The 144,179-nt window shown below is 39.9% G+C and overlaps 2 protein-coding genes across 4 annotated transcripts; one reads left to right on the top strand and one right to left on the bottom strand.

Annotated features, from left to right (window-relative positions):
* Positions 1 to 23,221: 23,221 nt before the first annotated feature.
* On the bottom strand, positions 23,222 to 39,474 carry LOC145531749 (uncharacterized). Of its 2 annotated transcripts, XM_081555060.1 has the most exons (5): positions 38,867 to 39,474; positions 35,620 to 35,719; positions 32,618 to 32,700; positions 24,075 to 24,184; positions 23,222 to 23,767 (listed from the first exon to the last, which is right to left on the bottom strand). In XM_081555060.1, exons 1-3 carry the CDS (start codon positions 39,442 to 39,444, stop codon positions 32,689 to 32,691), a joined length of 690 nt encoding a protein of 229 aa, XP_081411186.1. In that variant the 5' UTR covers positions 39,445 to 39,474; the 3' UTR covers positions 23,222 to 23,767; positions 24,075 to 24,184; positions 32,618 to 32,688. The 2 variants fall into 2 exon arrangements, 1 of the variants encoding a protein (XP_081411186.1); XR_014072718.1 differs by lacking the exons at positions 35,620 to 35,719; positions 38,867 to 39,474 and adding an exon at positions 33,464 to 34,602.
* HECTD2 (HECT domain E3 ubiquitin protein ligase 2) lies at positions 39,470 to 114,027 on the top strand. 2 transcript variants are annotated; one of them, XM_081555045.1, is made up of 21 exons: positions 39,470 to 39,774; positions 58,317 to 58,446; positions 80,847 to 80,985; positions 83,261 to 83,363; positions 83,917 to 84,006; positions 84,668 to 84,732; positions 86,720 to 86,765; positions 88,529 to 88,638; positions 90,079 to 90,227; positions 90,768 to 90,891; positions 93,276 to 93,372; positions 96,413 to 96,520; positions 97,347 to 97,479; positions 98,341 to 98,429; positions 102,279 to 102,437; positions 106,079 to 106,153; positions 107,054 to 107,141; positions 107,228 to 107,334; positions 109,366 to 109,481; positions 110,056 to 110,199; positions 111,522 to 114,027. In XM_081555045.1, exons 1-21 carry the CDS (start codon positions 39,637 to 39,639, stop codon positions 111,640 to 111,642), a joined length of 2,331 nt encoding a protein of 776 aa, XP_081411171.1. In that variant the 5' UTR covers positions 39,470 to 39,636; the 3' UTR covers positions 111,643 to 114,027. The 2 variants fall into 2 exon arrangements, with proteins under 2 accessions (XP_081411171.1, XP_081411160.1); XM_081555034.1 differs by having other exon boundaries at positions 93,273 to 93,372.
* The last annotated feature ends 30,152 nt before the right edge of the window (positions 114,028 to 144,179 follow it).

The following is a 144,179-nucleotide window of genomic DNA, read 5'->3' as shown; positions in this document are numbered from 1 at the left end:
AGATTCATGAGAGGCTTATGAGTAGCATGGACCTGAGTGATTCCCTCTGTGGTAAGCAGGTTAGTTCAAGGTAAACAACTTTAATTGTGCAAAACAGGGAAACTGGAAACTTCTATGTGGCTTCCAAGAAGTACACTGGAATGCTGAGCCGTTTAATTTACTGGGGGAGGAATGTTAGTGTGGTAGACAAACCTCCCTACATGTATTTACATCTTTTTTTTTCTTCTGTTAGTTATCAGTATCCCTGAATATCATGTTTACTTAAGTCTCAGTCACAGCCAGGTAACTTTTAGGGAAGTATCTTTATTCTCTGATAACAAAGAGTGACGAGCATTTACTTGCCTTAAATGGGTAATCAAAATTGGAGAAATCATAGGACCAGGTGATGTTGCTATCTGGGTTGCCACCTAGTGAATAAAATTCTGCATTGCAGACAAGGAGTCCTGAGAATGTTGTAACTGAGAATGATCCTGGACTTGAAATTCATGTGTGTTGTTACCCTCACATTCCAGTACATAAGGTGAATGTCCATCAAATAAAATCTAATTACTAGGTGTGGGATTTTAGCAATTAACTTTATCTCAGTAGGTCTCAGTTTCCAAATCTATAAAATGTTAAGTCTTGTGTTAGTTTATTTTTAAGGCACTAAAAATGCATAATACTTCAATGACTTGCTAGTTTTTTTTGTTTAGAAACAGGCCAAAACAACTATCCAGAATGAGACACATATCTTTTTATTTTTTTAGCCACCAAAATCACATATTGTAAAACTAGCTTAAGGGCCTATGACCTCAAATTTTGAGAGTTTACCTTCAGCAGTTTAATATCATTCCAGGTTCCCCATGACTTCAAGTCATTGACCATATTATTAACTCTAGTGATTTTTCTAAAAGTCAAATCAAATAATATTATATCACTATTCAAAACACTCCAGTTCATCTTTATAAACCACAGAAGTCATTTCCAAGATGTTAATTATTCATTCTTATTTGAAAAAAAATGAACATGCAACTTCTATAAATAATATATATTAGTAATATATTTTTGGCTGATAAATACTATGCATGAACACTGCACTAATTTGTGATATATAATAAAATATAAAAACAAATATTTAAAGAGTGAAATAAAATCATGTTATTTACAGATTTCAGAAAAAACATTTTTCTCTTACTAAAACATTATCCAGGCCCTTTTAAAAGAAGGTTCAAAATAAGAGGGGAAAAAAGTCTTTGTATTAGCCCATATATTTATCATTTCAGGTGCTTTCGTTTCTGTACATAGATTCAGATTTCTATCTGGTTTTTTTTTCCTTCTACCTTAAATATGTCCTTTGACATTTCTTATAGTTCTGGCCTGCTGATGCTGAATTGTTTTTTAACTTTCATACGCCTTTAAAAAATCTTTATGTTGCTTTCATTTTTGAAAGATGTTTGCTGGGTATAGAAATCTAAGTTAACCAATTCTTTTTTTCTTTTGGTACTACAAAGACGTCACTCTGCTGTCTCTCCTTTACTTGCACTGTTTCCAACAATAAGTCATTCTTATCTCTGTTCTATATATAATTTGTGTTTTTACTCTTTTCTTAAAGATTTTTTTGTCACTTATTTTAATCAATTTGATTAGGATATGCCTTGGTGTATCTTCATCTTTCATCTGCTTGTCGTTGAGATTCTTGAATCTGTAGATATACAGTTTTCATCAAATGTGGAATCATCTCAGCCATTATTTCTTCAAAAAATTTTGTTTCCAGTCTTTCCCTTCCTTTTGAAACTCTGTCTATATTAAGCCACTTGAAGCTGTTTCAAGTTTCTCATGCTCATCAGTGTTGTAATGGAATAATTTCCATGCTGTTTTCACTATTTTTTTCTTCTCAAGTATCTTATCTACTGTGTATCCCATTCACTGTGTTTTTCATTTCAGACATTGTATTTTTCATCTTGAAATTTCAATAAGGGTCTTTTTTCTATCACCTACATCTCTCCTAAAACTGCTCATGTTTCTCTGTACATACTTAACATATGGAATATATTCATTGTAGCTATTTTAACATCCTTCTCTCTTAATCCATCATCTGTATTATTTCTGAATCTGTTATTAATTGATTGATTTGCCTCCTCATAGTGGATTATGTTTCCTGTTTCTTTGTACATCTGAAATTTTTTGGTTGGATGCTAGATGTAGTGAATTTTGTATTTTGGCATGCTGGGTTGTTTATGTTCTTTTCAATACTCCTAAACTTTGCTCTGGAATGTAGTGGAGTGCCTTAGAAATGGTTTACCCCTTTTGCAGCTTGATTTTAAGAGCCACTGACAGTCTTTAGTCTCAGCAGCTAATCTCTGCCAGGGATAATTTTGACCCTATGAGAAGGGAACATTTGGTAATGTATGGAAACACTTTCAGTTATCACAACTACAGGAGTGGGAGTACTACTGGCATCTAACAAGTAGAAACTAGGAATCCTGCTAGACATTCTATAATGCATAGGACATCCCCCCACAAAGGATTATTTAGCTCCAAATGTCAATAGTGCCAGTGCCAAGATTGAGAAACCATGCTGCTGCTGCTGCTGCTAAGTCGCTTCAGTCGTGTCTGACTCTGTGCCACCCCACAGACGGCAGCCCACCAGGCTCCGCCGTCCCTGGGATTCTCCAGGCAAGAACACTGGAGTGGGTTGCCATTTCCTTCTCCAGTGCATGAAAGGGAAAAGTGAAAGTGAAGTCGCTCAGTCGTGTCTGACTCTTAGTGACCCCATGGACTGTAGCCTACCAGGCTCCTCCGTCCATGGGATTTTCCAAGCAAGAGTACTGGAATGGGGTGCCATTGCCTTCTCCGTGAGAAGCCATAGTCTAGGGCTATTGTGGTTCCATTACTGAAACAACATCCTTCTGAGCGTTCTACCTGGCACTCAGATGTCCCTGTATATTAAGAGATTTCTCTGCTCTGGCCATGGGGAAGGTGAACTATTTCAAATCCTGTGGGATATCCAAGAATTGTTTTCTTTACTCCTCTCTGGTGGCCTCAGGGAGTTTCTTTACACATGTGTGCCAATCAGTTTATAGCTGAAATGCAAATAGACCCTTCTGTCAATCTCTAGAACTCTGTCTCTGTTCTGCCCCTGATTGTCAGTACTTTGCCCTGTGCATTCCAGCTACTTGGCTTCTCTGCATTCTCAACTCCATTTTCTGAACGCAGGATGTCTGTCAGGCTCTGTTTGGGATTTCCTTCCTATGCTCTGGCCTGGAAACTCTCCCTGAGCAGTAAGCTGGAGTAACTGTAGGGCTTACTTTATATCTGCTTCCCTTCTTTTAGGGAACACTGTTCTGCACTGCTTATTGTCCAATGGCTGAAAACCACTCTTTCATGTATTTTGTCTTTTTTTTCAGTTGAGTGATTTTTAAAGTAGGCAAAATCTAGGAAACAGAGGTTTTAATCTTTGAGCAGTGGCTAATGTCTTAAGATACAATATGCAATTAAATCATGGTTCATCATTAAACATATTTCAAACAGTTTTGGTAACTCGGAAGATCTTCCCCAACTTTGTGTTAGCGCTAGTTAGATTATCATTGTTTTTATCTCACTGGATAGCTAACAAGAGGCTCATAGTAGGAGGAATGTGTCAGCTCTGCCATTTTCTTGTGGTTGGTATTTGCCTTATTAGTATTATTTTCAATTTGTCTTATTTGTAAAAAACTATTTTGTTTTTATTATAGAAAAATGCAATCATAAACAAAGGGAGGATAGCATAATGAACCTTGACCTGCCCTTCACTCAACTTCAGCAGTCAACTCAAAGCCATCTCATCTCTGTTCCCACCCACTTTCCCAAGCACCCTTCCAGGCCCTGGATTCTGAAATGAATCCCAAGTATCATATCATTTCATCTATAATTATTTCAGTTATGGATTGCTAAAAAGACGACAAACCTAGACAGTGTGTTGGAAAGGACAGACGTCACTCTGCTGAAAAAGGTCCATATAGTCAAGGCCACGGTCTTCCCAGTGATCACATAGAGTGTGAGAGCTGGACAGTATCCAAAGAATTGATGCCTTGGAACTGTGGTGCTGGAGAAGACTCCTGAGAGTCCCTTGGACTGCAAGGAGATCAAATCACTCCATCTTAAAGGAAACCAACCCTGAATATTCATTGGAAAGACTGATGCTGAAACTGAAGCTCCAGTATTTTGGTCACCTGATGTGAATAGCTGATTCACTGGAAAAAAGTTCCTGATGCTGGGAGAGATTGAGGGCAGAAGGAGAAGAGGGCATCAGAGGATGAGACGACTAGATTTCATCACTGATGCAATGGACATAAATTCAGAAAACTTTGGGAGGTGGTGAGGGACAGGGAGGCCTGGAGTGCTGCAGTGCATGGGATCACAAAGAGTCAGACACAACTAGGTGACTGAACAATGACAACATCTCTAAAAACAAAACCCCATAGTTCCATTACCTCACCTAAAAAAGTAACAGTAACGTCATAATATATACATTCAGCTTAAAACTTTCCTGATTATTTAAAACTTTGTTTTTTTTATGTGCATTTATTTGAGTCAGCATCCAGATACTGTTCATATATTGTAAATGGCTATATGTCTTTTAAGTCTCTTAATTTACAGGTTCCCTGCTCCATCTTTTTTTCTCCTCCTCTTACTCACTCTCTCTCTGCAATTCACATGTTAAGAAACATATGTTTGTCCTGTAGTGTTTCCCACACCTGGATTTTCCTTGTGCTTAGTCACTCAGTCATGTCCAATTGTTTGTGATCCCATAGACTTTAGCCTGCCAGGCTCCTCTGTCCATGGAGATTCTCCAGGCAAGAATATTGGAGTGAGTTGCCATGCCCTCCTTGAGGGGATCTTCCCAATCCAGGGATCATACCCAGGTCTCCTGCATTGCAGGTGGATTCTTTACCATCTGAGATACCAGGGAAGCCCCTAGATTTTGCTTAAAGGTCAGGTATCATTTAATACATTCCTCAGTTCCCTACATTTCCCATAAATTGGGAATTATATGTAGAGATCTGAACAAATTCAATTGTCTTGCAGAAATTGCTTCATGGATAGTGTATAATTCTAACAAGAGGAACATTTTGCATGAATGATTTCATTAATTAGGGATATGGTATTAGTCTAATTCTATCATTCTTTCTTCATTTGTTATTATTAGCTGGAATACATGTGTAAGGGCAATCTTTTCTTCATGGTTATATTCTAATTCTCTCATGTCTTCTCTATGTAGTAAACTGGGTATTTCTATAAAGTTAATACTTTTTAAACTTCAACTCCTTTTTCCTCAAGGGGTAGAAATTGTGTATGAAAAAGGAGATAAATGTTTAATACATGCTAAGTTGCTTCAGTTGTAGCCAACTCCTTACGACCCTACGGACCATAGCCTGCCAGCCTCTTCTGTCCATGGGATTCTCCAGGCATGAATACTGGAATGGGTTGCCACGCCCTTCTCCAGGGAATTGTCCCAAATGTTTAATGCTTTCCCTTTATCAGTTCTCAAAATAATGATTTCTCCCTATCATTCTCCAAAAGTAACTCCCAGTTTTTTGTATCATGATCTCATGCATTTAAACATATTTGATGTTTCCATTAAATTGCACTTATTCTTGTTAATGCTCAATTTGTCCCATCCCTGACCACTGGGAGGCAATTCAAGTTGATTCTTATAACCTTTTGGTACATCTTCAGCAGTCCTTGATAGCTTCTGTGTTATCTGGTTTGACAAGAGATATCGGGCATATATGATTTTGCTAAATAGAACCAAATCCTCTTCACAGGGATGGTACCATTTTGCATCACCCTACACCACTCCCTAACAGTATATGAGTGCTGGTTTCTCCACAGTCTCACCAAGAAGAGTATTGAGTCATACTTGAATTTTTGCAAATCTGATAGGTGGTAAGTGGTATCTTGAAAGAAGGTTAGTTTTAATTTGCGTTTATCACTGTGAGTAAGACTGATCATCTTTTCATATGGTTAGAAACCATTTGTTGTGAGCTGTCTGTATCCTGGTCCATTTTGCAAAAAGCTCCTGGTAATCTGTGGTTTCTTTGCAAGACTATGTTAAGCCATGTGTTCACTTTGTAAAGTCAGGTGGATTTCAACTTAGAGAAGCCCAGAGCAGCAGCATTTCAATGTGATTCCAGAGGGAAACTCTTCTGTTAGCAAGTCATCCTCTTGGGAATGTCCACTAGGTAGATTGTACATTGTTTTCAGCATGCTTCAGCCTCTCATCTCTGGACTCCTTTGGACCTACTCAATTGTATCTGACCCCACCCCCGCTCTCCATGCAGGAAGCCCTCCTTGTCAAGGTTCTCCAGCCTCAGGCCTGGAAATGCCCCCAAATGTAAGTTCTAATAGGCAGCTGGGAGGCCTCAGACTATACGTCAATCTAAGCCTGACCAGAAAATGCTAACTAAATAAAACCAACATTTAGATGTCCATTTGACTTCTTATATTTGCATGGATTGCACTTCTTATATTTCACTGGAGCAGAACCCAGAGGGGAGGATGAGCTATTAGCTTCCTAGATGTCACAGATAGTAAGTTTAGTTGGGCAAATCTAATCAACCAAATGTACTTAACTAGAAGAAAGACTGAAAAGAAAGTGAATGGTCAGCCTAAAACCACATGTAGACTTCATAAATCCTGTGGAAAACTTGTTTAAAATGCAGGTTATAGGACCTCTTTAGATGTTGATTGTGGAAAATCTGGGATGACATCTGGGCATTTGAATATTTAAGTTCCCCAGTGAATTTAGATGCAGGTATTTTGAGACCAGACTTTGAGAAACTGTGACCTAGCAGATAAAAGGGGGGTATTTAAAGCACCTAAAGTTGCTGGGGTCATCTAAGCATTGCCAGGTGTATAGTCATTCTGTGTTGGCTGCATCCCTGCTGTGAATGATGTAGCAAACCACCCTTGTTCTGACTGTGGGCTCATCTACAACCTTCAGCCCACATTTCTACTCCCCTTGTCACTTGCCTGCAGGGAGCCAACCTACAGACCTACTGACGTGAGGACTCTGCTCTATCACAGCTGTCTTTCTCATCATAAACCAATATATTGGTATTCTCTTTTATTTTTATTTCTATGACTTTGCTCACTATGGGTCACTCCTGAAAGCAGAGCTTCTCCATTTGCGGCTCTGATGAAAACTGTTCTTGGCATTACAGAAACAGAGGCTTACTGTCAGCTGATCACCCTCCTCTAGCACCAACAGGTCCAGAAGAATGTTCAGAACAGTAACTTCCTGCTCCAACCATCTGCTCTAATCCCAACAAGCGTCTACCCTGCTCAGAGCTCCACCCCCACTCGGCCTTTGTTCTCATCTCCCAGGGCCACCCACGACTTCACCCTCTTCCAGGGCCCTGGGGAGTCCCTCCCTTTACGAGTGCTTCTGACTCCCCATCACCTCTTGTCTTTCAAATTCCTCTCCTCCTCCTCTCTGATCTCTCTTCTCCTCCCGGCTTTGGGTCTCCATTGTCAATCATCCAAATCTATCTGCTTTTCTGTTTTTTTCCCACCTGGTAGGATGGAGCTACTGCTTTTCCAGTGTCTGCTGGTGGCAGAATCCAGTTGACAAAAAACCGCTTTCTGTCAACCTCACTTAGCGCATGCCTGACCCAGAGGAGCTGGCTGCGTGCCAAACCACAGGGGGAGGGGGAGGGGGAAAACAGCCGCCCATAAGGTTAAAGCCAGACGCTCAATTCACTCCAGTGAGTGTCACCCTGTGCTGTGTCTTGGCAGCCAGCTGGCTTTCCTGGGTGATGTAGCATTGTGAATCCTCTGAACCACATGCATTAGCATTCACACCACATCGCCAGTCAAGGGAAAGAGCAGAAGAAAGGCTAAACTAGATTAGACCAATCTGCCTTCACTGGCAGTCCTGGGCTCTTAATAGCGGCAGTGACTGACAGGTTGCCCTTTGAGCTATTTACCTCAATAGATTAGGGACAGGCCCTGAGCAGCTTCTTTTCTTTAGTAACCTGTTATTTAAGCCTCTCCTTTATTCCCTCTATCAAATTGGTCATCATGTCCTGCCAATTTCGGTTGCTACCGTTACTGTTCTAATTGTTCTCATCCTCATTATCCTGGCCCCTGAGAGGGTCTGATTTCCTGTGTTGTCTTCCCTCAGCCCCACCAGAGCGCTTCTTCCTGGCTTTCTTCACCTCACTCGCTGGCTCAGAACCTATGAGAACAATTAGATCCAGGTGCCCCTTCCCAGGTCTCAACAACCTAGCTCCACCTGACACCCTCCCTTCCCAGCAAACCCTCCTCTCGGCACGCTGGCCCCAGCTTGGTCCAGTGTCCCAAGACTTCACCCTCATACCTGCCTGCCATGCCCTCACTTGTACTCTTTGCAAAATGCTGCCTCTTTTTAAAATGCCAACCTCAAACCTTGCTGTTTCAAGTGGGCAGCTGGGATGCAGTGAGAAGGCACTGGGCATGGTGTCACAGGTCCCAGCTTTCCAGCTTTGAGACCACTTCCCGGCCATGTGACCTTAGGCAGGGAACTGAAATCTTCTGAACTGCAGTGTTAATAGATAATAATCCTACTTTACAGGGTTTTTGTGCTTTCAACCAGTTTGTTAACCTGAATTTGATGAGGGACAAACAGGAAATGGTTTTATTTTCTCCAGCTCCTACCCTCCACCATGTTATATCACCTCTCCATTTCTGGCTGTTAAACAACAGATTCAAATTTAGGTCACAAGAACAAGCCTCACTTTCAAATATTAAAAAATCCCATCCAATTCAAATACACTTCCCTGGTGGCACAGTGGTAAAGAATCTGCCTGCAATGCAGGAGACAAAGGTTCAACCCCTGGGTCAGAAAGATCCCCTGGAAAAGGAAATGGCAACCCACTCCAGTATTCTTGCCTGGGAAATCCCATGGACAGAGGAACCTGGCAGGCTACAGCCTATGGAGTTGCAGGGTTGGCGACAACTGAGTGACTCAACAACAACAATCCAAATACAGACCTAAAAGCTTCTCCCCCACCCACCTCTTCCCACCAGCTCAGCTTGACTCACGGCTCAGGAAGCTTTTCCCTCCCTATTTCTCTTCCCCTCCTCTTTTGCCTGCTGCTAGGTCTTCTCGAGTCAGGACAGGAGGAGAGAGAAACAGAAGAAAAGTGGCAAAGTCCTTCACTTTGCTGGCTCTCTCTTAAGACACTCATGCCCTCTGTCACGACAGAAGACTAAAGCTTGGCTCTTGTGTGGGGTGCCAATGTGTGGATTCTTTGAAGATTCCTCAAGGACCCCTGCAATTCACAGGCCTCTATGGCAGGGGATGCATTACTTGCCACTGGCTTCAGCATTACATACCCCCTTATCTTTTTATGTGGATGTCTCTGCTTCATAAGAAGGCCTTTTCATTTCAAGGGTTCCGTTAGGATGGAAGGAGCCTACTTTTCTTCCCAGTATCTAACTGGTCCTGAAAAACCTCGTGTTTCCCCGCCCTTCCTGTACCAAGCACACAGACTGCCACCTCCGTGTTTTCTCTTCTACCCCTGCCCTTGTGGGTGACTGCAACCTAGCCCCCACCTTCAGACTCTCCAGGCAAAATGCAGCTCAGTCAGCAGCCAGCTGGGACAGGAGACCCCGTCTCCTTTTGTTGCAGCACCCTAGTCATTCTTGGCTCACATCTCATGGAGCGTAGGAGGGGGTGGGGCACAGAACTTAGCTCTAGGTCAACAAGTCAATGACTCTTCTTCTGCTGTGACATTTTCAGCCCTCTCTCTCTTCCAGCCTTCTCTTTACAAAGACCATGGATGGGTAATGGCTGTGAGGGATGAAAGACCAGTTTGGCAGCCTCTCAGCTAGTCTTGCAGGGATGTGTCTAACAGCTCCAGTTTAAAATGTGGGACTAATAAAAAAGAATGAAATACTGCCATTTGCAGCAACATAGATGGACCCAGAGAATATACTACTTGTAGTGAAAGAAGTCAGAGAAAAACAAAATACTATATGATATCACTTACATGTGGAATCTAAAAAATGACATGAACGTATATTCAAAACAGAAACATATTCAAAAATAAATTTGTGGTTAACAAAGGGGAGAGGGAGGGAGGGGGACAAATTAGGAAGACAGGATTAACAGATACAGACTACTATATATAAAATAGATAAGCATCAAGGATTTACTTTATAGCATATAGAAGTATACCCATTATCTTATAATAATATATACAATACATATTGGGTTGGCCAACAAATTCATTCGGGTTTTCTATAGCGTCTTATGGGGAAACTCAAACCAATTTTTTGACCAACCCTATATACCTTGTATAATGGAGTATAATCTGCAAAAGTACTAAACCACTATGCTGTACACCTGAAACTAAGACAATAATGTAAATCAACTTACACAATTTTTTAAAACGTAAATTATCACCCATTGTACCCAGATTTGCAGGCTTCAGGAGAAGTCCCTTTGAATATCCATCTTATGTAGAACAAAGCAAATAATGTCAAATTCACTATATAGACACTGGCATAATATACACTCTACAACGGTCATCGTGACGTGCCTGTGCTCTAAGAATAGTAGAAATGGTATATACATATGAAGTATTCCGATGCTGGTGCTCTGCCAACTCGTTGCAGTACTGGTTATCTATGCACTGCAAAATGACTCTATTATATGCTATCTTTTTCAATTATATATATATATATATATATATATGCATGCATGGGGTTTCCCAGGTGGCTCAGTGGTAAAAAGAATTCACCAACCAATGCAGGTATCACAGGAGACATGGGTGCAATCCCTGGGTCGGACAGATGCCCTGGAGGAGGAAATGGCAACCCACTTCAATATTCTTGCCTGGAGAATCCCACGGACAGAGAAGCCCGGTGGGCTATAGTCCATGGGGTTGCAAAGAGCTGGACACAACTGAGCACACACACATGTATATATATGCACTGAATTTTTAATTAGAATGTAAACTTATTGAAAGCAAATAGTTTTTTCTCTAACCCCCATAACATCAGAAATGGGGTGGGGGATATCATGATGGTTTAATATTGTTGATTCATTTATTCTCTCACTTTTTTTTGTTTGATCTTCAATAGTATTCAATTGAGAATTATATTTTCCTTCTGTGATTTTCTTATTGTTTTGTGGGTACATTTTGCTATAGCAAGAAGTTATAAACTTGCTGAGTGTAAGTGTCAAAGAATTTGCTTCTTTGCCATCTCCTGCTCAAACTAATTTAAGAGTAAAGGTGAATAGAAAGGAATAGACACAGGTTGCAGGAAAAAGGTGAGTCCTCATGAGTACATTGGATTGAATATGCAGTTAGGTCATTAGTGATTTTCTGAAGAATAGTTTAAGTCTTGGAGATTCTTACCCAGGATATCAGACTAGTTGAAGATAGGGATTGTAAGCCAAGAACAGCAAGTCTAGATCAGACTTACAGGGAAAGAGAGAAAAGAAGAGTGCTTTCTGAAAAAATTGGGTCAAGGAAGAAGAGGGGCTTTGAGCAAGTTTCTAGGTCTAAAGCAGACATGATGTGGTCTGTCTTGGAGGTGACAAGGGGACCAGCATTGAAAGCCTAAGCATTAGACTGGTATAGAACAGATATTCTCATCTGGGGGTGATTCTGCCCCTCAGGGGACATTTGACACTGTCTGGAGACTTTCTTGATTGTTGTGACAGGAGAACTATTGGCATCTAGTGAGTAGCATTCAAGCACACTGCTATGCACAGGACAGCCAACCCACTTTCCTTCAAATGGGAAAGAATTCTCTCACCCTAAGTGTCCATAGCACCAAGGATGAGAAAGTGAAAGTCGCTCAGTCATGTCTGACTCTACGACCCCATGGACTATACAGTCCATGGAATTCTCCAGGTCAGAATACTGGAGTGGGCAGCCTTTCCCTTCTCCAGGGGATCTTCCCAACCCAGGGATAGAACCCAGGTCTCCCACATTGCAGGTGGATTCTTTACCAACTGAGCCACCAGGGAAGCCCAAGAATACTGGAGTGAGTAGCCTATCCCTTCTCCAGCAGATCTTCCCGACCCAGGAATCGAACCAGGGTCTCCTGCATTGCAGGCGGATTGTTTACCAACTGAGCTATGAGGGAAGCTCCTCAAGGATGAGAAACCTGAGCCTAGAAAGAGGCCAAATGTTAGTATGAAACAGACATCCTTTAAAACCAACACAGGTCAAAACTTGCCGGTTATTGATGGGATTCGAGGATATTTCCCAGAACCTGAGTTTGGAGGTACAGCCTCATAGGAACTGGAAAGTGATTTGGAAGACATTCCCTGCCTCTTTCTTACTTTGGGGTATCAGCTTTCTGCTCACCACCTGACCTCCTCCTTCCACTTTCTGCTTCCCCAGCATGCAGTTTGTGGTTCAAGTCTGTATACAGACATGGGCTGAAATCTTTTTGCCTTTTAACTTTTCAAAGGGAGACCCAGATTGGCCAGTCCTGGCCAATGAAAGGTCTAGCTTTGAATCAGACTACAATCAGCTATGGCCAGAGGGCAAGATCCTACCCACCATCCACTCAGCAGAACCTTGGTAGGCAATGCAAGAAGAGGAAAAAGAAAAAAAATTTGAGGCAGAGGGAAGAAAAATGTAAGGAGTTCAAAGCATGTGACTTGAAATCTTGATAAACAGATGGCCAGGTCACCTGCTATGAGTGAGCATTCTGAGAAGAGCTTGCAAAAATGCTTCCCTTTGCTTGGGGGCAGGTGTCAGTCATCAATTTGGTGGTGGTGATTTAGTCACTAAGTCTTGTCCAATTTTTGCAAACCCATGTTCTGTAGCCTGCAAGGCTCCTCTGTCCATGGGGTTTTCCAGGCAAGAATACTGGAGTGGGTTGTCATTTCCTTCTCCAGGAGATCTTCTCAACCCAGGGATTGAATCTGGGTCTTCTGCACTGCAGGTGGATTCTTTACCGACTGAGCCATCAGGGAAGCCAATTTATTGCCTCTCAATTACAAATACACTCTTTGTTACCTGCTTTCTGATAATGCAGATGGCTCCTTTGCCCAAAGGACAGTGTTAAGCTTTATCAGCATGGTACACTGGGGAGGCTTGGAGGAAGAGGCTTTCCTTTCGTGTGTGTGTGTGTGTGTGTGTGTGTGTGTGTGTGTGTGTGTGTGTGTACTATAGCCATAATACAAAGCTGTAGAGGCTGTGAAGTGTTGAACATTACTGGTGTTCCACCTCAGCTAAGTGCCCAGAAATGTAGTTCCTTGCAAACTTGCAGCCCTGGGCTGGTGACCACCTCACTGTGGCCCTCCTGATATAACTCAGCATGTAATTTACACAGACATACCCACCCACCCACATACATTGTGTTAGACATAAATAAATGACATCCATGTGATATGAGTGTGTTAGCAGTGATCATTTCTACTTGGGATTATGGGTAATTCTGGTTTCATTATTACATCTATGTCAGGAATCGAGGCCACAGAAAAGAGTTATGAATTCTTAAATTCTCAAAGATAATCTGCCTTCTCCTGTCTTTTAGAAACAGAAAATCCCCCAAGTAAAACTTGTATATGTCAGTAGGTTAATTTCCCTCGGCACAGAAATGCTAAATTGAGCTCTTCTGTTGCTTTGGACTCCATGAAATACACAGAAGTGGAGCAGTCACTTCATGTTTGCTATTTACCTGCTACCAAGGACAATGACCACCCACCTGGGAGGATATTGTACATAGAAAAATGTAACTTTTATTTCTTTCTCAAAACTTGGGAGGTAGGAGGAGAAATTAAAAGGAATGTGGAATGCAAGCAAATAGGAGTAATTATATGTGCAAACGTGTAGTTACTCATTCTTTACGGGTATTTCATTTTTTTTCTGGAACCACACAGGATGATTGGCATATGCCCTGGATCTATATCTTAACTGACTCATTGATTTTGGTGTTCCTCAAAGGAAAGACCCAGGAGGGAGAGGGGAGTGGTATATTGGGAATGAGGGTTGCCTTTGTATCAGCAATTCTCCTAAAATTCTTATTAAGCCCAAACTCTCTGCCCTCTTTTCTGTGGGTTAGAAATGTTTGTCTTTAATGCCAAAATAAATTTATTCTTTGGCATTTAAGAGAAACACCCAAGGAACTTAATCTCAATGTGTTAAATCAATTTCAATTTCTTGGAAGTGAAGGAGTATGTATGTGTGTCTTTGTGTGTGTGTGTAAACCCCTTTCCAATCTCTTGGATTGTACTGACACCATTGTTATTTCTTGAGAATAGATTTTTCCTAAGTCACCCACTCATATTTTGAAACTTGCCAGGATTTGAAATAATTTGGTGCTAAAATTATCCTTGGAGAAAAAGTTCTACACACTAAACGTTCACCCCAAAAAAGGACTCTAAAATGCAAATGTTTGGTTGTTCCTGCCAGGAATCAAGGTTGGAGAAGACAAGACTGCATCCTTGCCCAAGTTAGCGAGGCGAAAAAATCTGCTCTGTTATCTCACAGCACTCCATCGCCACCATGGCTTGGAAGCCTGTTCATCACACTGCTGTGGTACTCATTTACCTCACTTCTGGCATTCTGATTTTTGCAAGGTCAGTCGTGTCTGACTCTTTTGAAACCCCATGGACTGTAGCCCACCAGGCTTGGGATTTTCCAGGCAAGAATACTGGAGTGGGTTGCTATTTCCACCTCCAGGGGGATTTTCCCGACCCAGGGATTGAACTCATGTTTCCTGCATTGGTAGGCTGATTCTTTACCACTGAGCCACCTGGGAAACCCAAGCACTCCCTTTGAGAATAAGCAAAAGGAGAAGTGAATCTAAGATGTCCACATCCACTGAAGAGCTGGGTTGCATGGATAGGATGGGCAAAGGCGGAGTGAAGAAATGAACCCTATTGTTAGCGAAGCATCTTTTGCTACTTTTTAAGGTAATTTTTGTCATCTAGAAAATGCATGCATTTAAGGAAAAATATTGATACATCATAGGACTATTTATGTATATAAAACAGTATTGGCACCATGACTCCATGGACAATTATCATTACTCTGATTACGGTTAGAGAAATTGGTGACTTAATTTTCTTTCATTTTTAACTGGAACATGGCTAAGTTATTTTGGAGAGTGGTAATGGTTTGTCTAAGAAACTTCAGTTACCTGGGCTACAAAGCCTGTTCATCTCACAGCACTGCATCGACCACACACATAAATATGACCAAATTTGACAGCCTAGAAGATTTGATTACAAATGTGGACTTCATCATCTAACCTCAATAATTTGTGTTCCCTCTTTCTGGAAAAGTCCCGCTCCAGCACCCTTCTCTACCACCCTCATTCTTTCTCAACCCCTCACCCCCTATGCATATTTCCTCTCTTTATTCACAAGAGAAACTCTATTCTTTCCAATTCGCTTTACCTGCCTCTCTTACTCCAAGAACCAACTTAAATTAAGTGCCCTTCTTCTGTGCTCCTTTAAAACCTTCCACCTACATTACAGCACCTTTTAAACTGGTTTTCTTATCAGCCTCACCCTACCTGGCTGAAGGGGCTTCTGGAGGGCAGGGATTAAGTGCTTTACTCCAGCATTTCATTTGGCACAGGGCAGATTCTCAGTCAACCATGGGTGAGAGATGTTAAGATGAACTTCCTCACAGGGTTGGCCGAGGATTCAATGAGATGAGGTATATGAGATTGAGTGTCAAATGGTAAGGCGCTTTCTGGATGTTAGGTAGTTCTAGCAAAATGGAATACATGTAAGTTATTGTACTGTGCTCAGGTTTAAGTAGAAGTTTGGGGCAGCATATGTTTGTTACAATGAATGAAGGGTGTTGGGAAAGGACTGAATCTTTACTGGTCACTTTCTGTTAGCCAAGTAAACTTTTCATGCATTCTTATTAATTCCTCCAGCAATTCTGGAGGTAGATGTTAATACCTTCATTTTACAGATGAGGAAACCGAAGCTCAGAAAGACCAAGGTATTTGACAATATCGCACAGCTAGTACGCGGTAGAGCCAAGATTTTGTCCCAATCTGTCTGCCTTCAGAACCCAAGTTTGCCCCCTACAGGATGCTGCTTTTGTAGAGGAAAGAATCTTGGGTCATAGATTACAATCACAGCTCCATCCCTCCACCCTTCCACAGGGAGGGGTGTGTGGAATAGGCATTAGGAGAATTGCCTAAGGCATGCATCTCAGTGGTGGCAGAGCTGGGGATGGTCCAGGACTCTGCACAATTGTTGACTAGAAGTCCAGAAGCCAGAAAGGTGCTACATCTTCTGCACAGCAAAAGGAAAAGATATACCCACAATCTCAGTCAGTAAATACACTGGAATTGGAGTCTGACAGTTAATTGTATTTTTCAAACTCTGATTTTTTTCCCAGCAAATTAAGGAACATAGGAATTTTTAAAGGGATGGTAAAAGAAAGTCAGTATTATATATCCAGGAAGGGGAAGATGGGAACCAGAGTGCATGTCAAAACAGTGATCTGTATTATCATTGTGTATTTTCTAATTTATATTTATTATAAATTTATAATTACAAAACTGTATTTTGTGTCATCTGTAATTTATTGTTTGAATCATGCTAGAGCAAAATCTTGACTCTAATATAAATACCTATTTGATTAGTTTGTCCCAATCTTTCTAATATACAACCTGCAATAAGTTTGTGAAGTGTTTTGCGGGGATTCAGGATTATAACAACAGGATGAAGCAAGTTTGAATCTCATGTGAAAGGCACCTAGCTGTCACCTGAACACATTATGCATTTTAATAGTTAATAAAGGACTAACTTCCTTTACCCAGGCTGCTCCATCAGTCATGAAGCAACACACACGTACACACCTGGGAAACTCCTATGAATTTTTTAAGGAGTTGCTTAACTGTTAATTTGTTTGAAAAGCCCTTCCAGACACACTTAAGGGGAATTAGCTGCTTTCTCTTCTGCATACTCATGGATATTTGTACGTACTTCTCTGGTAGTTCCTTTTCACACTATTCTATGGTTAAATAGCTCTACTGTCAGGCCAAGAAATAAGAGTAGAAACTGTGTCTTAAACATCTCAGTCTTCTCAGAACCTACCTCAATGCTAAGTATACAACAGATGCTCCATAAACATTGAATAAGACTAAAGGGACATGTTTATTGCACGTACACCTTCATGATACCACTAGAGGGCAATGTAACCAAGAGAACTATGCACCACCAAGGCAGTGCCAAGATGAATAAGAAAAGCAGCTTTTTAAAAAATGAATTTGAATCAGTTCTATTGAGATGGATGAAACTGGAGCCCATTATACAGAGTGAAGTAAGCCAGAAAGAAAAACACCAATACAGTATACTAATGCATATATATGGAATTTGAAAGATGGTAGCGATAACCCTACATGTGAGACAGAATAAGAGACACAAGATGCATGGAACAGTCTTATGGACTCTGAGGGAGAAGGTGAGGGTGGGAGGTACTGGGACAATAGCACTGAAACATGTATATTATCACATGTGAAACAGAACACCATTCCAGGTTCGATGCATGAGACAAACGCTCAGGGCTGGGGCAATGGGATGACCCAGAGGGATGGGATGGGGAGGGAGGTGGGAGGGGGGTTCAGGAAGGGGAACACATGTAAACCCATGGCTGATTCATGTCAATGTATGGCAAAAACCACTACAATATTGTAAAGTAATTAGCCCCCAACTAAAATAAATAAATTTATTTTTAAAAAATGTATATTATTTCCCAGATGTCCTTTGTATTTTTTGCCATGTCTTTTAGTCAATCCTGCATTTAAGTTTGAGCAAACATTCCACAAATTTAGAAAGAACGCTGGAAACAGAGGCTAAGTGCCCGAGTGCAGAGACTAGGGATTATAGCTCCCTGACCTGGGGGAGAAGAAACTACCAACTACAAGTGTGACTGGAGATGCTCTTCCTTCCTCTCAGATATGAAGCAGTTATTCAATATTAGAGCTGGATCTCTTCGCATTTTAAAATGCTTGATCCTCCACATTAACCCCAGTGTAAAGTTCAGCATCACTGCATTCAAGAGAAAACCGAGGGACAAAGAATAAGCACATATTGGTCAAGTGCTGCAAAAATACAAATTGAGGGCAACCTTCAGTCTAATAATTAGTTCCTGCCTGTTTATTTCTGAGGTACAGCAGCTCTACAGCTGGTTTTGCTTCTGTTTAGATATCAGACCATAGATGGGGCAAGAATTCGAGGGGCAAGTTTCTCATGAAACACCTCTTCTGTAGAATGTGAATAAACTTCAGAGCAAAGTCCACTCAGTGATCGCTGCTATAATGCCAGATGATGCTTCCTCCAGGAAACACTGCTGCCCCTTCTGGCTTCAGGTAAGCTCTCCACCTATTTCCTCCCATGGCTCTCTGTGCCCCCCTGATAACTCCCCTCACATCTACCTCGTGCTGTATTTATGAGTACAAGCCTTTGCTCCCCTCCTACAACAGAATTCCTACAGGATCATAGTAGGTTTGTTCATCCTCATAAGCCAAAGAGCATCTACTAATATTGTACATATAGTTGGTGTTCAGTAAACTTTAATTAAACTTAATGGAATTGAGTTCGTGTTCCAATAACTGTGAATCTGAAGCCTGTTTTTTTAGCCTGTTCCCACTTTCTCTTCACACAGCTGATTTAGCAGTAGCACTTATCAGTTTTAAATTTGGAAAGATTTTTGGTTGATTAAAAAACTTCTTAGCATAAACATTTAGAGCCAATACCACAATTTAGCTAACAGTTACAGACTTATTTACTCCAACTAATTACCCTCATCTATATGGCAGCCCACTCCAGTACTCTTGCCTAGAAGGTTCCATGGATGGAGGAGCCTGGTAGGCTACAGTCCGTGGGGTCACAGAGAGTTGGATACGACTGAGCGACATCACTTTCTTTCTTCCTATAGTTCCTTTTGGAGAAGGGAAGGGCAACCCACTCCAGTGTTCTTGCCTGGGGAATCCCATGGACAGAGGGGCCTGGTGGGATGCAGTCTATGGGATTGCAAAGAGTCAGACACGACTAAGCAACTAACACACACACACATATGTATAGAGGTGGGGTGTGGACAAACATGTTTTCTTGAAAACATATTAATAATTAATGTCCTTTTTATTGCTTTCCCCTGTCCATGAAGCCTATGATTTGAATGATCTGTCAATCTAACTTCATTTACCATACAAGTTTATCATTATTATCTCTCTATTGAGTTCAAAACACAAGTAAAGTTAAAAAATATAGTTAAATAGTAAAGTTAAAAAATAGAAAATACACTAATTTAAAAAAAAATAAAATAAAATGGATAACCAAAAAAAAAAACACAAGTAATTGGCAACAGTTGAATAATTGATGTTATAATACCAACTTGATATAATCCTGGCCCAAGTCATTTGTTTGTTTTTTTGAAAAACACTTATTAAGTGCCCATTGGGTATCAGGTTATATTCTTGGGGATAATGGTGAAAAGAGAGAAAACACCCCTACCCAAGTGGTACTTATATTCTAGTGGGGCTAGAAACAGAGAAAGTTGATGGTTAATAAGATCAAGTAAATCTGTACAGCAGTATTTGATAATAAATGTATGACGATGTAGACTTTTAAATATTTGAAATAGCCTGTGGTTTCACACTGTTTCCTGTGTCTAGAGACCTCCTTTGCCCAGGGAACTGGTGTAGCAGATGCACTGAATTTCCTTCTACGTTAAGTAGTCTGGTCACATTTTTCCTGACTCTATCAGTTTTCTATCGCAATGTAAAAAATTACCACAAACTTAGAGGTGTAAGACAACAGCCACTTACAAACTCACAGTTCTGTAGGGCAGAGGTCCAGGCTGGCTTGGCTGCATTCCCTGGTTGGCTAGGCTGTCTTCTTAGGGTATGGCAAGGCTGAGGTCCGGTGTCAGCCTTGTGTGGAGGCTCTGGGGAGATCCCACTTTTAAACTAATTCAAGCTATTGGCAGAATTCAGTTCTTCGCAGTTGTAGGTCTGAGGTCACTGTTTCCTGGCTGGCAGTCACTGTGACCTCTCTCATAGCTCCTTAAGGACGCTTACATTCCTTCTCATGGTGTCTTCTACAGTCAAAGCCAGCAATGGCGCGCCTCATCCTGCTCACGCTTTGAATCTCTACAACTTCTGCTGCTGGTCAGAGAAAGCACTTGGCTTTTCAGGGTCTGTGTGATTAGATGAGGTCCACCTGGAGAACCACTGTCTTAAGGTCAGCTGTGCCACATAACACAATCATGGGAGAGAGAGCCTCACATTCACAGGGGCTGGGATTAGGGTGGGACATTTAAGGGGAGCATTTCAGAAAGCCTACCTACTCTACTGACCAGTGGGAACTTCTGCCTTAAGTAATCAGTGTTTCAGAGACCTTTGTTGTCAGACAGAAAGATTTCAGACCTGTGTCACAGATAAAGTTTTTAGAATCATACAGGATTATTTTATTTAATCAAAGGAAAGTCTTTTAGAAATGCATGTTGAAATTTTATAGAAACTCTTTTAAGATTTTTTTGGTCCCTTTTTCTTCATTTCCTTTCCTTAGCAAATATCTATTTAGAAAACTGACAGGTTAATCACAGATTCAATGAGTACCTTCAAGTAAAAGGAATATTAATGAGTTGTCATTTATAGAAATCTTTTTATGCCTAGTCCTCTAAAGTATATTAATAAATAATACAATTTTCTTTTGTCCATTTTGGATCTACCATTCATTAAATTTTAGTATCTCAGGATTTCATCAACAGAATAGAAATATGGTGAGCTGGTGTTGTAATAGGGAAAAACTTTGTATTCTAATAGAAATTAATCACTAAAGGGATGTTGCCTTTAAGCTTAAATTATACATAATGGCCTGTCTCTGGGAACCTTGCTTCCCAGGTAATGAACATTAAAGTTAAAATACTCTTGTTTAGCTCACAAGAAAGCTCCTGACCAGGCTCATCTGTGAATGACTGCGGGGAGGAAGAAATGGACACTTCCCCGCCTGAGGCTGATGGGACCCAGAAAATGTTTGCTTTTACTCTCTCCTCTCTTAGTAATAAAGGAGCCTGAATTCTAACTCAGGCAAGATGGTTCTTTGGGACACAAGTCACCGTCTTCTCAATCTGCTGGCTTTCCAAATAAAGTCACTGTTCCTTGACCCAACATCTCATCTCTTAATTTACTGGCCTGTCATTTGATGAGCAGTATGACCTTGGACTCAGTAACAATATCTGAAAGGGCAAGATGATGATAATGGTTCATATAAATTTTATGCAGCATTTTTTACTTCAATGGTGTTGAAGTGTAAAGGAACTTTTAGCTTTGTTTAAATGTTCTGATCTGTTGACTATTTATGGTGACGTTCAATTTTCACTAAGTAATGATCACTTAAAACTCTTTCTCCACTTCACCACATAAGAGGAATAACAATGGTTGTTGTGGTTGCAGTGAAATCATATCTTATGCTAGCAGAGCAGGAAAATGTATGATTTTAAGTTTCAGAAGCATTTATCCTTGACAGATGCACTATGGACAAATGAGTCAAACCTTCAAAATACAACTCATTAAATGTAATTTAGTTAAACATTTTTGTATTAACCTACATATTGTAACTCAGCTGGTAAAGAATCCGCCTGCAATGCAGGAGACCTGGGTTCGATCCCTAGTTTAGGAAGATCCCCTGGAGAAGGGAAAAGCTTGCACTCCAGTACTTTGGCCTGGAGAATTCCATGGACTGTACAGTCCATGGGGTTGCAAAGAGACACAACTGAGCAACTTTCATAACATTACATTACATATTTTCCTTAGGGATTTTCAAAAATAAGCCAATGATGCAAACACCTCTACTCTGAAAATGATACCTATCCAAATGTATTAGACTAGGTCCATCACCACCTACTTTAAAATCACTTGGAGTAACTTGTTTAAAATGAGGATTCCTGCAGCCATCTCACAGTTACAATAGCTAGGACTTATATCACTGCAAGTAACAACAACAACTTAACAGCAAACAAACAAAAAACACCACACACACACAGCTGTTTCTTAAGAGAAACAAAAGTTAATGAGCCAAAGGAATTAAGTGGCTCATCAATGTCATTAAACATCTGGTTCCATTTTCTCCTTCCTCTCTGCCCTCCATGGTGCCAGCTTCATTCTGCACAGTGGTATCCCTAACTCCCTGGGAACTTGCTTCCTCTACCACATCTTGGAAGAGAGGAGGTTGTTCCTGCAAGTTGTCTATGTAAGGACATGTCCTCCCCTAAAAGTTCTCAGAACACACCTCTTCACCTCTCATTAGGTCATGGGCCCATTCCCAAGCCAAACTGTGATGGAGAAGTGGGACTGTGCTGATGAACTCTGAGCAATGTGTCCACCCACATGACCAGACATGGAGCCACGGTCTCCTCAAGCACACTGGGTGGGGATGGGAAGTGTGAATTTACCAAAAGATGGGAAAATAGATATTGGGAAGACTCCACAACACCTACTCTGCTTCCAAGATTCTACAGGCACACAGGTGGTACATTTACAAAAATTCTAGAGATTTTGGACTGCATTTACAAAAATTGAGAATTTTTTACAAAAATTGACTACATGTTGACTACAGCATGAAGGTCTACCCTTCCCCTGTTCCCACCTGAGGATTTTGCAATTTGACAGTCTTAATCCCTGGGTGAAGTCTGAAAGTCTACAGTTTAAAAACCTACCAAGAGAGTTGGCTACACACAGAAGTTTGAGGAACATGGCACTACACTGTAAACTTCCGGGGATAGTTTCATACTTTTGTATCTTGAGCACCCAAGTCCAACATGTTGCCTGCTGAATAGTAAGAGATCAGTGAAGTCGCTCAGTCGTGTCTGACTTTTTGCAACCCCATGGACTGTAGCATACCAGGCTCCTCTGTCCATGGGATTTTCCAGGCAAGGGTACTGGAGTGGGTTGCCATTTCCTTCTCCAGAGGATCTTCCCGACCCAGGGACTGAACCCGGGTCTCCCACATTGCAGGCAGATGCTTTAACGTCTGAGCCACCAGGGAAGCCTCCTAAGTGATCAGTAACACTGGCTAACTGGTGATTGAATTATCAATTTTATCAACCAGATAAAGGTAGTCAAGTAACTGAGCAGGACCTGATAAGGCCTTCCCAGAATAAGCCCCCACCAAGTCCTTGGGCTACCTTTGACTGTAGAAAAATTTCAGTCAAAGAATAAATTGATTCAGAGAAGTGAGAAGACACAGAAAGAAAGGAAGACAAAATAATAATACTTTAGCCATTAAACAAAGTCAAGGACCTTTAGTTCTTCGTAAAGAACCATAGATAATACTCTGAGCCATATCCTTTGAGCTGTTTTGCAGATAACAAAACCCCCACCAGGTGGAAGAAGTTCACTGTACGCTACCCATAAGCACGTAGACCCCAGACCTGTTGAAACCAGAAGGTTGATGATTCTGACTCCCAATTACATCACCATCAACCAATCAGAAGAATGTCCACGAGCTGATCACACCCAAAACCCCTCTCCCTCACCCTGTCTTTATGAACCTTTCCCTGAAAGCTTTCAGGGAGTATGGGCCTTTTAAGCACTAGCTGCCTGGATTCCTTGTTTGGTTCCCTGCAAGAAAGCTATTCTTTTCTACTTCACCCAAAATTCTCTGAGATTTAATCCAGCACTGGTGTACAGAGGCCGAGTTCCAGCAACAGTCAGGAAGGCCTTCTAAAATTAAACCTTGCCATGGCACAGTTTCTACAGTGGGAGACAGCTGAGGGCATTGACATTCTGCCTTTTCTGGGCTTATAGCCTGGTGTCCCATCTGCAGTGACAGAGAAGAGAATACAACATTTTAATAGAACCATCACAAAGCATCCAAAATCATTCTTAAAAATAGATTTCCAAAAGAGGTTTGTAATCAGTATAAACATGAAAGCATAAGAGTATTAACATAGTCAAGGAACTTCTTTCATCTTGAATTTTTTACCAACATGTTGCTTTTTTTTTCCCAAGTAGATGCTTTAGTGCCATTTAGCATTCTGTCACAAAGCAAAGCTATTGCATGGTGAAAAGAAGGGTCACATTTAAGAAACAATGATTCATGATCATCAGAATGAATTAGTACAGACCCTCAAGCCAGGAGCTCCTTGACATTCTGGAAGGGGTCCTCATGCTAGCAATCCCCACATCACGGGGTCCCACTATCCTGTTGCCAATAAAGTGACTCGACTTCAGCTTCCTGTGAAGAAAATATGACAGAAATAGGGTCATTTCCAGGAAGGTTTAATGTCTTGCCTTTGATTTTGGAGGAAATTTACCATGTGAATGCATCCCCCGAATGCTAACACCTTCACCAAACAGTGACAGTGGCTTAGCTTTCGTGTTAGTATTAATGGCTCAGTTGTGTCTGACCCTTTGTGACCCCATGGACTGCAGCCCACTAGGCTCCTCTGTCCATGGAATTTCCTAGGCAAGAATACTGGAATGAGTTGCCATTTCCTTCTCCAGAGGATCTTCCCAAACCAGAAATCAAACCCGGGTCTTTTGCATAGCAGGCAGATTCTTTACCATCTGAGCCACTGGAATCCCAATTACATATTCGCTTGCCCTTCAGAAATAAACTGTAATACCTGACGTATTTAAATAATGTAAGATTTACTCAAATCTTTCAAGAACATCCTTTGTTTCTCTCCTGATCAAAACATGGCTGTAACATAATAACATTTGCAGAGCCTCAAAAAGCAGGGTCTCAGTGAAACATTAAACATTCATCCATTAAAAATTGTTTGTTGAACCTGTGGGCCAGCAGTTTTCAAAAGGCTGGGGATCCTCTGTATCTGTCCTCAAAAACAACTAGAGGCAAGAGAAATTGTTAGCCAAAGATGATGAAGTTGGACTGCTACCTTAATAAAGGATGATTAATTTACATCTGTAGTAGGAAATGGCCCGTTAGAATGTCGAGCAAGAGGGAGGTGGTAGGTAAGCCCTCAGTAGCCATCCTTTATCATGGCTAAATCTATGCATTTACAAAATCCGTATGTGTGTGTGTTAGACACTGAGTCGTGTCTGACTCCTTTGCAACCCCATGGACTGTAGCCTGCCAGGCTCCTCTGTCCATAAGTGGTACATAGTAACAGGACATCAAAGGGAATAAAACGCACATCTGTCCCTGCCAGAAATATTTTTTGAGCAACTATTCTTTGTGCTTTGTGGGGAATAAAGAGATGAATCTGCACAGTTTACTGGGTGACTCCTTCATTTCCCCATGTATAAAATGGGGACGAGTTCCTATTCTGTGGCAATATTAAAAGTAGGTTCCTAAGAAGAATATATGAACCAGTCCTTGGAAAGTGCTTAGCAGATTCTTTGGTACCCAGTGAGAGCTCATTAATTGGATTTGTTAAAATGCTTCATAATTCAAAAGGTACTTTTGTATGTTTCCTCATTTTGCTTCACAACACCCATTCAAGGACCAGGAAAGAAACTAAAGGACAGAGTGATTTTGCCATGACCACAAAATAGTTACAAATAGGAATAACCAGAACTAAGAGCCAATTGTCACAACTCTTAACTCTTTCCAGTATTTTGAGTTGAAATATAGAGGCATCTTTTCTAACTCTAAACAGTAAAGTTCATGCTTTTATGAAGGTTACTGCAATTTCCAAAAATCTTAGAATTACCACAAGATATTTTATTTGATTAGGATTGTGTCTTCATAACTGAAACAACATGTTTAACCAGTAGGAATTCAACCAATTAACTAGTTTGAGAATCAACTAAGAAAAAAATTGGGTTCATATGTGTGCAAGCTGAACATACAAGAAATGTGTTTAGCTAAAATGAGAGAAAAACCACATATAGACAATTTAAGCTGGTGTATCAGCTCCCCAATTTCAGGAACATTCCAAATTCCTTCTGTCTTTCCACTACACTTCCAGAGTCCTTTGACATTCATCCTCATGATTGCAGACTCATGGTCGTAAGATTATAGCACCACATCCACACATCGTACCCTCATTTCATACAGGACAAAGGTAGCAAAAACTTCCCCTAAACCATCCAGCGTATACCTCATTGGTCAGAATCATGTCAGATGCCCACTTTTAGCTGCAAGAAAGTCCAGAAAAGAAGCTCCTCTTAATTGTGCAGATTCCCAACCAAGTTAAAACCAGGTTCTGCTAGCAAGATAAAAGGAATGAATGAATAGCAGTGTCTGCCATTCTGACTTGTTTTCATGCCTTCAGCAACCAAAGGACATACAGATCTTCTGTTAACTCAGACTCATGAAAATCTGAAATAGGTGCATCACACACAGAATGCTTTTATTGTGCCATTTATTGTTTTATTGTGATGTGTGTTTTGTCTCCTGTGAGTGGAAAACAAATGTAAAATTGGGATTAAGATTTAGAAGAGGTATAAATACAGGTACCTAAGTATCCTTATTTCTTTGGAAACATCTAAGGAGGGCATCCAAAACCAATTTGAAAACATACACAGATTTCAACTTTTACTGCCATTAACATTTTCTTCTCCACAGCAACAGACGAAGGTCATTTCCACACAGAACTGGGCTAAAACAAGATGCAGTCAAATGTAGTTTGTCTCATCTACTTCTGTAAAAATGCAAATTTCTGTGAAACTAGTAAAGAAAAGAACCCTACCACTACCTCCAAAAGAAACTATTTAGTCTTCTTTTAGGTTTAACCTTTCAGAGCTCATTTAAACCTGTCCTCATTATTTTGGAAATGTTTGCTTGCATATATTCTGAAGAAGGAAATGAATGGTGGTGGTGGTTTTGTTGTTAATTCATGTCTGACACTTGGAACTCCATGGACTGTAGCCTGCCAGGCTCCTCTGTCCATGGGATTTCCCAGGCAAAAATACTGGAGTGGGTTGCCATTTCCTCGTCCAGGGGATCTTCCTAACCCAGGGATCGAACCCAGGTCTTATGCATTGCAGATTCTTTACCCCTGAGCCACCAGGGAAACCCTAAGATATAATAAAGTTCATTAAAAAAGGTGCCATGAATTTGGGAGCTGGCTATTCTTTTGAAGTTCATATGTGAGTCTAGAGCTGTGCTGTCCAATATGGTGGCCACTAGTCCCATTTGGTTACTCAAATATAAGTTAACTAAATGACCACAATTTAAAATTCAGTTCCTCAGTCACAATAATCCCATTTCAAGTACTCAGTAGCCACATGTGGCCAGTGGCTACATACAGAACAGTACAGATAGAGAACATCTCTACCACAGAAGGAAGTTCTATTGGACCATGTTAGAAAATCTAGCCTTTTAAGAAGCAATACCAGACAAAATCATCTAAATGAGTTCAGCTCAATAAAGAAGACATGAATGGAGTTTTTTACTCAACAATAAAAAAGAATGAAATAACCCTGGAGAAGGAAATGGCAACCCACTCCAGTATTCTTGCCTGGAAAAGTCCATGGACAGAGTATCGTGGCAGACTGTAGTCCATGGGGTTACATGACTGAGCACATGTGCATGAGGGCAGAGGGAGATGGGTTGGTAGCAATAAACTGGTAGAACTAAAAAAAAAAAAAAAAAAGAATGAAATAAGGCTATCTGCAGCAACAATGATCAACCTAGAGATTATCATAATAAGTGAAGTCAGAAAGACAAATATATGATATCACTTATATGTGGAATATTAAAAAATTATTCAAATGAACTTATTTACAAAACAAAAATAGACCCATTGACATAGGGAACAAACTTTGCTGTTGTTCAGTTGCTCAGTCGTGTCTGACTCTTTTCGACCCCATGGACTGCAGCACACCAGACTTCCCTGTCCATCACTAACTCCCGGAGCTTGCTCAAACTTGTGTCCATCAAGTCGGTGATGCCATCCAACCATCTCATCCTCTGCTGTCCCCTCTCCTTCTGTCTTCAATCTTTCCCAGCATCAGGGTCTTTTCTAATGAGTCAGCTCTTCGCATCAGGTGGCCAATATATTGCAGCTTCAGCTTCAGCATCAGTCTTTCCAAAGAATATTCAGGACTGATTTCCTTTAGGATTGGCTGGTTTGATCTCCTTGTAGACCAAGGGACTCTCAAGAGTCTACTCCATCACAGCTCAAAAGCATCAATTGTTCGGTGCTAGCCTTCTTTATGGTCCAAAGCTCACATCCATATATGACCATTGGAAAAACCATAGTTTTGACTGGGCAGACCTTTGTTGGCAAAGTAATGATTCTGCTTTTTAATACAGTTTCTAGGATTTTCATAGCTTTTATTCCAAGGAGCAAGTGTCTTTTAATTTCGTGGCTGCAGTCACCATCTGCAGTAATTTAGGAGTCCAAGAAAATAACAGTCCACTGTTTCCATTATTTCCCCATCTATTTGCCATGAACTGATGGGACTGGAAGCCATGATCTTCGTTTTTTGAATGGTGAGTTTTAAACCAGCTTTTTCACTCTCCTCTTTCACCTTCATCAGAGGCTCTTTAGTTCCTTTTTGCTTTCTGCCATAAGGGTGGTGTCATCTTCATTACCTGAGGTTATTGATATTTCTCCTCCACAATCTTGATTCCAGCTTGTGTTTCATCCAGCCCAGCATTTCTCATGATGTACTCTGAATATAAGTGAAATAAGCAGGGTGACAATATACAGCCTTGACGTACTCCTTTCCCAATTTGGAACCATCTATTGTTCCATGTCTGGTTCTAACTGTTGCTTCTTGATCTGCATACAGATTCCTCAGGAGGCAGGTAAGGTGGTCTGGTATTCTCATCTCTCAAAGAATTTTCCACAGTTTGTTGTGATCCACACAGTCAAAGGCTTTGGTGTAGTCAATGAAGCAGACGTTTTTCTGGAATTATCTTGCTTTTTCTATGATCCAAGGGATGTTGGCAATTTGATCTCTGGTTCATCTGCCTTTTCTAAATCAACCTTGAACATCTAGAAATTCTCAGTTCATGTACTGTTGAAGCCTCACTTGGAGACTTTTGAGCATTACTTTGCTAGCATGTGAAATGAGTGCAACTGTGAAGTAGTTTGAACATTCTTTGGCATTGCCTTTCTTTGGGATTGGAATGAAAACTGACCTTTTCCAGTCCTGTGGCAACTGTTGAGTTTTCCATATTTGCTGGCATAATGAGTGCAGAACTTTCACAGCATCGTCTTTTAGGATTTGAAATAGCTCAGCCGAAATTCCATCAGCTCTGCTAGCTTTGTTCGCAGTGATTCTTCCTAAGGCCCACTTGATTTTGCACTCCAAGATGTCTGGCTATAGGTGAGGGATCACACCATCATGGTTATCTGGGTCATGAAGATCTTTTTTGTATAGTTCTTCTGTGTATTCTTGCCACCTCTTCTTAATATCTTCTGCTTCTGTTAGGTCCATACTGTTTCTGTCCTTTATTGTGTCCATCTTTGCATGAAATAGTCCCTTTGTATCTCTAATTTTCTTGAAGAGATCTCTAGTCTTTCCCATTCTATTGTTTTCCTCTATTTCTTTGCACTGTTCACTTAGGAAGGCTTTCTTGTCTCTCCCTGTTTATCTTTGGAACTCTGCATTCAGATGGGTATATATTTCCTTTTTGCATTTGCTTTTCACTTCTTTTCTCAGCTATTTGTAAGGCCTCCTCAGACGACCATTTTACCTTTTTGTATTTCTTTTTATTTGGAATGGCTTTGATCACAGACTCCTCTACAGTGTCACAAACCTCTGTTGATAATTCTTCAGGCACTCTATTAGATCTAATCCCTTGAATCTATTTGTCACTTCCACTGTATAATTGTAAGGGATTTGATTTAGGTCGTACTTCAGTGGCCTAGTGGTTTCCCCTACTTTCTTCAATTTAAGTCTGAATTTGGCAATAAGAAGTTCATGATCTGAGCCACAGTCAGCTCCTGGTCTTGTTTTTGCTGACTCTATAGAGATTCTCCATCTTCGACTGCAAAGAATACAATCAATCTGACTTCAGTATTGAGCATCTGATGATGTTCATGTGTAGTCTCTTGTGCTGTTGGAAGACAGTGTTTGCTATGAACAGTGCGTTCTCTTAGCAAAATTCTGTTAGCCTTTGCCCTGCTTCATTTTGTACTTCAAGGCCAAACTTCTCTGTTACTCCAGGTACCTCTTGACCTCCTACTTTTGCATTCCAGTCCCCATGATGAAAAGGACATCTTTTTTTGGTGTTAGTTCTAGAAGGTCTTGTAGGTCTTCATAGAACCATTCAACTTCAGCTTCTTCGGCATTAGTAGTTTGGGCATAGACTTGGATTACTGTGATATTGAATGGTTGCCTTGGAAATGAACAGAGATCATTCCTTCATTTTTGAGATTGCACCCAAGTACTCCATTTTAGACCCTTTTGTTGACTACAAGGGCTACTCCATTTCTTTTAAGGGATTCTTGCCCACAGAAGTAGATGTAATGGTCATCCGAATTAAACTCACCAAAAGAGAAAGGGGATGGGGAAGGCAAATTAGGAATTTGCGATTAACATATACACACTACTTTATATAAAATATATAATCAAGTCCTACTATATAGTACAAAGAACTATATTCACTATTTTGTAATAACTTAAAATAGAAAATAATTTGAAAACTGAATCATTTTGCTGTACACCTGAAATATTATAAATCAACTATACCTCAATTTAAAAAAGAAAAAGAAAAAATGAGTGGGCCTCTTCACTTGAAGCATTTTTGTTATTCCCCTTTTGAAACTGTTTATAGCACCTTACAAGCCATATTAAGAATAACATCTTATTTTCCTTTATTCTCAGTTTATTGAGCCTCAAAAGCACACTCCACATAGTGTGCTACATGTGGGCATTCAAGGTGTAATTAAACATGGCCCTTCTCCTCTCTGGACTGGAACAACAGACTGGTTCCAAATAGGAAAAGGAGTACGTCAAGGCTGTATATTGTCACCCTGCTTATTTAACTTATATGCAGAGTACATCATGAGAAATGCTGGGCTGGAGGAAGCACAAGCTGGAATCAAGATTGCTGGGAGAAATATCAATAACCTCAGATATGCAGATGACACCACCCTTATGGCAGAAAGTGAAGAAGAACTAAAGAGCCTCTTGATGAAAGTGAAAGAGGAGAGTGAAAAAGTCAGCTTAAAGCTCAATATTCAGAAAACTAAGATCATGGCATCTGGTCCCATCACTTCATGGCAAATAGATGGAGAAACAATGGGAACAGTGGCTGACTTTATTTTTCTGGGCTCCAAAATCACTGCAGATGGTGATTGTAGCCATGAAATTAAAAGACGCTTACTGCTTGGAAGGAAAGTTATGACGAACATAAACAGCATATTAAAAAGCAGAGACATTACTTTGCCAACAAAGGTCCACTTAGTCAAGGCTATGGTTTTTCCAGTGGTCATGTATGGATGTGAGAGTTGGACTATAAAGAAAGCTGAGTGCCAAAGAATTGATGCTTTTGAACTCTGGTGTTGGAGAAGACTCTTGAGAGTCCCTTGGACTGCAAGGAGATCCAACCAGTCCATCCTAAAGTAAATCAGTTCTGAATGTTCACTGCAAGGACTGATGTTAAAGCTGAAACTCCAATACTTTGGCCACCTGATGCAAAGAGCTGACTCATTAGAAAAGACCCTGATGCTGGGAAATATTGAAGGCAGGAGGAGAAGGGGACAACAGAGAATGAGATGGTTAGATGGCATTGCCGACTCAATGGACATGAGTTTGAGTAAAGTCCGGGAGTTGGTGATGGACAGGGAGGCCTGGCATGCTGCAGTCCATGGGGTCACAAAGAGTTGGACACGACTGAGTGACTGAAATGAACTGAACTGAACTTCTCTCTGTCATGACCTATTGGGAGAACAAGTAACTGGGTACATAAATATAAGTATGTCCAACACTCTGGAAGCGGAAAGAATTAAACAATTGATTCTAGCTAGGACATTAAGGATAAAATTATAGGTGGGGCAGTGGTAAAGAATCCGCCTAAAAGTGCAGAAGCCGTAGTAAATTCGAGTTCAATCCCTGGGTCAGGGAGATCCCCTGGAGAAGGAAATGACAACCCACTCCAGTATTCTTGCCTGGAGAATCCCTTGGACAGAGCAGCCTGGCAGGCTCTAGTCCATGGGGTCGCAAAGAGTCAGATAACTGAGTGACTGAGCATACACATAGGACATTAAGAAAAAGAGTTCTTCATAAACAATTTAGGTGAATGTTATACTAGGGGTTTCAGAGTTTTGCTTCAAGAGATCATTTAAGTTTTGTTAAGAAAGGTCTGACAAGAAGTTACATATTTTGAAAAGGTCATTCTGGTGGTGAGAGGAGCAGGTAAAACACTGAAAGCAAGACCTGTTTGAACTATGGGAATATTTTGGGTTAGAGATGTTAAAGGATTGACTAGGTCAATGGACAAGGGAATTCAGATAGAAAGAACAGATTCAAGAGAGGTCAGATTCAAAATATAAAGCCTGATCATCATTCACTCTTTTCCTCAGCCTTGGCCCTACGTAACACTGAGTAATTTTTAAAAATTCATCCTCTAAAAACAGATTTATGACACCACTGTGGGTATTTTGAAGAATGAGGTACACAGGTTCAAAACAGTATTTCAGGATGTTCTGGTTTCATAAAAACAAAGCAAGAAACACAATGTGTGTGTGTAGACAGATAGACAGGCAGGCAGACAAACAGGAGATTTTATAAAGATACATACCAAGGTCTTAGCGATTATCTCAAGTTGGGAAGGATCCAGAGTTTATTTTCTTCATTTTGCTAATCTGTATTTTATAACTTTTCCTGTAATGACAATGTATTATTCATGTAATAAACCAAAATTATTTTTTAAAATAATCTTTAAAAGTCACAGTGATTAAGTCTAAGGAAGAGTTCTAACAATGTTTTTTAACAATATCAACATGGCTAAAATAAGTTCATCTCTCCAAGTCTAGTATTTCAGAACAACATGCAGTTGAAATGTGAAAAAGAAGTTTTTAAAAATCTTCACTAATTCATGAAAGTGAAAGTCCCTCAGTTGTGTCTGACTCTTTGCAACCCCATAGACTGACTATACAGTCCATGGAATTCTCCAGGCCAGAATACTGGAGTGGGTAGCCTACCCCTTCTCCAGGGGATCTTCTCAACCCAGGAATCGAACCAGGGTCTCCTGCATTGCATGCGGAGTCTTTACCAACTGAGCTATCAGGGAAGCCCTAATTCATAACTTTATCTTACATAACTAAGGCGTTAGTTATAAACCACTTTTAACCAAACTGTCATAGCATAACCATAACTGAATAGCAAGGAGAGATAAGAAAGCCTTCCTCAGTGATCAATGCAAAGAAATAGAGGAAAACAATAGAATGGGAAAGACGAGAGATCTCTTCAAGAAAATTAGAGAGACCAAGGAAACATTTCATGCAAAGAGGGGCACAATAAAGGACAGAAATGGTATGGACCTAACAGAAGCAGAAGATATTAAGAAGAGATGCAAGAATACACAGAAGAACTATACAAAAAAGATCTTCACAACCCAGATAATCATGAAGCTGTGATCACTCACCTAGAGCCAGACACGCTGGAGTCTGAAGTCAAGTGGGCCTTAGGAAGCACTGTTACAAAGCTAGCGAAGGTGATGGAATTCCAGTTGAGCTATTTCAAATCCTAAAAGATGATGCTGTTAAAGTGCTGCACTCATTACGCCAGCAAATATGGAAAAGTCAGCAGTGGCCACAGGACTGGAAAAGGTTAGTTTTCATTCCAATCCCAAAGAAAGGCAATGCCAAAGAATGTTCAAACTACCACACAATTGCACTCATCTCACATGCTAGCAAAGTAATGCTCAAAATTCTCCACGTGAGGTTTCAACAGTTCATGAACCAAGAACTACCAGATGTTCAAGGTGGATTTAGAAAAGGCAGAGGAACCAGAGATGATTGCCAACATCCCTTGGATCATAGAAAAAGCAAGAGAGTTCCAGAAAAACATCTACTCCTGCTTTATGACTATACCAAACACTTTGACTGTGTGGATCATAACTGCGGAAAATTCTTAAAGAGATGGGAATACCAGATCACCTTATTTGTCTCCTGAGAAATCGGTATGCAGGTCAAGAAGCAAGTTAGAACCGGACATGGAACCATGGACTGGTTCCAAATTGGGAAAGAAGTACATCAAGGCTGTATATTGTCAATCTGCTAATTTAACATATTCAGAATACATCATGCGAAATGCCAGGTTGGATGAAGCACAAGCTGGAATCAAGATTTCTGGGAGAAATATCAATAATCTCAGATACGCAGATAACACCACCCTTATGGCAGAAAGTGAAGAAGAACTAAAGAGCCTCTTGATGATAGTGAAAGAGGAGAGTGAAAAAGTTGGTTTAAGGCTCAACATTCCGAAAACTAAGATCATGGCATCCAGTCCCATCACTTCATGGCAAGTAGATGGGGAAACAATGCAAACAGTGAGGGACTTTATTTTCTTGGGCTCCAAAATCGCTGTAGATCGTGACTGCAGCCATGAAATTAAAAGACACTTGCTCCTTGGAAGAAAAGCTATGACCAACCTGCTGCTGCTGCTAAGTCGCTTCAGTTGTGGCCAACTCTGTGCGACCCCACAGACAGAAGCCCACCAGGCTCCCCCGTCCCTGGGATTCTCCAGGCAAGAACACTGGAGTGGGTTGCCATTTCCTTCTCCGATGCATGAAAGGGAAAAGTGAAAGTGAAGTCGCTCAGTCGTGTCCAACTCTCAGTGACCCCATGGACTGCAGTCTACCAGGCTCCTCCATCCATGGGATTCTCCAGGCAAGAGTACTGGAGTGGGGTGCCATTGCCTTCTCTGGGATGACCAACCTAGACAGCACATTAAAAACCAGAGACATTACTTCACCAACAAATGTCCATCTTGTCAAAGCTATGGTTTTTTCAGTAGTTATGTATGGATGTGAGAGTTGGACCGTAAAGAAAGCTGAGCACCGAAGAATTGATGCTTTTGAACTGTGGTGCTGGAGAAGACTCTTGAGAGTCCCTTGGACAGCAAGGAGATCCAACCAGTCAATCGAAAAGGAAATCAACCCTGAATATTCATTGGAAGGACTGATGTTGAAGCTGAAACTCCAATACTTTGGCCACCTGATGCAAAGAACTGACTCATTTGAAAAAACCCTGATGCTGGGAAAGACTGAAGGCAGGAGGAGAAGGGGGCGATAGAGAAGGAGATGGTTGGAGTGGACATGAGTTTGAGCAAGCTCCGGGAGATGGTGATGAACAGGGAACCCTGGTGTGCTGCAGTCCACGGAGTCGCAAAGAGTCGGACATGACTCTGTGACTGAACTGAACCAAGCTTTCAGAACTTACTTTGCTACTGTTCACTAGATTAGTACCACTGTATACAATTACAGTAGAATGTTACCTATAATATAGATCTTTTAATTACCTTGTAGTTTGGTCTTTGCTTTCACAGAAATAACCCGTTCTCTAAGTTCCCCACAGGTATGATGAATCAGCTCACGTTTTCCATCTGGACTTAGGAAGGTGAAATGTTTCTCCTGCTTCACTCCCAAGTTTTCCTGGGCTAATGAGTTTGAACTTGGATGCCACCACTGCTGCACTTTTTGTTAACACTTGGCAGAGGTGAAAAAGCATCTTCTCCACACTTCTGTACAGAGCGACCAGAATGTTCTATGTGTCCTGAACCACAACCTCTCACTCCTACCTGGGCCTTCAGAAGTGTCTTGGTGGCAGGACTCTGTTTCTCCAGCCCACTGGAGTCATCACTCTGAAGCATTCCAGCAGCCCCTCTCCCACTCTCCATTCTGGAGCACATGTGGATGACGAAAAGATAGGGTGGTGTATTGAGAGCAATGTATTTAACAGGAAGTAAAAGAAAACATCAATGAATTACCTCTTTTTTTGGCAAGAGGTCGGGGGGAGAATGTAACTTTCAGGTGAATTAATCAGCATGCTTGTTTAGAAGTGGATTATCTATTCTGGCACAGTAGCAGAAATTAAAATTTCTGATTTGCCTTGTTTTGCCAATATTGAAGCATTTGTTCTATTGAATGTGACTACATGTACAGACAAACTTCTATGTAGTCTCGCACATGGAAAGAGAAAGCATAAGGCCTGTAATTCAACTGGTTTCTCATCCAAGCATTTTAATCACAAATTACTAAATCTAGTTTAAAAGGATAGCAAAAGATACAATCGTTCATCCTATCCAAGAGGGATTATTTCCAGGGCCCCGTAGATACCAAAGTCCAAGGATCCCAAGTCCCTTGTAAAATGGCATAGTATTTGCATTTAACCTACACATATGGCCCCACGTACTTTAAATTGTCTCTAGATTACTTACAATACCTAATACAATGTAAATACTATATAAACAGTTGGTGGCAAATTCAAGGTTGCTTTATGGAACTTCCTAAAAAAATTTCTTTCGACTATTTTCGATACACAGAGGCTGAGCCTGTGGATATGGAGGGCTGATTTTGTTATTCTTCCCTAGCATTTGTTCTATCAGCAGCCATGAAATTAAAAGACGCTTGCTCCCTGGAAGGAAAGCTATGACAAACCTAGACAGTGCATTTAAAAGCAGAAACATCACTTTGCCAACAAAGGCCCATATAGTTAAAGCCATGGTTTTTCCAGTAGTCATCTATGGATGTGAGAGTTGGATCTTAAAGAAAGCTGAGTGCCAAAGAGAACTGATGCTTTTGAATTGTGCTGGAGAAGACTCTTGAGAGTCCCTTGGACTGCAAGGAGATCAAACCAGTCAGTCCTAAAGGACATCAATCCTGAATATTCACTGGAAGGACTGATGCTGAAGCTGAAGCTCCAATACTTTGGCCACCAGATGCGAAGAGCCAACTCACCGGCTAACCATCAAAAGATCCTGATGCTGGGAAAGATTGAGGGCAAGAAGAGAAGGGGACAACAGAGGATGAGATGGTTAGATAGCATCATCGACTCAATGGACATGCTGCTGCTGCTGCTAAGTCGCTTCAGTCGTGTCAGACTCTGTGCGACCCCATAGACGGCAGCCCACCAGGCTCCTCTGTCCCTGGGATTCACTGGACATGAATTAGAGCAAACTCTGGGAGATAGTGAAGGACAAGGAGTCTGGCCTGCCTCAGTCCATGAGGTCGCAAAGAGTCAGACTTAGCAACTGAACAACAATTTGTTCTATCAACATAGCTTGGCAGCATAGACTATCTTGAACAGCAGTTAAAATAAAGCCTTCCATTTATAATATTTCAGTTGCTGCTGTATCAAAAGATCAGAACAATGACCTGCTAAAAGTAGGAAATAATTATATATTCCTCCTATAGGATGAGTATTTCATAGGCTTGAGAAGAAAAGAAAATCCTGAAAAAGAATTCAAGAAAAATAGGAGAATGCGTCAAACTAATGTGTGTCCACGTCATTTTCCCTCCAAGACTAATTAGCACTGAAATACTTTTTGCCAACTATATGGCACTTCAAACCTTTTGCTAATTAACATTTTTTTTTATAAATTTATTTATTTTAGTTGGGGGCTAATTACTTTACAATATTGTAATAGTTTTTGCCATACATTGACATGAATCAGCCATGGATTTACATGTGTTCCCCTTCCTGGACTCCCCACCCACCTCCCTCCCCATCCCATCCCTCTGGGTCATCCCATTGCCCCGGCCCTGAGCCCTTGTCTCATGCATTGAACATGGAATGTTCATTGCAGCACTGTTTACAATAGCCAGGACATGGAAGCAACCTAGATGTCCATCAGCAGACGAATGGATAAGGAAGCTGTGGTACATATACACAATGGAATATTACTCAGCCATTAAAAAAATACATTTGAATCGGTTCTACTGAGATGGATGAAACTGGAGCCCATTATACAGAGTGAAGTAAGCCAGAAAGAAAAACAACAATACAGTATACTAATGCATATATATGGAATTTGAAAGATGGTAACGATAACCATATATGCGAGACAGAATAAGAGACACAGATGCATAGAACAATTTTATGGACTCTGAGGGAGAAGGTGAGGGTGGGACGTTCTGGGAGAATAGCATTGAAACATGTATATTATCATATGCTAATTAACATTTAAATAGGTGATGACAGCAACTATATTTAAACTAGAAAGCCCTTCTACAAATGAAAGTCGGAATTTATAATATAGAAGGCAGTCCTGAATACTAATTACTATAGTCATTACATGATTTACTTCAGATTTGTTTGTTACAAATTCTGGGTTTGAAGGTCAAAACATGCAACCTCATTTCATGGTGCACTACAACTAGTACTCAGTTATGCTAATAATTCTGAATTATGTAAAATAACAGATAACCCAAACATCCTCCCAGACATGTTTCAGAGATATTTTTAGTTATTTGGATCTGGGTATCCGTGATTTGAAAATTCGCTCATCCTCCAGTAAAATAAGAAAGCCGCTACCGAGAAATGTGGAGATGTGACTGTCAAGAATTCCCTGTTTTTAATAGACGGATGCAGCACATTCTTACTCTCTCCTTTCCCTTAGATCAGCAGGTGTCTCCGCAGCTCCAGTAGACTGAGAAAAGGAAAAGCAGGGGCGGAAAGGAAAGGAAATGTCTGTGTGGCTTGGTCGTGGGGGTGGGGATGGGGGATGGTTTAATATCATGATTAAAAGCTTTCCTCCTCACTTTTAAAGTTCGCACCCATATTAACGATCTGACATTAAGGATTATGCAGCAGAGTTTGGGTCTGTCCATCTGCAACTTATAAAAGGAAACGAACAAGGAAGGGATAGGAGGCAGCAAAGAGATGCGGGGAGAGAGCTGATGTAGGCGCGTGGGGACGGGAAGGGAGAGGCGGATTTGGCAGTCCAAGTAGGGACGGGAAGAACAGGAATGGAAAGTGTGGCCTGGCCGTCCCGCCCTGCGGTGGGGAAGGTGGAGCCCACGGCGTCTCACTTCGCTTCTCCCCACCTCAGCCTTTTCCTTTGTAGGTGGAGGCTCTCGGGACATCTACAAAGGCTCGGTCGACTATAAAAGGAAGGTTGTCTCCTGAGGACGCCCAGGCTCGAGACCTCGCTCTTGGGGCAAGCGGGCGGGCGGGCAGGGGTGGCAGAGACAAGCAGCGGCCCCAAGGCGAAGGTTTTGCGGGCGCTAGAGAGGAAAAAATCCCCCCGCGGGTCTAGGCGCCCCACGTCAGGGCCGTCCGTGCAGAGGAGGCTGCCGCGCTCGCCCCGCCCCACAGACGCCATTCGGGAACGCTCTATCCCCGCGCGACCTTGGCTGGCTTCGCCTTGTCCCCCAGAGTACCGACCCTCTAGTTCCGACCCCCTCCTCGCCGGTTCGGGCGACTGTCGGCAAACAATATGGCGGCCCGGCTGCGGCGCCTCTCCTCCGGCCCCCGGGGTTGGCGAGGGTGGCAGCGGCCAGCGTCCGGGAGCCGATGCCCGTGAGCCGAGCCGGGGGCGGGGCAGGGGCGACAGAGGCGAGGAGCTGGCGGGAGCCGCGGGCTGGCTGGCCCTGCGAGCGGGGGCGGGGGCGGGGCGGGGCATCCGGGCGCGCGCGCGGCGCGAGCGCGGGGCCGCGGCGCGGGCGCGGGCGCGGGCGCGGGGGCGGAGCGGCGGCGGAGGCTGTACGCGGTGGCCCAGAGCCCTCTCGCGGCCGCGGCGGCAGCAGCGCCAACCCCAGCAGCCGCCCGGCCGCCGCCGCTGCCGCCGCCTCGCACTCCTGCCGCCCGGCCCGACATGAGTGAAGCGGATCGGGTGCCCTCGCCCGCCGCGCCGCCGGCGGTGGTGGCGACTGCGCCCGAGGAGAAGAAAGGGAAGGAGCCGGAGCGTGAGAAGCTGCCGCCCATCGTGTCGGCGGGCGCCAGTGCCCCTGCGGTAGGTGCCGGGCGGGGGCCGCGGGGCGCTCCGACGGCGGGTCGCGAGGGGGGCGAGGGGCGCCCGGGGACCCGCGTCTCCTCCGGGGAGGCCCGGACCCGCCCGGGGAGAAGCGCTCAGGCTGCCCTTCCTCGGGTTGAAATCGAGGAGTTGTGTCTCTAGGACAGCCGTGATCATTTCTCGAGCTGCACCTTCCACCCTCGGGGAATGCCGGGGTGGCCGAGTCAGCTGGCTGTTTTCGGTCATTTTCTGGTTTGGGGGCTTCCCTCTTTCTCTAAGGAAATGACCAGCATTTTGGAGTCGGCATCGTCTCTTGGATGAGGATAAGGTGTCAGGCAGGCGGGAGTGGGTTTTCCACTGAGCTGTCTGTCTGCCCTGGGAGAGCGAAGATTTCTCCCCTTTTCTTCGCTTTTTCTTTCCGTTCCCCCTTCAGATTGAACAGGCTCTGAGGCGAGTTTCCACTTAATTGTGACCTTTCGGTTGCTGTCAGGATAGTGGGAGGTAGATGCCTCGGCGATGGGTTTTCTTTTTCATATGGTACAGACATGTGACGTAAGGTGGGGAAGCTTTTTTAACCTTATATTTAAACTCAAGGGATTTAAGCTTCTCGGGGATGATTCCCCAGCTAGATTTTCTTAAGGATTATTTGGAGAGCGCTTTCAGGCTTCAAACTACAGATTGCCAGATGATGTAATGGGACAGCCCCTCTTCCCTACTTTTACTGGTGGTTATGACTGTTTACTTTGGAGCGCACACACACACAAAATTAACCTCTAATTTTTTAGATTTTTTAATTTAATCCCATATTTATATACTTCTTGAAACTTCAGTATATTTAGAGTATGACTTAGGCAGCCTGTGTGACAAAATGGTAAAACTTTAGAGAACATGATACATTTTCCTTATTCCTGGTTGCAATTCATTTCCTAAAACCTCCCTCTTAAATGACTAAGAACTTACTAAAATAGCTAACTCTAATTTAAAATGTTATAGAAATAACGTTTGATTCAGTAGGTTTTTGGAAAATGTCTAAGGATTGTGATAACGGAAAACTGTTAGAAAGAGCACCATACCTTAAATCACAGCAAAGTGTAGACAGTGATAAAAAGACACTTAAAAAAAATTACTACAGTTGATTGGTAAATTGGAGTTGCAGGTAGAAATTACTTTGGGAAATGCTTTGAAGGAGTTTGTCACTCAGCTGCTTATAGACCCAGTTCTTGCTGTTGATTTCCTGGGCTTTCAGAGCTTATCTGGGATGTTCTTAACTGGCAAATAGTGTTTCAGCAGTTTATTTCCAAGTCAGTTTAAAACAATGAATGCATGCATGCTTATAGGAACAGTTGTGTTAATGGATTTAGGTCCTCAAGTAAGGACGCTCCCCAAAACTTATTAATTTCTGTGTAATTGAAAAATCAAAGGCTTGGAATAAAAACTTGGAGAAATTGATACAGTGTGGACGTAGGTCTACGGACTATTATCTGAAACCTTGGGGCTTTGAAATTGAGAGTTCTTTGGATTTTAGAAAGTTAATTTAGTGTGTGTGTGTATGTGTATATATATATATATATATATATATCATGTATAATATCCACAGTGGGGTCCTGGCCAGTTCCTCATAATTAAGCATACTAGTAACTCTGCAGTGATAAGTGTGGGTTCTTCACACTAAATGAGATAAGGTCTATCAGTAGCTTCCTGTCAGTTCAGCTCAGGTTGTATTGTCAAAAAATTCAGTTCAGGTACATGTTTAATTACCAAATAAGCTCTTTCAGTATTAAGAGCTTAGAGGATTTCATAAGTGTAAATAAAGGAATATGGGCTTGTACTGCTGGACAGACAGAAGAACAGAGTTCAAAAAGTCTTTTAAGATCTTGAATAAAACCTTGAAAAAACATAGGTTAAATTAGAAGAGGATAAAAATGAAGACTTGAGATTTTTGAAGGCAATTTCTGGTGCCTTACAAGCAGAGTTGGTAACATTGGTTTTTTGTTTGTTTTAATGACAGGTTTTTGTTTTTTAATGACATTCAGAATTTCAGACTCTTTGAAATGATAGAGTTTATCATTAGTGCTAAGGTTTTGAGTCACATCAGGAGAGAAAAGGAGTTCTCAGGTTTTGCAGCAAGAGTTAGAAGAGCAAGGGGGAAGATGAGAAACTTAGCCAGTAATGAAGATACTTGGTGTATATTTGTTAAAGAGAGATTTCTAGAGCTGGAATTCTGAGTGATAGCAGTGAAAAGCCTTAGTCAAGAAAATGTGTGCTTGATCCTCCAGAGGGCGAGAAAGCCAGGCAGCCTGGATGGTGTCCAAGCTCACCAATATAGATGGGAAAGCCTTGATGTGGGGGACAGGGAAAGACAGCTTGTGGCCTGCTTGGTTCTTTTTCAGCCTCCATGTGGATCAAATAGAGCTTCTGGAGGTTTGCTTAGGAAGCTGAGTACTATCAATAACTTATTTCTTTGAGCTATTTTAGTGATGCTTACTTTTTGCCCCAGGTTAACAGCTCTGTCTCTGTAGATTGAGTTTATGACTCAATTACTGTAACCTTACAGTACTAACATTTTCCAAAAATCACCGTATTACATTTTTATGAGAGTTTGGAAATAATTTAGAGTGACAGCTCCCTAAAATAAGTAGAATGCCAGGTTATGATGACCGTGATTACACTTGAAGAGTTGGGACTGTATCCCAGAAATTTTTTTTAAAAGGTGCAGAAGTGGAATTGAGGGTGCCGGAAAAAACAACCCTAACGTGATGATCCTACAACTTCCTAAGCATGCAGGAAGTCCATTCTAGCCAGGAAGTGCCTAACATGGTGGTTTCAAACCTGACTGACCACCAGGATCCCTTGGTAGCTTGGTGAAGTCCCGGTTCCTAGATCTCACCTTTGCTCACCAGTTCTCAACTTCTGCTGCACGGGGGAATGGGAACTTTTGAAGCCGTCATTGCTCAGGCCCAGATGCAGGCCAGTTAGATCAATTTCTGGGAGTGGGGCTCAGGGACCTATTTTTTTTTTTTTTTAATTCCCAGGTGTAGCTAAGATTGAAAATTGATGCTCTGTATGCTGAATTAAAAGTTCCTTGGAGTCTGTATTTTAACTACACTGCCCCAAGTCTGCTTAGTTTATGGAGCAGCATTTGAAATGGAATAGTGAAAGGTACAGGTTAAGTGAATGAGACACAACAGAAATCAGATGTAGTGGGGAATTGAGAGAAATGACAGTTAATGTGGTTCCTAGTTAGAGTGGCTCAAGGGCCCAAGATAGAGCCCTCAGAAGCCTGTCAGTGTTTGGGGTTTGGCCTTGCTGCTGTGGAAAAGTGATGCAGGCCCAGAGAGCTAGGGGGAGTAGAAAATATGAAGGACTAATGATGTAAGTATTTACTGAAGTTGACAGATTGAACTGGAGAAGAATATTATAAATTAGTTGCTGGTGTAATATGGAAGTTAGAAAAAATTGGTGAATGGGGAAGGAGGAAAGGGTCAAAAGAGGAGCAAATAATAGTTATAAGTGAAGATGAGTCTGTCTACTTTATCATTTAAATCAGGTGAGAAGAGAAGGGGAAATTCTCCATGGCATAGGTTTATGAGAAATGAAGTGGGTTCAAGAAAGAGCTATACTTGACTTAGGTCAGGGCAGTGAAGGGAAATGGAGGAAATCAGTTTAGGATGGAAAGGGAAAGTTTGCCCACAGTGAAGGTCAGGAGATTTGTCAAGTAGGGGGAAGGTAAGAGCAAGTCTTGAGGTATGTGGAGAGGATTTGGTAGGAAGTCCAGTAATAAAAATGAGAAGTTTGTACAGGTTCTATCAGGGGTGTGTCACCTGGCTTGATGGATATGCTGGGCCATAATGTAACTACCACTTATTGAACCTCTATTATGTTTAGCTTTGGGTTAGATGCTACAGAAAACGCAAAGTTTAAAAAAGAAAAATAGATTTCTGCCTCAGGGTAGGCAGAGCTAACACAGAAAAACCCAACAAAGCAAAGCAATGTGTAAAAGCCACCATGTGCCATAGAAACAATTTGCGCTCTAGGAAATCAGAGAAAGGAAATCAGTGAGTGCAGAACTGTGAAGAAAGGCCTTCAAGCAGCAGTAATTATTTAAGCTGGCTGGCCATTGAAGGGTGATAGGATTTGGATGGGCAAAAGCAAGTGGGAAAAGAACGTGAACAAGGCTTAAAGGGAAGAATTAGGGAGTAATAAAGTCAACCCAATGGAAGCATGCTGGCAACTTGTGGGAGGTAAGTGAGATTGCATGGGGGCTGGACCAGATCAGCAGGCAGGGAACTTGGGACTTGTTTTTTTCTGTGCTTCGCAGGGAACCATTGGAGTTTCCTAAATAAAGGAAAAACAGAATGAAATTAGTGGAAGTGATTAGAGGTAGTTAGACTGGAGGAGGGAGGAGAAAGAGGGCAAGGAAGGAGCTTTGCAGTTCGTACAAGAGATGATGGAGCATCCACTAGGGTCATGGCCATGTGATAAGGTGTAAGGGATGGAAGAATCCCTACAAAGTGGAATCTAGTGGAATGAAAGAGAAGGAAGATTAATAAAGGAAAAGAATTCTAAAGTTTGCAGATGAATTCTCTCAGAGGAAAACATTTACGTAAAAAGGCAGTCCAGCCAATAGCACTCCAAATAAACATATGTATATGTGAACTTTGATAAAACTTGCCCATCTAGGTGTTTGGAAGAGTCTTATTTTTGGAAAATCTTGTACCTTTTCTCAACAAGAGTTGAGATAGGGAAGAATAAAGGTTGTTGTGGTGAAGATGTCTTAAGCAATTTAATAAACCACAGGTATTTAAAAAATACATCATGTATCCATATGTGAAATACATATAAATAATACAAACGATTGCTACTATTTATTTAGTACGTTCTCTGTGCTAAACATTGTCCATATGTCTCTCATCTAGTCACTTAGTTCAACCAAAATTCATCACTAACCACTTGATCATTCTGATCATGAGGAAGATTCTGTTCCCAGTTCACACAGACTGCAATCTTAGAGTCAGGTTACATATGGTATACCTTGCCAGAGGATAAAATGACTAGTAAGGGGGCAGAACTCGGTTTCAGCTGAGACTTTTCTGCCTCAAAAAAAACCCCATGCTCTTTCCCTTACTCCATGTACTCTCTGTCTGTGGTCAGGGTCCGTGTGGTTCAGAGAACCCCCACCTATAGCAGTATTTCTTAGATTAGAAAAGAGGATGTGGTCCAGGGACAAATTTGTTCAAAACTTTGTTACTAGAGATAGAACTATTTAGGAGAGAAATATGTATCTGATAATATCAGTTTTCATTATGGTATTAATGTATCATTAAATTCTATGTAAAATAAAGCAGTCTCATTAAAGAAGTGACCAGAGAGTCTTTAAGACACAGAAAGGGAGGGCTGTACCTATATAAATACTTAGCCAGAGTGTGTTTAATTTTGAGTGACTTTTAAAGTCATTTGTCCACTCTTTTTTTTAAACTTTGAAGCCATATTGTAGTTGCCTGCTTATCCTCCCTTTCATAATTAGTTCAGGGTGTTAGGACACAAATAATGACTATATTTAACAACTGAAGAAAAATGGTCATTGTAAGTTATGAACAAGAGAACTTCCCAAAGTGTCCAGTATGTTATTTAGTTAGGCTGTGTCCAACTCTTCTGCAACCCTATGTACTGTAGCCCTCCAGGCTCCTCTGTCCATGGGATTTCCCAGGTGAGAATACTGGAGTGCATTGCCATTTCCTTCTCCAGGGTATTTCCTTACCCAGGGATCGAACCTGAGTCTTTTGCATTGGCAGGCAGATTCTTTACCACTGAGCCACAAGGGAAGCCGGTCCAACATGATCCTGCCTTGCTCTTTGTAGCTCCCTTTCTAATCTATCCTGTGGGGATGGTACTTCCCTTTACAATCTTTTCTGTAGATATTACCTGTACTACTCTGTAGATATTACCTTTACCAATGCACCTCCCTCCTCTTCCTGCACTCCACACACATGCTCACACACACGCCCTCTGATTTAAAAGGTATCCTGCGCTCTCTGAAGTCTTCAGGGCTGGGGTATTCCTGGGTTCAGAAGAATTTTTTTGAAAGGGAAAAGTGATGGCTTCAGAAAGGGGTACTGCTGGTGTCCCAGGGTAGCAGCTTATTTTGGCATATTGTTTGGAAATTAATTTGCTTATATTTACTTGAATTGAGGAAGAGAGAGTAGAGAAAGATCAACAGAATATGACAAGGAAGTGGGTAGAGCTGAGAAACCTCTGGAAAATTTGTGTTTTTCTACATTTTACCTTATTATCAGGATACCTTCTTGCACTTTAAAAGTGTTCGATTGCTAAGCCTTATATGAATAACTAGTTGTTGCTAAGTTGATATTTATAACTTGCTAACTTATAACTGCTAAGCAGTCAAGAAACATTTTGAGGGGAATAATTATAATAGATAAATGTGCCTTTTAAAAATAGAAATTATTGAAATTTTACTAATTCAGCCTAATTGAAAAATCAGTCTGAAGTTTGAAGCTAGTCATTAAAGAAAACTTTGTTTCAAATTAACTTGGTTTTGATCCTTTTTTTTTAAAGAACAATAAATTGAGAATTGTGAGTTCATTAAATCACACAGTTTAAAAATAGCATTTTTCTGTATAAGGGTAATCTGTTGGTATAATTTCTTTTTTTTCCTATGTTGTAAAATAATAAAATCTCCTAAGACACATTGCCTTCCTGATAAGCAAACACTGAAATTTCTGAGCTTCAGGACTAACATTTCTTTGTATGAAGTAGAGTTAATTTTCAGTTATCTATAAGATCAATTGCATTGTGATTTTTTTGGTGTTGAAATTTTGTTTCAGAATCCCCGTCCTTCCTAGTCTCCCTTGAAAGTTGTGGTTTATATCACTTAAAGAAAACAATTTAACTTGGGTTGGTGCCTTTTAGTTGGGAGGAGGAAGGTTCACACCTTGAAAGGAGCCAACTTTTCACATCTTAATAGAAGGAGGTAGAGCACTGATTTTATAACCCAGCATCCTAATAGGGAACTGTGAAAACATACAAAAAAGAAAAGTAAAATTTCTTTACCTAGGAACAAGGCCTAAAATAGTCTCCTTTGTTAGACCCTAAATACAGTTGAGGCCTCTCATCTAGTGTGGCCCTAACAGGTAGTTTAGGTCAGTTTATTTTAAAAGTTGGTAAAGCAGTATAGTCAATGCTAAAGGGCTTCCCTGGTGACTCTTTAACTTAAAATGTATAAATGTACTTTGTTCACCAGTCTTCTGACACAGAAACCTTTGCTCAGTATCTCAGGAAGCCATTCAGTCTTTTGTAGGTTTTTTTCTGTGTATCATAGGTATTCCGTGTACTCATAAGGCTGAAGGATCTCTGCTTTATAGTAGGAGCACTGAATGTATTGCCAGGCTTCCCAGGTGGCGCTAATGGTGAAGAACCCACCTGCCAGTACAGGAGACATAAGAGACGAGGGTTCAATCCCTGGGTCAGAAAGATCCCCTGGAGGAGGGCATGGCAACCCACTCAAGTATTCATACTTGGCTAGAGAATCCCATGGAAAGACGAGCCAGGCAGGCTATAGGCCATAGAGTCTCAAAGAGTCACACTACTGAACCAACTTGGCACACACAATATGTTGCCAAACTATTTACCTTTGGGTTTAAAAAATAAATTTCACTGAGGTGTGGCCAAAAGTGTAGAAATTGCCATTGTCCCTGTATACATATCTGAAATGACCAAAGCAAGAAACTCAGATTTTATTCCTTCAGATGTCTTTGATTCTTCATCTACATATTATTCCATGTTTACATTTGCTACATCAGATCTTTTTCTCCAGAATGATGCAGAGAAATGATGAATCAAAATAATAATTCTGTCCTGTTTCCTAAGATTGTATGTTGGACTGGATCTAGTTTAGGAAAGTATGTTTTCATTTATATCAGCTCTGTCCAGTAGAAATATAATGTGAACCACATATGTAATTTTAATTTTTCTAATAGCTAATTAAAGATAATAAAAAGAGGTAAAATAAAATTTAATAGCATGTTTTTTATTCCAGTATATCCAGAAACTTAACCATTTCAATATTTAATCAGTATGGACACTTAATGAGATATTTTACCTCTTTTTCATACTAAGTGTTTGAAAACTGTGTATTTTACACTTACTAGCACATTTCAGGAGAAGGCAATGGCACCCCACTCCAATACTCTTGCCTGGAAAATCCCATGGACAGAGGAGCCTGGTAGGCTGCAGTCCATGGGGTCGCTACGAGTTGGACACGACTGAGTGACTTCACTTTCACTTTTCACTTTCATGCATTGGAGAAGGAAATGGCAACCCACTCCAGTATTCTTGCCTGGAGAAGCCCAGGGACGGTGGAGCCTAGTGGGCTGCCGTCTGTGGGGTCGCACAGAGTCGGACACGACTGAAGCGACTTAGCAGCAGCAGCAGCAGCACATTTCAAGTTCTCAACAGCTACATGTGGCTTGTATTAGAGCAGATTTAAATATTGTCTTCTTGTTCTCCCAAGAGTTCTTAGATTCATTCTTAGTGCTGATTACTGTTTATTCCTACTATAGCAGTCCTCAACATGTGATCCTCAGTATCCTTTAAGATATCCATGAGGTCAGCACTACCTTTGTAATGATAGTAGGATCTTATTTGTGTTGTCTTGTTCTCACTCCTTTTCTCTAGTGTACAGTGTAGTTTTCTATGTGACAGATGATATTGCAACAAATTGAATGCAGAAACAAATATAAAAACCGTTTTGCAAAATGTAAGCCATGTCACTCCTCTCACTGATTTTTGTTTGTTGGGAAAATGGTTGTTGTCCGTAAATGGATTTATTGCTATTTAAACAGGAATGAGTACATACATATAATAATTTTTAAGAATGTAAAGAGGTCCTGAAACCAGAAAGTTTGAAAGTTCAGTTCAGTCTCTCAGTCGTGTCCGACTCTCTGCAATCCCATGAACCACAGTACGCCAGGCCTCCCAGTCCATCACCAACTCCTGGAGTTCACCCAAACCCATGTCGCTTGAGTCGGTGATGCCATCCAACCATCTCATCCTCTGTTGTCCCCTTCTCCTCCTGCCCTCAATCTTTCCCAGCATCAGGGTCTTTTCAAATGAGTCAGCTCTTCGCATCAGGTGGCCAAAGTATTGGAGTTTCAGCTTCAACATCAGTCCTTCCAATGAATATTCAGGACTGATTTCGTTTAGGATGGACTGGTTGGATCTCCTTGCAGTCCAAGGGACTCTCAAGAGTCTTCTCCAACACCACAGTTCAAAAGCATCAATTCTTTGGTGCTCAGCTTTCTTCACAGTCCAACTCTCACATCCATACATGACTACTGGAAAAACCATAGCCTTGACTATATGGACCTTTGTTGACAAAATAATGTCTCTGCTTTTCAATATGCTGTCTAGGTTGGTCATAACTTTCCTTCCAAGGAGTAAGCGTCTTTTAATTTCATGGCTGCAATCACCATCTGCAGTGATTTTGGAGCCCAGAAAAATAAAGTCAGCCACTGTTTCCACTGTTTCCCCATCTATTTGCCGTGAAGTGATGGGACCAGATACCATGATCTTAGTTTTCTGGATGTTGAGCTTTAAGCCAACTTTTTCACCCTCCTCTTTCACTTTCATCAAGAGGCTCTTTAGTTCTTCTTCGCTTTCTGCCATAAGGGTGATATCGTCTGCATATCTGAGGTTATTGATATTTCTCCTGGCAATCTTGATTCCAGCTTGTATTTCTACCAGCCCAGCATTTCTCATGATGTACTCTGCATATAAGTTAAATAAGCAGGGTGACAATATACAACCTTGACGTACTCCTTTTCCTGTTTGGAACTAGTCTGTTGTTTCATGTCCAGTTCTAACTGTTGCTTCCTGACCTGCATACAGGTTTCCCACTATGCTAATGTATCTAGAGTTTCCTTTGTATTATTACCATTAGTGCTTTTTGTTCTGTATTACCGATGACAGGTATTCCACATAAGTGAATTTCCCAGCTAGCCAAGTGTTTTTGGACATTTTAGAATACCCATTTATTTATTGCATGGAGCATTTTCTGAAATATGTACATCTCTTCTCAAATAAAGCTACCGAACATAATTTAACATATGCTGGTGACTGGATCCTGTATGACAATTTTGTATCACCAGCCAAACCAGACAACTCTATGTAGAATCCATCTACCTGTGCATTTGAGTGTATTATCTCTATAGTAAATAAAACTTCTGCCAATCTGACCTATATAATAGCTAGAATACAGCATTAATTTTCACTTGATATGGCTTAAAATGCTAACATTTACAGCTATTTGCAAAGTTGGTAGTTTATGTTTGCTTTTCAGTCACTAAGTCATGTCCAACTCTTTGTGACCACATAGACTGCAGCATGCCAGGCTCCTCTTTCCTCCACCATCTCCCAGAGTTTGCTCAAGGTCATGTCCATTGAGTTGGTAATACTGTATAACCATCTCATCTTCTGTCGCCCTCTTCTCCTCCTGCCCTCAATCTTTCCCAGCTTTGGGGTCTTTTCCAGTGAGTCAGCTCTTCACCTTAGGTGGCCAAAGAATTGGAGCTTCAGCTTCAGCATCAGCACTTCCAATGAATATTCAGGGTTGATTTCCTTTAGGATTGACTGGTTTGATCTCCTTGCTGTCCAAGTGACTCTCAAGAGTTTCCTCCAGCACCACAATTCAAAGAGGATCAATTCTTCAGCGCTCAGCCTTCTTTATGGTCCAGCTCTCACATCCTTATATGACTACTGGAAAAACCTTAGCTTTGACTATATGGACCTTTGTCAGTAAAGGGATGTCTCTTTGAATATGTTGTCTAGGTTTGTTGTAGCTTTTCTTCCAAGGAGCAAGCATCTTTTAATTTCATAGCTGCAATCACTGTCTGCAGTGATTTTGGAACCCAAGAAAATAAAATCTGTCGCCACTTCCGCTTTTTCCCCATCTATTTGCCATGAAGTGATGGCACTGGATGCCATGATCTTAGTTTTTTAATGTTGAGTTTCAAGCCAGGTTTTTCACTCTCCTCTTTCACCTTCATCAAGAGGCTCTTTAGTTCCTCTTCACTTTTCTGCCATTAGAGTGGTATCGTCTGCATGTGTGATGTTGTTGATATTTCTACCGGCAATCTTGATTCCAGTCTGTGATTCATCCAACCCCACATTTCACATGATGTACTCCCCATAGAAGTTAAATAAGCAGGGAGACAATATGCAGCCTTGGCGTACTCCTTTCCCAGTTTTGAACCAGTCAGTTTTTCCATGTCTAGTTCTAACTGTTGCTTCTTGACCAGCATATACGTTTCTCAGGAGACAGGTACAGTGGTCTGGTATTCCCATCTCTAAGAATTTTCTACTGTTGTGATCCACACAGTCAAAGGCTTTAGCATAAATAGTCAATGAATGTTAGGAATAATGAATTTTGTAAACAGTACAAAATAATGAATTGTGTATACATTTTAAAATATTTCACCTCAAAGACTCTAATATAATAAGATATTTTGGTTTTAAAAAGTGTTTCACGATGGAACAGAAACAGCAGTTATTCTTTTATCAAAGATTGATTTAGGAAATACCCAGTGGTTAGGACTCAGCCACTTCCACTACAGGAGGCACAAGTTCAATCCATCATCAGGAAACTATGATCCCACATGCTGTGCAGTGTGACCAAAAAAAAACAAGATTGGTTTAGAATGTGAATGAAAATGTTTTATTTTCTAAGGCAGCTTTTGGTGGACTAGAAGATGACCAAAGTAACTTTTATTAGAATTTTGAATATAAAAAGAACTTGGTATTCAATATAAAAAATAAAAGCTATGATGGAAAACCATGAGTATCCTTCTTATTGACCTCTAATAGAAAAATATGATAAATCAGAAATTTAACTCAGATGTAGTCAGTTCCTCAGTAAATGTTGAAAGTAGGAGCTCATGTATTAAAATTTAAAATAAGGTCAGCAGTATTTAATTATAGATTAACAGGCAAAACAGGTATCCCATTTAATTTAATTCTATTTAATTTTTTGAAATTGTATTTAATTCTTGAAACTATATTATAATCTTACATATAATCTGTATGATTATATAGACAAAAAGACCATTGAGGTCTATGTTAGCTACTTGAAAGAAATATGATCTTTGATTAGTTTTGCAATTACCACATAAAATTTTTCAGCTGTTTGTTAAATTCGTGGTCAGCCTCTACCTAGAGAGAGAGTCAAGTCTTATTTATTACGCTAGGTGTATTTTGAGTTTTTCTCCTCAATGAATTCTCAGTGTCTCTTTCCCCCTGTGTTCCCTATTTGTACTTCTTCTTCCTCTGTAACAGCTGGTTGGGTATCCCGCTACTATCTTTTCTTCAACACATGCAGCCCACTGTTTGTAGGCTGGCCACATTCCAGGATGTCATCTCTAGTGTGTTACTTCCTTAGGACTCATAGACAACAGTTGCTCATAGATAAAACTCCTCGGGGAACCAGATGTAATAACGGTGGTAGATCCAGTTCTTAGAATGGAACTTGTAATGTTCCCTGACCTTTAATTTACTCATGTCCTATTAGCACTCAATAGCATCTTGATTCTCTAGTTTTTAATCGGTTTACCATTGTACAACATGCAACCCTGCGTTCTCATGGAAGTGTTAGGCTATGGGAAGGTTTCTCTTGGGCAAGTTAGTGTGGGGCAACTGCTATTTTGAGAGTTTGTTCTTATTTATCTGTAGTACACTGTCAGCCTGTGAAATTGTCCATGATTTATTTCCTGTCATCTCAAGTATGAAGTATCAAGGGCACAGTCATGTTACATGCAATAGACTTATCAGACCAAGGATTTTTTTTCTCATCTTAAGCTTTTTTGATCACAAGGTACAGAAAATCAGGCCATATATGCCTCCTTTTGGAAAAGGGGGATTTATGGAAATAACATACATAGATAGCAGGCAGGAACAGAGACCAGCTGCTCTCTGTGCGTCTGCTATTCTCTCATTCTTGGCTGCTTGCTCTTTTCCATATTCCTCCATCTGAAATCTGGAAAGACCTCCTCTGATTGACATATTAGGAAGCATCAATGTCCTGTATGCCAGGCCACCTAATGTGTGGCCACCCATTCGACAGATGGCTGCCTTTTGGTTGAGTGCCTGACTCTGCTCCAATCTGTGGCCTTTGCTACACAAAGAATAGCAGTAATGCTCTGGGGTCGATAGAAACGAACCCTGCATTTGGCAGCCATGATAACATGCTCAGTGTATCTTCCCTCACATCTTTGGATCCTTCCATAAAGCTTCTGGACAGAGCAAATCCTACTCAGTGCTTTCACCTCCTGACTTCCCATTCATTTGCCAATCTATTTCATACAGTCTCTACCACCATTACTGGCAGTTTCTCCCCAGAATCTGTTGTATCTTTGTCCCCAAGATTTCACAGCTGCACATTCTAGTAGGCACACTTTCGACCTAGCCACTGTTCATTGTTCAACATTGCTGACCACTTTTTTCTTGATGATCCTTCCTTCATTTTTAACACATGATCTTCTCATAGATTTCTTATCTTTTTTGGTCATTCATTCTTCATGTTCTTTGTCAGCTCATGTCATATTTGCCAGTGTTTCCATGGTTTTGCCCTTATACTAGTTTTGCATAGCAGTTGCCACATGACAGTAGCATAATGATAACCCTGTCACCTAGAAAAATTACATTATTTTGGCTTGAGACGCATACTTTTGCCTAGTGACCATTGGTTCCTTTTCTAGTCATTCCACAAATATGTTTATATAACCCAGTCTAGAATTTTCTTCAGTTCTTCAGTTCAGTTCGGTCGCTCAGTCGTGTCCAACTCTTTGCGACCCCTTGGACTGCAGCACACCAGGCCTCCCTGTCTATCACCAACTCCCGGAGTTTACTCAAACTCACGTCCATTGAGTCGGTGATGCCATTCAGCCATCTCATCCTCTGTCATCCCCTTCTCCTCTCACTTTCAATCTTTCCCAGCATCAGGGTCTTTTCAGATGAGTCAGCTCTTTGCATCAGGTGGCCAAAGTATTGGAGTTTCAGCTTCAACATGAGTCCTTCCAATGAATATTCAGGACTGATTTCCTTTAGGATGGACTGGTTGGATCTCCTTGCAGTCCAAGGGACTCTCAAGAGTCTTCTCCAACACCACAGTTCAAAAGCATCAATTCTTTGGCACTCAGCTTTCTTTATAGTCCAACTCACATCCATACATGACTACTGGAAAAACCATAGCTTTAACTAGATGGACCTTTGTTGGTGAAGTAATGTCTCTGCTTTTTAATATGCTGTCTAGGTTGGTCATAACTTTTCTTCCAAGGAGCAAGCATCTTTTAATTTCATGGCTGCAGTCACCATCTGCAGTGATTTTGGAGCCCAGAAAAATAAAGTCAGCCACTGTTTCCGTTGGTTCCCCATTTGCCATGAAGTGATGGGACCAGATGCCATGATCTTAGTTTTCTGAATGTTGAGTTTTAAGCCAAATTTTTCACTCTCCTCTTTAACTATCATCAAGAGGCTGTTTAGTTCTTCTTCACTTTCTGCCAAAAGGGTGGTGTCATCTACATATCTGAGGTTATTGATATTTCTCCCGGCAATCTTGATTCCAGCTTGTGCTTCATCCAGTCCAGTGTTTCTCATGATGTACTCTGCATATAAGTTAAATAAGCAGGGTGACAATATGCAGCCTTGACATACTCCTTTCCCAATTTGGAACCAGTCTGTTGTTCCATGTCCAGTTCTAACTGTTGCTTCTTGACCTGCATACAGGTTTCTCAGGAGGCTTTGGCATAGTCAATAGTCTTTAATCATATGCCCTCTTCTTTATGGTGAGGTGTCAAAGTATTTTTCCTGAAATTTGCAATAAAGCAGTTTACATTGTTCATTTCATTTATTTTGTAGTTTATCGAAGGGTTCTCTGATTTTCATTATGACCTGAAATAACTCTTGCTATTTTGCCATAACTTTGGCCCAGGCTGTCATTCTTCTTCATTTCCTTTAACTCCTTTCTCAGTTTAGACTTATTTTTCCCAGCAAATAGACGTGATGTATCTTTCTAGTATTGCTCCCCTCCAGTCTATTCCCTACACCTACTGACAGTGATTTTCCTAAGATACAGATATAATTATGTCATGCCCTTCTTACAAGTCCTCCACTACTGTTCCCTATCCCCTTCCAGGATAGAGTCTATACTCCCTGTCCTGAAAGCTTCATAGTATTATCCCTGCCTATCTTTACAGTCTCACCTCACTGGACCATTCTCCCTTTCTGATTCTGTACTGCTCTTTAAATCCTCTAAGTTGCTCAATCTTAGATAACATCAATGACAGTTATCAATGAAAAAACCTTTGGTATATTAATTTATTGTAAATATTTACAGCTAAGTTAACAAAGTTCTGGGCTTCCCTGGTGGGTTAGTGGTAAAGAACCCACCTGCCAATACAGGAGATGTAAGTTCGATCCCTGCATTAGGAAGATCCTCTGGAGAAGGAAATGGCAACACACTCAGTATTCTTGCCTGAAAATCCCATGGACAGAGGAGCCTGGTGGGCTACAGTCCATGGGGTTGCAAAGAGTTGGACATGACTTAGTGACTAAACAACAGCAACATAACAAAGTTCCAAGGGGCCATTCATTGACCTCATTTTATAGATTGGTTACTTTTATCAACTCTCATGCATAAATGAAATATATGTATATCAAATTTGACATTCATTCCCATTATTATTTAAGATGTTTTGATAGGACAAAACATACAAATAAACAAAATTGGCCCCAGAAGTTAATACAGTTCTTACTTAAGCATCATAATATTTATAGCAAGGAATGATAATACTTTTTCAAATGTATGGGTTATTTTATTTTTCTAATCAGTTCTGTGAACTTGAGCATAATGTTTTAATTTACCAAAGTTATGCAAAGTATGTAATTTACTAAGACTTTTATAGAAAAGCATTGCGTATCACTCTTTTATTAATCTTTTTCTCCAATTTTGTCCCTCCTCCTTGGGAATCTACATTATAAATCTGTTAGAGATTAGAACTGATAGTTGTTAAATGCTTTTGTTGATTCAATCAGTCACTTGTGGGTTTTTTAATTATTATTTGAAGATTCCACAAGTGAATCAAGCAAAATGGGTAGAAGAAAGAGGAGGAAAATAAAATAAAATACTGAGCCTTTCCCAGATTGCTAGGATATCAGAGGGTTCCCTAAAGTACAGTTAGTTTTTCCACTTACGTTGATTTCCTCTAGTTAGGTGAGTTGCTCCCAAAGCTGTTAAATTTCATTCGGCATATATCTATAAAAGTAGAGAAGAGAATATCAACCACAAGGGTTGTGAAAACAGGCTGATATGTGGAACACACTTACTTGCTCAACTCTTAATAAGTGATAGCTACTGTAGTGAGCAAGGTCATTCAGACTTGAATGACCCACTTTCCAGCTCTGTGAACTTCAGTGTGGTACTTCAGATTCCTCATTTGTAAGATGGGGTGTAAATATATAACTCATAGAAATGTTGTATTAAAACACCTATTATAATTAGTAGTATGCATATACCAAGCACTCAGTACATGACTTGTTTTAAGTGTTGTTGTCATAAGAGTAATCATTTATGGAACATCCAGTGTGTCATAGGCTCTGTACAAGACCCTTGTTGATATTGTCTGTGATTCTGAAACTTCAGACTCATATCCTACATCTGTTAGAAGATGACTTTATTTCAGTTGTTTAACTTTTGTAGGCTGGATCATATAGGCTAATCCTAACAGAAATATGATTCAGAATTCACTAAGCCTAAATCTAGCCAAAAAGCAAACAAGCTAACAACAACAACAACAAAAAACATATTCTGTGAGCAACCGAAGATGTTGCATACACAGAAGTGCATACATGTACTTTCCTTATGGAAGCATTCTTCAAGTTCTCATTTAGTGCCCATCACATTTATGTTGGTTGTTAGCTGAATGACTTTAGGTGAGTCTCAATACTATTTTCCTCATCTGTGAAATAAAGGGGTTAGATAGCTAATTTCTAAAAAGTCTCAAGTCTAGAAACTTTTAAATTCTGTGTATCTGATTTTTTTCTGGGTTATTTTCTATACTAATCTCTTTAAAAGAAAAGTAAATTTACTCTGAAGTGTAAGATCTGTGTACAGGATTCACTGGATGTCAAGCTCTGTGATGAATAAGAAATTTCAAGTCCAACATGAAGGGCCAGTATATAAACAATCATAATTTCAGTAGAATAAGTTAAGTAAATCCCAAGCATAAATAAGAGTGATTGATTTTTGTGGAAATGGTGGCCACCAGAAAATGCTTTGCAGAGAAGTTATGACAGAATGGGTTAGACTGCATTTACAAAGTTGTCCCAAGTTTCAGTGTTTGAAAATTCTAAAGGTGCATTTATTATTAATTGTATAAGCCACTGTTGGTCATCAGTGCCTCTGCTCCACATAGCCATTTGGGGACCTAAGCCAATGGATGCTCTCACATCTCGGCTCATAGCCTCTGTGATTGTCATAGTGAGAGAAGAAAAAGGAGCTGGTGATTTTACCATCGGCCTTAAATGCATTAGTACTTTCTGGTCCACACATGGCCAACATCACTTCCACTTGTAGCCTGTTAGAATTAATCAGATAGTTTCATTTAGCTGTAAGAGAGTGGGTGATGTGGGAGAGTAAGTATTTGGTGAGTGTATATTTTTGCTACATGGCACCTGAGCTAATTCTGAAAAGGTAAGTGAAAATCAGTCTGGTAAATGTAGAAGAAAATGAAAAAGAAACTGTCTCCTCTGAAGGCAAAGAAATTACATACTTTAAGTGTAAAAAAGTGAATGTTAGGGAAGAATTTAACTACTGTGTTTGATTAAGCATCTGGAAACTGAAATATAGTGTAAGTTGTAAAGAGCTAAGAATTGAGAATAAGCCCTGAGCTAGCTTTATAACTGAGTATTGAACTGGTAATGTGATTTTATTTATGATTAAAGTGCACATTGATTATATATTGTGAATTTTATAGGTATTATTTTGCAGAAAGTACGTTAATGGATAGATTCTATGCTATAGGAAGATTGCTCTGTTATTTGCACTTAAGTTGCTTAGCCCTATTTTTTTTTAATCCCCTTATACTGAAAGTCCAATCACATATTTAGAGAGAAATGAACTCTAAAGGGTTTATCTTTTTACCTGAACTTTTAAAGTTGCATCAGAAGACAAGAAAACTCATTTGCTTTACACACATTATCTCAGGTAAACCTCACAATAACCCTGTGAGGAAGGTTCTGTTATTATCCCCAGTTCCAAACTCTGTCAACTTATAAGTCATTAGATAGTATGACTATTTTCATTTTGTACTTAAAACAATTTGGTCCTAGAAAAGGTAAGTCAATATTATATACATGTTTTATCTATCATGCATCTGTTATCAAACTAAAATCTCTATTATAAATGTTTATGATTTTTACAGTAAAATTAAATATACCTAGTAGGAATTATGCTGCAGTGTTAACTTTTCTATTTTTAGGGTTTGGACAGAGGATTCAAAGGCCAGATTTCTACTTTCAGCAGCTTTATTTCAACTGTTAACCAAAAGAAAGAAGCCACTGAAAACAGAAGTTCACCTACACATCTTGTTTTCCCTAACATCAAGAATGGTAAAAGATTTAAAAATTTTAAAATAAATGTAATTACCATTATTAAAAGTATACACAGTCTATATATCTTGGCTGAAAGTATATTAATGAAATATTAAATAAGTAGATTTTAACTTATGGTTGCCAGGGGGAAGAATGGAGGAGAGAGATAGGTAGTTTGGGATGAACATGTGCACACTGCTACTATTTAAAATAGGTAACAAATATGGACCTACTTATAGCACAGAGAACTCTGCTCAATGCTATGTGGCAGCCTGGATGGGAAGGGATTTTGGGGGAGAATAGATACATGTGTATGTATGGCTAAGTCCCTTTCTTGTCCACCTGAAACTATCACAATATTGTTAACCAGCTATGCTCCAACATAAAATTTTTTTTTAATTTTTAAGTAGATTGTAATTATTCAGCATTGTTCTACTAGGTCTAGTTAGACAATACAATAAAAAAAAAGCTCTATAAATATTTACAGAAAGGAGCAAAATCATTATATTTAGGTAACTGTTACCTAGAGTAAGAGAATAACATACAAAATTCATGAATAAGAACGTTTGATTAGGGAGCCTGACACAATAAAAATATATAAAAATTAAATAGATTTCCTTTATTTCAGCTGTAATCAATTAGAAGACTTGATGGAAAATATATGAAATATTTAGGAATAAACCAAAGAGAAAGTGAGCAAAACCTATACGCAGTAAACCTGTAAAATTTGATCAAAAGACTAAAAGATGATTTTAATGGAAAATCTTAAATATCATAGAGATATCAGCCACACCAATTTGTTCTCTAACATTTGATGAATTTTTCAACAGTTTTTTGGAAGAAAACTTAAGAAAATGATACATGCTCTATTTGATCTATATGAATAAAGAAGAGGATATAAGAAAAAGTAATGAAGGATCCCATTCCTTTGTCGTAACATATATTATAAAGCTGCACAAGTGATACTACCAAGATAGTCAAATAGATGGAAATGGATCAGTAAAACATATTGTATATGCAGGATATTAAATTACTTAAAAAAGAATTATGGAAACTTTCCAACTTTTGGAAAATAGTAACTTTAGATTTTTAAAAACTACAAAAGTACTAGAAGAAAGCACAGGAAGTAAATTTTTGGCACGATGACAATGCCAACAGCCACAAAACAAACAAACAAAATCAATGTTTGCAGGATAAGAAAATTTAAAACTTCTGTAGAAATTTTATAAGATCATAAACAAAGTTAAGATGTCATAGTCAGTGAAAAATAAATTCTTGTATCATAGAGATCATTAATAAATCAGTAAAATGAACATTCCAATAGGAAAAAAAAAAAGGCAAAGGGTATGAACAGACCAATCCAAAAAGGAAATATGAATAATTAATACACATGTGGAAGGAGGCTTGTCTCACTAGTATTAAAGACGTACAGATTAAAACAAGGAATTAACATTTCCCTACCCAGTGGCAGAGAAAGAAGGCATGTGTATCTGTGATCTTGTCTATGGAGTGTGAAAATTGGACTTTTATTGAGTAGAGGGCTTGGAAATTAATACAGCTTTTCTGGAGAGCAAATTATTTGACATATATTCAAATTTTAAAATATTCATGTACTTACTGACCCAGTATTCCATTTCTAGGAATTTATTCTAAGGAAATAATATATGTTGAAAGACATATGGAAAGAATATTTACAATAGTGGTATTTGAAAGCTGTCTGAATAAACTGGTTGACTAAATTGTGGTAATCCATATTATAAATACCATGCATCTGTTAAGAGAAATATGACATGTATATAAATTTTCTAAGAGAAATACAATACATTGTCAAATGAAAAATGCAAGTTACACATTGCTACTGCTACTGCTGCTAAGTCGCTTCAGTCGTGTCCGACTCTGTGCGACCCCATAGACGGCAGCCCACCAGGCTCCGCCATCCCTGGGATTCTCCAGGCAAGAATACTGGAGTGGGTTGCCATTTCCTTCTCCAGTGCATGAACAGGAAAAGCGAAAGTGAAGTCGCTCAGTCATGTCTGACTCTTTGCGACCCCATGGACTACAGCCTACCAGGCTCCTCCGTCCATGGGATTTTCCAGGCAAGAGTACTGGAGTGGGGTGCCATAGTAGGTAGAATATGACTCCAGTTTTTTTTAAGTATGGGTAAACCTTTTTTGCTTCTTTGAGCAGATAACAGAGGTATGGAAGGATGACCACCAACCTGTCTGTGGTTTCCTCAGGAAAGTAGGATTGGGTGGATATTACTAATAGGTTCTGTTTCTTTATATAACCCTATATTGTTTTATCACAGGAATCATACATTACTTGCACAATTTTAAGTGCCCCTTACCCTGTAACGAAACAAATTGGCAAAGGTTTAAATGTCCCTCACACCTGAACAAAACAAAACAAACCTCAAAATGTTTAAGGACCTTATTCCTGGTAAATTGCCTGTGCCCATAAGCTGCAGTAGCAGCAGCATAAGCTGCAGTCCATGGGATCACAAAGAGTCGGACACAACTGAGTGACTGAACTAAACTGAACTGATAAACTGCACATGGCATAAATTGTTCTTGCACATAATTTCTGTTGACACTCCAAGGGATCTCTAGACCTATTCTGCACTCTTACAAGTAAGTATTTATATTATCTCATTTATCAACCTTTGTCCCTGATAACTGCTTTCCTTTATTTACATATATACACACAGACATTTCATCACCTTTCATTTCAGGCAAACATCACCAAACATTTCAGGCACCAGTGCCCATGTGTCACAGTCCCACAACAAAACAAACTTATAATTATGATTCCATTATAGATAAAATTATAGAAATAAAGAAAATGAGCCTATTCGATGGGGGAGAGAAATTGAGAGATGATTTCTATTTTAGACCTTAGCTAGATAGTAACTGTAACTTATTTGAGTAATATTTATGATTTAGGGAAAACTTTCATGTGCTTTTTTTTTGAGCACCATAGCAATCACATAAAATATATACTAGAATTGCTACAATGTAGTTTTCTGTTGCTGCTTAACAAATTATCACAAACCTAATGACTCAGAAAGGTACTTCCTTGGTGACTCAACAGTGAAGAGTCTGCCTGCCAATGCAGGAGACACGGATTCAATCTCTGGGTCAGAAAGATGCCCTGGAGAAGAAAGTGGCAACCCACTCCAGGATTCTTGCCTGGGAAATCGCATGGACAGAGGAGCCTGGTGGGCTACAGTCCAGTCCATGGGGTTGCAAAAGAGTTGGACATGACTTAGTGACTAAACAATAACAACAATGACTTAAAAACACCACCACGTGTTAGCTCACTGCTCTTTTAAGTCAGGTCTTGGCGAGTGTGGCTGAGTTTTCTACTCACAGTCTCTCAACATGGAGGCTGGGCTGGACTCTGGACAAGAATCCTCAGGTTGGTGACAGAACTTATTATTTGCAGTTATAAGACTGAGGTCCCATCTCCTCGCTGACTGTCAGCCAGGGCTGCCCTCAGCTCCCAGAGGCTGCTCACAGGCTCACTGGCTGTCTCCCAGCCTTCTTTTTCAGAGCTGGCAGCAGGATCCCTTGTGTCAAATCCCCTTCATGCTTTCAGTGTCTCTGACTTTGTCTTCTGCAACCAGTGGGAGAAAACTCTGCTTGTAAAGGTCTCATGTTATAAGGTTTTGCCTTCCTAGATGAATCTCCCTGGATTAAGAAAAGACAGAGGAACCAGAGATCAAATTGCCAACACCTATTGGATTATAGAAAGAGCAAAGGAATTCAAAAAAGTCATCTACTCCTGCTTCATTGACTACACTAAAGCCTTTGACTGTGTGGATCACAACAAACTGGAAAAGTCTCAAAGAGATAGGAATACCAAACCACCTTACCTGTTTCCTGAGAAACCTGTATGCAGGACAAGAAGCAACAGTTAGAACCAGACATGAAACAATGGACTGGTTCTAAATTGGGAAAGGAGTATGTCAAGGCTGTATATTTTCACCCTGCTAATTTAACTTATATGCAGAGTGCATCATGTGAAATGCCAGGCAGGATTAATCACAAGCTGGAATCAAGATTGTTGGGAGAAATATCAGCAACACCACATATGCAGATGATACCATTTTAATGGCAGAGAGTGAAGAAAAACTAAAGAGCTTCTTGATAAGGGTGAAAGAGGAGAGTGAAAAACCTGGCTTAAAACTCAGCATTGAAAACACTAAGATCATGGCATCTGGTCCCATCACCTAATGGCAAATAGAAGGGGAAAAAGTGGGAACCATGACAGATTTTATTTTCTTGGGCTCCAAAAATCACTGCAGTTGGTGGTTGCAGCCGTGAAATTAAAAGACACATGCTCTTTGGAAGAAAAGCTATGACAAACCTAAACAGTGTATTAAAATGCAGAGACATCACTTTGCCAACAAAGGTCTGTATTGTCAAAGCTTTGGTTTTTCCAGTAGTCATCTATGGATGTGAGAGTTGGACCCTAAAGAAGGCTGAGTGCTGAAGAATTGATGCTTTTGAACTATGGTGCTGGAAAAGACTCTTGAGCATCTCTTGGACAGCAGCGAGATCAAACCAGTCCATCCTAAAGGAAATCAACTATGAATACTCATTGAAGGACTACTGCTGAAGCTGAAGCTCCAATTTTTTGGCCATCTGAGGGGCAACAGAGGATCAGATGGTTGGATGGCATCACCGACTCAATGGACAGAAGTTTGAACAAACTCCAGGAGATAGTGAAGGACAGCAAAGCCGGTGTGCTGTTCTTCTTGTGATCGCAGAATCAAACATGACCTAGTGACTGAGCAACAACACAGTTAGTAATCTTAATTAGATCTGCACAATCCCTTTGGTCATGTAATGTGATCCACCAGGTGGCTGAGAATCCTGAGACCCTCTTAAATCTCTGCTTGTAACATATATTTAATAAGTAAAAAAACTGGAGCTCAGACAGGGTAAGTGACTTGGCCATGGTCATGCTGCTAAGTGACAGAACTGCAATTCAATCCCACATTTTCTGACAACAAAACTCTTGTTCTGACAAATAGAGGAAACTCCTGATTGACTTGTTTCTCTTGTCTGATTAATCATATGACATTAATCACACAACTCTATAATTACATCATCTCTAATACTCCCTAAAGCTTCCAAAATTAAATACAAATTTTTTACCTTGACACGCAAGGATGTTCATAATATGACAGCTTTTCAACTTGATCTCCCACCTTTCTCCTCCATACAACTTACATTTCAACTATTCTCCTGGATGCCTCATAACGTGCTCACTGCAGAGTTTTTGCAGTTTGTTCCCACTGCCTTGGAATGCACTGTCCCCTCTTCTCTAGCTGTCAGATCTTGCCTGTTCTTCAATGCTACCTTTTTACTGAACCCTTGCTGATCCTCCCTAACCGTTGTAATTCTTCCATTCTTACAATACAGGTGTTTCTTTTTTCTCACCTATTTTAGTCTCAGTCTTGTGTAGTATCATTTGTGTACTTTAATCTCCTAGACTGTATGTTTCGTGAGGGAATAAATACCTTTGTAACTCCTGCAGAGCCTAAGGGCAGTTCCCTTGTCCATTGGGGGTCTTAGCAAGTACTTATTGCATGGAGTGGAACAAGAGACAGCTTGGGATGGGAAAGTGGGGGCACTCAAGCAGTAACAACAGGAGCCACACAAGCAACTTTATTGAGTGCCTCTTGCACGTTGGACACAATTCTCAGCACTGAACATACACAGACACATGTAGTTCCTGCAGCAGCCTCTTATGTATCAGTCAGTCAGTCATGTCTGATTCTTTGCAACCCCATGGACTGTAGCCCACCAGGCTCTTCTGTCCTTGGAATTCTCTAGGCAAGAATACTAGAGTGGGTAGACATTCTCTTCTCCAGGGGATCTTCCTGACCCAGAGATCGAACCCAGGTCTCCTGCGCTGTAAGCAGGTTCTTTACCATCTGAGCCTCCAGCCTAAGATAGGAATTATTTTCCCAGGCCAAAGGTAGGGAAACTTAAGCCACAGGGAGTTGTAAGTGCCTTGCCCTGTATGAATTTTTGTAACTAATGAGAGAGACAGAAAAGGAAAAGCGAGTTTAAAAGGAGAGTTGGTAAAAGGAAATAGACCTGAAGGAAGTCAAAGAACCAGGTTGTACCCTGACTTGAAAATTCAAGGGAAAAGAGAATTTAAAGAAGAGGATTTAGTCAGTGGTGCCGCTGCTGAGAGAGCATCAGATGAGTGAGTGCTGAGGCAGAGCTAAGGATTTGTTGGTCAGTGTGCTTGTTGGTGACTCTTAGAACCATTTCAGTAGGATAGTTAGGAGGAGAATTCAGGTTGTAAAAAGTTAAGGTGTAGGTTAACAGGAAGGATCTAGGAGCAATGTAGACAGCCTTTAGAGTAGCTTGAACTGAAAGGAAGAAAGAACAGTGGAATCTTGCAGGATAGTGTGATCAAGCAAAAAGATGTGATGCAGGGCGAGGTTAAAGTTTCAGTAGCAACATAAGCTAATAAAATGCGCAGAGAACAGAGCAGTGGTAAAAGGATAGGAACGAGGAAGAGGCAGGCAGAAGGCTTCAGGGGTTGGCTCTAGCAAGGAGAGAAGGGCACTTCTTGCTCAGACTGTGGACTTGAAGGAAGAGAGGAGGTAGGAGAACGAAGTAGGAAACTCGCTCTTTCTTGCCCTGAATTCAGTCATCTTCTTGGAAAATGCGTTAGTCTTCTAGGGCTGCTGTAACAAAGCACTACAAACATGGTGGCTTACAACAACAGAAATTTATTCTCTCCTGGTTCTGGGGGCTAGGGGTCTAAAACCCAAGTGTTGGCTGCACTAGTTCATTTTGAAGGTTCTGAGGGAGAAACTATCCCATGCCTCTCTCCTACCTTCTGCTGCTGCTGCTGCTGCTGCTGCTAAGTCGCTTCAGTCGTGTCCGACTCTGTGCAACCCCATAGACGGCAGCCCACCAGGTGCCCCCGTCCCTGGGATTCTCCAGGCAAGAACACTGGAGTGGGTTGCCATTTCCTTCTCCAGTACATGAAAGTGAAAAGTGAAGGTGAAGTCGCTCAGTCGTGTCCGACTCTTAGCGACCCCATGGACTGCAGCCCACCAGGCTCCTCCATCCATGGGATTTTCCAGGCAAGAGTACTGGAGTGGGTTGCCATTGCCTTCTCCTAGTTGTCAGCAATTCTTGATATTCCTTGACTTGTAGATGTCTCGCTCTAACCTCTGCCTCTGTCTTCACATGACCTTCTCCCCTGTGTATCTTTCTGTGCCCGGGTTTCTCTCTTCTTGCAAAAGCATCAGTCACTGGATTAGGGCCTACCCCAATCCAGTATGACCTCATCTTAATTGGATTACATCTGCAAAGACCTTATTTCCAAACAAAGTCACATTAATAGCTCCTGGGGGTTAGGACTTCACCATATCTTTTTGGCAGACACAGTTCAGCCCACGACAGAGGATTAGGAACCTTATAAACACTGAATTACCTGCTAAGGAGAATGACAGGGAGTCAAAAAGAAGCAGCACATAGCCATAACCTTCCTTGGACTGTTTGTTCAAATTCCTTTGCTTTTCATTCCCACTGATTCCTCTATTCCATTCTTTCTATACCACTACTATCTTGACCTCTGAACCCAGCTTGCCAACTTGGTGCCACACCTGCCTGCCTCCTCCCTGGGTGCATGTATTGATTCAGAATGTGGTCCACATATCTGAGCTCCCACCACTTGGCCCTCTCATCTGTTCCATTCTTGTGGAATCTGCACTCAGCCCCACCCTGATCTTGGAATATATATATCTTTGTGTATGTATCACCCTATGGGAATAGGCCTCTTAGCGGACTTCCTTTACCGTGTTGGAACTGCTAGTGCTCACTTCTTGTAACTGTTCTGTCTGGGTGCCGCTTGAATTCAGGCATGACGTGGAGTTCATATGTCAGGGCTGCTGCAAAAGAACTCTTTTATTGAGTGGGAAGTTAGACCAAGTCTTCCAAATGTAAGCATGTTTATAATTCCTTGATCTTTTGCAAAGCCTCTCTTGCCAATAAGATTGTTTCCTCAAAGATGCCTCATTCTTGGCAGTTATTCCAGTTTTCCTCCCTCTCGCGGGACCCATGCTGGGTATTAACAGCTTGTCTCCCCATCTGATCTTCAAGTGGTATTAGAGAAGCTGCAAAAGCCCAGCGTGGGTTTACCTAACAGCCCAGGGATGCCTCGCTTCCCTGTGGATCACGTGACTAGGTATGCCTTTCGAGTTGGCTGTCCTTTTAAAGATCAGAGCAGTGTGGGAGTTTTACCTACTATAACAGCTACCGGGGATGATACATCTTCAGGGAAACAATATAAATGGCAAGTAATGGGGGACGGGGTGAGCACTACATTCTCTCTTACTCTTTCGTACCTTCTTTTCTACAGTGATTATGCTCCTGTCAGATTATTTAAGACATCTTTAAACAGCACAGACCATCTCTGAAAGAAGGGAAGTAATTCCTCTCCATGCCTTTTCAAATGTCTTTGCACTCCTGGTTATTTCAGGAAAAGTTGACATGAACTCTGATGGTGCCCAGGGACACCGGTCCTCTCCCTGCTCAGTCCATTTCCTGAGTTGACTCTAGATGAGCCATTAGGTGCCATAGTGAACTGTGCGGGTTTCACCTGGAGAAGTGTGTCCCATGCTCCGTGCTGCTCCAAGAGCCCAGGGAAGAAGAGAGTGGTCTTAGCTCAGATGGTGCTGGATCTGTGAGTGGTGGGGTGCTGTGATCTGTTCGCAGGTGAAGTGCCACAGAGTTTTCACAGCTTCTCCAGGAGCAGCTTTAGAGGCAGACAGGGAAACACACTGTGACAAGCAACCTAGCACAGGACTTGCCATCTGGGGAGAGAAAAGGGGTCACAATAGCTGCTGTAGGATTTCTGCCTTTAAAAAAGTATCTACAAGGACTTCCCTGGTAGCTCAGATGGCAAAGCGTCTGCCTCAATGCGGGAAACCCGGGTTCGATTCCTGGGTCGGGAGGATCCTCTGGAGAAGGAAATGGCAACCCACTCCAGTACTCTTGCCTGGAGAATCCCTTGGACGGAGGATCCTGGTAGGCTACAGTCCATGGAGTCGCAAAGAGTTGGACACTACTGAGCGACTTCACTTTCACTTTCAAGGCCTCTGCTGCTGCTGCTGCTAAGTCGCTTCAGTAGTGTCCGACTCTTCGCGACCCCATGGCCTCAGATGACCCCATCTCCAGGATTTCTGGGAGAATGAATTGATTTGGGGCTAAATCTCCAAGATCCTTTTTTAGGTCAGTGTGGCTCACCTTGGACTTACCTTTTCTTAACCATGCCTGTGGGAGCGATTTATCTATCAAGAACTTAAGAGTACCTTGCTGCATTGAATTGTTGATTCATCTGTCTCTTGACCAGTCTATAAACTCTTTAAGCATTTTTTGTGGGGAGAGGGAAAGGGCTCATCTAACTTTTTTAAATTATAGTTAATTTTTTGAATGGCTAGCACACTTAAATGTGTTTTAAAAATCAAAATTATGCCACTGCTGGGCATATACACCGAGGAAACCAGAATTGAAAGAGACACGTGTACCCCAATGTTCATCGCAGCACTGTTTACAATAGCCAGGACATGGAAGCAACCTAGATGTCCATCAGCAGACGAATGGATAAGGAAGCTGTGGTACATATACACAATGGAATATTACTCAGCCATTAAAAAAAATACATTTGAATCAGTTCTACTGAGATGGATGAAACTGGAGCCCATTATACAGAGTGAAGTAAGCCAGAAAGAAAAACAACAATACAGTATACTAATGCATATATATGGAATTTGAAAGATGGTAACGATAACCCTATATGCGAGTCAGAATAAGAGACACAGATGCATGGAACAATTTTATGGACTCTGAGGGAGAAGGTGAGGGTGGGACGTTCTGGGAGAATAGCATTGAAACATGTATATTATCGTATGTGAAACAGAACACCATTCCATGTTTGATGCATGAGACAAGGGCTCAGGGCCGGGGCAATGGGATGACCCAGAGGGATGGGATGGGGAGGGAGGTGGGTGGGGGGTCCAGGAAGGGGAACACGTGTAAACCCATGGCTGATTCATGTCAATGTATGGCAAAAACTATTACAATATTGTAAAGTAATTAGCCCCCAACTAAAATAAATAAATTTATTAAAAAAAATAAAATAAAATAAAAATAAAAATAAAAATAAAAATTATAAAAATAGGTATGCTTTAGATGTCTCACTTTCACACTGCTGTCTTTTGTATTCTTTCCTGTGTTTTATGCAGATGAAAGCAAATATAAATATACATGCTGATTTTCCACTTTATCTTAAAAAGTAACTGCCTACATATTACCTAGCACTTGTTATTTTTGTTGTTGTTAATATATCCTGGATATCTTTCTGTATCAGTGCATAAAGAGCTTCCTTACTCTTTTTTTTTTATATTCCTTTATATTGGGTTTATCAAGACCCTATTAAAATCAATAAATTGTTCGTTTTGTCTCTTGCATTATGTGCAACAATGAATGGCCCTGAGTATGGGTCATTTGTTCCTATGTGGCTTAGCCGTAGGATATTCCTAGAAGTGGAATTGTTGGGTTCAGGAGTAAACACATTTACAATCTCTGTATAGCCCCAGGATCCAGTGTCCATGGTACTCGGAGTCTTTACTCAACAAATAATTTACTGAATGAGGAAATATGTGGGAAGAACTTTTTGTGGGTTTCTGGCCAGTTCATCCTGTAATCTGTCTCAGAGCTACAGTTCTCTAATGTATGTCCAGGGTAAGACATCTATTCTATTAGAGGTAACCTTGTATAAAAAGAGCTTTTGAATATTTTTATGACTAGATCCAAAAAAGAACATTTTATGTATGCTTCTGCGGAAGCTTTACAATCACACACACTATTGAACTTAGCAAGAAAGTACATCTCCAAACACCAATGAATGTGTCACTTTTATCTGGCTCTGATGACTCTCTGAGTCAGAGTGGGTTCTTTTTCCCTTCTTTCTTCTTTTCTCTCTCCTGCCTTCAATTTTATTTTCTGCCAAATGTTCAGAAAAGTCATCCTATAGACAAAGATGTAAACACCACCTGTTATGACTAATTCACTCTGGTCTCTCCCTGTTTCCACTGCTTGCCACGACTGAAGAAGTCAGAAGCAGTGCAGAGTACTGAACCGGTAGAGGGAGCCTTCAAATTGTAACTCACTTGTTACCTGCCCAGCACTTGCAGGTTGTCAGTTAGGACAGTAAGTATGAACTGAATCTTTGAGTTTGCTATTGCTCTGCTTGGCTGTTCAGTCGTGTCCGACGGTTTGCGACGCCATGGACCGTAGCCTGCCAGACTCCTCTGTGCATGAGGATTCTCCAAGCAAGAATACTGGACTGAGTCGCCATGCTCTTTTCCAGGGGATCTTCCTGACCCAAGAATCGAACAGAGTTTTGTGCATTGCAGGCGGATTCTTTACCAGATGAGCTACCAGGGAATGACTTGTCATTGGGACCTTAGACATTGAACCTAGACCTCATGGCCCTTCATTTGCTCGTCTATAGACTGAGGAAATGGGGCATTATGAGTTGTAAGATATCTTCTACACCTGAGTTTTTTTTATTTAAAGGGTTAGTTTTCCAAGATACTGATCTTGTTTGATCCTTGTTGAGTTTTGTTTTTGACATTTCATAGTTTACTAGCTCCTACTTCCATGTAAATTTAGGCTTCATTTTTGCCACTTGTCTTTATACATGATAGAAAGTTTGGCTTTACTCTGTAATCTAGTCATACAGCATCACTTCTGCCACATTTTTCATCAGCAGGGAGCCCCTAATTCTGGCCTATATTCAAAGGGAGAATTAGACTCCATCTTTTGATGGGAGGAATATCAAAGAATTTTTGGACCTATTTTAGAACTACCACATCATGTGAATGTAAGGTTATCCAGAGGGGGAAAAAAAAGGTCTTTTGAGGCTTATTTCAGAACTTTTTCCTTTACCCTGTTGTAAGACAGAAGCTTATATCAGGTGTTTAGATGACATGTGAATGTTAAATTGCCAAGCTCCTTCAATTTTTCTTTTATAGGTCATTACATTATGTTTTATAGTAGAGAATTTTTACCTTTTCAGTTGGTTTATAAGTCCTGTCCATTTTGTTCTTAAAAGTTTTAGAGATGGGAATTAGAAATTATTGAACCAGTGCTCTTCAAACCTTTTTTCTTTTTTTTTAATTTTCAGAGCAAACACCTTTTGAAAAACAATCTTTCATAGAGCATCAGTGTATTAAGCAGAGAAAAGCTTAGTTTCCCTGAATGGACACAGCACCATTCCCCTGAGGTGGCCCTTGAAGTTCTTCTTAGGAACCTTGGGAATGATCAACTTAAGCCATCTCTTTCATTTTATAAGGTCACAGCCAAGGCCCAAGGAGTTTCAATGATTTGTCTAAGGTTATGAAAGTTAGTAACCCAGCCAGCAACAGGACCTGTGCTCTTATTTCTAAGAGTGGTGCTTTTTCCATTACTTATTACTTATTTAATTACAAATTATTTGGGATAATTTAGAGTATAGCGTTTTGCATCAGTGTGTCACTAGCAGCAAACCTTTACATCATTGTTTGCTTTCCTGCAACAGGGGGATAAGGATCGGAGACCCAGTTCTCTTGTTGAATACCTAACCTTCATAGAGACTCCTATTGCTTTTGATGCTGCTCTTGTTACCTGTGCTGACTGGCTAGAAGCTACCTTCAGTCTCTTAACCATTTGGCCAGTTTACAATGTCAGTCATCATCTCTGTGATGCGGTTGTGGAAAGCTACATATTACTGGTCTCCAACCAGAGTCAGCCTATGATAGCTTCTTGAAAACAGTGAGCTGGTAGATTTTGGCTAATAATCTCACACCCTTATATGTGGTTATATTATGAACCTCACATTTTAAAAAATACACTACCAACCCCCACCATAACCCTTACTCTTCTCACATGGCATCAAGTATTTTAGTTAATGTTTCTAAGCAACCAACTAAAATTGGCAACAGTATATTAAAAGAAAGGGAAAATGATAACTGCTTATCAATTTAGCACAGAGTGTTCCCAAGTATTGGCTGAATGAAACCTAAATGACAGGTTCACTGATAAGTGTATATTGTGACTTTTTTCTGTGTATTATGATATTCTATATTGCAGAGAAAGCTGTATACGATAGAACAAGATTTGCTGTTCTATTTATAATATCAGTTTGAGATTTAATTAATCCTTCATCACCACCGTTATTGATTTTCTCTTTGGAATTAGGTTTTAATAACCATCTGCGAGAACAGGCTGAAAGCCTGTCTCTGGAAACAATGCCTTGATATTCAGGGACATGAGAGCAGCTGTGAGCTGTTATTCTTCCTTTCTTAATAACTGAATGTCACATCCTGTAGTTTGGCTTTCATTCACTAATGTGAGCAAAGGACTCTGCCTTTCTTTGTGACTCAAATCCCATTAACATAGTACGTTAGCATTCTGCGCTACTCTTCAGCCCAAGTTACCTTCCAAACTAAAAATAAATTCCATCTGGGCCTCTGGTTCTAACCTCATCCTCTAATCCTCTCGGCTTTGGCATTACGATTTCTCTTATGTAAGAATCTCCCCACTCTCAATCTTTGCCAAAATCCAGTTCTCTTACTAACTAAAATTTCCCTCTTCCACCTCAGCATGATATTAATAAAAATGAGTGGGTATAAAAATGTGTATATATGCTCTGTGAGTGAATAAGTTAATTTATATGTGAATGAGCCTGTTTGTATCTAATAGTGGGTGTTTATAGCCAGGTTGAGAAAGGTGTGTGGGAAGGGATAGGAAAGGGTAAGCCTGGTGAAGAGGAAGAGAAACTGTAGAGAAGCCTCAAAAAGTAATAATGAAACAAGACTGGTGTTGGAGAGAGGTTCTTTTCTGCAGCTTTCTTTCCCTTTAATAACGATTGCCAAATATAACACATAACAAATCATTTACAAAGCTATCTGATTTTACTAACTGATGAACTTCTTTCTGATTTGTGCTTAAAGTACAAATTGCTAGAAATTAGATATTTCCATATTTAATAAAGGGTATAAAACTAAATTATAGAATTGAATTAAAGAAGGTTAATCATCTGTTTTATTCAGTATATTATCACTGTCTTTGTTCTCTCTGAATCACTGAACTGTGTTCCTCAATGTGATCCTCAGACTTGCATGTTAGAAATGCAGATTCTTGAGCCCTACCCCAGACCTACTGAATCACAAACTTTGAGATGGCCTAATAATTTTTGTTTTAGTTCAACAGGGTCTTCGGGTTATTCTGAGGTACAGTGAAGCTCAAAAATTATTGCTCTTGAGTATAAGAAATAAGCAGTTCTGTGCTATCTTCTAATGTGAAAAGTTTATTTTAAAAGATACTCTAAATTTGAAGTCAGTGAGAGATCCAAAGATAATGCTTGATTGGGAGAGTGAATAAGGAAGGAAGGAAGAACCTTATAGCTATGTTACTACTGTGATGATTGTGTTCTCTTAGTTGAAATATATTCTGATTACATTACAGTGGAATTAATGGAATTACATTTCATTATTGTAGAATTTAGAATCTACAGAATATTATTCAGTTGGTTTGTAAGTATTAATGCTTGACAAAATATAGTAACCAAAGTAAAATGCTTAGTAGATGGACTCAGCAGCAGAATGGAATGGACAGGAATTAATGAGCTGGAATATAGAACAGTGGAAATTACCCAGTCTGAACAATAAAGAGAAAATAGATTGAATAGAAAAAAATGAATCGCCTCAGAGACCTGTGGGACTGTAACAAAAGATAGTACATTCTTGTCATTGGAGTCTTAGAAGGAGAGGAAGAAGAGGGTAGGCTGAAAAAGTACTCAAAAAATAGTTGAAAACTTCCCACACTTGGCAAGAGACATGAACCTCGAGGTTCAAGAAGCTGAGCAAATCCCATACAGGGTAAGCCCAAAGAGATCCTCATCAAGTCATAGCATAATTAGACTTCTAAAAACTAAGGACAACAGCAACAAAATATTGAAAAGTAGCCATAGAAACATGATACCTTTACTGATAGGGTAAAATCTTTCAAATAACAACTTCTTATCAGTAACCATGGAGGCCAGAAGGAAGTGGCTGAGAGAACTGCCAACCCAGAATCATATATCCTATACCCAGAATCCTATTGTCCGGAATGGAGAGGATATCAGAACGTTCCCAGATGAAGGAAAACAAACAGAATTTGTTGCCAGTAGATGGTCTAAAAGAATGTATTAAGAGGTTCCCTGAACAGAAGGGAAACAATGAAAGAAGCAACGTTGAACTCAAGAAAGAACATGATGAGCAAAACATACAACAGACTTTCTGTTTGGATTATTTCTCTTTTTCTCAATGATTTTTAGGAAATATCTCTTAAGTGCTCATCTTTTGTTGTACGTATTTCAGATTTTCCCTCCAATTTGTAACTTCAGTTCAGTTCAGTCGCTCAGTCGTGTCCGACTCTTTGCGACCCCATGAACCGCAGCACGCCAGGCCTCCCTGTCCATCACCAACTCACAGAGTCCACCCAAACCCATGTCCATCGAGTCGGTGATGCCATCCAACCATCTCATCCTCTGTCGTCCCCTTCTCCTCCTGCCCCCAATCCTTCCCAGCATCAGGGTCTTTTCCAATGAGTCAGCTCTTCGTATGAGGTGGCCAAAATATTGGAGCTTCAGCTTCAGCATCAGTCCTTCCAGTGAACACCCAGGCCTGATCTCCTTTAGGATGGACTGGTTGGATCTCCTTTCAGTCCAAGGGACTCTCAAGAGTCTTCTCCAACACCACAGTTCAACAGCATCAATTCTTCGGCACTCAGCTTTCTTTATAGTCCAACTCTCACATCCACACATGACCACTGGAAAAACCACAGCCTTGACTAGACAGACCTTTGTTGGCAAAGTAATGTCTCTGCTTTTTAATATGCTGTCTAGGTTGGTCATAACCTTCCTTCCAAGGAGTAAGCGTCTTTTAATTTCATGGCTGCAGTTACCATCTGCAGTGATTTTGGAGCCCAGAAATATAAAGTCAGCCACTATTTTCACTGTTTCCCCATCTATCTGCCATGAAGTGATGGGACCGGATGCCATGAACTTGTAACTTACATTTTTTTAATTCAAGGTATCTTTGGTGATCAGAAGTTTTTAATTTTAACATAGTCAAAAGTATAAATTTGTTTATAGTTGTACTTTTTGGTTAACAACTATAAAAAAAGAAATTCCTTTGTCCCCAAAGCAAAAGGATTCTCCTATTCCTAATTTATAAAGTATGTGATAGGGATTCAACTTCATATTTTCCCCACGTGGTTAACCATATTTTCAAATTCTTTGTTTCTTCCAATGATCTGCCATATATTTCATATATTGAACTTTTATGTATGGATGGATCTGATTCTGGGTTCTCTATTCCATTAGTTAACTTATCTAATCCTATGTTAGTAAAACACTGTCTTGTTTACTATAACCTCAAAAAATTTTTGAGGGTAGAGCAAGGTCCCCTCTTCCTACTCCTGTTTCTTTAGAAACGCTGTAGCTATTCTTGTGCATTTGGTCTTCCATGTGACTTTTAGAATAAGTTCCCCAAGTCCCAAAATATTGCTGGGATTTTTTAAAAAATAATTTTATTCATTTATTTATGGCTGTGCCGGGTCTTCATTGCTATGCAGGCTTTCTCTAGTTACAGCGAGCGGGGGCTACTCTCTAGTTCTGGTTCATGAGCTGCTTCCCATTGTGGTGGCTTCCCTTGTTTTGGAGCACAGGCTCTAGGGCACGTGGCCTTCGGTAGTTGTAATTCCCCAGCTCTAAAGCACAGGCTCAATAGCTGTGGTGACCAGTCCATCGCTCCATGGCAAATGGGATCTTCCCAGACCAGGGATCGAACCTGTGTCTTCCTCCCTGGAAGGTGGATTCTTTATGTCTGAATCACCAGGGAAGCCTGGGATTTTATTGAACTGTTTTGAATCTGATGACCAGTTAGGGAAAATTGTCTTCTTTATGATTATCAGCCACAAACATGATATTGCTTTCTATTTATTTAGATCTTTTTTTCGATCTGTAAACAAACTTTTAGTATTTTCTCTACGGAGATTTTACAATTTATTTATTATTTTTTAATAATTTTACAAATTTTAAAAATTGTATTTTATAGTTTGTTGCCAGTGTTTATAAATGCAGTTGACTGTTATATATAGGTTTTTTAAAAATTCATGCACCTTGCTAAACTCTTAGTTATTTCTATTTTGGATTATTGGCAATATTTGGAGATTGTTTTGGATTTGTCTGTGTTTATAATTAAATCATTTGAAAATGATGGTGTTTTTTCTTCCCTTCTAATCCTGAGTCTTTAAAATCTCTTTTCTTTTACATGCTAGGACCTCCAGTACAGTGTTGAATGAAAGTGGTCATGTCCTTGTGTTTGTGCTGTGCTTAGTTGCTCAGTTGCATCCGACTCTGAGACCCCATGGACTGTAGCCCACCAGGCTCCTCTGTCCATGGGGATTCTCTAGGCAAGAATACTAGAGTGGGTTGCTATGCCCTCCTCCAGGGGATCTTCTCAACTCAGGGATCAAACCCAGGTCTCCCTCATGGCAGGAAGATTCTTTACTGTCTGAGCCACCAGGGATGCCTAAAAGTGCTCATAGTATACTTATTCCCATGTTATTCCAGTCCTTATTTAAAAGAGAATGTTTGTAATATTTCTCTATTAATTACGATGTTTGCTGTAGTTAACTCACTTTGTACTCTTCAAATAGAATACAGATTTTTAATAAAATTATGTAATAAATAGACAAAGCTGTTTTCAATAAATTACTTGTATAAGAAATTGTTAAGTTTATATTCCTTAAGTGCAATGGCATAAAACTAGAATTAATAATAGAAATTTAAGCATACTGGCTGAAAAAATTTTTAATAGCTTGCTTAATTTCTATATTTAAAAAATTTAAGACTGAACTTACAGGTTTAGAAAATAGCAACTATTTAATATGAAAGTACTGCATCATAAATTATAAGAGAAGACTACATTCAAAATAAAAGTCAAGCCTTCAATATTTTCACTGTGAAATAAAAGAGAATTAATTGGCTTCCAGTGTTAGACTGCTCCAGGACACAGTCCCCAGAGCTCAATTCTCAGGCTTCTTCTCTGTTTACCCTCTCCTTAGGGATCTTGTTAATCGAGCATTTTTACTATGAGCTATAAACCTTCACAGCTCCCCTGCACTCAAGAGTCATATCTACTCAACATCTGCATTTGGATGTCTCATAAGCATCTTACCTTTAATGTGGCCAAAAGAAAACTTTCTGACTCCCACCCACTCCAACCCTGGAAAAAAATCAAAACTTCCTCTAGTGGACTAGTGTTCTCCATTTCAGTAAATGGTCCCAGTTAATGGTCAGGCTAAATTATCAAAGTCATCCTTGGCTGGTTCATCTATCTTTTAACAAATCCTGGCATTTCTACTTATTTGCCAATACATCTTCCTATCATTCTATATTCAGAATATGTCACAAGTCCAACCATTTCTCATCAGTTTACTACTACCACTCAGGCCCAAGCCACCAGCTATCTCTCACCAAGCCTATTGCCTTACCAGGTATTGATAGATATTAAGCTATAGTAATTGAAATTATTTCATACAAAAATTAACAGGTCAGTAGAGTCATATGCTGGAGAAGGCAATGGCAACCTACTCCAGTACTCTTGCCTGGACAATCCCATGGACGGAGGAGCCTAGTGGGCTGCAGTCCATGGGGTCACCACAAGTCGGACACGACTGAGCAACTTCACTCTCACTTTTACTTTCATGCATTGGAGAAGGAAATGGCAACCCACTCCAGTGTTCTTGCCTGGAGAATCCCAGGGATGGGGGAGCCTGGTGGGCTGCCATCTGTGGGGTCGCACAGAGTCGGACACGACTGAAGCGACTTAGCAGCAGCAGCAGCAGCAGAGTCATATGCATTAGCTCAGTAATAGCTCCAGAATATAGAAAAACTTAATATATGATAAAAGTATGAAAAAACAGTGTGCAGTGACATACTTTTATAAATGGTATTCTGAAATGGGCCATTTAGGATAAAAATACATTTTATATTGTATTGCCTCATAAATTCTAGAAATGATAAAATTGATTGAGCATTTACAATTTGCCAGGCAATGTGGTAAGTACATCCTTCATTCACATGTACTGCAGTGGGAAAAGAAACACAGATTAGAAGAGATACATGGTCATCTGCTCTCTAGGTCTCTAGGGAGGGAAGGCTTGGATTACTAATCATAAAAAATTACTAAAGGAATATGTTGATAAATTAAGTAATAGAAGTATTATTTAAATACTTTGTGTGTGTGTGTGTGTGTGTGTGTTTAAATGGAGAGGGGTAACCTATATTTATTTATTTTAGTTGGGGGCTAATTACTTTACAATATTGTAATAGTTTTTGCCATACATTGACATGAATCAGCCATGGGTTTACATGTGTTCCCCTTCCTGTACCCCCCACCCACCTCCCTCCCCATCCCATCCCTCTGGATCATCCCATTGCCCCGGCCCTGAGCCCTTGTCACATGCATCGAACATGGAATGGTGTTCTGTTTCACATATGATAATATACATGTTTCAGTGCTATTCTCCCAGAACGTCCCACCCTCACCTTCTCCCTCAGAGTCCATAAAATTGTTCCATGCATCTGTGTCTCTTATTCTGTCTCGCATATAGGGTTATCATTACCATCTTTCAAATTCCATATATATGCATTAGTATACTGTATTGTTGTATTTCTTTCTGGCTTACTTCACTCTGTATAATGGGCTCCAGTTAAATACTTTTCTGTTTGGGGAAGGAGAAGGTGTGATGAATTGAGAGAGTAGCATTGAAACATACACTCTACCGTATGTAAAACAGATAGCCAGTGGGAATTTGCTGTATGACACAGGGAGCTCAAACCTGGTGCTCTGGGACAACCTAGAGGGGTGGGATGAGGTGGGAGGCGGGAGAGAGGTTTAAGAGTGAGGGGACATATGTATACCTGTGGCTGTTTCATGTTGATGTATGGCAGAAACCAGCACAATATTGTAAAGCAATTATCCTCCAATTAAAAATGAATAAAATAAGAAAAATTACTTTTCTGTTTTCAGAAATAAAAGGCAAACAGATTTTAAGGAAGGAAACAGCAGAGCAGCATTGTTTTTCAATCTCCCTGAATCCCTAGTAAAACACACGCACCACCTCTATATAATCTTGGACATCATTTACTACAGAATTAGCTCATAAAATATCCCTGTAAACCCCAAAAGATAGCAGGACAAATCACCAGAATCAAGATGTAAGTGTGATGTAAGCAGAAGGAAGCGTCTGGGCTGTTTGATGGACTCGAGAGCAAGAGAGCTTCCAAATAAGCAGCAGGTCTTCATTGGATAATGGCTTTCCTGGTGGCTGAGATGGTAAAGAATCTGTCTGCAATGCACGAGACTGGGGTTTGATCCCTGGGTCGGGAAGATCCCCTGAAGAAGGGAATGGCTGTTCATTGGAAAGCTCAGGAGGCCAATTAGAGAACAGAAACTGAAGTTGGGATGAGTTTTGCCAAGAGCAGGTGCATACAGGTGGCCCATGTGAGGTCTGAAGGGAGCAGGTAACCCCTGTGAATTCTCCCAACTAGTACTTCCTTCCAGGCTGGGGGTGGGTGTGGTGGGCATCCAGACATTAGAATCAAATTTGAGCAGCTCTGGGACAATAGCGATTACGGACAGAGAAAACCAGAATAAAAGTGGAGCAGGGAAGCAGGGCCTGGAATCCCAGAAAGCAAGCTATCATATATTTGAGTTCTACATAAAAACAAAAAAGGGAGAGCTACACCTCCTTCTAAAGATTTGGGGAAAATAATTTCAAATCAAATAGGCTACAAAATTCTATAATTTTTAATTACAAAATTTTATTGTAATAAAGAAACAGAATAACAGCCACTTGAGCAATGAGAGCACATCAGAAACTCATGCCCACAAAAAAAGATAATAAAAAGATAAAATAAAAAGATAAAATTCTATTTCAAAATGAGCTAAAATTCATTAAGAAAATGATATGACACTTGAAAGAATACCATGAATTAGAATTGCAAAAAATGAAAACTGAAGTGACAATAAAGGAAATAATTAGAATTTAATTTAGAAATAAACTGGAAAGACCATAAAAGCAAACAAATGTAAAAGCACCTTATGAGACCTAAAAAATGAGAAAATATTTAAAATTTAAAAAAGAAATGAGGAAAGAGTTATAAAGAAGTTGAGAGAAATTAACTAACATTGGAATAGACGGAGCAGGGAGGGACTGGTAGCAGCACTCTATTTCTTGACTGGTTAGTGTTTCACAGATGTTTGCCTTGCAGTAATTCTTTAAGCCATACCTTTGTTTTATGAGATATTTCTGTACTTGTTTTATTTTACAATTATAATGTTATGAAATGCAACAAAAAGGCCAGTCAGTGAACCAGTGGATATTTGGGGAAAAAGAAAAATACATAAACTGTTCATGCAAATGGATAACAAAGTGCTAAAACTCCAACAGAGAATTGCAGAGGATATAAATAAGTGATCTACATATATGATTGACCCTTGAACAACATGGCTTTGAACTGTGTAGGTCCACTTACTGGCTGATTTTTTTTTCAGTAAATTTCAGTATAGAAGTACAGTAGTACTACAGAATCTGTGTTTGGTTGAATCTGCAGATGCTGAACCGAGGGTACAGAAGGCCAACTGTAAAATTATGTGAGGGGTCGGTGTCCAAGTTCTGCACCATTCAAGGAGCAACTATATTCAGAAAGCTAATAATCACTAAAAACATCTAATCTCACTGAAATAATCTCTAAAAGACAATTTATAGGAAGGGAGGCGGTGAAAGACAAATTCTATATTATATCTGTTTTTGTTGTTGTTCAGTCCCTAAGTTGTGTCTGACTCTTTGTGACCCCGTGGACTGTAGCCCACCAGGCTCGTCTGTCCATGGGATTTTCCAGGCAAGAATACTGGAGTGGGTTGTCATTTCCTCCTCCAAGGGATCTTCCCAGCCCTCTGGAGGTGCAGGGATTGAACCTGCATCTCCTGCTTAGCAGGCAGATTCTTTACCACTGAGCCACCTGGGAAGCCGCATATTGTATCTGTAGATAACTTTTAATGTCATATAATTTTTCTATTGTGGGTGAAATTGGGTAGGGTGGCAACAGACTCTCCCAGTAAGTGCCCTTCAGCGTGGTAGGTTTTTCTGTTACATGATCCCAAAGTGAATGCAATACAAAATAACCCATTCGCTTTCTGTTCTCATTGACTTAGCGTGGCATTTTTATAATTTTGAAAAGTTTATGATTAATTACATTGAATACTTTACCCTTCACAGTGAGAGACCTACCACCAATTTCCCTTGATGTTAGACAAAAACAGCGCATCTCCACAGATCCATTATCATCTGAAATGAAAGCCCCAGTTCTTCCAGAACCCATCCTTCCAGTTCAGCCCAAAACTATGAAAGACTTTCTGTAAGTTTTGGCTCATTGTTACATGTAGACATATAATCAACTGCATGTCAGCACTTCACATAATTTAATATTTTTGTGTGGGAAATTAATTGAACTTATGGCTCATAAGGTATTGTAAGAGTGAAGGCACCAAAGACTAGATGTCTCAAGTTGAAGGTGAGAACAAATATGTAATTAATAGGTAAGGGATAGATAATGTTGCAACAAAAGAAACACTAAATAAGAGAAAATGAGTCAAAACAAACAAGCGGAGATGAAGGAATATGTCCTTTTTAAAAAATAAGGTTTCATTTACTGTATGACACACAGACCATAAAAGCTACCTTGCTGCTATTAAGTTGGTACAAAAGTAATATTGGTTTCTGGCCATGAATTTTAAATCATTATAACTGGGCCCAAACACATCTTTATTAATCAAAATAGGAACTATTACAGTTGACACATTTTTGCCAACAGGGAATAAGTTCGTTCATTCCTGTAGCATAAAAGTCCATGCTTCAGAATTCAACGAACTCTTGGAAAGCATCTTCTCCCTCCTGCTGGTTGTGAACGTGTTTTCCCTGCAAAAAGTTGTCAAGATGCTTGAAGAAGTGGTAGGCAGTTGGTAAGAGGTCAGGTGAATATGGCAGATGGGTCAAAACTTCATGGCCTAATTTGTTCAACTTTTGAAACATTTGTTGTGTGATGTGTGGTCAAGTGTTGCCAAGGAGAATTGCATCCCTTCTGTTGACCAGTACCAGCTGCAGGTGTTGCAGTTTTCAGTGCATCTCATCAATTTGCTGAGCATACTTCTCAGATGTAATGGTTTTGCTGGGATTCCAAAGCTGTAGTGGATCAGACAGGCAGTAGATCACCAAACAGTGACTATGATCTTTTTCTGGTGCAAGTTTGGCTTTGGGAAGTTCTTTGGAGCTTCTTCTCTGTCCAGCCATTGAGCTGGTCATTGCCGGTTGTTGTATAATGTCCACTTTTCGTCACAGGTCACAATCCAGTTGAGAAATGGTTGGTTGTGTAGAATAAGAGAAGATGACACTTCAAAACGATGGTTTTTTTGATTTGCAGTCAGCTCATGAGGCATCCACTTATCAAGCTTTTTCACCTTTCCAGTTTGCTTCAAATGCCGAATGACCTTAGAATGGTCAACATTGAGTTTTTCGGCAACTTCTCATGTAGTTATAAGAGGAACAGCTTCAGTAATGGCTCTCAGTTGGTCATTATTAACTTCCCATGGCCGGCCACTGTGCTCCTCATCTTCGAGGCTCTCATTTCCTTTGCGAACCTTCTTGAACCACCACTGCACTGTACATTCATTAGCAGTTCCTGGGCCAAATGTGTTGTTGTTGTTGTGAGTTGTCTCCACTGCTTTATGACCCATTTTGAACTTGAGTACAAAAATTGCTCAAATTAGCTTTTTGTCTAACATCATTTCTGTAGTCTAAAATATAAAATATACAGCTAGTAATAAGTCATTAGCAAAAAAACATAAAGCGAAAAATGTGCATTAAAATGATGTGTAATAACATAACCACATTTATTTAAGAGTGTATTCCAATATCAAAGGGCAGAGTTCAACAATGCAAAACCACATTTACTTTTTGTACCAACCTAATAATAAAAATCAGATGGATACTCGAAGGACTAAGTGAGAAAGAGAAAGTAGGGACAGAGTGTAAACAAAATCTGTCAAGAAATTTGGCTATAAAGGAAAGAAAGAGAGATAATTAGAAGGAGCATGTCAAAATGAACTTTTAAAAAATATTTACTTATTTATTTTGCCTGTGCTGGGTCTTTGTTGTTGTGCGTGGACTTTCTCTAGTTGCAGCAAGTGGGGGCTACTCTCTAGTTGTGGTGCATGGGCTTCTTATTGCAGTGGCTTCCCTTGTTGCAGAGCACAGGCTCTAGGAACACAGGCTCAGTGGTCGTGGTGCATGGGCTTAGTTGTTCCGTGGCATGTGGGATTCTCCCAGACCAGGAATCTAACTGGCGTCCCCTGCGTTGCAAGGTGGATTCACAACCATTGGACCACCAGGGAAGCCCAAAAATGAACTTTTAAAAAAGCAAATAAATGGGAAAGTTGAAGCTGGATTAATATCTTAATCCAATTAAGAATTATAAATTCAGAAGCTACATATTTACATTAACTGGAACACATTCCTGTATTCAGCTTCATTATTTCAAGTTGCATGTTAGATAACATTTATCTGTAAAGAGTCAGTGCTGTATTATCTGAATAATGTTTTTTATCTGTTGTGGCTAATAAATGCTTTTATTTTAGGGAAGATGTAGAAAAAGCTAAGTCATCAGGAGATTGGAAAACAGTATATGATTTTTATCTTACAACATTTGATTCTTTTCCAGAACTAAGTGCTGCATTTAAGGTAATAACACATAAAGCACATTTTTCACTTTTTAAATTTTCCCCCCAAAAAGACACTGAATTTACCTCTTTTTCTACCCAATATTGGCTTAAGCAACTACTTAAGCAAATATGAATATGTATTAATTCTGAAATTATAGGTATCACAATAATTACTTAAGTGATATCTTAAAAGTTGTTTCTGTTTGTACTAATGTAATACTTGAGATGATTAGATAACCTCACTGACTCTATGAACATGAATTTGAGCAAACTCCAGGAGATAGCCGAGAACAAGGAAGCCTGGAGTGCTGAAGTCCATGGGGTTGCAAAGAGTCAAACATGACTTAGCGAATAACAACAACGTTTGACTCCATTCTTTCAGTTTTTAAAAAAGAAATTATTAAAATAATCCTATGTATTTATTTGCCTTTTTAGCAATTTAGCCGTAACAGTTCTTTTGTATCATCATACTGAGAATATTACAAATTATGAAGGAATAGTTATGATTCAGATATTACTTAGAATAGTTCTTAAAATGTTATATACATTTAGTTATTTAATTGAATTTTCAGAAAGATGCCTCTGCCTCATTTAATACTATTGAAGATTCTGGGATTAATGCTAAATTTGTGAATGCTGTATATGATGCCTTACTTAATACTGTAAGTATCATTTATGAACACATGCAAATCATACAATTGTTTGAGTCTAATACTGTACTTTGAAATCAGCCACACAAATGTTGTAAAACTCACATTGTAACATAATTACATAAGAAACTTTTTTGGTAAATTTAGTTGAAATTCTCAGAAAGTTAGATTATTTTTTATTCTTATATTTTTCTAATTAAAAGGTCTTTCGAATTCTGTAAGAAAAATTTATCTTGTTTTTTTAACATAATTTGGTTGTCCTTTATAATGAACTGTAGACTTAACTGCTAATTATAATATACAAATATGTACAAAATGTATGCCATCATTTTATATTGTTAAACATGCTATTCTTCAGCTTGTGTTCATGATTTAATCTTGTCAATCCAGAGACAGTGAAATTATTTTTATTTTTCTGTTTTTCACTGTTACATAAAACTGATGGTGATCATCAAACAGCCATCACGTATGTTTGTGCAGGTTGTACAGTGCACATCCCAGGGAGCATTTTCATTGTAATCTTTCAGAAGTGAAATTGAGACCACCGTAAGTGGCAGTAATCGGTCATCAAGTCCAATTTTAACCACTGAAACAAATCTGTAAATATAAGTAACATATAGAAGTCACCTAAATATCTAATCCTAATTATTTCATGATTTTCTTTTGCCTATAGCCTCAAGACATTCAGAAGACAGTATTAAAGGGAATCATTAACAGCCTGTTACAAGAATGGAAAGGGTAATTGTGACCAATATTGTAGTTGTAGCTCTGCAGTATAGATGGTTAATCTGTACACTGCATCCAACTTTAATATGTATGTGTGTGTGTTACTCAGAAAAGATTTTAGTTGATACAGTAAAAACATAGAATGAAATTGTAAACCATTTATAACAAAGCTTTTTAACTCAAAACTTATGACTTATTAGGACGATCCACATGTGAGCTTCAGAGGATCTGTGAATCGTTTAAAACTGTATATAAAATTTGTTGTGTAGAGATATATGTGCTTTACAAAAATAGGATGGGTGGTTAAACCAGTAACCTAGAATGAAATAATATGAGCATTAAATTTATCCTTGGGCTTCCAGGTAGCAGAGTAGATAATTCCTTATTTCTAATATAAGGAAACATAAATTTAGCCACTAAAATATTTTTTTCTGGAACTAAATATTGAATTGTTATATAAAGAATGATGGACAGTGTAATTGATAGTGTTTAGAATATGCAGAACACAAAATACAGCTTTAAAAGTACATATTAAAATTGATATTACTTAAATAACATAATTTAAATAATAGCTGCTGTTAAAGCCAAGCAATGCCATTAAATTATAATTTAAATGTTTATATTAAGCCTGGCTTGAAAATACCAAACTACAGTTCTTAAATATGTTAAATATACCCTATATATTTTAACAACATTGTTCCAGTTTTCAAAGAAATTTGTGGTTTTTATAGAACATTGAGAAAAGGCAGAATAGTGTTAAAAAAGTAAAATGTAACTGTGCAGTTTTTTTCTAGTTGTCTTTTTAAAACAATTGAAATCATATTATATTTTGCATGTGATTTTTATCTTAATATTTTCCTAGTTTATCGTTCTAGTAATACTTTTGCATTTTCCTTGAATTTTATGTTTCTGGTTGAATATATAATGCCTCATTGGAGATGAAGAGGAAAAATTAGAATGTTAAAAGAATGCTTAGGAGAGTGAGGAAGTCCAGTGGTCTGAAACTGCAAGACCTTAGTCCCCTCTGAGCATGCTCCCACAGCTTTCTAACCCCTGCTCCTCAAATGTGTACCTGAGACAGATTAAAATAATTTGATGCAACTTACTTATTAAAGGATCATGTGGTCTTTACCCCCAAACTTTTGTTTTATTTTGGACTTATAGTAACAACAACAAAATCTATAGCTTATTGACTGTTTACTATGGGCTAATCACCTTTCGAATGATTTTGCATGTATTTCTCATATTGACTCTTCACTGCAATCCTGTGAAATAGGTAATAAGATTATTTTCACTTCACACTTGATGAAATTAATTTACAGAGAAGTAAATTGCCTAGATTAACACAATAAGTGCCTTAGTCATAATTAGAACCCAGGCTGTCTAGCAAAGGAGCCTGTGATCTTAACGACCATTTCTGTACCCATTTCTGTACACTCGGCTAAAATACTAGTGCATCAGACAGGAAGATGAAAATTTTAATGGTACAGCTATAAAATGGGAAAAAAAACAGGACTTTCTTATCACCAGGAATTTTAATATTTATGAACTACTTTGATCTTATTAAAATATTTTCAAATATAATTTCTAAAATAAAATAGTACTCCCATTGAGAAAATAATCTGAAAATTATGTAGACTACTATAGAAAGAAATAGTTTAGATTTTATTTAAACCCAAATAATTTAAATCATTATTCAGCCAGATAATTCTTCCATAGAGGAATATTACTACTAATTTTAAAATTATATATGTAATATACATACATACATGCATATAAATTTCAAAATTTAATACACATGTTATTCATTTATATTTCAGGTGATGTGGCTTTACATTTATAAAGGGCATCTAGTACACTTTGGGCAATAATTTATGTTTTCAGATTTAAGTCTAGGTTTTAGCTTTTATCAAGTCAATTCTCACAGAAACATTGATAATTTTTATTAGATGGTGTAAGATTAAGCATCTGTCATCAGTTACACTTCTTTGTTTTTCAGTCCGCGAACAAAAGATGATCTTAGAGCATATTTTATACTTTTACAGGTAAGAAAGCAAGAACTTAGTTGAAGTTGTATAATTCATATTTCAATCTGTACATGTATAAGTAAAATGATATCAAGTACTAAGTATTATTTTGAGCAGCATTTCTGATACTTTTTAGGTTATAATTACTTTTAATCAGAGAATTAAAGCTATAGCAAACAGTGGGAAGCTAAATTATCTTCAGAATTAACATTTTAATTTAGTTCTTGCCTTCCTGCTGTTGAATTCTGGAACAAACAGAATAGAAGCACTCCAGTCTTCTTCTTCTTCCTCCTCCTCCAGTCAACTTCCTTTTTTGTAACTAATTTTTTAAGGGACTTCAAAACCCTTTTTTGTTTCCCAATTAGTAGGTCTCTAACTTTTCAGTAAATATTTAAGCTAGAATTCTAATGGAAAAATCAAAGTGGTTGTTTATGTTTGCTGAAGCAAAGATGATGAACTTTTTCCTCTCAAGAGATACAGATTTATTGATATAAATAAAGAAAAAAGGTCCAAACAAATGAAAAGTAATTTTAACTTTTATAATTTTTTGAGAAGTATGTTATTCCCATAGCTAGCATACTATATTTGTATTATTCTTTACAGTTTACCAAAGATGGTTGTATAGATTATTATCTCATTTAAAGATAAGAAAAATTATGTTAATAAGATATAATGTTTAATTCAATGTTATGTCCAATAAAAAAATATGGAAGATATGGGTAGAAGGAGGAGGAGAGAGGAAAAAAGAAAAAGAAGAAGAAGTTGGGGGGAAATAGGGGAAAATAGATAAAAGGCAGTTGAGAGCTGTAAGGAGAGGAAGGGGAGGTAAAAAGGTAAGACGAGAAAGACAAAACTGGAAAAAAAAAAGGAAATACATGTGAAGATAGTAAAAGCTAGAAAGTGACAACATGGAGCTCAAATGTTTAGGAGAGTGTATTTGGTCCTCAGTAAGCTCTACTCTTAAGAGCTATCACTTGATGAGGTTATCAGCTGGGGTCACTCCCTCATTTTGAACCATCCTGACCATAAGTCAGTTTTGAAAAACATATGGTGCTCTTTTCTTTTTTACAATTTCAGTTTATTGTTCAATAACACTTATTTTTACCATCAAGTTCTGAAATGTACATTGTGAGTTTTAGATTTTGGAAATGTAACTAGAGTTTGTGCTTGGTTTACAAGCTCTCCTTTAACATTTAAAAGTTCTCAAGAGCTGTTAGGTGGTCCTCTCCTTGTTCTTTGTGAAATATGCAAATAACTTTCCACATTGGCAAAAGTTTCATTACCAGCTTTTATTTTTCTACCATTCTCTGTCCCCCCCCCTTTTTTCTTAAATCAAGAAAGAACCAGGTTTTTGCTTAATTGGAAAGGAGTAATGCCCTCCATTTATACTAGGCAGTGAGCTAGGTGCTTTATGTTATAGTTTTCTTTTTTTAATACTCAAAACAACCTCCAAGATAGATATTATCATTCCCATTTTCTAGATGAAGAAGTTGAGCATCAAAGTTTAAGGAACATTCTTAAGGGTGTATAGTAGTAAGTGGTAGAATTAGCCCTCAGACCTAAATCTTTCCTAATTCAAAGCCATTGGACCATTGTGGAAATCCAAGTTTCTATTAATTAAATGATGAAACAAATTGATTCTTATTTTAAAGGATTTCACCTAGTATTTCATAATTTCAAATTTAGTTTTCTGAATTTGCCACTTAGCTCATTAAGCTTAGTGTCTTTCCTTTTACATGTTAACACAATTTTAACACAATTATCTTTAATATCTTTTTCAGAATCCTCAATTTAATAACACATCTACGTATGTCATCTATGCCCACTTGCTACGACAGACAGCCAGCTTAGTGGAAGCTGACCATCATTTCCTAGCTCACTGGTTTAAAAAGTAAATTACTCTACGATATTAAGAACTTTTCATTTTATAATAACATTAAATGTTTTCAGGCCTTTAGAAATGATACTTATAATTTACAGTGCTTCAGAAGCCAATTACAAGTGTATTAGTCCTTCACAGAGGATACATTAAAGGTCTGTTTTGTGTGTAAGTAACCATTTTGCTTGTACCAGCTGTTGAGATTTCTGTCCACTGCTTTTGCATTTTATACAGCACATTCCTATCATTAAACATATTAGCCATCAATATCAATTTATAAAAGTACAGTATTTTTTTCACAGTACTGTACTTACATTAACAATTACTTTTTCCCATGACTAATACAAGCTAAAGAAGCTAAATTGTACCAAAATTAATTTTAAATACAGTCAGTTCTCATTATTAGCAATAGTTATGTTCTATAAAGCTACTGTGAGTACTGAATTGGTGAATAGCGAACCATTATTTCCACTCAAGAGGGTTAGATTCCTACGAGCCTTTGCTCACAACATTTCCATCAGCATATCAGTACATAGCCTTAAAAGTGTGTTTTATTTTAAAGACACCTTATTTGATAAAATCATTATTTTATTAACATTCAACTCACAGCCAACAAAAGGTGAACAATCTGCCTGCAATGCAGGAGACCCAGATTTGATCCCTGAGTCGGGAAGATCCCCTGGAGAAGGGAATGGCAACCCACTCTAGTATTCTTGCCTGGAAAATTCAATGGACTGAGGAGCCTGGCAGGCTACAGTCCATGGGGTCACAAAGAGTCAAACACAGCTGAGCAGCTAACACACAGCCAACAGCAGCATAACTCACGCCTGAGCAAAGTTTATTGGACACAAGTACGCTCTCCATAAGGCACATCACATCCTTCTCAGGAACACTAGTCAGAACTTTAGAACTTTAGCACTAGAGTTAGGGGCAAAATCACAAATGAAAAGCATAAGAATTTGAAAAACATGACCCGAGTAGATTGCACAAAGAATACTTATTTGCAGTATGAGAGCTAAAACAAGGAGGCAGAGCGTCACCTTATTCAGCCTCAGCATAAGCAACTCCTGTTTTTTGCCACTCTTTGCACTGCCATGAAATGACCACAAAAACGCCATGATTATTTATTTGGGGTTTAGAATTAAATAGTAGGAAATGGGTGAATTTGCAAATACAGAATCTATGAATGAGGAGTGACTGAATAAAAGCCTTAAAAGTGAAATGTTTAATGCTAACCTTATAGTAATTTTGGTGTTTATTTCTTATTTAATTAAGAAATGATATTTGAGGTAAGATTTTGCAACTTTTCAAATTTAGGGCAATTAAAGAAATAGAATTTGGGGGAATAGTCTAAAATTTTATGCATAAAGGATGAACTTTGATCTCTAACAAATATATTGCCAAAATAGAAAATGTGAATTTTGATTGGAATTATTTCAAAATCTTTACCAGATTATCCCAGAAGAGGTTCAAACCATTGGTAGAGAGATTGCTGCAGTTTATTTCTTTACGCCTGTTTCCTGCAAAACCTGAAGAATTTCCACCTATATCAAAGTGTTCGTGGTGGATCCCATCAGCATCTAAAGTATTGGCTCTACTTAGTAGGTTTTATCATTCAATCATCTTTACTTTTCTTTTATTAAATATAAGGATTTTGCCATAAGGACCTCAAAATACTATAGAGGCATTATGTACATCTGAAATCATTCCTTTGAGGAGGAGAGTTGTAGTAATGTATTTTCTATTTTGCTAATGGAGTTCACAATTAATGTATAAGCATGAAAAAGCTTTGTGCATTTTATTGAGCAGAATTCTGTTTTATGGCTGTCAACTGCATATGACCTCCTAAGTAGTGGTTCCTAAGAATACACGAACTTATATTCATTCCTGAGAATGCCATTTGCTTACTCCCTTTACTATACTATTATAATCCTCACCATTCAAGTTTTCTTTTAAAGCAAGTAATTATTGGCTGCATTTTGACCTTAATTTTAAAGCTACTTTCTTCATTCAGCACTACAATTGCTTAAAAGAGGAATTTCTAGATAAAGGCTTTCTGGTGGGGATTAAAATATTCTTCCTACTTGAATGAATTATGTACATATTGGAAAAGATCATTATGTTAGAATTTATCTTTACAGATACTGCAAACAATTTGGTTCACCCTCCCCTTATTCCTTATACTGATTTCTATAATTCTACATTGGATCACATTGACCTCATGGAAGAATACCACACCTGGCAGAGCTTTGGAAACTCTCACAGGTATGATCAGAAGTTTATTTGATTATTCACCTGAATAAAATACTATTCAAAATAATGACTGGCTTTTAAGTTTGTGTAAGTAAATTTATGTATACACATACCTTAACGTATAAACTTTTAAGTATATTTTAGATATCCAGCCTTGAAATCATTATATTTCCTAAAGCATCTTCTTTTTCTATTTCATCTGAATTTATGGTTATGTTAATATGATTTTTGTTTGGTTAGTAACATCTTTTTAAGAAGGGAAGAGTTCTTAGTATGCAGTTTCTTATAAATTTTCTTATTCTATGTGCCATCACCCAGCACAGAGGTCAACAAACTTTTTCTGGAAAGTACAGGATTATAAATGTGTCGGGCTCTTTGGGCTATGCAGTCTCTGGTCTACCATTATAGCACAAAACAGCCTTAGAAAATATGTAACTGAAGGGGTGTGTCTGTGTTCCAGAGCTTTACTCACAAGCCTGGGTTGTAGGCCATGTTGGTCCCATGGACCATAGGATGCTGGTGCCTGATCTCACACAGTGATCACACATGTGTGCACATACACACATGAATTCACTCCTTTTCTCCCTTTTACTGTAGATGAAGTGTTTGTTCTTTATACATAGCATTAAAAGAATGGATGTTACGGAGAAAAGGCTTCACCAGAAACGGTTTCTTACATTAGTGTAATAGATTTTCAAAACACTTGGCCAAATTCTTCATTACCCTGCACCTTATAGTCACATTTACAGTTTAGATTAAACCAGCAAGACTATCCCAGACATAATTTATTCCCAGACTCTGAGATGTCCTGCAGAATGCATTATTCTAAGAGAGACTAACTGAGAGATATGATATGGATATAAGTAACCCAAAACCCCAGAATTTGTTCAAGCTTCCAGGGACCCTTTCTACCAGAATTGACCTAAAACGTAGACTAGAATCTTGGATATATCTCAATCTACACCTGAACTGAGTAAGAATTCTATTTCTGGAGGACCTTGGCCAGTCTGATGAGTTTTTTCTTGACAGAGTTTTTTCTACAAAGATATTTTTTGTCCCACTTTAATGTATTTGTAATGCTGTAGACAAAGCTACAATACAATGCCAAGAGTTACTGTGCATATTTCAGTGACATCTTTTAATGCAAAGCTCCTCTAAACACTGTACTGTAACATTGGTGTACCAAGAATGAGTTATAGAGGTTTGATCCTATGATCCCTTCAGCCCTTGGGACCTAGAAGGAGATCAGAGCCCCAGGGCAAGTCACGTGTCTGGCCGTGGCCGGCCTCTTGTGTTTATCTCAATGTGTCATACACGTAGTATCATTTGTCTATGTGCTATGACTCGGGAAGGGCTGAGAACACTATTTAAAGTACATAGTTAGACCAGCATTATCCTACTAAGTTCATTGCATTTTCCAAATTTTTAGTTAGCACTTTGTGATTCAAAATTATTACACATTAATACTGAACAATTTTCTTACTGCTTTCTAACAATTTCATTCCAAGAGGAAAACCATTTCATTTTCAGGTCGTTCCAGGGCTATCTCCTTTTCCTTTCTCCTTTTTCCTCCTAATGCCCACATCGCAGTGTGACCAGTATGTGCTGCTCGACTGTCCTTGGATGTGTTCCAGCTATGGCTGATGGATTCATTACAGCCACTTATGTGGGAGTCTAGCTCCCGAAGGGTCATTGCTGCCTTACTAGTTCTCTCTGAATGCATTTTATCTGTGTGCTTTATGGCTCTTTTATATAACAGAGTGAGCCCTGACCCAGGAAAGAAGTTATTTTCATAACTTTTGATCATATGTTGTGTCTTTACAAATATATACCATTTCATATTACTGCATCATTAAATAACAGTGCTAAAGCAACACTTTTTCATTTATTTTATTGCTCTTAAATGTGTTACTTTTCCTACCATAGTTCTTGCTAGATTTCCTCATTTCTGATGCATAAGCATTTGTGATGCTATGCATACTCATAGAGTAATGGATTCTTATGTTAATTTCTGCACATGATTTTCTGTCCTAATCCTTCATCAGCACTTCTGCCTCCTGTTTCTGATGTTGGCCATATTTTTCCCAGGTAATGATGTACAAGTGGCTGCATAAACTGAGATTATTTGTATAAACAGTGTAAGCTGTCAGCACATATTTCAGAACATTGGATGTAGCTTCCTCTAGGGAATAAAGCCACTGCACAAAGGATAATGATGTATAGGTCACAGGGCTGTGGGATTCAAAGAATGATGCACATAAAATCATTTTGTGGATGGTAAAACACAGTACAAAAGTAATGGTTTAATATTGTTAGAAGCGGTACCTTAGATTCCCTTAGTATAATTTTGCTAAAAATACACCATTTTGCTTTTTCTGTTTTCACTTGTTGAGCAGGTTTTCCTTCTGTCAGTACCCATTCGTTATTTCTATAGCTGCAAAAAAAATCATTATTCAAAGAGACTCAGAACAACAGATGATAAGCATCGCAAGGGTAAGCCAGCTATGAAAACATTTATGCTGACTATAATCAATATATAGTAAATAATTTAACAAATAAGTCAAATGTCATGTGAATTGTTCTAGCATAATCAGGAAATGTCAAAAGTAAAATTCATATCATACTCCCTCAAAAAGTACTTAAACCTATTCATGATACAGGGAAAAAATACTCCTCATCAACTTCTCATTGTTTTATAAATATAGCAGGAAGGTTAAATGCCTCTCACAGATCCAAAGTAGTGGGAACTTGGACATCATTTTGTAGATACCATCCTCCAGGGTCACTAGCAGTGCATTGGTGAGAAAGAGGTACAGTGAGGACAAGAAAAGGGGTGTCCTTAAGAGCAAACCACTCAAACCACCGACACGTTTTCTAAATTTTGTGAAAGTCAAATAGAAACAGCTGAAAAATTAGAAAATGTAACAAAAAGTGTAGTCTTAGAAAACTGAGAAATATGTCCATAGATGTTGAGAGGTGTTTTATTGATTCTTAGGGAACCAAAATGCCTGCAGGCCCATTGAAACCGGTAGCAGTCAGGCCGGCTTTAGGCAGGATGAAGTTCATCTCTAGGCCGGTCCTGTCCACTACTTACCATGATTTCTGCATAGCACAGTAAAGTTATAGATGAAATACAAAATTACTTTGATTGTACTTTTTTTAAAAAAATTAGAGCTCTAGACTATACATTTTAATACTCATATGTTTTTGAGTTTCTGCTTTTGCGACATGATTACTTATAACTTTAAAACTTAGAGAGGCTGGCTATAGTCTTCTTAAAATAGAGACCCAAGAGAAACCTGTAGAGTAAAAGGAAATGATTTCCATGTCTTGTTCAAGGATATAAAAAGAATTCTAAGGCATAAATTATAATACTTCAAATACCATAAAAGTAAGAATTGTTTATTCTTTAGTAATTCACCAGAAGGTGAGTATTTTTTTGCCATCACAGAGCAGGACAAAAGATTTGAGTGACTAGTTACATCCCAGAGTCAGTTTACACTGAGTATTGGAGTATTAGAAGAAATGGTATTGCCTCTGTGTTGCAAAGGAGTAACAGCCATATTACCCTGCTGAAAAGGAGATTTCAACAGGTATATTTAGCACCAGAATTATTGATCCTGGTTAGATATTGACTCAAAGATTAGTCTATATAGCTAGTCATTTTGATGATTAGCATTTCTGCCATTTCATGTGCCTTTTTAGTTTTTTTTTTTAAGCCTTGGGCTATGATTTTTTTCTATTTATAAGAAAAAAATCTAAAGAGCTAGAAGTTTAAGTTCCTCTGAGCAGTTTTCTGCTGTGCCACTCAGACTTAAGATTTTAAATATCTTCTTTTAAATTTCCTTCCAATTAAAAGGAGAGTGGCAGCTGTAGACTCTATCCTAGGCTGTCTTCCACAGAGCATGGGCACAAATGGGTAGCAGTTGAAGAGTCCAGTGGCATTCTCAGTTATGGGTGTCTTCCAGCATTTTAGCTTGTAAACTGCCTTACCATTTGGAATTAATGACTGGTGACTGTTTTGACACAGGGTGAACTTATAGATAGTTAATATAAGCAAGAACTTATAGAGTATAATTTAAAGTTGTGAAAGTGATTTCCCAGATTAAAAATAACTTCCTCATCAGTCTTTGTCTAAAATTCTACCATCATTGGGTTATTTCTTTCATCTGAAGCACTTTCTATGCAGTATGAATTTCTGAGGGGAGGAGTAGTCACTAAGCTTTGTCTTCCATTAGCATCCTAGTTTAAATTTGTGTGTTGGCTATTTCCAGTGTGATGGCTTCCCAGGAGCTCGACTAGGAACAGAAGATAAGAAAGGGTTGGAAAAACAGGTCCATGATACTGCATACTATGCTAGGAATATAGATCTGTTTGAGCACAACAGAGAGGACCCAGATAAAGGGGAAAGAAAAAAAAAAACCAACCTACTGCAAGCCTTTAGAATCGAATACTGGAGAGATGAAAAAGGGCTCTGAATTAGTGTATTATTATAGTAATCTACAAAATCATGAAAGTAGCCTTACTATATAGATTTAGGATATTAAAATTTTACCTACTGAAGCAAATTGCTGCATGTATTTAAAACATCAGAATGTTTATCTTTAATCTGCACAATAATTCATTTTCTTTGCTACCAAAGAGGATGAGGTAGTCTGAAAAAGAGTTTAGATAAATTAAATATGTTATACAAGCATGTAGACTTTATATGATAAATGATATTCATATATTTCTTATATTTTTGTAAAACATCCCCTTATTTCCAAAACCCAGGCATAAATATTGTTAACATTTTCGGGAATTTGCTTTTGACAGTCTTTACCTATATTATCTTTAAAAGGCATCAGAGTTGAAACAATATTGTGTATACAATTTTGTTTCCTCACTTTTTTTAGTTGTACATTCCTTAAACATTTTCCATGTTATTTACATAATTTTTATGACCATCATTTTTGATAACTGTATTATAATTCCACTAGAGATTCATACTTAGTATATTTCTAAATTTTGCTCTTATAGATGATGCTGTGATGAATGTCACTGTATAAAATATTTCCTCTGTTTAGTATTGGGACAAAGGATATGAACATCGTTAATGGTTTCTGAAATATGTTGAAAATTACTTTCTAAAAGTAGATTTTAGAGTAAATCCAGTGTCTTAAAAAGCGTAAGCCAAGTTTATCATCAGAAATATGTACCTTGTTCCCAGTGTTCCCACTTTGTTTGTATTTATTAAACAGAAAACTTTGCTATGTAAGAGGTGAGACATACAGAAGCAGTAATGCAACATTCTTTTACTGTAGAAGTTGAGTTATTTTTGGGTCCTCCATTTGTATCCCCTTCTGTTATCATTGTCCCAAAATGAATAAGGCATTTTCATAAATCAAAATTTGCATAATTGAGTTTATGAAATTGTTTATGTGAGAGATGGTAAAGAGAAGAATATAAGTGATTTTTACCTAAGTGTTTAAATGTTTTAAATGAGATTATGGTTCAAGTAAAAATGAAAATGTTTGCTTTCTTTTTCAATTAGCAAAGTCTGGTGGATAAAGTATCTCGAAGACAGAGACCTGATATGAATATGTTATTTCTAAATATGAAAGTAAGGCGGACACATCTGGTTAGCGATTCTCTTGATGAGGTATAGATTATTTATTCCAGAATAGTATTAATTGGCTAAAGCTTTAAATAATTTGATAATATGGCTTATTACTAAAATATTAGTAAGCTGCCTTTATTTCTGTATGCCAGTGGTGTGCTTCCTTATATTTTGATACAATGGTTAAAAAGCAGTTCTGTATTCACAGTTAAGCCTTATGTTCATTTTTTATGTTTTTTAGTGGTTTGTTGTTAAATATTCAGAAAAGGATTTCATATAGAATGCTTAAATGAGTAATTCATATTTCTGAATATATAATGTAGATTCTAGACCACCTTTGTTAACTGGTTGGGTGCCTAACAAGTCATTTTAACTTCTCCAGGCCTAATTTTACTCATCTGTAAAATTAGAAGTCTGATCTACAAGGATATATTGGGTATATTTAGGGTCAAACATATTGATACTTTGATTGTATATACATGTATTATTAAGCTTCAAGCATGTACAGTTTAACCAGATTTTCATGTGAATATTATAATATTTGATTTAGTTATGTGATTTTTTTAAACTTTAGTGTTGAAGGCAAGTTTAATTGAATTACTTTGTATTGTATTTGGCTAAATTAAAATCTTGGAGTTAGTATGATGCCAGTAGGCAATAACCTTGAGCAAGGTACCTGACTTTGCTAATTCTGTTGCTTGATCTGTACAACAAACATTACAGTAGGGTTGGGCAGATTTATTGGATGGATGGATGGATGAAGTTTTGTGACACTGTAAACATGATAATACATTTCCCAGAAGTTAAAAGGTTAATTTCCTTTTTTACTGCCTTTTGTTCTCCTCTATCTTACAATTTCCTCAAACAGTTAACCCGGAAAAGAGCAGACCTGAAAAAGAAGTTGAAAGTTACATTTGTAGGGGAAGCTGGTTTGGATATGGGTGGTTTGACTAAAGAATGGTTCCTTCTTCTAATTCGCCAAATTTTTCATCCAGATTATGGTGAGTAGTTAATTTCTATGAAATTCTTCCTGATCATTAGATTTAAGTAGTCACTTATTTTTAATCTATGATTTTACAGATTTTTTGTCAATCATAAATGTTGAATAATTTTTTAAAGACTGTTGGTTGCATTTTTTAAATTGACAAAATTGATGATTATAATATTTATTATCTTACTGGGAATCCTACACAAAATGTATTAGCATAGAAGCATTCATGTGTTTTCTGACTAAGCCAAATATGTAAAAATTTGTCATTGAAATAAAAAGAACATTAAAAATTTTAAGATCAGAGCTATAGTTTGCTCTTCACTAATATTTGAAGTCTCTTTCATAAAATAATGAGCCATTTTAATAAATAGGAAGCATTAAATAAACCTTTGAACTTTAATTTGGTTTCATTTGCTTTAGAGAAAACACCCATATAATCCTTAGTATTGTTAAGCGTTTTCTTCAAAAGAGTTTTAAGTGTTTTTTCTTTATTCTTTATTTTTCTTAATTTTGTATATATGTTTATATAATATCTCTCTGGTAATGGGAAATAGCAATGACAGTGATGAAGTCTCCAGATAATCCTCAGAATTAATTTTGATAACTTATAAAGTATAAAACTATAGTTTCTATAAATCAACTGATTAAGTCTTTTTACCATTTCAACCCTTGGTTCAGGATACCAGTGAAGAATAAAAGGCTCTTGCACACTCTCTGGACTCATATTTGATATATTTTAACATGAAAAGTGGTCTGTAACATAACTATTGCTGAACTGTTTTGCTTCTAATAGATAAGATATCATGTAAATGTTTACCATTGTGATTTTTTAAATCAATCATATTGATGAAATTATGCTTCTGTTTTCCAGGCATGTTTACGTATCATAAGGATTCTTACTGCCATTGGTTTAGCAGCTTTAAATGTGATAACTATTCTGAATTCCGATTGGTTGGAATTGTATCCTTTAAACTTTCCACTAGGAGGTGCTAGTAGATTAGAGATTTTTAAGAATTTTATCTGAATTTTGGAAAATTGTTCTCATTAATTTATTCAGATTAAAGATTCTTATTAAATTTACTAGTAGATTTTTTAGTAGTCTTTGTTATTTTGTAGTATCACAGCTATGTAATTATCAGCAGATTTAGCTAACTGGAAAGAGTGGCTGAACTGTTAACATATTTCTCTGAAAACCTTATCTCAAGTATTATTGGCTATTTCATTTACAACCTAAATTATCAGAAATTTAAGACATTTTTAAAAGTCAAAGTATCTTTCCTATTCATAATGAACTATTCTGTTAGTTCTTTTACTTCGTGCTTACTTTACTCAATTGTCTAAATTGAAATTATGAAGATTAAATCTAATGTGGCCTCAAATCCTGAGACGTTCATAAGAATTAAAAATTGAATGGAATGGGAACATTTGAAGCATACAGCATTATTTTATAGTGTTTTTTTAAATGATATAAATTCCTACGCCATCCTCTGATTCCTTCAGGTTTGTTGAAGAGGGTGTTTCTGCATTGGGTGGGAGATTGAACAGGATGCCTTCTGCATTCATTTTTAAATTCTAAAAAATATAATTGTCTGTGGAAGAAAGAGAAGAATAAATAAATGAGCAAACCCTAGGGATACATAGGTTAAAAAAAGAAAAAAATATCTACTTTAAGAAGCTCACCATCTAGCTGACCACCGCACAGGTGGTTTGTTCTCAGAGTCAAATGACCATTTGACATTAAGTGCTGAGGAGTTCTGAGAAGGAAACAATTCATTGTTTTCCTCCCAGAGAAGGTAGAGTTTTTAAATGGAACCAATACATTTTATTAAACCAGGACTGGAGAGAGTGGGACCTGGACTGGGAGAATGACTGGGAAAGAGTCCACACTGTGCTGGCCATCACAGAGCAATACGTAGGTGCACTTGATGGGAGCAGGGGGCTCTCTGAGAGCTGTAGATGCGGCTGGCAAAAAAGATTCAGTTCAGTTCAGTCGCTCAGTCGTGTCCGACTCTTTATGACCCCATGGACTGCAGCAGGCCGGGCCTCCCTGTCCATCACCAACTCCTGGAGTTTACTTAAACTCATGTCCATTGAGTCAGTGATGCCATCCAACCATTTCATCCTCTGTTGTCCCCTTCTTCTCCTGCCTTCAGTCTTTCCCAGCATCAGGATCTTTTCAAATGGGTCAGTTCTTTGCATGGCCAAAGTATTAGAGTTTCAGCTTCAGCTTCAGTCCTTCCAATGAATATTCAGGCAAAAAAGATTAAGAGCTCTCTGATGGAGGGCTTTGAATATCATCTGACTTCGTGACATTTGTTGGAATACATCCTGAAGAATGTATATGGAAATCAAGAAACTGCATGGAAAAAAAGGGAGTAGGGAAAACCACACACTGTGATAGTAAACTTAATCTGAAATTTGATTATGTGTTGTCATATCTAAAGGTCCAAAGTGCCAAGCCCACAATAAGGAACGTGTAACAATTCCTAGACTCATATTTTTATTCTGTTATTTACAGTAGTCATTTGTTGAATGTTTCAATTTCATTGAAGGCCTGAGTTATTAACGCTTCTCACTACACTAGGAGTCATTTGAATTTCCTGATAAGTATGTTTGTGATATTTTACATTCTTATCACAGCTTAGGTTTGGCTTATTTTGACTTTCTAGTGTTTGTAATAAAGTATTAGCTCCTACACTACATTTTTAGAGTAGTATTGTGATATCGTGAACTTGCTTACCGGGTTGTTTTTTTTTTTTTTGCAATAGGCATTAGTTTCTATTCAATCATTACCCAAAAGAGCATATTAAATGTATTTAGATGTTGTATATTACAAGTTGAACAGTTATATCTAAAATTAATTTATAACCACCACTATCTCATTATTATGTGTATTGGTCTCACACACAAACTATAGAAAGATTGCTGCCCTTAAAAGCATGATATTATATATGAAAAATGTGTGATGACAGTGGACTGTGATCACATAAGTGGTTGAAAAATCTACCAAAAGTGAAGAGAACAAAAAATTTAGAAGTAATAGGTGTGGTGACTAAGAAAATATAATTGGCTCCATACATAATTCCAGTTTTAAAATTTCAGAGGGGCTTCTTAGGTAGCTCAGTGGTAAAAGAATCTGCCTGCCAATGCAGGAGACATGGGTTTGATCCTTGGGTTGGGACAATCTCCTGGAGAAGGAAATGGCAACCCACTCCAATATTCTTGCCTGGGAAATCCCATGGACAGAGGAAGCCTGGTGAGCTACAGTCCGTGAGGTTGCAAAGAGGTGGACACGACTGAGCACACACACACAAAAGCATTCACTAAAATTTCAGAACCAAAGATTTATTGGTCTATTAGTTCTCACAGTATTGTATTTCTAATACGATTATTTTTAAATATTAAGGCCTTGGAGTTTACAAGAAATGTTATAATGAAACCTATAGTAATAATTATAAAATGTTTTGAAGATCACATGAAGAGTCGTAATCTAATAGTTTTTTAGAAGTAGAATTACCAGAAAGGCATTGGAACTAAGGATGGGGCAATATAATATAGTGCAGGGTTTTCAAACTCCACCCTGTTTGCACCACATAGTATCTCCAGCAGAATTCCCACACCCCTACCCCTACTTCAACCAGAGCAGCTTTAGTGTGAAATGCAGTGTGATTCTACTGCAATGAAGGTGCCCTAAAGCAGATCCTGTGAACCTACTTCCTTATCTGTTAAAAACCTTCCTTCAGGATTGTAAATTTTTTTTAAAAAATTGTGATGAAAAATGCTTAGAACTTATCACTACAGTAAATGATCATAAATGGTAACTACAGTAGTATGGTGCTTACTTCTGTTATTGTTATTATCATAGGAGTATATTAGAGCTTATTTTCAATATCTTTCCTCTAGAACACACTGCTTGGTCTCTGTTGCTATGGTTACCTATAAAATAACCTAGCTATTCCTTAGATTATTATTAGCCTTTTTCTGCCCTAGCAAATTAAAATATTGGCTATTTTCTAATCTTCTAAATTCTTTTTAATGATTTGTCGAGACCATATGTTTAGATTTCCTTTTAAGTCAGTAAAAGTAATGACTTCCTTAAGAACTTGTTATTATAATTTTGACAGTTGAAATGTTATAAAATTTGCTCTAAAACCCCTCATTTAGCAAATGGATGAAGTTACATTCTGCTGTATAACTGATAAAAAATACAGTTGCGCAAAGTTTATAAATATAACATCTGTAGCTTTTTAACTTAACACTTCAAGTAAACTCCAAGTAATAAGTCTTTCAGGTATTACTGTGGGAGATTGTGTCTTATCAGTAGTGTGTGTGTATGCAGACGTCTGTGTGTGTTTCCATATGCCTACTCAATACAGCTCTCTCTAAGTAGCCTGTATTTAGTTTGAAAATAGCCAGAATGGTCACCAAAATCAATGGCACGTTCTGTAGTGAGTTCTGAATAAACTGTTGCTAATAAAATCACCACCATCTTTGTTTAAATTTAGAAGTTTTCTTATATGTTAAATACTTTATAGAAATGTGTGAACTTGCTATTGTGATCTTAGATACACAGTTTTCTAGGGAAATCATTAATTACTATTACCTGAACCTCTCCTTTTTACATGATTTTTGGTAATCAAGGAATTATATTATGTAAAATAAAGGGAAATAAAGGAAAGAGGAAGTATGTGGGATTAATTAGAATATCAGTGTTAGATCTGAAAGAAGTATGCAAGACATAGATGCATAATTCAAAACTCATTTGTTGTCATGGATTTTATGTTAATGCTTAACATTTAGTATGCATAGCTTATGGGACTAGCTGTTTATAACAGCATTACTTTGGATATTCGTTTCCCCCCCTGCTGCTATAAGAAATTATTGAGCCCTCCCATCGTTCCTAGTGATCAAAATACACCAGTAGGCATCTGCAGTGTTACCACTGACGACTTGTGTCAAATTATGCCTGTAAGTATACACTTGTTTAGTATCTTATCCCTTACTGCTGAATCATCTTTCTTCTACTACAGTCTCTCTCCTCCTGATAACTGTTTTTATGTTTAGATATGGTTTCCCTCTACATTTGTAACCCATCTCCTCTTTTGTCTAATTTTCTCCTTCCCTGTAGAGATACATAACCCACTTTGCAGCACTTAGTTCTTCCAGCATAGTGGAACAAGCTTTGAGTCAGAGGCAGAGATTTGAATCTGGCCTCTGCAACTTACTAGCTCTGTGAATTTGAATAAGCTGTTTATGTTTCTGAACTCTAGTTTCCTTATGTGAACAAAGGAATAGTAAAACTTACATATCGGGAGGATTACATGAGATGATAAAATACTCAGTATTCAATACTTGATTGCTTCTGTGGATTCTCATCAGTGTGTCACTATGCAGTATCATTAACAATGTCTGCAACAACACCCTTAATGAAATTAATGAATCTCACAGACCTGTCTCTGATATTCTGCTATTCGGAGACTAGATTTCCCATCATCAGATTTAATCCAGTGTTAAAATTTAGTAGAAGAATGGATAGTATGCTCATCATCCTGACAATCCCCTACAATAATAATACTTTTCACCCCTGAATTTCGATAGCCATTGGTCAGCAGAGAATTCCCCTTACTATTCTTAGGAAGTAGCTGGATGTGGACATCCTCTTTGTTCTTTAAGGGCCTATTTAAATATTGTTGTGTTTTAGGGTCAGATCACTTTGGTGTAGGGTTGAAACCTTCCTACCAAAGTTGAAAAACCTCTCCAGATCATGTGACCAATTAGAAAACCATTCTTCATGTGATATCAAACACATTTTTGAAAGTAAGTTTGGATTCTTTTGAATTAAGAGCCTAAATCCATATTTTTACAAGACTCAGTAGTTGGAAAAGGTAATAGAGTAAATTCTACTTAAGAAAGATTTGCCCTCTATAGTCTTATATTTTGGCCACATACTACCTATGACCCTGGACAATTTACTGAATTTGCTTGTTTGTATAACAATGGGAGTTACTGTTACATCTATACACTAATATATACTAGTGTAGAATACATATTAATACTATATATTCTACTGGCTGAACTAACTTCTTATTTTAGATTTCTGTAATTTTTTTGTCCCATATATGCAGTTTTTGTCAAATTTTTACCAATAAATTTCCTAATTTTATTACTAATTTTTACCAATGAATTGTCTGATTTTAGGATTAAAGCTATTTGAACTTGAGTCATTTGGATCCAAGTTTTTAATTAATAATAGTGGATATTTTATGAATGACTAAGGCAATGGCACCCCACTCCAGTACTCTTGCCTGGAGAATCCCATGGACGGAGGAGCCTGGTAGGCTGCAGTCCATGGGGTCGCTACGAGTCGGACACGACTGAGCGACTTCACATTCACTTTTCACTTTCATGCATTGGAGAAGGAAATGGCAACCCACTCCAGTGTACTTGCCTGGAGAATCCCAAGGACAGGAAAGTCTGGTGGGCTGCCGTCTGTGGGGTCGCACAGCGTCGGACACGACTGAAGCGACTTAGCAGCAGCAGCAGCAGAATACCAATATGTTTTTTCATATTATGGAGCTGAGGATGATACTGAGTTAATTTCATATTCCTATATTGCCTCTTTAATGATGAATCAAGATTGTGCATAAACTATGAGATCAACTGAAAAAAACTGAGTGTCTGTACAGGCATGAATGAAGATTGAAAGGAAGCAAGAAAACTGCTGTGTTAGGATAGTAGAATACAGGGAATTTTTTTTAATTTTTAAAATGGAATGTCAATTTATTAATGGCATGTATTAAAATTAGCACCTAATTCCCATTTCATATATGGCAAAATATATCTAGAAAAAAGTTTTAAGTGCTTTTTTTATTCAGTGCTTTGTTTACCATTTGTATCTGTAATTGTACAGATGTTTCAAGAAGAGTAAAGAGGAAAGCAAAGAGAAACCTATAGTGATATATTTCTTAATTTAAACCCAGTGTTTGTGAATAAGGATTAAAAAAAAACAGTAAGCAAAATATTCAATGATGGAGCCTTCAGTATAGTGTTAATAGGCCAGTGGTTTTCTGTGACCATGTTAATAGAAACTCCATTGCTTTTGTAGAGAAGGGATCCATGACTCAAAAAATCAGAACCATCCCATGGCAACAACAAATCTTCCCCACACAGCCTTGTGAAAATTACCCTTGAGGGTTTCAGTTGAGAATGAAGAGGCTAAGTATAACCTTGAATCAGCAACTGTAGTAGCTCTTTTCTTTTCTGTTTAAGTCACTGTCCAATACAGTCTGTTAAATAATACCAGGGTATTCAAATAGTATATAAAACCTATATCTTCATGCACTTTTAATTTTATATTTATAAAAGTCATAAAAATGTTGAACTATGGGCTAATTAATAATATTTTTACGTTTAAGAATCTTAACTATAGATAAAAAAAAATTAAAAATTGAGTTTTGAAAATACAAAGGCTGGGAATAAAAGTCCCTATAGTCGAATAAAGCAGATCTGAGTATATAACTTTATTACCTAATTGACTTTGTATTTTATCCCTAAAAATTTGATCTTTGAAAGAATATGGTAAATCCTTTCAATTGGATTCATCTACTAGTTCCTTGAATTCTTTTAAAAAATGCAGATCTCCCAGTTATAATTTTCAGCAGCCATAACTTTATTAGTAATTGAAACAAATAATAAGAATCATATTAAAACCTATGTCACCGTAGATTTGTTTTAAAATTTATTTTAGTGGAATGGAAAATTTAATATGTAAAGTGTGTAAGATCATTCTAAACATGCTGTTCTTTATCTTTCCTGCTAATATTTAAAATAAAACATTTTTCGTACAACCTGAAATTTTAAAAAATACTGGCTTAGTTTTTCTATTTTTAAATCTCTGTTCAGGGAAAACATGAGTTACAATGTAGGAAAACATTTCTTCCAGTGTTCTCAACTTTTTATTGGGAGGGGAGAGCCCTTAACTGAAATGTAAAAACCACTTCAGTTCAGTTCAGTTCAGTCTCTCAGTCGTGTCCGACTCTTTGTGACCCCATGAATCGCAGCATGCCAGGCTTCCCTGTCCATCACCAACTCCCAGAGTTTACCCAAACCCATGTCCATCAAGTCAATGATGCCATCAAACCATCTCATCCTCTGTTGTCCCCTTCTCCTCCTGCCCCCAATCCTTAACATATATAAATTGTGTATTTTTATGTTTAAAAGAGGAATTCTAAAATGTTAACAGGTTTTTTAAGAATATAAACTGAGAATGAGAAATACTACAAATTCATAAACAGTGATATTGCAGATAGCGGTGAATTATGATGGAAACTGTACTCTTAGCTCACTGTACAAGAATAGACCCGAGTTATGCCTTTATGGGTATAACTGGATATTTTCCTTCATGTGACCTTTCCAGTAAATTTTTCCAAACCTTTTACATGGTAGAAATAATTAACCAGTATTTTTACCCTGGAAAATATGTCCCAATATTATCTTTATTTCAAAATCTGAGTTTATCTCACGTGTAAGTGAGCTATAGTAGATCTGGTTTACTGTTTTGGGTAATACTATTTGATTTAAAAACATAAATAACAGGTTTCTCTTTACAGGAGTTGGCCCATGGATTAAGTGAACTCCTGTCATATGAAGGGAATGTTGAAGAAGATTTCTATTCCACATTTCAGGTACTATTAAGGGCAAATAGCTTTCTGTTAACCAGGTATTTCATGTATGAAAAATACCCTTTGTTACCATATACCCATCGTTAGAAAAGAGGAACAAGGATTGATCTGTACATACCACTCCCTATCTTAAAGGATCTTAACCCGATAAAAACAGTGAAAAAGTAAGTATTAGTTGCTCAGTTGCATCCAGCTCTTTTTGACCCCCAGGGACTATAGCCTGCCAGGCTTCTTTGTCCATGGAATTCTCCAGACAAGAATACTGGAGTGGGTTGCCATTTCCTACTCCAGGGGATCTTCCTGACATGGGGATCAGAACCGAGTCACCTGTATTGCAGGCAGATTCCTTACCATCTGAGCCACCAGGGAAGCCCAAAGACATTGAAGCAGACATGTATATAAGTAAGCCATCAAGGAAAGCCAGCAAGGGTGAGGTACTCTGCAAGGCACCTGGCCTATATCCTGGACGCAGTTATTTTCTCAGAGCTTTTCACCTTCTAAAAACAAGCCTCTTCTGTTGGTTCAGTACAAAAAGTAAGGAGCAGAAGTTAATCGATCAGACCAAAATTCTCTCATTTCCACCCGCCTAAAAATAATCAGAAGGTGGAAATGATAGTAATCCACATAGCTCCAAAGGCCTGAGTGCTACCCAAATGGTCACACAAATTTTTTTAAACATCAGTAAAGTATTTAACTGTATTCAAGAGGGTTAAGACCCCACTTTTTTACTCCAAAATGCTTTCATGACACCATTCTTAATACAAAGATCATAAGAGCCTAAACTTTCTGTATTTTGTTATTTAGAAAAGGGGGAAAAACTTTTCTTTTTAAATTTTACAAACCTGTTCACTGAAGTCTGTTAACATATACCAATAAATGTGATGTGTCGGTATCTCCCATCAGGTATTTCAAGAAGAATTCGGAATAATTAAGTCCTATAATTTAAAGCCAGGTGGTGATAAAATTCCAGTTACCAATCAAAATAGGAAAGGTAAGTTAAAACACCATTTCTTGATTAAAGTGATTAGTGTTTGCCATTTACTTTTATTATTTAACAGATATAAAATTGCTTTTCAGAATATGTACAGCTTTATATTGACTTTCTTCTCAACAAATCCATCTATAAGCAGTTTGCTGCATTTTATTATGGATTTCATAGTGTGTGTGCTTCAAATGCGCTAATGGTGAGTTTAAAGCTTCATGCTTTCAGTTAGGGTTTGTAATACTATGATATTGACAAGTAATTCTTTAAAACATTTAAAATTTTTTTTTAATTTTAAAAAAATTTATTTTCTAGTTTTTAAAGATAGAGCTGGAAATAAACATAATTCTCTCATTTCAGCCTTAAATCTCTGAAGGGAAAAAAGACCAGTCAACTCCATGCCCCCCACCCATTATGCTATGTCTTAAACTATGTCTTCTAAGCTTTAAAAAATTTCCCCAAGCACAGTCGATGAAGAGATCCCCAAGGGCTCCAGATCTTTAAAACTGAAGGGCAAAGCAGCGAAGATGGTTAACACATAAGCTCCAGGCAAAAGCTACAACTTCTCACCATTTAAGGAACAGGTTTATAGCTGCTTCGGAGAAGGCAATGGCACCCCACTCCAGTACTCTTGCCTGGAAAATCCCATGGACGGAGGAGCCTGGTAGGCTACAGTCCATGGGGTCGCTAAGAGTCGGACACAACTGAGTGACTCCACTTTCACTTTTCCCTTTCATGCACTGGAGAAGGAAATGGCAACCCACTCCAGTATTCTTGCCTGGAGAATCCTAGGGACAGCAGAGCCTGGTGAGCTGCTGTCTATGGGGTCGCACAGAGTCGGACACGACTGAAGCGACTTAGCATAGCATTATAGCTGCTTTATTCCTCTTCAGGGGTCCCCCAGCAGCTCTGAGTGGCCTTTTTACCCACAGGAAATAGTTTGTCTCCAGAGTCATGGTGGGCTCTGGTCGGTTTGACTTTTTCTTAGCTGTGTGAGTATGGATCAGCTGCTGTTGAGAACACTGTATCAGAAATGTCATGAAAGTGTCCTTCATCCCTGCTTCTCTGGGCACAGTCCATCAAGCCATCTCCACTTAGTTTTATAAGGAGGGTTTGGAGTGAGGTCTTCCATGTGAATTATATTGCATAGGAGAGAACTTGCTTTAGAGTGATAGTCTTTCAGCTCAGTTCAGTTCAGTCACTCAGTCATGTCCGACTCTTTGTGACCCCATGGACTGCAGCACACCAGGCCTCCCTGTCCATCACCAACCCCCAGAGTTTACTCAAACTCATGTCCATTGAGTTGGTGATGCCATCCAACCATCTCATCCTCTGTCGTCCCCTTCTCCTTCTGCCATCAATCTTTCCCAGCATCAGGGTCTTTTCCAATGAGTCAGTTCTTTGCATCAGGTGGCCAAAGTATTGGAGTTTCAGCTTCCGCATCAGTCCTTCCAGTGAATATTCAGGACTGATTTCCTTTAGGATGGACTGGTTGGATCTCCTTGCAGTCCAGGGGACTCTCAAGAGTCTTCTGCAACACCACAGTTCAAAAGCATCAATTCTTCGGCGCTCAGCTTTCTTTATGGTCTATCTCTCACTATGCGATTGTCTTTATCACATGTTTATTGAAAGTACCTTTGAATATGGAGCACTTGTTGATTTCTAATTAAGTTTTGTATGCCATGCACTGTAGTTATAGGGGTGGAAGCAGGGAAAATAAATAGTGTAGCAAGTCTTCATTTTTAAATTGTAATCTCTTTAGGTGGGAGAAAAGCTATGTAGGTAAAAAAACAAGTGAAAAAAAAAAAAAAAAACAAGTGAACAACACAAACAGACTAACCTACTACTCAAACGCCACATTCTGCCCAGGAGGCTTCATGGATGTTGGATCCAGGCATGTCAGTAGATGCTAGAGTAGCTGAAAGAGTTTCAAGCTGGGTTTTGGGGAAGAGCTGTAATTTGGATTTATGCTTAGTCATCTGCTTGTTTTTCTAGCTAATTGCTATTATTTGCAAAAGGGGGAATCTAAGAGTTGGACAAGATTTATAAACTTTCAGAAGCAAAAATATCTCAGTAGGAAAAATATAAATGGAGAATATTTTTCCTTTAAAAAATGGTTTGATTTGCTATAAGAAGGTCATGATTTTTGTTGCTTGATTCAGTGAAAACATTTCCAGTTTCACATTTTTATCATCACTTTTTCTTATGATTTTTGATAAATAATTATTGGCAGCTACTTCGTCCAGAAGAGGTTGAAATTCTGGTCTGTGGAAGTCCTGAACTGGATATGCACGCCCTACAGAGAAGTACACAGTATGATGGTTACGCAAAAACCGACTTGACTATCCGGTGGGTGAGCTCTTTATACTTCTGAGAGTGAGGCTGCTGAAGAGGGAATGAAAGAGAATGTGGTTGGTTTACTTGTGTAACTTACAATCTTTGAATCAAGTTAAGTCACCAGAAATCGTGTACAGCCCACACTGCCTTCTTTTATCTCTTGAAAGTAATGTGAGAATATTAAATTTGAAATGACTTAGCAGTCCCCTCGGGAGAAAGTGATATAAGTAAGTTTCTACAAAAGTCCAGAGGATTGACTTCTTTTAAAAAATGACTTTGGTCCTAGAATTACAGGGATGCCTTGCTTATAAAAAGCCTTTTAATAGCACTGTGTTGAAAAATATGGAAAATTATATAGAAGAAAAATTGCTTATGTACTCTCCGTTGTTGGACTATTTTTATAATGTTAATCAAAAATCTAATTTATATATAGAAGCCTGTGATTCCTCCATTTCAGTTTGAGAGTAGTATGTACCTTTAAGGAAAGTTGTTTCCCTAGATCTTACTTTATATTATTTTATTCTCATCTGCAGGATTTTTGTCATTTTATATACATTTTATATAAATTTCCTTTGGTGTTCTCTAGATACTTTTGGGATGTTGTGCTTGGATTTCCTCTTGATCTTCAAAAGAAGTTGTTACATTTTACTACAGGAAGTGACCGAGTTCCTGTAGGAGGAATGGCTGATTTAAACTTTAAAATCTCAAAGAATGAAACTTCTACTAACTGGTAAATTTCCAGATTGTCATTCATTTTTTTTTAATCTATAGGTTTTGCTAACAATAGTGTGATTGGAATTAGAAGATTCTTTCAATATGAAGTTGTTTTCTTAGAAAAATCCTAGAAGTAAACATGGCTTTGAAATAAGATAGACTATGGCTTAAGGTTCTTTATTAAGTTTGAGACATACCAATACTAACTGATAATAATTCCTTTCCATCAACTTTTTACTTTGCTAAGTCAATTACTTTATCATCACTTCCAGAATCTAGCTTGCTTTTCATGGTATTTAGATTGTCTGACCTTCATTTTTACTTAAAACTCTTTTTATTTAAGATGCCAGGTGAGTTTTTTGGCTGTTATTATAATTAGTTCCAGAAGTCCTGTTGTACTGGAATACCTCTAGTGCTAGTCTTTTTTTTTTCTTTATCTAGTGTTCTTTGCATATGAAAGTGATGCTGATGATGGCTTTAAATTATTTTCTAGAATGTTGGTGGGGTAATGTTAATCTACTTACTTCTTTTCCCAATCTCATTGTAATTTCTAAAGCTAATTTGAGTCGATACTACTTTGATTATAAATATTTTTTTCACCTGCCCCATATATTCCCTGAGCTCTGTCAGTTCTTCCTTTCATCAATTAGAACCGAAATCTGTCCTATCCTTTATCACGGCTACCACCGACAGCTGTTCTGATTCTGTGGAGTTCATAAAAACTGAGGGAAAGGGTCTAAGAATTCTGCTGGAATCTTGGACATAGATAAAAGTGTCATCAGGTAGAGGGTTGGGAGATCTGATCAGAAAGATTCAGAGGATGAAGGTTGCCTGTACCTTGAGGGCAGCAACAGGAGAAGTGTGGGTATCAAGTGTCTCAGAAATGTTATTATGATTTTTTGACAGTCAAGGCTAAAATAATAGTTATTTTACTTACTCTTCTACTGGGTCTTTCCACCCATTCGGATAGTTTGTCTTATGTGATGAGGCAACTGAGATTTGGAGACATGAAGCCACTTGAACGAGATCTCATAGACAGAAAGTGAGGGAGATGGTATTCAGATTGGTTTGTCTGACTCTAAAAATAATGCTTCTAGAATTTAAGTTTTGTGAGAGCAGGGCCATTGTCTTGTTGGTAAACCCAGCCCCAGGGTGTGGAATGGTGCCTCATACACAGTAGGTACTCCAGAAGTATTTGTTCAGTAAAGGAATAGATGAGTCGTCTCAGCCTAGTAAAATAGATTTGAGTATGTATGTTCAGGTACTTTGAAAGTTGCTTAGCAGTCATTATGTGTGTGTTTTAAGACTTGGTATCTTTGAAGAAAATGTTTCCCCTAGGTTGCCTGTGGCCCACACCTGCTTCAATCAACTTTGCCTTCCTCCCTACAAGAGCAAAAAGGACCTGAAACAGAAATTGATCATTGGAATTTCAAATTCAGAAGGTTTTGGACTTGAGTAACCAAGAAGACTTAAAATACATTTATATGTAGCATTCACTTCCCTCTTATTGTGCCTTTAACCTTTTCATGTTTTCTGTCTCAAAATACCTTGAAAAAGCTCACCAACTTTAAAAGACTGACTTTTTAAAAAAAAATCAAATATGAAGTGTATTCAATAGACGCATGGTTTTCTAAAAACACAACACTGTTTGAGAAAAAGACCAGATGGCAGAGACAGGTGGGTCCAGTCCCTCTTTTTATAGCACTTTATCATCCTCCATAAGTAGTGTGTCACAGGTGTTCCACTGGGGAAGCATCATGCAGTAAAGAATGCAGCGATGACAGAGTGGGTGGAGCCCAGTGGCAAATTGTGTGCTGCTTGCACACAGTAGCAACATGGATAGCTACATTATCATTAATGTAGGGCATGTAGCCATATTTTCATATAGCGGTTAAACAACAGTATAATTGCAAATGCAATTTACAGGGGTTTTTTGATATACTGGCTTTGGTCCTCTAAAGATTCTTTTCAACGGTTCCTGAAAATCAGCATGTAAATAACTACATAATAGCCTGAGAATAATGGGATTTTGATAGTGCCATTTATTGCTAAAGATTTATTTTTACAAAGTAAATTCAGGGTTTTAGATGTGTGTACAGCTTTTACAAATCAATAAAGATGATTGTACAAGAGTGTAACTATTTTCAGACTAATTGGACTCAAGGTTATATTCTTTTAAGTATCGTCAGTCTGCATGCATATGCACAGTAAACTAGTAACTTTGAGTACTCTGTAATGTTTGTATAATCCTTTCTTCTTAAGGGTCAGAATATTAGAAAGGAAATAGATCTGACCAATCACTGATAAATTAAGTCAATTACAAGCACAAAAAGAGAGAACTGTTTTTATATATACTTTGATTGACATACAAGACTTATTTATAGTATTTTTTGATCACCTGTTGTACTAAAACACTAATTTTTGAAAACAAGTAGGATAAGATATTTGACAAAAGTGAATACGATAACATTTGTGTCAAAATGACATGAAGCGAAGCGAAAGACACTTAGATCACATAGCTTGATATAAAGATAAGGTTCAACATTTTGGCCAAAATGTTTGTTTTTCACTGGATTCTGAATATAGTGAGTTCAAAAGTACCCTTTTTGGAGTTTCTTAATAAAGTAGCATGTACAAAGAAACTGCATTTTAAGTCAGACAGTAAATGGTTTTCTTTTTAATTTACAGCAAATGAAGCAGTTTTATTAGCGCATTACAGGTATTTCCAAATAGACTTCTCTATTATACTTTGATAGCTTTCCTTCAGAAGACTCTGAAGGTGTATTTGCAATAATAATGAAGCCAGCATTTAGTACCAGCACATGGTTCACATGCAAATAATACTTTCCCAATTTCCAAGTTACACTACTATTTTATTGCTAAGCTTCCTACACCCCCACCAGCAGAATTCTTCTAGGGTGGAGGAACTAATCAGCTTGTTCTGCATTTCCAAAGCCAACTTGTGAATCTTGGAGGAAAGGAGTTAGTTCATTTACTCTTCTGTTTGAGACAGAAATGATTCCATTTTTCCACTTGGACATACTATTTAAAGGATTTTTCTTCTTAAAATTCTTGGAACACCTAAGAGATTTAAGGGCATGTTGGTTTTGTTTTGTTTGCTCTGTTTTTAATCCATGTGCAAATAAAACTGCTTCTCTCTTAACACTGCTTGAACTAGAAAGTAAGGTGTTTAATGTAGGTTACTGCTAAATAATAAGCACAAAAGAATCATGTATAAGAAACCAGATTTAAGTGCTCTAAATAAAATGTAAACAAAACTTCTATTTGGTAGAGATGGGAAAATTGTATTGGCTTGGTCTGCATGTCTATGATGTGCTTGTATATCAATAGCTATGTCATTTTTAAATAAGAAGTATACAAGCAAGCCAAATTTTTAAATGACAGAGTCCATAAATAACTGGAAAATTTTTGTTGTCTGTTGTTGAAATTTGTAATCATTTATCACTAAATTGCACATTGCCTTTATTTATTTATGCTCTGGTTTTGGTTTACAGTGTAATTAATACCTCATTTTTTAAAAGAACCACTACTGTTATATTTCGTTAATTTAAACAGCTAGAAAATTCATGTAGTTGCTTTCTTTTTATATAATCTGTTCATGAATTCTTGATTTTTGTATCTGCCACAGTAAATTAAAGCATTGCACAGTATTTATCAGTATTTACAAAATGTTCTGTCCTTTTTTAATCTTTGTTTAATCATATTTTTTGTCTGTATGATCAGAAGTTTTTAACAGCCCCTCTTTTTTGTACAAATGTATATTGTATTATGTTGTTAATTTCTGGATAAACTTTTTCAAATATTAAAGTTATATAATCAACTAGACTTCAATTCATTTTTTTTGAACATTAGGCAGTGAATTAAAAGTTTAAAATATAAATGCAAACTACTCTGTTACACTGTCTTTTAAACTGGTACTTCATAAAATTAATACGTACTCCTTCAAAAGATGTGTGTTATTGACATCAAATGCAGCTAACCTCTAGCATTATTTTTTGGTATGAAACAACGTATAGGCAGTGACTGGATGATCATACAGATATTCCACCAAATGAGCATTATAGCACCATGGAGGTCACCTAGAAATGAACTAAGTATGACATTTCATTGGCCATCAGTCAACAACTTCAGATCTGTTACCCCCTACCAAAACCATTAGTTTGGCCATGTTTTCCCTTACCACATCTTCCTTGATTGATGAAAGAAGAGAGGAGATTCTAAGAATGTAAGAGAGAATATCATGGGTGATAGATGGGAGAAAATAGGTAGCTGGGTGGAAGACTGAGGTGAGTTTTCGCAGGGGAGGGTACAAGATCAGTTCACCCAGAGGGCCCGGTGAGTGGTTAAGAACTGAGCTTTGAAACTGGCTGGGTTTGAGTTTACTGTTCAATACTTGTGTTTCCTTGGGCAGGTTAATCTGTTCATGCCTTAATTATCAAATGAAAATAATTTGTGAAATGAAAATAACCCTATCTCAATGACAGAGTTCTGGGGAGAAATAAATGAATTAGTACGTGTAAAGCACTTACACAGTCCCTGGCATACAGTAAGCAATATAATGTGACACCAGAGAAACCATGGTTCCAGTGGTATTATATCTTATAACCACTGCTTCTGATAATACATAACTCATAGAGTTGTTAAATAAGCCTCTGTAGAACTATATAGGTGTGTGTATATACTTATGTATGTATATATCTTATATGTAAATATATATATTAGATATATATTGTTGTTGTTTAGTCACTAAGGCGGGTCTGACTCTTTGCGACCCCATGGACTACAGCCTGCTGGGCTCCTCTGTCCATGGGATTTCCCAGGTAGAAATACTGGAGTAGGTTGCAGTTTCCTTCTCCAGGGCATCTTCCCCATCCAGGGATTGAACCCATGTCTCCTGCATTGGCAGGCAGATTCTTTACTGCTGAGCCACTAGGGTTATTCATATAGATATATGCTTATACATAAAATATATGTATATATATATACTCATATAAAATGTAGTTAGCATATATAAATAAATAAGTACTTATATCATGCCTAACCTGTAAGAAGTCTTATATATTTGATATTATTACCATTACCTTATTGTTATAGCTCATGTATTGCAGAGATCTAGTTGTAGTCTGACTTCTATCTTATAATGTGAATTTTAAAATTTTAAATACAGCCCGTAACATATTATTTTATGTAGTTTGTTTAGATTTAACCACATAGTTACAGTTTCTTTGCACACCATTCCTTCTTTTAATGTTCTTCACACCCAGTTCTGGGATTAGTTTTTTTTCCTCTAAAACATCTGCTAGAAGCTGTTTTAAATTAGTAAGTTCTTTTTCCATTTGTCTGAAAATGACTTTATTTCACCTCTATTCCTGAAAGATAAATTAATCAAGCATGCATTTCTATTGTGATACTTAACTGTTCCCTTAGGACTTTTAATGTACAATCCACTATCTTCGCATTCCATTTTTTTTTAAAGAGGTGGTTTTTTGTTTTTAACTTTTTATACTGTGTGCATATGTGCTAAGTCACTTCAGTCATGTACAACTCTTTGCAACCCTATGACCTGCAGCTTGCCAGGCTTCTCTGTCTATGGGATTCTCCAGGCAAGAATACTAGAATGGGTTGTCATGCCCTCCTTGAGGGGATCTTCCTGACCCAGGGATTGAACTCACATCTTTTATGTCTTCTGCATTGGCAGGCGGGTTCTTTACCAATAGCCCCACCTTTAATTAACAATGTTGTGTTAGTTTCAGTTGTACAACAAAGTGATTTAGTTATACACATGTCTATTGGTCTTCAAATTCTCTTTCCAGTTAGGTTGATACATAATATTAGTCAGAGTTCTCTTTGCTATACAATAGGACTTTCTTGGTTGTCCATTTTAAGTATTGGTGGTGTTGATGGGAAGTTAGTTGTCAGTATAATTGTCATTCCTTGGTAGATAATCTCTTTTACTCTGGCCACTTTTAAGATTTTTTTTTCTTGTGAAACTGCAAAACATCACAGACAATATGTATATTGTATATTTTTTTTTATCTCTTTTAGGATTTGTTATAGTTCTTAAAACTAGGAATTTCTGTCTTTCAATTTTAGAAAATTCTTCAGTCATTTCCTCTTTGAACACTGCTCTTCCCTCTTCTCTCTAATCTCTCCTATTAAACATATATTGGACCATCTCAATCATTAAATCCCTCTAAATGCCTAATATGCTGTTTAACCAAGGTGTATTTCAGTGGCTGTATTTTTCATTTCTAGAAATTCTTTCAGTTCCTTTTCAAATCCACCCGCTCTTATTTCATACTGTTCTTTCTTTCCTATGGTTTTTTAAAAAATAATTTTCAGTGTACTTGTTTGATATTCTATTTTAGATATTTTTTTTTACTCTCCCCAGTTCTTGAAATACTGATTCTTGTATTTGCTCATCTACTGGCTCTCATAGTAATTTATTTCCTTGTATCATTTATAATTTTGCTTTTAATTTAATTTTGGACCCTGAGAAATGCAAGTGTCCTAGTAGAGTAATTTCATATTGTTGTCAACAAAGACCCTACAGGTTTCCATACCAATTTGTATGTGACCTTCTTGGATTAGGGTTCCTTTCCCACTTGTGTACATTTCGGCCCCTCCCCTATAGTGGCACAGGTTGGGGTTTATAAGTAAAGTTTTTCTATCCCATTTTCATAAATATAGCAGCCCTTTTAAATGCTGGGCTTTATGAGGTGGAATCGGTTTTGGCTCCTCACCTTGAATAAGGCTTAAGGCATGTCTGTTGAATTCATATGGGCATTAATATCCATTAGAGAGTTCATGACCCACATGAGTCACCTAATCCTGCTTTTTATTTCTGCATTTCATTTCTTCTTTATTTCCCATTACTGATAATTTCTGTTCTTCCCTTCCTTTTAATCTTGGACATCTATATTTTAAGACTTTTGTAGCTATATTTTGCCCAAAAATTATAAAAGTTTATGGTAATAACTGGCCTCTTGCATTTCAGCTCAACCTATACATGCCCTGCCCCTTGGTTAATTTTTACCCCATTCAATGCATAAAACTTTTAAATGCATCATTTCCTATAGATGATTTACATGAGTTTATTTATGTGTTAATTTACCATTTGTGTATTGCATGCCTATTATATTTCAATTGGAGGCTGATCTTCAGTTCCATACATCATTTGCTTATTCTTTACAAACATAAGCAAATGTGGTTCTGAATACTTACCTTGCAAAGCATTAATGTGTATCATAGCAAGAAAATTTCTCTAGGACTTTCATGATAATTGTACAACTCAAAGTTTTCATGCCATATAAATTTTACAACTCAGATATATGCACCATAGAAGCATTAGTCACCACTGAGTTAAATTGGTAGATTTTTTTCAGCATCCCAATTTGACTTTTTCTATGTGTGTGCACACACACAAAATTGCAATAGGAAAAGCATAGAATTATTTCAGTAGGGTTTCTTAAGGAGCATAATCTTGTGCTGTTTCCACCTGCATGTAGGCCACCTCTGCTTATAAGACCTTCAGTATACCTTCCTTACTGCTGTCACTGGCAATCTTATTCTCCTGATTAACTTGGCTCATAAACATTGGTCTCATTTTGACTTTTCATTCTCTTTAACCTCATGTCTGCAGGCCTCATCTTTATGCTGTTTCTCAGATTTGACCCTTCTTTCTACTCCATTCCCATAGACCCCTCCTTGGTTTAGACCCTCAATAGCTGACTGGCTTCTCTGACTATAGACTTACTTTTCCCCCATTTATCATAAGGGTCCCCACTATTAATCTTTATCAAATTCTGTTCTTACCATGTCCCTTGGTATCAAGTGCTTATCTGACCACCTCCTAACTCCAAAGCCTAGCCTATGTCCCACATTTATTTTGCATATTCCCCAGTACCATCTTCCAAAAAGATCACTCCTTTCCTGTGTCCTGTGCACACCCTGCACAGTGGCATCACTCCTCAGCCCAGTGCTTCTGAGGTTCTCTCCCTGCTTTCCAATCAACTCCTCCCTCAGCCCCAGCCCAGTCCAGCTCAGATCTCCTGCCCTCTAAGCCTCCCCAGACTAGAATTTTCTCTGCTCCCCTGCCAAACCTTGTGCTGAACTACCACCATCGCCACCCCTCCCCCAACAAAGAAAAAAGCTAGCTGGAAGGCATCTCTCCCTCGTTTTCACACCCGTCCCACCTGTCTTCATTGCTCAGGTGGCTCTTAATATTTTCAGACTTGCTGTGGTTCACTGTGTGCACATTAGCCGCTTAAGAACAGAGGCATCTCCCGTGTCCTCATCCAGCGCAGAGCAGGGTCAGTCAACTCAGATAAAATCCAACCTGATTTGTTGACTGGGCAGGTGAAACACTCATCAGATTAGTGGAATGAACCAGAAACCCTCATGGGTAAATAGTCTCATCTATAATTTGTTACCTTTTGCCCTGACTCACAGACCCGCCATCAGCCTGGCTGTCAGGACTTCAGAGTGGCAGCCTCGGGGAAGCGCCTTCTGAAACCCCACCCCCCAAACCTACTGCTGTGTTCCCATCAGTCTAGGCAGCCTTTCACTCCCACACAGAGCCTTAGCCTGCCCACCGCTGGTGACCAAGGGCTCATTCACCAAATGAAACAAAACCAGTGAGCAGTGGTGCCTTCGGGGGTTAACTATGAAAGGGGGAACAGATGGTTGTAGAGCAGCTCTGTGGTATCACCCAGATTTTGAGGGTGTGTATGTGAGTGAGTGTGAACGTATATGAAGGTGTGTGTATATGTGCGTGTATGTTCTGAAAAATTTTATCACAGTTAATGTAATTACCACTGGGATTACACATGATTTTACCTTTTTTTTTTTGTTTTGTCATGCTTTTTAAAAAGTTTCCTTGCAATGAACACTTTGTAATAAGAGAAAAAACCCTTTGTTTAATTTTTTAAACCAGTTATCCAGTACCCCAGGGTCTTCCTCGGTGGCTCAGTGGTAGAGAACCCACCTGCCAGTGCAGAAGACGTGGGTCTGATCCCTGAGTCAGGAAGATCCACTGGAGAAGGAAATGGCAACCCACTGCAGTATTCTTGCCTGGAGAATCCCATGGATAGAGGAGCCTGGCAGACTACAGTCCATAGGTTCACAAGAGAGTTGGACACGAATCACTTGACTAAACAAAACATCCAGTATCCTAAGTATCTATAGAATATAAACTGAAGGAGCAGAAATGGATGTTTATTGATCATCTAAGATGTATGAGGTGCACCATTTCACGTTTCATTTAATCTTTACAACAGCATAAAATTGATGTTATTGTCCCCATGCTAAAGATGAGAAATGGAAACTCAGGCCTGGAAGCTTGCCCAAGGTCACACAGGCATTAAGGAGGCAAGGCAGAATTTGAATTCATGTCTCTCTGGCTCTAAATATCACTATTTCCCATTTCATATGCTCCCTCAACTAGTTAGGCTTCCCAGAAACTCCCAAGCTTGAACTGTTCTGATAGAAATGAATAAAACTTGTTCTCCCTGTTTGGACAAGGAGTCGGAGTCCGTCAATTTGAGTTCTAACCTTAAATGATTTTTTTGCTTCTCTTTTTTTCTTCCAAAAAAGTGACAGATATCCTTAGAATTTTAAAATATAGTACAGATTACAGTTTGCTCTCGGTCAAGGAAGAAACAAAGTCTATAATAAGGACTACTTATTGATCTCATGGGATATAGATAAAGAGTATTTGTGAGGAAATTTATAGCTCTAAATATTTTAATTACTAAAAGATAAAATTGTGTGTGCTTAGTTGCTCAGTCGTATCCGACTCTTTGTGACCCTATGGACTGTAGCCCATCAAGCTCCTCGGTCCGTGGGATTCTCGAGGCAAGAATACTGGAGTGCATTGCCATTTCCTCCCCTGGGGAATCTTCCTGACCCAGGGATTGAACTCGCGTCTCCTGAGTCTCCTGCATTGGTAGGCAAATGTTTTACCTGCTGAGCGATCAGGGAAGCCTACAAGATAAAAGTAATGAATTCAATAAATAAAATTTCAGGGAAGGAGACAACAGGGAATAAAGAAAAAAGTATCAATAAATAGTTCAATTAGAAAATATAAAAGCAGCATGATTGAGGCATAAACTCAAAAGGAGATTTGAGCTTTATAAAATCAATAAACTTCTAGCAAATTATAATCAGATAAAAAGGAAAACCACACTAGATTAGAAACAAGAAACAGTGGCAGATAAGCAGGGGTGAGCCCCAGAGCCGCTTGATCCTGCTCAGTGGGCATTCATTACACTCAGCCCCCTTCCAGGGCTGCTCCATCCCTCACCCTAACCTCTCCTCTGACCTCCACTCTGCCCACACCGCCCTGGAGAGCGGGCGCAAACAGTCGCAGGCTGGACTCGCAGGAGCAGCCGTGAAGCTGTGGGGTTCACAAAGGCTATTGGGAATCAATGCCTGTGAGAGGAAGAGGAGGGAGCATCAGGCAAAGGGAGAGGTCCATTGAGGTAAAACCCAGTCCTAACAAAGTCATGGAGCCAATGCTGCCACTCAGAGTTGTCCTCAGTCGGCCAAAATGGCCAGCCTTCCTGTTAGGCGTCGGGCAGTCAGGCGGCCCTGGGAAGGGTGTGACAGCAGGCAGGCAGCTCTCTGCAGCTGAGGCTAACCATGAAGGCGCTGATAGCCAGAAACTGTCTGCTGACGGCACTCCCTGCCCCTGAGCAGCAAGCCATTCCCTGGGGGCTCTGGAGGCCTGCAGTCTACCACTCATGGCCACACCTAACTGCCAGGGAGTCAAAGAAATGTGGATCAGCTGCCTAAGAGGAAGGAGAGCCTGGTGAGGTGGCAGCTGGCAATCAGACAAGGTCTCAGCACGCTCTCCAACTTTACAGAGGAGCCTGAACTTGGGAGGGAACTGACACGGCAGCCAGTCTGAACTGCATTTGGCCACGGGTTTACCACACCTGTTAGAACCCTGAGGGGAGCAGGGTGGCAGGCACAGGGACCTAACCCTAGCAATAGCGTCTGTAAAGTGCCTGGACAGGAGGTGCCCAATCCGTGTGGTTCTGTCTCAGCTTTCATGACTGGATCTGGCTTCTTTGTGAGCATGACCAGCCCTGCTGGAGTCCCTCTCATCACAACTCAGAGTGATGTATTAAGTAAAAGGGAGAGATGAAAATGGGTTACACAACTGCCCTTGTTTATGTACGGGCCTGTCAGCTCTGACCTGCGAGGTGCTGAGGGCCTTCAGTCACCTTCAGGTCCAAGAGAGAAATCTGAAGACCTAGAGTAAGTCCCCTACTTTGTACCAAGTGACCCACTTTTCCCTTTTGACTGTCACATCTGAGGTTCCTGTGGTCAGAGGAAAAGTTGGGCAGGTCTCTGTGCCGGTCACAACTGCCCAGCCCTCCTCTTTGGCCTCTTGCATGAAAGCATTGGGAAATTCCAGCCAAACACAAGTTCTGACCAGCCAGGGAGGCTGTCCAGGTGAGTTCCTAATCACCCGGAACTAGGATTGGGTACCACGGCACCTCCCCAGGCAGGAAAACCTTTGGGCTGCCAGCTGGGGTGGGTGAGGGGTGGGCCTGGCTGCATGGGCAAATGTAGGCCCACCTCTCCCCCTGTCATGCCTCAGTGGTGCCCAAAGCTGGGGTTCCCTTTAGGGAGCTGGGGAACCATCACAGAACCCAGTGGAGGAGACCATTTCAGATCCGCTCAAGCCCTAGCCCACTCTGTGACCTTGGGAAGTGACCTCACAGAGCCTCATGATCCAGCCACTAAATGGAGCCAGAATATGAAGTCCCCCTGTCTCAGGAGATCCTGTGCATCCTCTTGGAGACCAGTGGGCTCTCCTCTGTCATACTTCTTTTCATTTTAATAACCTAAAATACTTCCCACAAGCCAATTCTGGTTGGTTTCTGGTCATCTGGGATCACAGATGGGTCATGATTTTGGTGGTGTTGTTCAGTCGCTAAGTCGTGTCCAATTCTTTGTGACCACATGGACTGCAGCACACCAGGCTTCCCTGGTCTTCATTATCTCCTGGAGGTTGCTGAAACTCATGTCTATTGAGTTGGTGATGCTGTCTAACCATCTCATCCTGTGTCGCCCCCTTCTCCTCCTGCCCTCAATCTTTCCCAGCATCAGGGTCTTTTCCAGTGAGTCGGCTCCTCACACCAGGTGGCCAAAGTATTGGAGCTTCAGTGTCATGATTTAGGACACAGCCTTTTTGGTTGGATCTAAGAGAGGACCAAATGTCATCTCAGCATGCAGATGAACAGATGAATGGAGGTGTACTCATTTCCTATTGCTGCTGTAACAAACTACCACAGACCCAGAGGCTTAAAACAACATAGACTTATCATCTTACAGTTCTGGGGCTCCAATGTGTGAAGTGGGGCTTACTCAGCTGAAACTGAGGTGTCAACAGGGCTGCGTTCCTTCCGGAGGCTCTGAAGGAGAATCCATTTCTTTGCCTTGTTAAGCACCGTGTTCCTTGGCTCAAGGTCCCTTCGCTCTCCATCGTCAGAGCCAGCAGTGTAGCACTCTGACTCTCCTGCTTCCTCTTTCACTATGAGAGCGCCTGTGGTTACCTCAGGCCCACCTAGATAACCCAGGATAATCTACCTCATCTCAACATCCCTATTTAATCACATATGCAAAGTCCCACTGGCCAGGTGAGATAACACATTCACAAGTCCTTGGGTTCAGACGTGGACATCTTTGGAAGCCACTATTCTGCATACCACAGTTTTCCATTGTTCAACAGTCCAGTTGAAGGCAAAAATGGACAAAAACAAAATGATAAGGAATGGTCAGAATAGGGAAGCCCATGGCAAGTGCATCTTCCATTTATTCACTGATTTCCTACACTAATCCAACTATCATTTCTGTGATGGTTTTTTCAACTCTATCTAAAGCATTTAAAAACTAATTTCAGATAGTCTCCATTTCCTATAAACAGCAGAAACAATATTGAAACTGGAAAAAAAAAAACTTTATATAACTCAAAAACTCCTTTTTTTTAATTCCCCAATGCTTTAAGAAGACCTCTTCCTGTTAAATGAAACAAACTGACAGATGCTAATGGACAGGTATCCAAAATGGGTTAAGTATGAAAAACAACCTTCAGAGCAGCATGTTCAATGTCATCCAATTTCCATAAAAGTCATAGAGTTATTTTGGGTTTTCCATTGAAAATACCCATGATAATATAAGCCAAACTGTTAACTTGGTTGGGAACAGCTAGGAGGAGATGGCCATAGAATTCGAGGAGATTTTATCTTTCTAAATCATTGTGTCTGTAGTGTTTGGTTTTAGTTATGTGTATTATTCTGCCTGCAATGCAGGCGACCTGGGTTTGATTCCTGGGTCAGGAAGATCCCCTAGAGAAGGGAATGGCTACCCACTCCAGTATTCTTGCCTGGAGAATCCCGGGGACAGAGGAGACTGGTGGTGGGGTTGCAAAGAGTTGGACACGACTGAGCAACTAATACACACACATGTGTATTATGTGAATTATACATAATAATTATTTTGTATACATTATATAATAATTACTACGTATGCTATATTAATATCATTTAGTGACATATATATATAGAACATATATAATGTTGACAGAATAGTAATGTAATATATCATAAATAACATAATTACATAATGTGATAGATATAATAAACTCATCTTAATTTTTGTAACTATAAAAAAATAGGACAGTTCTTATTTGTGTTTGAAGACTAAGGGGCTCTTGTAAAACAGCTTTTTCTGGAGAATGACATCAACCAGAATTTTAGGATTCTGCCCAATTGGTGTGAGCCTTCAGCCTCACCTCTGAATACTATGTGTTCCCTCCTTTCCAACTCTCCCTTAGAAATCTTAGCTCTGCCCCCCACCATTGCAATCACAGGAAATGTAGGTCAGGTAATTAGTAACTAGGGTTTATTTTGTTTGGAAAACAGTACACTGCGGCAAAATAGGCCAGTTCCCACTCCTGAGGGCAGAATCCGAGAGCTTTCTCAAGGGGAGGGGTGCTGAGGTCACAGAACACCAGGGCCCCCCTTGTACCCTGGGGCCCAGAGATGGGTCGCCAGCTAGTAAGCAGCAGTGCTGCACCCCTGAAGCCATGTTCTTGCCCCTTGACTGCCTCTGGTCAACCACAGAACATGGTCCCCCCTGGGATTCCATCCTGGGGCTCCGTAGACTGGCAGAGCCCAGTTGGGCAGTAATGGCTATACTCATGCCCCTACTCATGCCCCACTTCACCCTAGGCTGGGACACTGGTGACCGCAGGGAGTGATGCTAGGAGCATTTGTCACCCAAACAGCTCAGGGACGCACGTATCACAAATGGCTGGGCTGCTCCTGCTGCAAACCAGCCCCATCTGAGTTAACACTGCCGTCTTGATGGTCTCTTTGGGAGCTCTTGGCTCAAGTGTGGAGTTTTACAACCAGGCCACTCTCTTGACTGAACTAAACGTGACGTGATTCATGGATCCCAGGCTGGTTCTGGCTAATGACGCTATCAATGCGGACAAGAGAAAGCAGCTTCTAAGAGTTACTAGGGGGTGTTTATATCACCTACCAAGCATCAAAAGAGCTGGAAGACTTACCTGATGCGGAAAGGCCTGAGATCTGCCTGGAGGGTCAGGACTGGAGGTCTCAGGACACAGCAGCATTTGCCCCAGGGCTCTCAAGTGGGCAGCAATCTAGACAGAAAGGCCCTGCTGGTAACCAGCTTAGAAAAGCTACCTAACATTTTCTTCCCAGACTCTTCACTGGTATTGATGTGGCCACCATACCCTCATGCAACCAGGATGGGGCATGCAGTGCAGATGCTGGGGACACATAGCATTAGTGAGGAGGGTGGAGCAGCTTCTGTGTGACACCCCCATGGTGTCACCACCTATGAGCAAAGCCTGATCCCAGGAAGTCACCAAGCTTTGTCTCTAAGGAACTTGGATCCCACACCATCTGAGTCCAACCACTGCCCTGCTCCATCCCTTGAAAGCTGGAAACATGTGCTTTATTCTGTGGGAGCGAGATGGAAAAGAGATGAAGGGTCCACCCTGACTCAGCATCCTTTTACCACTGAGAATCTCCTCCAGAACCACCTACAGTTTTGTTCTCATTAATCCCAGTTTTTAAGGACTCACCAATGGGGAAAGACAACCGGCTGTTCTCCGTGCCAGTGAGGTGGTCCTTCTACCCCACCCAAGAGCCAGAGAGGGCCCTGGAAAAGGAGCCATTATCCCTCCCACCCTCACCTCCCAGCACACATACACACACTACTTGTAAGCCTGTGTTGATAAGCAGAAAGCACCCCACCCCTAAGTCTTGCACCTGGAATCCTACTCAGCACAGCAGGTATGGGCATGTAGAGTGGATGTTAGACCAGATCTTGGACAGCAGGGAGCTCTGACTCCCAGGGGAGGGTTTTGTTGCTTCTGAGTTCCTCTGTTCAAATGCCTGGGGACCATGCTAAAGTCCTTTCTGCATCACTATGGGTTGATTTGTTGAAGGCCTGCTTCTTTCTTGCCTCCTTACTGTGGCCAGTATGGCAACCTGGTTGTAAGGGACGTCAGAGCCCACAGAAGCAGAAACCTCACACACTGGGTCAGAACTCAGAGACCACCTAGAAGGGAACATAGTCACAGCATCCCAGGCTTTGTACCCAAGACCACAAAGGAGATGAATGGTGTATACAGCAATTAAGGCCCCCAGAGCTCTGGGAATCATCTCATAAGTGTAAACTACCTTTTCACAACAGATTTTCAGCTTCACTCTCCAGGGTGTGTCAGAAAGCAAGAAAAGGCAGGTGGGTCCCCTTACACCTCTACACCCTACCCCAGCCCCCAGCCACCTTGGCAATCTTCCCTCCCTCTTCCACTCCCAGGAAGAATGACTCATCACAGGGCCCCCTTCCCTATTCGAGGCTTGGAGACTTCCCCATCTAGGGGAGTGGACTGCAGAAGGAGCCAGGGTTCAGGGTAGGAGCAGAGAAGGGTAGTAAGAAGTGATGAGGAGCTGTGCTCTGCAGTTCCCTTGGGACACCTCCATGGGCTGGAGAAAGGCCCCACAGAGATGGAGCAGGTAAGTTCAGGCCACCTCTTCACTCACTTCTGTAGTCTAAATTATGAATGCATCGTCGTGAACATGCGATACGGAACTACGTGAACTTTCTTCGTAGTTTGTGCATGTGTACGTGCACATTGGCTCTTCAGCAGAGGCCAGAGAGGGAGGCAGAGCACTGGACAACACAGGCAGGAGGAGAGACGCTTGTAACCAAGAACAGAAATCAGAGGACCAGCTTTGTTTAACATGGGGTGAGGGACTCAGGGTTCAGACCACTTGGCTTCCATTTGGTAGTTTCCCCCAGGCCTCTTTGCAGAACCTCAGGGCTCCCAAAACCCTAAATAGAAAACAGCACCCATTCAATCCAGCCCCTCGGTGTGCAGCTGCAGGAGGAGCTGGAGGTGGGGAGCGGGGAGGGGGAACTTGTCCCATCGTTTCACAGTGCTGGCAGAGCCTTGCCTGGGCTCCCCTGGTGACTCAGCCTTTATGGATCCACTCTTCCTCTTGTCAAGATTTCTTGGAGGTCTGATGGCCATGTCAGCTTGCAGCAAGGCCTGTGGTTGCATCAGTACTGGCCCCAGACAGTTTGCAAGAGCGTTTGGTACGCCTGGCTTCTCGGTACGGCTGGCCCAGTGCTGAGGCATGTGACAGGGAGCCCTCACCAGCTCCCTGGCCCCTTCTGCCTCTGCTCGCTGTGCCTCTAAACAAGGGACTGCCAGACACTGATGAAGCACTGTGTGGACCAAGGGGTGACAGTGAGGGCGATGCAATGCTCTCTTTGGCATTTTTAAAGAGCATACCCAACAAGGACCTTGGGGGGATGTGTGTACATAAAGCCCTGGAGACTGGCCTGTTGGTTGGCATCAGCTCTCAGAGCCTCTTATCTCTCTTACCCCTTCGATGACCTCCCCACTCCACCCTAAATCCTTGTCCAGGCCTTTAATCCCCAAAGTACTGGCTCTACTCCTCTGCCCTCCATTAATGGGACTTTTGTCCCAACCCACCATCCCCTGCCTATAAGATCTCAGGATCCTTCCTGCTAGTCTGAGCTCCCAAAGCTCTGCCCAAGGACTCTACCACCAAGCTTCTCTGCAATCCCACTCAGGACTATGTTCTCCTTTGGCCTCAGGGCACAGATAGCAGAGATGAGAGCTCTCCACCTGGTAGAGATGGGATCTCTATACACTGGTGTCATAGAGCGTGTGGCAGGGTGTACTGTGACAGAGAATCATCACAGAATCCCAAGAAGGGAGCAATCATTTCTGTCAGTGGATCTGAGACATGGATCAGTGGATCTGAGACAGCTCAGGGAGGGTCAGGAGCAGAGAAGGATGAAGAGCCGGGCAGATCAGGTGTAAATCTTCCACTTCCTACTGTGTCACTTTGTCCATGTTAACATCTCCATGCTCAGTCTTGCCTGTAAAGTGGAAATAATAACACCCTCTTTGCAGGGCTACTGAAGACTTATTGAAGACTATGTACTTGGTGCTACCCTCCTTGTGGATGCTCAAAAGGCATTTTCCCCTCTTCAAGGAGCAAACAGTGGAAACTCTGATGCCAAGGGTCAAAGCAGTGTTTAGGACATGCCTGTGGAATTAGAAAACCTGGGTTTGAATCCTGCTAAAGGATGTGGCCTTATGGAATTTCAGTTTCCTCATCCACAAAATGGGAATAAGAACAGGACCCAACTCAGAGGGTTGTTGGGAGGACTAAATGCAAGGAGTTTGTAAGAACATTAGCTCGGGGCCTGGCATTTATTTAGCATTTAATAAAAGTTGGCTGCTGTTACAGCTCATGGATCATGCAGTCTAGGCTGACTGGTACATATCACTTCCCAACACAAATCTCCCAATGGCCTATAGTGGGGACACAAGGTAAGGGTCTCTCAGGGGTCACAGAGAGAGCAGCCACAACCGCAAGCTTCTGATTGGTTCTTCCACCAAGAGACAACTCCATCCAATATCACAATGGCTTTATGGAAACTTCTGTTTGCTCAACTGATTTCAACACCCCATCTGTTGGCCCTTCTACCAAACAATGAATCCTAACCTGCTTGCTAAAATTTTCTTCCTGACAAACAGTTTACAAATTCAAGTAATCAGTGGTATATATCATCTATGCATGTGTGCTAAGTTGCTTCAGTTGTGTCCGACTCTGTGCGACCCTATGGACTGTAGCCCACTAGGCTCCTCTGTCCATGGGATTTCCCAGGCAAGAATACTGGAGTGGGTTGCCCTGCCCTTTTCCAGGGGATCTTCCTGACCCAGGGATCGAACCTGCATCTCTTATGTCTCCTGCTCTGGCAGGCGGGTTGTTTACCAGTAGAGCCACCCGGGAAGCCCTATGTATCATCCACCCCTCCTCAATTCGATCACTCTAAAAACCGAATCAGGTTGGACTTTGATCTCACGTCTGAGCTGTTATGATAAATGTTATTTACAATGATGAATTTTAATGATACTTATAATGATGTTATTTACAAAGATGAATTACATAGCATATGCAGCATCTTTGCTACACACTACCCCTCAAAGCTCACCCACCACAACCCCATGAGGCTGAAGGGGCCAGGCTGGCCCAGTAGGTCAAGAGCAGGTGGATCTTTGGCATCTGCCCTAGGTTTTCTCAGGAGTTCCCCAGGTGGCGCTAGTGGTAAAGAATCCTCCTGCCAATGCAGGAGATATAAGAGACGTTGGTTGTATCCCTGGGTCGGGAAGATCCCCTGGAGGAGTGCATGGCAACCCACTCCAGTATTTTTGCCTGGAGAATCCCATGCACAAAGGAGCCTGGCGGGCTGCAACCCACAAGGTCACAAAGAGCTGGACATGACTGAAGCAACTTAGAACGCACACACGTGTGCTAGGTTTTCTGAATTGTCATTTCTTTGGGTCAGCGACCTGGAAAGGGGATTATCTTGAAATCTGGTGTGCATGGAAACACACTGTTGTGAGTTGACTTGGGGGTGGCTTGGGGAACTGATATCTGCCCCTTGAGACCACCAGACCTTCCATATCATCTAATTTAACTTCTTCATTTTATAAATGGAGTAAGTTGAGACTCAAAGAAGGGAATTAACTTCCCCAAGGTCATGAGATGGTCAGTGAAGCACTGAAGACAAGACTCTGGTCCCCCAAAATTAACCATTTTGTTGACCACCTAATAGGTGCCTAAACTGCAATGTAAAAGGTTTCTTTGTGGCAAGGCTTCTCAGTATTTATATCTTGTGCATTAATTTCTAAGAGCAAAATCATTTTTAACCTTTTTTCAAACTTCAAGTCCTTTCTTACACAACAAACACTTATTAATGCCTTGATAAATAACAGAGGTGGGAAATGTTGGTCTCATCTTGCCTATCTATTTGTATCTAAAGAAATAATTTCCTAAGCCAAAAATCAATCCTGATTAAGAAGATAAAGACAGATCTCTTCAAACAGACTCCTGTTTGCCAGGGGGGAGAAGGATGGGGAGGGAAGGGCTGGAAGTTTGGGATTAGCAGATAAAATTTATGATATATAGGACGGATAAACAACAAGGTACTACTGTAAAGAACAAGGAACTATATTCAATATCCCGTGATAAACCATAATGGAAAAGAATATTTTAAAACAGAATGTCTATTTGTGTGTAACTGAGTCACTTTGCTGTACACAACATTGTAAATCAACTATCATTGGAAAAAATTGTTTTAAAAAGACACGGATTTTTTAAAAAAGACATTTATCTCTTCTTGAAAAGAAAGAACAATCCCAAGAGAGATTCAGTATGAACATGAGATGACCTTGTCTCCAGGTTCTTCCTTCCAATACCCTGGAAATTGGTTACCCATCCATCAGCAGGGAAAGCCTGGAGGAATGTGCCAGACTGAATCTTTCAAACATGACTGCAAAAATCTCTCCTGTCTCACATCACTTTCTACAATGCAGACTTAATATAAATTAATTAATTAATTAAAAGTGATGCAGATTGTACCTCACTCACTGGAAATTCACAGCCATGTAAGAAGTCCAACTACCCTGAGGCTGCCACCCTGTGAAGAAGCTCAAGCCCCATGGAGAGGCCACAAGTAGGTGCTCTGGTCGTTAGTACTGACCTTGAAGTCATATCCGCCCAGGCACCAGACATGTGAGTGAGGGATGATTATAGCAAGTGGATGAAGAATGTCTCTTCCAGTAAAACGATGTTGTGGTCATCAAGTCATCAGTCACTACAGCCACCCCTGACTGTGTACCCTCAGGGGAGTCAGGATGGAGATAAGCAGGATACTGGCCCTAGATAGCTAAGGAATGATTTCAATGAGCCTAGAAACTGTTGCATCTCCCCATACATAGGAAAGCACTAAATTTTCTCAAAATTTACTTATTTTTAATTGGAGGATAATTGCTTTACAATGTTGTATTGGTTTCTGCCATACATTAACACGAATCAGTCATAGGTATACATATGTTCCCTCCCTCTTGAACCTCCCTCCTATATCCCACTCTCCAGGTTGTCACAGGTTACCAGGTTGAGCTCCCTGTGTTATACAGCAACTTCCCATTAGCTATCTATTTTACATATGGTAATGTATATATTTCAATGTTACTCTTTCAATTCTCTTGCCCCCATTGTGTCCATAAGTCTGTTCTCTATGTCTGAGTCTCTATTTCTGCCCTGCAAATAGATTCATCAGTACCATTTTTCTAGATTCCATATATATGCATTAATATACAATATTTGTTTTTCTAACTTACTTCACTCTGTATAGCAGGCTCTAGGTTCATCCACCTCACCAGAACTGACTCAAATTCACTCTTTTTGTGAGTGTGTAATATTCCACTGTATATACCACAATTTCTTTATCCATTCATCTGTCAACAGACATCTAGGTTGCTTCCATGTCCTGGATATTGTGAATAGTGGAAAAACACTAAATTTATTAAGTGTCTGTTTTTCTTTAATTAACAGTAATCTTACAATGTTCCAACTACACGGGTTTTTTTGCAAAAACGCCTATATATCCTGGCTCCTCCCTTACCTCTTCAGAACAGTCCCTCAGAGCTATCTGAGAGGCTGTATCCGGGGCTTACATCCTCAGTATGTCCACTGAGTAAAACATAATTCTCAACTTTTAGGTTGTGCTTTTTTTTTTCCAATCAACTGTTCCCATCTGTTGTGTCACCCCCAAATTTTGAGTCTTTCCAGCTGAGGTCCCAGAAATCACAGAGTAGTAACCAGCCATTCCCTTTGGCCCTGTCTGAATTCTTGACCCAAAGAGTCTGTGAGCATGATAAAAATGGTAGTTGTTTTGAGCCAGTATGTTTTGGAGCAGTTTGTTAGGTGGCAATAAGAACTGAAGTGTGCATAAGGCATGAATGAGTGCATTTAAGGTGAGGGTTTAGATTGGTATCAATATTCTCTTTTATATCCATAAGGGATTCTCTTCAGGATGCTTTTTTGACTGGAAGGACTGATGCTGAAGCTGAAGTTCCAAAACTTTGCCCACCAGATGCAAAGAGCTGACTCATTAGAAAAGACCCTGATGCTGGGAAAGAATAAAGGCAGAAGAAGAAGGGGACGACTAAGAATGAGATGGTTGGATGGCACCACCAAGTCAACGGACATGAGTTTGAGCAAGTTCTGGGAGATAGTGAAGGACAGGGAAGCCAGGCATGCTGCAGTCCATGGGGTTGCAAAGAGTTGGACACGACTGAACTGAACAACATATTAAGATACAGCCATATGCAGGATCAAAGGGACAAAGCACAAACGGACAACCTCCGTGGAGTTTCTGTTCTATGTGAACACTTAGTCAAATGCTAATATCACACAACTGGACATACTCAACAGGAAAGAGGGACCAGGAGAGGAAAAAAGCAGAGAAACCCCCTGGGTAACCAGGAGGTAAATAAAAGCTCTGGGTGCTTCCAGCCACAGAGACATTAAGTCAGTGACTTGAAGCCGGAAATGGTTTTCCAACCAGCTGTGAATTTGAAAATCCCATATGTGATACAACATTAAGCTGCTATTTTATAAATTCTTTCATCCTTTTCAGAGACATCTCCGGGGCCCTTCCTTACTCTTGGAAGGCAGTCAGTTTTCTGCAGAAATCACTTCATCAGCAGGAGCTGAGGCATTTCTCATGCAACTGTATAATTCTGGAAATGTGGTTTAAAAAGTACTCTCTCCTGGGTAAAGAAAGAAACAATGTTTCTGTAAGCACCAGCTGGGCAGCTTTGGATACACTTTTTTTTTTCTTTTTCCCTTTTGAAATGGCAGAATCTTGGCACCTGTGTAGGAGCCTAATGCAGTATTGTTGATTTCCTTAAAAGAGTGATGAGTCTGCTTCAGAGTTACTGGAGTTTTTTCATTATCACCAGAGGTCATGGCACCACTGGTATCCTTTTGGATGCTCAATTGAATTTATAATTATTCATGGAATATCTGTGCCTGATATTGTGTCAGGAGTTGGCAATGGGGTAATGAATAAGACAGTCATGGCCCCTGCCTTTACATACCTCACACTGTAGAAGGGACAGCAGACTTTAGACAAACAACGCTATGACATTTGTCCTCTACAACAAAGGCAGAGGAAGTTGCAACTGAAGCCCAGGAAATTTCTCTATAAGCAAATACTCAAAGGAGGAGTGGGAGGTACCGGGCGAAAGGAGGAAGGAGAGCAGAACTGATGAAGAAAAAAGCATGACCAAAGTCTGGCCACTAGAGACAACCATAGATATTTGAACTGCAGAAACTGAAGGAAAACCAGTGGATGGAGAAAATGAGAGGTGAGGGTGGGGAGGGCGCTGGACTCAGGCAGGAACTGAGCAAGTGGAAGATATGGGGTGTTGTCTGAAGTACATGGAACACCAATGATTTATTTTTTTAATCTTTTTATTTTATATTGGAGTAAAGTCAATTAACAATATTGTGATAGCTTCAGGTAAACAGCAAAGGGACTCAGTCATACATATATGTGTATCCATTCTCCTCCAAACTTCCCCCCTATCCAGCTGCTACATAACATTGAACAGAGTTCCCTGTGTTATACAGTAGGTCCTTGTTGATTATCCATCTTAAATATGGCAACCACTGATGTATTTTAAACAGGACAACTGTGTGAGCACATCAGTGTTTTTGGAAGATCACTCTGCTGCTGCTGCTAAGTCGCTTCAGTCGTGTCCAACTCTGTGCGACCCCATAGACGGCAGCCCACCAGGCTCCGCCATTCCTGGGATTCTCCAGGCAAGAACACTGGAGTGGGTTGCCATTTCCTTCTCCAATACATGAGAGTGAAAAGTGAAAGTGAAGTCGCTCAGTCGCGTCCGACTCAGTGACCCCATGGACTGCAGCCTACCAGGCTCCTCTATCCAGAGGATTTTCCAGGCAAGAGTACTGGAGTGGGGTGCCATTGCCTTCTCCAGGAAGATCACTCTAGCTTTAGTATAAAGCATGCATTGGAGAAAACCAAGGATGATATCGCAGAGGCCAGGTAGAAAGCTACTGTGATGGTCCTGGTGAACAACTGTGATAGTCTGGATGAACACAGTGCCAGAGGCTGTAGAGGACTTACGGATGGGAGTTGGGAAGCTGAGAACTCCGGCTTTTGTTTAACAAAGCACTCTGATAGGCCTTTTCATTGTAGTAAGAGGTTCAAGGGTTTGCCCAGAGGCAATGCAGGAGACGTTGGTTCAATTCCTGGGTCGGAAGATACCCTGGAGAAAGAAATCGTAACCCACTCCAGTATTCTTGCCTGGAGATTCCCATGGACAGAGGAGCCTGCCAGACTACAGTCCATGGGGTGGCAAGAGTCAGACATGACTTAGCGACTAAAGAGAGAGAGAGGAGTTAGACCAAGGGGACTCTGTGCCTGGCCTGATAATGTGAGAAGAAACTGAGGTCACTATTGGCAATCTTAGAGGAAGGGATGAGGAAGCTCAGAGATGGAGAGATACTGCGTTGATGGGAACTGAGAGAGGGCCCAGCAAGACGGCCAGATGGCCAGAAGCAAAGACAAGGGAGAAGTCTCAGGTGACGGAGACAGCAGAGGTTCATTCAAGAAGCAGGACTTGAGTTTTGTGCCTTGTGTTGCTACCATTTTACCAGTCCTCCTCCCATACCACCGCTGCTCCAGTCCCCTCTGAGTCCCCTGACAGCTGCAATACATACAAGCAGTGTTGTGAGAAAATGAAGGGAAATGGGCCACCATCCATGTCAGCATATGTGCTGGAAGGAGAAAAGCAAGAAACCTGGAAATGTGGATATAGACCCTTCACAAAGTGGAAAATGGAACAAGGGCGCCTATCCAGGGAAAGGCACAGGACATAGCGTGTGGGAAGGAATTTGAGGCATTTATATACACAAATCACACTGGTCAGGTAAAATATCAAATAAATACTATTTGTGAACTGTGTTTGGATTCTGATTTGAAAACCATCTGTTAAAAGTATGAGTTTTCCTGCAGGAACAAGCTTCCTACATGACCATGTCTCTCAAAGGATCCCTGTCTCTTCATCACTCTCAAAAACAGGAGAGGAAACATAAGACTTGTAGGTTCAGAGCCTCAGACCCTACTTCATGGATTCAAAATACCCAGATGCTGTCACATGGCCACGGCATGTGACCAAGCACAAATGGCAGTTGTGTGCGTTGGCTACTGCAGGAGGCAAGGCAAGGCTGACCGAAGGATGCTCCTTTGGATGGAAGCAGTGCTAAATGCACCAGGATGAAGGGGAAACCATCCTACTGAACACATTTTGGATAATACAAAAGGAAAAATTGAGACAGAGAAATTTTAATATGAACTGGATATTAGGAATTAGTATTAATAACTATGTTTATGCGATAATGGCCTTGTAAATGAGTGAGTTGTCATTGTTATTTGCTTTTTGCTTTCATCTTCTTCTGTTACAGGCACATACAGTCTTTATCGTGAAACAATATATTGTCTGGGATTTGCTTTTAAAATGTCTGGTAAAACACATACAGACACACAGAAAACTCCAGATCCAAATGGCTTTCCAAGAGAATTCTACCAATCCTTTAGGAGCAGATCATTACAAGGCTGTCTAAACTGTTCAGAGTACTGAAGATGTATTTGTGCATTTAGTCCTCACAACATCCCTTGAGGCAGACGGTATCCTAACTTTATATATGAAGTCACTCAAAGAGATGTAAAGAGTCTAGTCAAGATCACACAGCTGGAGGTGATGTAAACAGATTTGAAACAAGCCAATGCAATCCCAACACAACTGCCTTCTAATCTAGGGCTGCCATGTACGATCCTTGTGAACAGCGCCCCCTGGAGTTGTGCAGAACACAGCACAACCTGTAAGAAGGTTCATGTGAGCCTACATTCAACACTATGTTATTCAGTTCAGTTCAGTCTCTCAGTCGTGTCTGCTTCTTTACAACCCATGGACTGCTGCACGCCAGGCTTCCTTGTTCACCACCAACTCCCAGAGCTTGCTGAAACTCATGTCCGTTGAGTTGGTGATGCCATCCAATCATCTCAACCTCTGTCGTCCCCTTCTCCTCCTGCCTTCAATCTTTCCCAGCATCTGGGTCTTTTCATATGAGTCAGTTCTTCACATCAGGTGGCCAAAGTATTGGAGTTTCAGCTTCAACATCAGTCCTTCCAATGAATATTCAGGACTGATATTTTTTAGGATGGACTGATTGGATCTTCATGCAGTCCAAGGGACTCTCAAGAGTCTTCTCCAACACCACAGTTCAAAAGCATCAATTCTGTGGCGCTCAGCTTTCTGTATAGTCCAACTCTCACATCCATACATGACTACTGGAAAAACCATAACTTTGACTAGATGAACTTTTGTTGGCGAAGTAATGTCTCTGCTTTTCAATATGCTGTCTAGGTTGGTCATAGCTTTTCTTCTGGAGCAAGTGTCTTTTAATTGCATGGCTGCAGTCACCATCTGCAGTGATTTTGGAGCCCCAAAAAATAAAGTCTGTCATTCTTTCCATTGTTTCTCCATCTATTTGCCATGAAGTAATGGGACCAGATGCCATGATCTTAGTTTTCTGAATGTTGAGCTCTAAGCCAAATTTTTTACTCTTTCACTTTCATCAAGAGGTCCTTCAGTTCCTCTTCACTTTCTGCCACAAGGGTGGTATCATCTACGTATCTGAGGTTATTGATATTTTTCCCAGCAATCTTGATTATAGCTTGTGCTTCATTTAGCTCAGCATTTCTCTTGATGCATTCTGCATATAAGTTAAATAAGCAGGGTAACAATATACAGGCTTGATATACTCCTTTCCCAATTTGGAACCAGTTTGTTGTTCCATGTTCGGTTCTAACTGTTGCTTCTTGATCTGCATGTAGATTTCTCAGGAGGCAGGTCAGGTGGTCTGGTATTCTCATCTCTTGGAGAATTTTCCATAGTTTGTTGTGATCTACCCAGTCAAAGGCTTTGGTGTAGTCAATAAAGCAGATGCTTTTCTGGAACTCTCTCGCTCTTTGATGATCTAACAGATGTTGACAATTTGATCTCTGGTTCCTCTGCCTTTTCTAAATCCAGCTTGAACATCCAGAAGTTCATGGTTCAGGTACTGTTGAAGCCTAGCTTGGAGAATTTTGAGCATTACTTTGCTAGCACATGAGATGAGTACAATTGTGTGGTAGTTTGAGCATTCTTTGGCATTGCCTTTGGGATTGGAATGAAAACTGACCTTTTCCAATCCTGTGGCCACTGCTGAGTTTTCCAAATTTGCTGGCATATTGAGTGCAGCACTTTAACAGCATCATCCTTTAGGATTTGAAATAGCTCAATTGGAATTCCACCACTTCCAGTAGCTTTGTTCGTAGTGATGCTTCCTAAGGCCCACTTGACTTCACATCCCAGGATGTCTGGCTCTAGGTTAGTGATCATACCATTGTGGTTATCTGGGTCATGAAGATCTTTGTACAGTTCTTCTGTGTATTCTTGCCACCTCTTCTTAATATCTTCTGCTTCTGTTAGGTCCATGCCAGTTCTGTCCTTTATTGTGCCCATCTTTGCATGAAAGTTTCCCTTGGTATCTCTAAATTTTTCATAAATGAACAAATGAGTGAATATAGGATAAATGGATGAATGAATTCTCTTCATTTCTTCTCACTAGTTTCACTTGCAGCAGATGAGTCTCCTAAATTCTGCCTTGTTCTCAAGAAGGCTGAATGCAGAGATATCCATGCCAAGACTGCACTGATGGAGTTCCAGCAATCTCTTTGCTAACTCGGCTTTCCTGCTTGGGAACAAATCAATTATCAAATTGCCTTTTGGGAAATGAAGTGATATTGGCCCTGTTCCTTTTGGCTACCCTGGCTTCCTCCAACTGCAAGGAACAGCAGTCAGCCCCGTCAGAAATCCTGGCCTGAGATGAAGAAAAAAGCCACCCACACAGTGGGTTGCAAAGGAAGCCTTAGGCCCACTGCCCCAAATTACTTCTCTCTCCTTGGACTACTTCTGTGCTTGAAACTCCTGCCATTGGCTTCTCTTGTCTGGATTAAGTAAGGTCCAGTCAAAAATGTGAATCTGTAAGCTGAGTGTAAGAGCACACACATAATCCTTGTTAACACTTATTTGAACAGAGATTTCTTCATCATTGAACTAAGAGAAAGTAGGACCAAGAGGGATGGGATCCAGATGGATGTGATGAAAGGAGAGAGGAATCCCCAAAAGCCCCAAGTGTGGAACTGTTTGTTGAGAGGAATCTGCCTTGTCTGATACCATTTTGGAGGGAGGCAAGTTCTGGAAAGATGGAGCCATGAGGACATCAAGAGAGCAACAAAAGAGGGCCTGGGAGACCAGGAGCTGTGAGAAGAGAGAAGACTGAGAGAGGGCTGTGATGGATGGGATGTTCTTTACTTTGGATTCTTTGGAGGAATTCTTCCCATTTCAGAAGGTCCCTGGTGGGGCTGTCAATCACAATATCTGATTCCCATGAAATGAATATATGATCCAGGCTCATCAATTAGACTCTTCCATGAGGTCAATACATGCACATTGAGAGACAGAGGTCAGCCATTACAACATTTTTTGTCAATTTTTAAATCTAAATTTTCAATAAAATTCAAACTTACAGAAAATAGTAAGAATAGTATATATGAATGAACTTAGTTTGTCCTTCACCTAGATTAACATTTTGCCAAATTTGTTTTATCATTTTCTATCTCTCTGCCCCTTCCCTGAATATCCTAGTCTAGTCTAATATTATAGTATATAGTTGTTGTCATAATTATTACTGTATTGGAGAGTAAGTTGCAGACACTCTAAATTTATCTCTTAAGAACAAGAAAATTCTTGTATATAACCACAATTTGTTGTGGTTTAGTCGCTAAGGCATGTCCAACTCTTCTGTGACCCCATGGACTGTAGCCCGCCAGACTCTTCTGCCCATGGGATTTCCCAGGCAAGAATACTGGACTCAGTTGCCATTTCCTTCTCCAGGAGATTTTCCTGACCCAGGGATTGAACCCACATCTCCTGCACTGCCAGGTGGATTCTTTACCACTGAGCCACCTGGAAAGCCCATATAACCACAATACAAAAATCAAATTCAGAAAATTTAACATTGAAACAATACTACTGCCTAATATACAGAACATTTCTTTATAACAATTTCTTTCCAGGATCTAATTCAGGATCCAGGTTGGTACATTATATTTAATTTTCATAAATGAAAAATGAGACACTTTAGTCTTACATAGTTTGAAGAGCTCTTTAGCCTTTTTTTGTCTTTCATGATGGATCTTTTTAAAATACAAGTTAGTTGTTTTGTAGAACGTTTCTGAATTTAGGTCTGTCTGATTATCTCCTCATGATTGGATTTACTTTTGGCAGGAGTGCAAGCGACTTCCTTGACAGTCAGTTAGAGACAGCCAGTTGGAGGAATGAAGCCTCATAGAAACAAGATGAACTGGGAGGTGGAGAAAGAAAACCAACCCTCAGGAGCACCTTGATCCAACTGAAGCCACTTGCAGCTCTGGACCCCCCAGTTACATAAGCTAATAAAGTCTTTTTTGCTTAAATTAATCTGAGTTGGATTTGTGGCTACTTTGACTTACTTATACCTTTAGCTAGTAATCTTGGACCACACAGTATCCTCAAGAGGCCCAGAATCATTCTGACCAGAATGACATTCCCAGGCATCCCACAGAAAACTGACCATCTTTCTTTTTTTTTTTTTTACCATCTTTCTTAGTAACAGCCAGAGGCCACACAGAGGTAACTAACAGTCCTTTGACTCCCCCTGAGAGTCCTTGTCTCTGGAGAAAGCCCATAACCAGCTATGGTCTGTCCCAGACCCAGTGACACAAAGAGGGATCTTTCTCTTCTCTCTGCCTCTGCTTCAGGACCTCCCCATAGAGACCTCCCCTCACTGTGTCAAAACGTTGTGAAAATAGTATGGTTTATGTTGAACACCTGCTTTCCTTCTGGGAGTCTGGATTATTGATATGTGCTAGGCAGAGATTGCCTGTATGACCAGTCTCCTATACAAACCCTGGGCATGGAGTCTCTAATGAGCTTCCCTGGTGGACAACATTTCACATGTACTGTTACAATTTAAGAGAGGAATTAAGAATGTCCCATGTGACTTCACCGGGAGCAACTCTTGGAAGCTTGTGCCTGGGTTCCTCTGAACTATAGTCCATGTACCTCTTCCCCTTTCTGATTTGGTTTTGTATCTTTTTCACTGTCATAAACCTTAGCTGTGAGTACAACTATGTGCTAAGTCCTGTGAGTCCTCCTAGCAAATTACTGGAATTGGGGATGGTCTTGGGACCCTCAACACAGGAATCCCCAACATTCAGCCCCTGGGCCTGGTCACACTTGGGGCTTTGTCAGAGGAGAAGATGAGTAGAATGGCTGTGGGGAATGACAACAGTGTCCACCAGACATATCAATACTTCTTTGACAGTATCAATCATTCCAACAGTTAATGGATTCCACAGACACATCTGTGTCTGTGGAAAACATCTGTAGTGTTTTTGAAACTTGCAACCAGAGATTCCTGACTCATTATAAAGGTAATAAAGATATGTATCATAATTGGAGGTCAAAGGAGATCAGTCAATCCTAAAGGAAGCCAATTCTGAATATTCATTAGAAGGCCTGATGCTGAAGTTGAAACGCCAATACTTTGGCCACCTGATGCGAAGACCCGACACATTAGAAAAGACCTTGATGCTGGGAAAGATTGAAAGCAGGAGGAGAAGGGGATGACAGAGGATGAGATGGTTGGATGGCATCACTGCTCAATGGACATGAGTTTGAGCAAGCTCAGGGAGACGGTGAAGGACAGGGAAGCCTGGCATGCTGCATTCCATGGAGTCGCAAAGAATTGGACACAACTGAGCAACTGAACAGCAATAGCAAATCATAATTGAAACACAAATCTAAATTGTAAGGGATCTTAACTGATAATCTCATTCAAATCCACCCTCTTCCTTGACCTCTTATTCTATGGAAAGAGAGGCCATAACATCATGGAGAGGAAGTTAGGAGAAAATTACAAATACCAGTGACAGGACACCCAGGACATTGCCCCATCACAGGCAGGTTTGCACCCTGAAGAAGGGTGGATGCCCCCACACTTGGAAACATGGAGATTCAATAGGTGGTCTTAAGATCCAGGGGCTTCCCAAGCGGCACAGTGGTAATTCACCTGCTAATACAGGAGACACAAGAGACTCAGGTTTAATCCCTGGGTTGGGAAGATCCCTTGGAGTAGGAAATGGCAACCCACTTCAGTATTCTTGCCTGGAAAATTCCATGGACAGAGAAGCCTGGCGGGCTATAGTCCACGGGGTCACAAAGAGTCAGACACAACTGAACACGTATGCATGCACACACCTAAGATCAAGGGAATTTCTGATCACTGAAATTGGCTGCAGTTGTTCAGTTGGAAACCTGGTAATGATTAGTCAAATCCATTTCACCTGCCTTCACTAATCAAGGTTGTTTTAAGACCTGCACGTTCCCCAAGCTGCACGTAGCTAAACAACAAGGTGTTTGCCAGAGCAATTTTCTAGGAACTTGGGATCAACTGTGTCTAGTTGGAGCTGAGCTTGTTAAGACTGAATGAGACCACTGACCCTCCAACTGCGCATGCGTGAGTGTCCGCTAGGTGACCTTTGGACATGCAGTTGCCCACAGCCTAGTAACGCCTATGCAGAACGACTACCACACCTGTTTCTCATCAGTTTGTCCCAAGCTCCCAACACTCCTCACTCCTCAGAGCACCCTCCAGGAGGCAGTCTGAATTTTTTCTCGTCTTCTCCTCTAGCTACCTTTGTGAATAACCCATGATTTTGCTGCAAATCTGTGTCTCAGGGTTTTAGCTTGGTGTGTGGGGTCAAAAAAACTAGTTGGGTAGCAAGATGGAGTAGTTGATTCTCTCATCACAGAATGAGCAGGGGAAATGACTCACAAATCTGTTTTCACTCTGGTGTTTTCTGCCTCTGCATAACTACCTGGGCTATGGCCATATGAGGAGAAGAAACTAGAAAGGACGATAAACAATAGAACATCCAAGTATTTGCTACAGTGTTGGTGGCACCTACGATGCCCAAACATGTGAACATAGACACAGCTTAAGACGACCTTGCTGGAGGATTTCTAGGCTGTCTAAGAACTCTGCCTCCTCTAATCTCTTGCGATCATTTTCCCATTTTAATCCATCAGTGATCCCAGTCTTGGGTTGGGAAAGAGAGAGAAGAAAGTAAAAGGCATGGTAAATGCCCTAAAGGAGCCCGCATGTAGCTGGGGACAAAAACTATGAGCAGCAAACTCTTGGCTTCTGAACCGCATATGCAGTAGGATTGGGGCAGCAAGGGTGGTCAGTGTGGGTTGAAGAGACCAGGGAGGCTTCCTGAGGTTTCCAGTCTGTGAACAGGTAGGTCTTGCGGGAAGAGTGAACTTTAAATTGATGCAGGAGGGATAAGAATGCAGCAAAGTGAGGCACAGCGCAGAGATAAAGTCGGGAGATCAGGGGAAGGTTTGGGTGGGAGAAAAGCAGGCCATTGAGCAAAATGGAGCAAAGAGTTTGAGGTGGTTGAGGGCTGCCAGCCTTTGGCAGCTGATTCAGACTCTCGGACAGTGGTGTGGCAGGGTTTAGCCGAGGTGCACAGGGGAACCTGGAGACCAGGAGACCGACGTAGAGACCCACCCCACTCCCTCCCCAGAAACAGAGGTCCAGGTTTGAAGGCTCAGGGGAGGAAAATTCTGTCAGGACTAAGAAGATGGACAGATTGGAGAAGCTGGAGTGAAGGCAGAAATGGCAGCGCTCCGTGATTAAGCCCAGAGAGTAGACAGCAGCAACAAGGTTTCTGACACGTTTCCCCTCAGCAGGCTCAAGCGCACACAGCCACTCACCCTCTGCCTGCCCCACACACTGAGGCCCCGCGGTGGTCAGGAGAGGGCTTGGCAAGTTTTCCCGTGGGTTTTGGGAAGTCGCTCTGAGGGAAGGTCCATCTCCCCTCCTCCTCTCTCTTGCCCTCCTTTGTTCCCTTCTTCCTCTTCTCACTTTCTGGCTTCTGGGGGAAAAGCAGTCACAGTGCCCAACGTTCTTGGAGGATGGACCCACCCAGTGACTGGACCCAGAAATATCAGAAAAATGCCAGAACACCTCTGCCTGCTACTCCCGCCAGCCTGGCTCCAGCTGCCTCACTCCCAGCATGCTAAGTCATGCTACACCACTTCAGTCATATTTGCCTCTTTGCGACCCCATGGACTGGAGCCCGCCAGGCTCCTCTGTTCATGGGATTCTCTAGGCAAGAATACTGAAGTGTGTTGCCATGCCCTCCTCCAGGGGATCTTGCCAACCCGGGGATCAAACACGTGTCTCTTGCATCTCCTACATTGGCAGATGGGTTCTTTACTACTAGTGACACCTGGGAAGCCCCTGTCCAAAGAAGGGGGTCCAATGACAAGGGTGTCCCTCTTTCTCTCAAACTCCCCAAGCTGCTACCAACAGCTTAGGGAGAGAAGGGATGCACCAGTATTTACTGCAAGAAAATGTCTCCTTCTTACTGTCCAGCAAGAAGGACATCAGCTCACTAGAACAGCTGGCTTCTGTTTCACAGGGACTGCGTGTGCGCAGAGGAGCAGCCAGTACAACCCTCAGTCAGTCTTGGTGTGTCTCCTCAGAGGGACAGTGAGTGTGCATGTGCACACACATACACACATGCACAGGAGCTCACCTAACATTAGAAAAAAGGCTATCTAACCCCTAACAGGTAGGAATGGACTTTGGGAGCTCTTCACTGTAAACCACTTCACTGACCCATAGTCAAAGTCAACGAATAAATCCTGGTGCCTGAGAAATCCTGCTAAATGAGAGAGGGGAGGGGAGAGGAAGGAAGAGGGTGAGGGACAGGGAGGAGGAGGAAGCGGGGAAGGAGGGAGGTAGAGGAGAGAGGGGAGGGGAAGAAGAGGGAAAGAAGGGGAGAGGGGGGAGGGGGCAAGAAGGAGAGACGGGGGGAGGGAGGGAGAGGGGAAAGAGGGAGAGGGGAAAGAGGGAGAGGGGAAAGAGGGAGGGGGAAGGAAGGAGAGAGGAAGAGGGAGGGGGAGAAGGAGGAGGGGGAAAGAAGGGGAGAGGGAGGAGGGGGAAAGAAGGGGAGACAGAGGGGGGGAGGGAGGGAGAAGGGAAAGAGGGAGAGGGGAAAGAGGGAGGGGGAAGGAAGGAGAGAGGAAGAGGGAGGGGGAGAAGGAGGAGGGGGAAAGAAGGGGAGAGGGAGGGAGGGGGCAAGAAGGAGAGACGGGGGGAAGGAAGGAGGGGGGAAGAGGGAGGGAGAGGGGAAAGAGGAAGGGGGAAGGAAGGAGAGAGGAAGACGGGGGGAGAGGGAGGAGGGGGAAAGAAGGGGAGAGGGAGGAGGGGGAAAGAAGGGGAGAGGGAGGAGGGGGAAAGAAGGGGAGAGGGAGGGAGGGAGGGGGAAAGAAGGGGAGAGGGA

The sequence above is a fragment of the Giraffa tippelskirchi genome, chromosome 2 (genome assembly GCF_054371585.1).
Source record: "Giraffa tippelskirchi isolate mGirTip1 chromosome 2, T2T-mGirTip1v1.2.pri, whole genome shotgun sequence".
Taxonomy (NCBI): Eukaryota; Metazoa; Chordata; class Mammalia; order Artiodactyla; family Giraffidae; genus Giraffa; species Giraffa tippelskirchi.
Note: the sequence above shows the minus strand (reverse complement) of the source record. Positions and strands in the feature narration are given on the sequence as shown.

Coding starts and splice junctions, on each gene's coding strand:
- HECTD2 (XM_081555034.1), top strand. CDS start 39,637: ATGAGTGAAGCGGATCGGGTGCCCTCGCCCGCCGCGCCGCCGGCGGTG. Junction 86,766..88,528: donor CATATTTTATACTTTTACAG/GTAAGAAAGCAA, acceptor TATCTTTTTCAG/AATCCTCAATTTAATAACAC. Junction 110,200..111,521: donor AATGAAACTTCTACTAACTG/GTAAATTTCCAG, acceptor TGTTTCCCCTAG/GTTGCCTGTGGCCCACACCT.
- LOC145531749 (XM_081555060.1), bottom strand. CDS start 39,444: ATGCCCCGCCCCGCCCCCGCCCCCGCTCGCAGGGCCAGCCAGCCCGCG. Junction 35,720..38,866: donor CTACAAAGGAAAAGGCTGAG/GTGGGGAGAAGC, acceptor CATGTGCTCCAG/AATGGAGAGTGGGAGAGGGG.